Genomic DNA, 109770 nt, shown 5'->3' on the forward strand with positions numbered 1-109770 from the left:
CATGGAAAAGAGACTCAATAATTTAATCAAATTATGTTGGTCTCTGGAGGTAAGGTCGTTTACGAGTCCGCCGCCATTTATTGTTGATTAGTTTTGTTACGCTATTGACGACCGTGATTACATACTATCTTGATTTTCTTGATTTTCTTGATTTTCTTAATTTTCTTAATTTTCTTGATTTTCTTGATTTTCTTGATTTTCTTGATTTTCTTGATTTTCTTGATTTTCTTGATTTTCTTGATTTTCTTGATTTTCTTGATTTTCTTGATTTTCTTGATTTTCTTGATTTTCTTGATTTTCTTGATTTTCTTGATTTTCTTGATTTTCTTGATTTTCTTGATTTTCTTGATTTTCTTGATTTTCTTGATTTTCTTGATTTTCTTGATTTTCTTGATTTTCTTGATTTTCTTGATTTTCTTGATTTTCTTGATTTTCTTGATTTTCTTGATTTTCTTGATTTTCTTGATTTTCTTGATTTTCTTGATTTTCTTGATTTTCTTGATTTTCTTGATTTTCTTGATTTTCTTGATTTTCTTGATTTTCTTGATTTTCTTGATTTTCTTGATTTTCTTGATTTTCTTGATTTTCTTGATTTTCTTGATTGTCTTGATTTTCTTGATTTTCTTGATTTTCTTGATTTTCTTGATTTTCTTGATTTTCTTGATTTTCTTGTATTTCTTAATTTTCTTGATTTTCTTGATTTTCTTGATTTTCTTGAATTTCTTGATTTTCTTGATTTTCTTGATTTTCTTGATTTTCTTGATTTTCTTGAATTTCTTAATTTTCTTGATTTTCTTGATTTTTTTGAAATTCTTGATTTTCTTGATTTTCTTGACATTTCTTGATTTTCTTGACATTTCTTGATTTTCTTGACATTTCTTGATTTTCTTGAAATTTCGAATCCCTTCAATTTTTAAATGTCTTTAATACCGGTACCGTGGTGTAGGGGTAAGCGTGATTGCCTCTCACCCAGTCGGCCTGGGTTCGATCCCAGACGGTCCCGGTGGCAAATTTTGAGACGAGATTTGTCTGATCACTCCTTCCGTCGGACAGGGAAGTAAATGTTGGCCCCGGACTAACCTAAAGAGGTTAGGTCGTTAGCTCAGTCCAGGTGAAGGAGTCGTCTCCCTGGGTCCTATCTCGGTGGAGTCGCTGGTAGGCAGTTGGACTAACAATCCAAAGGTCGTCAGTTCGAATCTCGGGGTGGATGGAAGCTTAGGTGTAAAAAGAGGTTTGCAATTGCCTCAACAATCAAGCCTTCGGACACCTAGTTTCGAGTAGGAATCTCGCAATCGAGAACGCCAAGGCAATGCTGTAGAGCGAATAATTTGATTTGATTTTTTTTAATGCCAAATAATATAATAAAGTATGTTAAAAAATGAAAAATATAGTTTTATAAAGATATATTTTATTGCAAAAGTTTTAGCTTAAAATAACTTATGATAAAAGTTGAAAAATATACGATTTTTAATGAACTAAAGTTTTTTTATTTTTATATGGAGTTGTTTCAGAGGTTTTTTTGTTGTCAATAGATTTTATGGTACAATGGTTATTTTGAAAATTTAGTCTAACATGAACAAGCAAGCAATTTTCAATTTCAGTGAATCAAGCAAATCAAAATGATCAATTTTAGACGCTTGTTGCACCCCGGTAGTCCCACTCATGAGAACTGGTATGAAATTTTGCCCAATTCACAGTTCATTATCAACTGTGGCCAAGAATGGTTCAAATCGAAGATAGTCAAGATCCAAACCATTGCAATGAAATTTAGCCAAGACATCAGCATTGAAATATTTCAGGTGAACCCGAGCAGAACCTGACGATGAATTTTGTAGTTACTGATGATTTTTCTGCAAATGGTTTTTTTTTTATGGAAAAATACAAATCAAACGCGAACAAACGTTATTTCTTTTAATTTTATTCAATGTTGTCTTCATATATTAAAATTCAAGGGATTTTCTTTCATTAAAACACAAGTCACCAATTCTTCTCAATAACAACCGTTTAATAAGTGTAAAAATTATGTATATAAAAACAACTCTAACAAAGAAATCCTCGCGGATACACAGATACATAGCGCTGAAATATTAGTCCATATTTTTTTCAAGTTCTCCTTTACACACATGTTACATATTGTTAAAAAGCCCTATTCAATCATATTTTAAGTGTACACTTTATACAAGCTGCCCCATAAACATTCCTTTCACTATCCGTTGGGAGGTTCGGCCAGTCGAAACCAGTTACCTTTTAAAAAAAAAGGCCACACCGAGTGCCTTAAATAGCCAAAAGAATTCCGCGTGTTAGGAGCTACTCTCGTTACTCTCGTGCTGCCCGGTAATTACACTGTCTGCACAACCTTCTCCTCCTGCACAACAATTTCTTCTTAAAGCCCGGTAAGAAGACGGAGGAGGGAGGGGAAAGTATAAATATAAACGATGATAAATACTTTCGGTTAAGTCTAATTGAATAGGTTAGGCTGGATTCGATTCGTTTCCTTTTTGTCCGAGTGTTGTGTTGCATTCCTTTTTTTCGGACGAAGGTTGATCCTTTCTGAACATTAGAAATGTGAATTCTTTTAGGGTTAGATTTTGCTTTTTAAGAACGCGTGCCTTTGCCCATCTCAATTCTATTTTTCTGAAGAATCATTATAATTAATTTGTACATCATCAAGGAAGAGGAGAACTAGTTTCTCAAGATCAAGTTCTTGATGAGTGCTGCTGCTTTTGAGGCTTTCCGCTGAGTCACGTGGCCATGATCTGCACACGTGGTCCGGTCAGACGTGCTGATCGATGCCGGTGTTGGGCGCGTCCTCGAGCTTTCGCCACACAACATTGCACATTTCGCGGACGAGCGCCTTTTCTCCGTCGTCCAGGGCGTCTGGGACAAGATTCGGACCGATTCGTTCCCGCTCGAGCTGTTCGCGGACTTCGAGGACTTGGAGCGCTCGAACGACGGCTTCGGGGCGGCCAGAAATGGGATCCATGACGATTTGTTGCTGTTGTTGTTGTTGAAGTTGTTGCTTTCCTTCTGGAACGTGGCCGTTTGATGTGGGGTTCAGGGGGACGTTCTTCAGAATGGCGCAGCGTTCCTCCTCCAGCTGCCGTATTCGGGACTCGAGCGAGCGGACGTACTGCAGGGTTTGGTCGCTGAGCGGAGACCGGATGGTGAGGTCCTAAAATTTAGAAGAATTAATAACATACCCCTTTAAATCTAGAAAAAATAAGCTTACCGCCAACCCGTTCCGGCCAAACTGTCCTCCACACATCTGCTGGTTCTCGTCGGCGTTCGTGCTCGAGCTGCTTCCGTCTCCGTCATCCCGGAGCGGGACAGCATGGACGAAGCCGACTGCGCGTTGGTGTTATTGCTGCCACAGTTGGAACAGGTGACTCCCGCACCCGTTCCTCCATTAGTTCCTCCTCCGCCATTGCTACCTCCCGAGGGTCGATTCGGGTTGCTTCGCTCCTCGTCCAGATACAGGCAGAGCTCTTTCAACTCCAAGTTGTCCCTGATCAACTCCTGCTGCTTGTCGTCAAGCTGGCGCAGTTTGGTCTAAAAAACGAACATTTAAAGAATTTCATGAAAATAACGTCTAACTTCTAAAGAAGAGATTTCCAACCTGATAAGCGGACACCTCCTGGCGCATCACGCTGGCCGTGTACCGGCCGAACCGTTGCCACTCCCGGGCCAGCTTGCGGCCCTTCTGCCGGTCATCGTCCAGGAAGCAGCACAGATCCCGCAGTTCCTGGTTGTCATCGCTGAGCCGCTGGTTAGCCTCTTTCAGTGCGCGCAGCTCGGCGAGCAGGTTCTGTTGAGAGGAAGAAACATAAAAAAGTATAAAAATTGTTATCCGAGCATTCGTTGGTGAAGGTTGTCTGAATCAACATGACTCGTCGCGTCCCGGCGCAAAACGCCGGCAATATTGCCCTACCTGCGGCTCAAGCAGGCAAAAAAGTGGGAATTTCCAAAAGGAAGGTTGAGGCCTCAACTGATGGCCAAAAACCGGGGATTTCCAAAAGGAAGGTGCTTTTGGAAGTGACATCGAACAGCAAAAAGACGAAAAAGAGCGACGGTACTGTACCGATGGATGAGGAGGAGGAGAACTCTTCGTCGCACGAGGAGCAGCTATTGAAGAACAACAAGTTTGCTGGACTGCCTGACGAGGACCAGGTAGCGGAAGCAAAGGAGAATGAAGTGAAACAGCGAAAGGAGAAACTGCCTCCTTTTTATGTGCGGCAATCAGCAGCAACGATCGACTTTCGAGCGGGGCTGGTTGAACTCATCAAGTCTGGGAAAGTCCTAGGCAACATTCGTCTGTGTCAGGACGGATTTAAGGTGCTGGTGCAATCCAGGCAGCACTATCAACTGGTCAAGGATTACTTGACCGAAAACGAGGCGGAGTACTTTACCCATGATGTCGCCATGGATAAGCCGTACAAAATCGTCGTCAGAGGTCTGTACGACATGCCAGTGGAGGAATTAGCTGCCGAGCTAAAAGTTTTGAAACTGGATGTGTTGGCCGTGCACAAAATGAGCCGACGCAACAAAGACATCAAGTACCGTGACCAGCTCTACCTGCTGCATTTGGCTAAGGGATCGACGACGCTTCCTGAGCTGAAGGCAATTCGAGCGGTTTTCAACATTATCGTGTCGTGGGAGCGATACCGACCAGTGCATCGTGACGTCACACAATGCTTCAACTGCCTGGGCTTCGGGCACGGAGGTAAGAACTGCCACCTGAAGCGTCGTTGCGCCAAATGTGGTACCGATGCGCACATCACATCCCAGTGCATCCAAGATTCGCTGGTGAAGTGCCTCAACTGCAACGGTGAGCACTCGTCAACCGACCGAAAGTGCCCCAAGAGAGCTGAGTTCGTGAAAATTCGGCAGCAAGCATCGACGAAGAATCAGCCTCAGCGTCGTAGAACTCCTCCAGCCCTGGTGGAGGAAAATTTTCCACCTCTTCAACCGCGACGCCAGGTCCCAAACTTGGCACCGTTGCCGTTGGATCCCAGGAAGAGAGCTGAGATGAATCATCCACGGCCGGGTTCCAGCCAGGAGCCGAGACCGCCACCACCGGGCTTCAGCCAGGAGCCAAGACCAACCCAAGAACCAGCAGTTGAGGAAAATGGTAATGATCTTTACACCTCAACCGAACTCCTCAATATTTTCAAACAGATGTCCGCTGCACTGCGTGGATGCAAAACCAAGACCCAGCAGATTGAAGTGCTGACCTCGTTCGTCATCCAGTATGGATCGTAGGTCCCTCAAGCTGCTGAATTGGAACGCTTGCTCCATTAGGAGGAAGAATTTAGAGCTGGTGGATTTTCTTCGCGAGAAGGAGATCGACGTAGCTGCCATCACGGAAACTCATCTGAAGCCCGGTGAAAAAGTTTATCTGCAAAACTACAAGATCGCGACGCAGCTCGATAGGACCACCTCTGGAGGAGGAGGTGTGCTTGTCGCTGTTCATCGTGATCTCAAGCCACGCCGGCTGCCACACTTTAAGCTGGACATCATCGAGGCCGTTGGGTGGAAATTCCCACTTCGGTTGGCCCAGTACTCTTCATTGCTGCATACTGCCCACGTCAGGTGAATGCCAGAGATGGTTCAGCAGCAAAACTGAAGAGCGATATCCAGAAGCTGACACGGCGGAGCGCAAAGTACATCATCGCTGGTGACCTCAACGCGAAGCATGAAGTTTGGGGCAACAGCAGGAGGAATCGGAACGGAGTGATTCTGCACAACGATCTGCAAAACGGATACTACAACGTTGTGAGTCCGGATCGTCCAACGAGGGTGGCTCGGTCTGGGAATCACTCAATCATCGACTTCTTCATTACCAATATGGCTGAGAACGTGGCTCATCCTGAGGTGTTTGAAGAGTTGAGTTCTGATCACTATCCGGTGGTTGTGGAGGTTGGAGCTTCCGTTACTCCGCAGCGGCAACCAACCCGGAAAGATTACCACAACGTTGACTGGCAGCAGTTTCAGCAAGTGGTCGACAGCAACATCGACTATGATCAACACCCGGAAACTTCTGCTGATATTGATCGTTCGCTGGAGGTGATCCAGCAGGCTATCAACCAAGCAGAGGCTGCCAACGTTCGGGAGGTTCCTGTTAATTTTAAGGTAACTGATATTGACGTAGATACTAAACACTTGATTAGACTTAGGAATGTTTATAGGAGACAATATCAACGGACTGGGGACTATGACAAAAGATTTCAGTGAACAATTTGAACAAAATCATACAAGACCGACTTGACAATATCAGAAATCAAGAATTTTCAAAACATGTAAGCCAGCTTGGGAATTATTCAAAACCATTTTGGAAACTTTCAAAAGTTCTTAAAAACAAACCAAAGCCTATTCCTCCTCTTATTGTTGAGGATTCTCCTTTGATTACATCCGAGGAAAAGGCAAATGCACTTGGGCTTCATTTTGTTAGTTCACATAATCTTGGCGCTTCCATGACCAGCCGTAAAGAAACATCAGTTGCCAATAGTATTTCAACAATCAATGACTCTACCTTTGAATTTCCTGCAGATTCCCATGTTTCTGGTGAGGAAGTCAAAGTTGCAGTTAAACAAATGAAAAATATGAAAGCTCCAGGCTTTGATAACATTTTAATCTGGTGTTGAAAAAACAGAGTGATCAGTTCTTTCAACATCTAGCCAATATTTTCAATAAATGTTTGCAACTTGGTTACTTCCCCACCAATTGGAAGCTGGGCAAAGTCATACCAATTTTGAAGCCTCAAAAGATCCAACATCGCCAACAAGTTATCGTCCCATTAGTCTTTTGAGTAGTCTGTCCAAACTCTTTGAGAAGGTCATCTATTCAAGGCTTTTGGATTTTACCAACGATAATAATATAATTTTGAACGAGCAGTTTGGCTTCCGAAAGGGACATAATACTGCTCATCAGCTTACGAGAGTAACTAAAATCATCAAGCAGAACAAGCTTGAGTCTAAATCAACTGCTATGGCTTTGTTGGATGTTGAGAAGGCTTTTGACAATGTTTGGCATGATGGTTTGATACATAAACTGTATTTATACGGTTTTCCAATGTATCTTATCAAAATTATCCAGCACTATCTTTCGGAGAGATCGTTCAAGGTTTTTCTGAATGGGATTGCTTCTGGATTATTCAACATTGATGCTGGGGTTCCCCAAGGAAGTATTCTTGGCCCACTTCTGTACAATATTTTTACATCTGATTTGCCTACTCTTCCTGGTAATGGTGTGTTGTCACTTTTTGCTGATGACACTGCCGTTATTTATAAGGGTAAAATAACCAGATATTTAGTTGGCCGTCTTCAGAAGGGTCTTGACGTTCTTTCCGAATACTTTGGCGACTGGAAAATTCGCATAAATGCAGCCAAAACTCAAACCATCATTTTCCCACTTTCCAAATCGGCCAGATTTGTCCCAAAGGATGATGTTTTGATTAAAATGAATGATGTTTCGATACCCTGGTCAAAGGAAGTTGTCTATTTAGGTCTCATACTTGACTCGAAACTTTTGTTTCGGCAGCATGTAGATAAAATATTGAACAAGTGCAGCATTCTCATCAGGTGTTTGTATCCTTTAATTAACAGAAAATCAAAGCTATCTTTGAAAAATAAGTTAGCAGTTTACAAACAAATAATTTACCCCGTTATTGAGTATGCAGTACCTGTTTGGGAGTGTTGCGCTAGAACTCATAAATTGAAGCTCCAGCGTGTCCAAAACAAGGTACTCAAAATGGTTTTGAATGTTCCTGGCTGGACAAGATCAAGTGAGGTTCATGAATTAGCAGAAGTTAAAATGTTGGATCAGAAGATTCAAGAAAAATGTTTGAAATTCAGGGAAAAATGTGCTATATCTGAATACCCCTTGATTCAAGGATTGGTTTAGTTTATGGTAAGATTAAGTTAGTTTTAGGTTAGGTTATGTTTTCTTAACATTTTTTTTTTCCTCATTGTACCTAGTGTTACAAAAATGATAAATCATATACTTTTAAAGTTATAAAAATGAACAGTGTTTAAATCACGAAAAGCAAACTAAAGCTGAAGAGCCACAGCTGACCACTTATTATGTAAACCAAATGTAATTATTATAAGAAAGATTCAATAAAGTATATTTAATTCAAAAAAAAAAAAAAAAAAATTTAAAAAAGTATAAATTAATTAAATTTTATGAAATGTTATGCTTTAGAACAGTAAACATGATGAATCTTCAATCTTATTTGCTTATCTAAATTAATTCAATTTGTTGAACTATAACTTTCAGACATATATTCAACATTCCAACAATATTCACATCGTTAAAAGGCTGAAGCATAATACATAAAAATTTAAATTCCTAATTGTTGTTCTGCCCAATTAACCCAAAACTCGACTGAAGGTCAGCCGTGAATAGGTAATAACCAACGCAGTGAAAAATTAAAGAACCGTTCCGCTATGTTAACGAAACTAGTGGCAAGCAACATCGTCATTTTTAAGACTTATGTTATGTTAAAAATTATTAGAGTGATAAGCAGTTTCGATCTGTTTTATAATAAATAACTTTTGAAACCTCTTGGCGAATAATTAATTGATAAATTAAGTAATCATCACAAAAAGGGCATCCAGTGTTCATACTGATGGTCGCAACGCCTGCTTAGAGTGTATTCTAAATATATTAAGGGACTTACAAAACCACCCTTTTTACAATCTTCCGAAGTTTAGCTAAAATCGTTTTTAAAGCATAACTTTTAAAATACTTTTCTAAACTTCATAATATTAACTAGGGTCTTGAAGGACCCCAAGACGGATCGAATGAGACCAACACGGTCCAAATCGGGCACGGACTCACATCCAGACACACGCACAGATATTTGTTCAGAATTTAATTCTTAATCGATAGGTATAAGTGAAGGCGGGTCTACGTCTAGGTCGAATTAAGAAGTTCATTTTTCGAGTGATTTTATAGCCTCTCCTCATTGAGGTAAGGAAGGCAAAAAGGAATGTTTTAAACAAATTCCACACAATAGATAAAATAAAATAAAAACTATTTGCAATTTTTAAATACACTACAAGAAAGTGCCCCACCCTAAACAGCAACGGCTGATTCAAATTATTTGAGCCGCCCAAACTGCTCTGCTCCTCTCCGCATCAATAATAAACGTTTTCCTTCCGCTACACTTCCACCGTCTGTTGTTATTGCTGCTTTGCTGTTATATATCAAAATTATGATTTGTTAAATGCGCGCGTTTACGGTAACAGCGCGTTGAATCGTTGGTGCTGACAGCAGAAGGGGAAGCATTGGATTTTTCTTTAGTTCTGGATCTTGTCAATTTTCTTTTTCTTTTTTTGCTAAGACAAAGTTAAGCTTTCTTATATTGAACAAAAAAAATTGTTGCTCAACTTTTTGAGCTTGAATAATTTTACTAAAGAAAGTTAGTTTCAAAATATGTCAATCATAGTCATGATCACACTACTAGTTGTTTTAATCTGCATTTTATATCGGGGGAGGTTGGCGCGTAAACTCGTCCAACTACCCGGTTGATTCCGTAGAAAAAAGGCCTGCCGCTAATGATCCACTTAGACCGGGGCAAAAGAGAGGTGTGTGCTTTCGCGGAATGAAATTGTGCGGTGTCGGCGTCGGCAACTAAACAACTTGAACTGATTAGTTGTGGAAAAAGGTGCGCGCGCTAGGGTAAAAGAGTTGAAGAAAAACAGATCTATGCTATTTTCACCTTCGCACCACTCCCGACCTGGGTTTTAAGAGGAGCGGTTCCCTGGCATCCATCAACGGGCACGATTTCGCCCGAGAAAAATGCTTGTTTATCTCACGACACGTACCATTAATTAGTTCTAGGCACTGTTATTAATTACACAAATCTATATGGATCCCCCCGCAGTACTGCTGTTAATTCGTTAGTTCGTGACTCTTTTTTTTTCTCTTCACTCACTCTTAGATGCTGCTCTTTCCAACTTGTTTGAAGGAGAAAAATATGCACGATTTATGTTCTAAAGTGAGTGTTAATCGTGGGATTGCGAGGTGTTTTATTGCCTGGGTGGCAATCTGGTTATCATCCGAGCTGAGGCTTAGACCTCTTTTTTTCTAAATGACCCTTTCAACCTTCGTGGCCCATATGGATAGTAGCAAAACTGGATTGAATTTAGAAGCTTTTGAAATCTAGAAATAATATTTTAACAATAAAAGAACAATTGATAAGAATGTTGAGCAATTCCAGCCCAAAACAGATTTTTTTAGATTTTTTTTACTTGACTTGAAAGAATAAAATAATAAATAATTTATCAAGAATTGTTTTTCCACCCCTTCTAATCGAACCAATGTTTTTTTTCTGTTGACTTATAGATTTGTTATAGACAGTGATCTTGGAGCGTTCTATGTTGATGTGTTGATAACTTGAATCTATTGAATTTGGAATTAAAACTATTTCTGATATAAAGCAATTCTCTACGAAATTGTTTTTTTTTTGTAGAATTTTAATTTTTGAATTTTTTAATCCGACTGCAACTTTTTTGGTGCCTTCGGTATGCCCAAAGAAGCCATTTTGCATCATTAGTTTGTCCATATAATTTTCCAAACCAATTTGGCAGCTGTCCATACAAAAACGATGTATGATATGTATTTGTATCTTTTGAAGGATTTTTTTGATCGATTTGGTGTCTTCGGCAAAGTTGTAGGTATGAATACGGACTACACAGAAAAAAATGATACACGGTAAAAAAATGTGATTTTTTATTTAGCTTTTTGTCACTTAAACTTGATTTCCGAAAAACACTAGTTTTATTTTTCTATTTTTTGATATGTTTTAGAGGACATCAAATGCCAACTTTTCAGAAATTTCCAGGTTGTGTAATTTTTTTTTGACCAAGTTATGAATTTTTTAAACAATACTGATTTTTTCCAAAATCGAAATATTGGTCGCAAAAATTTTTCAACTTCTTTTTTTCGATGTAAAATCAACCCTTAGTTGCTGAGATATGCAAAAGTTTAAAAAAGGGTGCCCAACCTTTTGCTTACAGCTTTCATAGAGTGTTTTTGGCTGTTCCAAAGTAATAAATAGCTCAAATAAAAGTGAGCAAGCATTGTTGATACATCTGAAAATGTTGATTTAATAGTGGAAAAAGGCAAAAGTGATTAGAATTGGTCGAACGGCTTAGAGTGATTAAAATGGGTATATTTCCCCTACTCGCAGGAAATTCTGCGTTTTTAGAACGAAAATTTTTCACTTCTGTCATCGCGGCGCAGCGCAGGATCGCAGCAATTTCCCGATGTTGATCAGGAGGAAAGTAAAACGATATTTAAACTTTTTTTACCATTTTTTTCTGATAAAAAGATCAAATAATCCATATATAAGATCCACATTGCCAAGGGTTACATTCAATCATCGATCTGCAATGAAACGCTTTACCACCGCGGCTTAGTTACCGTTTAATCATCAGAACCGTGCGATTTTTGGGTAAGCTTTTCTCAATGCAACAGACACCATAATACCCTATTCGGCAACAGGGCCCAAAGAAGGGGAAACCATAATTTTCTGTTTTATGGCGAAATCCGCTGTCGGACCCCTTGCCATGATTGGATTCCAGTGCGCACTTTAAACCCCCGTGAGATATTTGGTAATAAGTATCGAAGGCACTGATTCGATTTCCTAATAACCGATTGACACGTTTCAATTGTGTGAGCCTCAAATTGCTCAACCGCGCGGTTGATGGCGCTCGCACCGATTTCACGCCTTCCGCTTCCTTTCTAATCGTCATTCAGCTTCAGTTCGTTTCGGTGAATGTGATGTGCTCATTACCAGACAGTCCATGAAAATGTGCTTCAACCGTCAGTTAGGCTGTCTCTCTCGCGCTCGTCTGAGATGGGTAACAACACGTCACGTCACATTTTCAACTTGCGGGGGGTAGTTGGAGCAGGGGGGAAATAATAAAAAGTAATTCCACATTCATCTCGTTTTACGTTGGGCCAAGAAGACGACGACGTTGACGCCGGTTATCACATGAATCGTGAAAAGTCACGTACTCGTACTCGACTCATTTACATTTCGTTCTGTACCATTTACTGGGAGTTGATTTTTTCTTTGAAAATTGGATAGGTGGTTCAAACTGCAGCATCCACGTTGGGTTAACTGTTACTTGGTATAGTTTTCAAAGTGATTTAAACTTTTAATCATTTTTTTTTATAAATTTCATAAAATATCAAAACATCTGTTTTCTAAAAACATTTCTAAATAAAATTGAAAAGAAAATACTCGGAATCCATCAAAACTGTAATAAACCTAAAAAAAAATTACTCAACCCTTATACACCCTTCTGAAAAGTTACTCAACCCCAGTGATGCTCTTTGGTGATGGACCAGAGAGTCACGTCCCCCGTTATGGTCGGTGGTCGTGGGGATGTGTCCGGGCATGTTTTGTGTGAGCTTGCCAGCCCGCCCGTGATTTCTTGTTGCAAAAGTTTGACAACAATGTGGCAGGGAAGAAACTGCCTCCCCCACAACAATTGCCGTCAGAGGTGATGGAAGCTGGATTGACGGGGAGAGTGCACAGTACTGACGTACTTGTGAAAAGTTTTAAATTCATTAGCATTTTTTTAATTTTAATGAATAATGGTTTTGTAATATTCAAAAATTTCAATAAAATTTAACGAGATGCAAAAATTTATCATAAAATTCCAATTCAAACAATATCCGTAGCAACAGCTGCAGCTGATATGAAATCTTCTCAGCTTACAGTATCGTTGTATTCTAAACCATAATGCTTGAGATGTACTATCCATCCCCACCCAAGGATGGTTCAACGGCCCGGGCAAAATACCTCGCGATTATCTGCATAAGGAACATTCCACTCTCTGGTTGAGATTAGAGTGCCTCACAGTAATCTTAGAGATAGAGGTTCATCTTAAAGTCAATTGAGCCTTTCTATTCTTGGTGATCTCTAGTGGTTTAAATTTAAACCTTTAAAATCGTAAAATTACCCATGATAAAACTTATCTGGGGTCTGAAAATCAAGCAAACACTGTATCTCCACCATCTTTCCCCCTTTGGCCCCCAGAGATCAAAAGTGATCGACCGCAGCATCAGCAGCAGCAACTGTGCCGAAATAATGAAGCTGCCCCAAGAAAGGAGCTTCGGTGCAAAAAAATACAAAAATAAAAAAAGCCCGCCACATAAAACTATCCGCGGAATCTCGAAAGAGAACGGAACATTTCTTCAATCTGGCAGCCGCCTCCTCTACGCCAGATAGGTGAACGTGATTTTATGTGCGGCCTCGGTGCTCCAATCGGTAATGGTTGATTGTGGGTGGGTGGGAGAAGGTATCGATTTGAGGGGGAGGAAGTGTGGGGGGATAGATGTGGTGAGGTGAGGGCATGATTGAAATTTTTCGTAACTTGAAAACACGATTGGTTAATTCGCGAGCGCGAGCTTCTTGCGCGGATTGGGCTTGAAACGAGGGACCTCTCGTAGATTTATCCAACGAAAGGCAATAAGAAACATGTGCTTTCGCACGCCCCTTTTGGCAGGAAAGGTCTCGTCAGATTTGGCTGTTAAAACACGAAAAAATATCTTATATAGTAATAGAGCAGTGCTCTCAGATTTCGGTCATTCGATTTTTTTGTATTTTTTAATTCGATTGAAACTTTTTTGGTGCCTTCGGGATGCCCAAAGAAGCCATTTTGCATCATTAGTTTGTCCATATAATTTTCCAAACAAATTTGTCAGCTGTCCATACAAAAATGATTCAAAAATCTGTATTCTTTGAAGGAATTTTTTGATCGATTTGGTGTCTTCGGTAAAGTTGTAGGTATGGATATGGACTACACTGAAAAAAAAGATTTACGTTAAAAAAAATTTGGTGATTTTTTATTCAACTTTTTGTCACTAAATCTTGATTTGCTAAAAAAATTATTTTTAATTTTTTGATATAATTTAGAGGACATTAAATGCCAACTTTTCAGAAATTTACAGGTTGTTCAAAAAATCTTTGACCGAGTTATACATTTTTTAACCAATACTGATTTTTCAAAAAATCGAAATATTGGTCGCAAACATTTTTCAACTTCATTTTTCGATGTAAAATCAAATTTGCAATCAAAAAGTACTTTAGTGAATTTTTAATAAAGTGCACCGTTTTCAAGCTTAAGCCATTTTCAGGTAACTTTTTTGAAAATAGTCGCAGTTTTTCATTTTTTTTAAATTAGTGCACATGTTTGCCGACTCTTGAAAAAAAATTTTTTGAAAAGCTGAGAAAATTCTCTATGTTTTGCTTTTTTGAACTTAGTTGCTGAGATATTGCCATGCAAAGGTTTAAAAACAGAAACATTGATGTTTTCTAAGTCTCATTCAAACAACCCACCGTTTTCTAATGTCGATATATCAGCAATTAATGGTTCGATTTACTATGTTAAAATATGAAATATTCGTGAAATTTTCCGATCCTTTCGAAATTTTTAAACCAAGACCAACATTTTAAGAGGGCGTAAAATTGAATATTTGACCTTTTTGTTTGAAATGTTAGTCCTGATTTAAATTTTTTGAAAATATTGTTTTCGAAAAGATCGGAAAATTTCACGAATATTTAACATTGTAAATCGAACCATTAGTTGCTGAGATAGTTGGAGGGTTTTTTGGGTGAGACTTGGAAAATCAATTTTATGTTTATAAACCAGGCCTGCCCAACGTAAGGCCCGTAAGGCCATTTCATCCGGCCCGCGATGGCATTTTGAAAATAGTTCTATGACTGGCCCTAAAGGCTGTTCATGAAATACTCAATGAATAAATTGAGTGTCAAAATTAGGGCTGCCTGATTACCAGATAATTCTGAGAATGCAAGATTTTTCCGTGCTCTAGGCAGGATTCGGAAAGTTCGGGAAATTTTCCAAAATTCAAACAATAAAGTGTTGACCTCTGGTTGCCGAAGTAAAGCCACAAAAAAAACCGGAACAAAAATATTGGTTTTCATCCAGATAGCTCTAAACTTGTAAATATCGATCTCTCAGCATCTTTTGTTCCAAACACCTTAAAAAAGGAAACATTCGATTAAATATCGGCTCTTCTGATAAAAATAATTTCGAAATTTTAAAATCAATACTTACACTAGAAAAGGGAACATTGCTTCCAAAAATAATCATCTATTTAAAAACAAGGCAGCACTGCCAAACATTTTTTTTAGCTAAACCATAGCTTCAAAGTTTTTTCATTTAGTCTCTTAGTAAAAAGTGCACATTTCCGCCTGATTTTCCCATATTTAAATATGTTCTAGTATTATCTAATATATAATAAACTGAGATGTGATGACCTCAATAGGATCTCTCTATTTAAGAAAGGCAGACTCAAGTCAGAAAATAACGAAAGGTTTCCATTCAATTGAAAACAAATTTTAAAAGGTTTTATAAAAAAGTTTAGAAATTGATTATATTATCCATTTTCAATCATTCGGCAATATTTCAAGCATGTTTCACCCAACAAACACTCATATGTTATACTTAGATTAAGCTTTGCTGTTGATTTCAGAAATAAAAGGTGTGAATTATTATCCGTTTGGCCAAGGGTTAAAGTCCGAAGAAATCAACCTGTACTCGTGAGAAAAACATGAAACACATGCCTTTCATGGCAAAGGCCAAGAAGGCAACCCAGCACTACTAATTTTGATCAAAAGCGCACCAGAAAAACAACAAATCTGACATCTCCCTCCACTCGCCAAATGTCAAAATGTGATTAGCAGGTGTGCTGCTCCTCCACCACCGACAAAAGAGACAGTTAATTAACCGTGAAACGGAAGTTTTATCCAATAATAATAAACGTGTCCGGTTTTCGCTCATTCATCCCTCTCATGCTTCTCATGAATATTTCCACCACCCAATCGAAGCCCCTCCGAGCGAGAGATGAGACGAAATTGAGCCGATTCGATCCAGTTCACATAAGAGAAAAAGAGTGTGAGAGAGAGAACATGATCATCACCTTTATGATGGATTGCAGCGGTCGAGCGTAACTGAAGCAGCGCAGTAGCGAATTTGGCAGTTTTTAACTTTTTCGTTGTGGGAAACGCTGGGGAGATTGGTGATTGACTACCGTTTTGACGATGTAGTGTGAAACCGTGAGAAAATCGTGACAGAAGGGTTGGAAGTCGTTTTCCATGCCAATATGTAATCGAATAGAGGTTTATTTGACATTTTGTCTGCAAATGTTTTAAAGTAATTTTTACAAATTTTCAATCCACATTTTTTTTTCTGTTGAAATTTTAATAAACGATCTTTTTATGAGAAAAAGCACAACCTTAAGAAAAAAACATATTTTTTGTTGTCGTTATTTTCTGTAGTTAATTTTTTTCGTGTTTCTCCCAAAATGTAGAAGCTAATGTAGAAATTTAAAATTAAAATTTATTCATATTCTCCAATTTAATGAACTGTAAACATTGCACTTCTAAAAATAGAACTAATGCAAAAAAAATAACTAAACCAAGCCATTCCGGGCATCGCACAAAACATTCAACTGATACAGTTATTCAAATTATTTTTCCTCCTCCTCCTCTCCCACAACTCCATTAGTGTGCCAAAGAAAAGCCAAGAGCCAGCACAGCACCAGTAGCAGCAATAACCATTTAATAAATTAACTATTAGCGTTGAATAATTAGCGCCGGAATTTCTCCGAGCAACATTTACCGGCTCATGAGCAAGAAATGAATGGCAACAAGAAAAAAAAAATGAAAGAAAGAAAAGAAAGCAAACAAACGAACTATGCACGGCATCGGAATGGAGTTCCAACAGCAATTCTTAGCCCACATTTCTCAGCTCAAGCATGTTGTGTCTGCATTCTAGGAATTCTCACAAAACTCGCGATCCGCCGAAGCTTCTTGTTTTTTTTTTTTGCTTGTTCGTTCCCCAACCCAGCTTCCACCTTCCATCTCAGGTTTGCGCGTTGGCGCGCAAATGCAATTATCATTATCCGAAAATTGCTTTATTTTCCAGCCTCTATTATTCAATTACACTTTTGCACTGGCACTGCTGGTGCTGGTGCTGTCAGTCTGTCTGTCAGTCGGCGGTGCTGCCACTTATGAACGTGTGAGATTTGCGTACTGCTCGTGAAGCGGAGCAAAAGCCTTTTTCCATATGGTAATGGAATTCCAATCACTTCGAAGTGGTGGCTGATAGCAGGATTTAAGGAGAATGTGTGAGAAAAAAAAACGGCAGAAATGAGGAAGAAATAAAAACAAATGAACCTCACACGGAAAACGGCCAAAAAGTGCCAATATCTTACGGGATTTTGGTGGCAACCTCGGAGCAGAGGTAATTTCCGAAAGAGATAAAGAAACAAAAAATGTATATCAGTTCGAGGTCGGTTTTTGCAATCAGTGTGTTTTTGGGGGAGAGGAAATAGAGGAGAGAGGTGCATTTATGGTGATTTTTCAATATTAATATTTGTGTATCTTTAATGACACTCTCGAATACCAAAATAAAGGCCGAAACGTCGGTAAAGTAGAGAAAAAATCTGTTTTTCTTTTCGACAAGACTGCTCGTTAAAACCAGAAAGACTCTCGAAAACTATTTGAGCAATTCCAGCTCAAATCAGGAATTTTTCTAGTACTTTTGTTCACGACCCTCTCCGATTTCAATGAAACTTTTTAGACATGTTATCCTAGGCCTATAAAAGCCATTTTTGTGTATATGGAGCCAGTTGCACTAGATAATGACATTTGAGAAGGGCGTAAGAGTTTTCAATATTTTTGTATTTTGTAATAACTCGAAGCCGAAACTAAACGAAACTATTGGCACTACGCCCCCCGGGGCATGGCCTTCCTCTAACGTGGGATTTCTGCTCCAGCGCCTCTGACGAGACAGGAGAAACCGGGACCGACGTTTTACTTCACCATCCGATAGAAGCTCAGTGGATAAGGCGGGAATCGAACCCGCGTCTCATAGCATCATCGGGATCGGCAGCCGAAGCCGCTACCCCTACGCCACGAGACAAACCTCGAAGCCGTTGCATCGTATCAAAAAGTGGTCAAAGACAAACTTGTAGGAAATAAGACAAGCTTTTTTGAAAAAAATACACTGAAAGAAAAATGCACGCCAATTATATGAGATTTTTCAATATTTATGTTTAAAGTTAAATTTTGAGGTGATTTCACGATTTTTTTTCGTTCAAAATTTTTGTGAAAATAGCCTAAAATATGACATAAAGACTCACGAAAAATGCAGGATGGTATGTCCCTCCTAAAAAATACAAAAATCATTTACAAAAACAGTTTTTTTGAAAAGTGGTCTAAACGTCAAAATTTTCAAAAACCGATAGTGGGAATCGATTTTCCAGACAATTTTACATAAAAGTCTCCATATTGACCTTTTCCTATGTCCAATCCTTGTGAAGATACAGCGGTTTCAAAAAAAAAATGTTGAAAAAATAGGGTTTTTAGTGGTTTTTTGCAATTTCTATATGATAGACTTGATTTTTCAGTCTCGTAAATATTTGTACCGGAAAGCTCGTTCAACTTCCCATAAATTTGTCTTTGACCACATTTCAATTGGATGTATGAGCTTACAGATATAAGCTTAGTTACATTGCTCATAACTAAAAATAATAAATAAGCTTACGTTAATATTCAAACGAGTCAAATTGAAAAGCTGTCAAAGGCAAGCTTATGGGAAATTGGACGAGCTTTCCGTTAAAAATATTTACGAGACTGAAAAATCAAATCTGTCATATAGAAATTGCCAAAAACCACCAAAAACCCAATTTTTTAACAGTTTTATTAAATGATTTTTGTATTTTTTTAGGAGAGACATACCATCCTGCATTTTTCGTGAGTGTTTTTGTCACATTTTAGGCTATTTTGACAAAAATTTTGAACGAAAAAAAATCGTGACATCACCTTAAAATGTAACTTTTAAACATAAATATTGAAAAATCTCACATAATTGGCGTACAATTTTCTTTCGGTGTATTTTTTTTCAAAAAGCTCGTCTTATTTCCTACAAGTTTGTCTTTGACCAATTTTTGATACGATGCAACGGCTTCGAGATATTACAAAATACAAAAATATTGAAAACTCTTACGCCCTTCTCAAATGTCATTATCGAGTGCAACTGGCTCCATATACACAAAAATGGCTTTTATAGGCCTAGGATAACATGTCTAAAAAGTTTCATTGAAATCGGAGAGGGTCGGAAACGAAAGTACCAGAAAAATTCCTGATTTGAGCTGGAATTGCTCATTTAACCAAATTTAAAAAGATGCATTTTTACGTCCTTCGACATTTTTGTTAAAGATTAAATATTAGTTTACTAATTTTTTTTAACTTGCATTCCCTGTGTCAAAAGAAGCCATTTTGCATTATATGATTTTTTTTCATAGAAGTCTCCAAACAAATTAGTATGCCAAATAAGTTTGTAAATTTATACAGATCTGAATGTTAAGAAGGAATTTTTTTATCGATTTGGTGTCTTCGGTAAAATAGTAGTTTGTTTTAAAAAATGGTACAAGAAAAATAAATATCTCAGAAAAATCAAAAATAAAAAAGAATAAAAATTGCTATCGAAAACGGCAATTTACAAAAAAAATGTACAGAGTTTATAAATTTAATATTTAAAACTTTAAGGGTGCACAGCAACCAAGGAAGTTGTTGTCTTCTTATTCAAAAATTGCCAAACTTACGGACCAAATCCTGCAACAAACCGATTGTAAAAATAGGCAAATTTTGTTGTAAATCGCTTAGTAGATAGTACTTTAGGGGATGAATAAAAAATTATATCGATAGTTCCCGTAGTTTCGAAAACACTAAAATATCTGTAATAAAAATTTTGGTGCAAAAGCTCTAGGTGATGTGCACCGCTAATGCCCAATTTTTTGTTAAAATAGAAAAAAATATAAAAATTTAAATAACAAGCCATGGTCTCAACATTTGAACGAAAAAAGTGTTTTAAAGTGCATTTCACACCTGCCCAGCTGTTTTGCAATCATTAGTTTTTAAAATATCCAAGTATTGAAAAGAGTTTTTTTTGCCGAAAAGAAAACCTTTTTGCGGTCCTGTACATTGGAATTCCACAAAAATTGAAAATATTTTTTATCGATTCTATTCCTAATTATTTTCTTTTTCCATTAATTTTTTTTAAGTTTCATGAAAAAATATTTGTTTGCCCCCTGAAAAATATTTGCAACGGCCTAAATATAAAAAACGAATATTCATCATAAGTATAGTACACATTTTATTTAAGGTGATTATCCCTTAGCTCTGGTCAAGATAGAAAAAATGAGAACTTAAAAAAAACAATTTTCAAGCGCAATTTTAAAAAATCACAAAATGTTTTAAACATTATTACAGTTCTTCCATCACTAAAAAATTGTAAAATATCCATGAAAAAGATCCTTAGATTTTATTTCTTTTTCCAATTTATTGTCCCAAAAACACAAAATTTGCTAAACATTTCTTTTTTCGATTAAAAATTACTTTTGTTTGAATAATTTACAATCAACTGTACATTTTGTCAAATAAAAATTAAAATTTGCTGCAATTTTTTCTGCCTCCTTATTTTTTGAGATTTTTTTTTGGAGGGGCAAAATCGTGAAATAAAATTTGCAATGGTCTAATATTAAGTAAAATTTGACTTAATTTCATTTAACCTCCAATTAGACATTTAAAAACTTTTTTTAATTTTCAAATAAGACGCAAACTGATGCCACCAAATAATAAACAGTTTCCTTTCCAAGTTGGTCCTCCTCAGTCGTTTTTTTTTAATAACACAGCCTGCTGCGCTCAAGACAAGGTGAGAGAGTGCGCCACCAAACAATCCGCCACACCGGCCGCCTCCGGCAACGACAACAAACCGTTTGGTGGAAAGAATTTCACCTGCCATCGTCATCGTGCCAACAGAGAGAGAGAGAGCTTTCTCGTTCAACCGGTATCAACAATAACAACAGCAACAGCGTTGACGGGTGATTTTGGGGTGCTCTGACCTAACCTTTGAATGGTCAACTGAAAATTTATTGGTTTTCAAAAGATTATGGTTTATAAAATCAATAATTGCTGCAAAAAATAAGCTTAAAAATGGAAGGTTTTTCAATTCAAAATTCATACCCGATGTTTGAAAAATATCGCATGAAAATCTTTAAATAAAAATAATTTTAAGTAACTAATCAATCGATTTAACTCAAAATGGCAGTCAAAGGTTAATTCGCCCGAGCACTATGACGTAAAATTGGCTCAATTTCACTCACGTGCGTCTTTCTGTGTGTTTGTAGAAAATATGCTCGCGCACTCTTTGTTGTTATGCTTTCTTCCAATCTCTTTGCCCCTCTCTTTCTCGCGAACTTGTTTCGTTGAAGCTGTTACGACAATCGATTTCGGAGATCGCGACAGGCGCGCGGAACAAAGGAAAGGAGGAGGAACTTCAAGAACTGGTTTCGCCTCATGTTGGGACCTTCCGGGCACCCCTCGTTTCCTCTTGGAGACTCCTTCCAAAAAATGGGTCTCAAATCTCGCGCGCGGGAAGAAATGATTATGGGCTTGATGAGCATTAGATTTTTCTGATGATTTTTTCGTTGATTCTTGGTGAGCTCACACACTCACACGTGCCAAGGCGCTAATTAAGTATACTTCCCTTTGCGTGTTTGTATTTTTTTGGCTTTGTTCATCAAAAAGTGAGGTTATAAAAATAAGCTTTGGTAAGGATTGGCCGCGGCGGCGGCGGTGCCCTTTTTGGTCTCGGCGCAAGCTTGTGAGGAGGTGTTAATAGTCAATCAAGATAACGGGTCCTATTGTAGGTCAACTCCGGCCGTGGAGACTAATAGGTAAGGTCGCCGAAAGGGTTGTCGAGAATATTAGCTGAAATCGTGAGGGCCAAAGAAACAATAAATGAGTTTTTATCTGATTTCGGGCTGAGAACCGATCGTAAAAGTCACACCGAAATTGACACTAGCGGTTATTTTTTATATTTTTGTGGAGGAGGAAATCGATCGTGGTGGAGCTAATTTGACGCGAACAGTTTATGAGCTTGAAATAAGATTTGAATCAATAATGATTGATTTTCAGGCACTTTTCCAGACATTTGAAAAATTTCAAAGCTTGACAAATATGTAACACCAAACACCAAAAATACCTTAAATTTAAACCGAATTCATTATCTTTGAAAAGTTGTGGTTACCTGAAATTAAAAGAAAAACATAAGTTAATTAGTTTGATTGAAATTCATTGCTTTGATAACATACAGAATAAATGTCAGCAATTAAGAGGTATTTAAAAATGTAGTTAATTGGTTTCTACAGTTTAAAGTTCTAAAAGCGAAAAAATCCAACAATTCTAGAAACATTATTATAAATTTGTAAACAAATAGCTAATGAGTAAGCTGTCAACTCAAAAAATTGCTTTAGAAATGTATTTCTCATAAACAAAAATACAAAGAAGAGAAATTCAATGTTTTCAAAACTGCAATATCTAAATTTTTTTCATTTGAAACTTTTTTTTTGTGAGGTTTTCACCAAAAATTGCTCTTATAAATAGCACAAAATTAGGTTGCCAAGATTACAAGATTTTTAATCTCATGGAAAAAAAATGGTTTCAAAAGACATTGAAAATTAAACAATAATTTCTGATTATCACAAAAAAGCTAAAGAAAACATAATGGTAACTATGAAGCAAAAACTTTCTTCAAAGCCCCTGAGTTTTCGCGCCTTAACTTGTTCGCGGGGTTGCGAATATTTTCTCACTAAAAAAACAACACACACATTGCACTGGCCAATTGCTTCTCTTGGGAAACACCTGCTCGAAACAACTTTTTCCCTTGTCCTTCTTCAAGATGTTTTCCACCTCTTTTTACATTTCTGCAATTTCTGCCTCACATTTATTTAAGTTGTCAATTGCGGACTCTCTTTTTGCCCATCGCGATTACTTTGCAAATATTTGCCGACCCCGTCTGCCACCACACCGGCGGCAATTTGCTTCATCGTACCTACCCATCTTCGGCAACATTTTAAGCCATGTGAGGGTTGTCAACCTTCACTGGTTTCACCACCGGAAGGATGTCCCGATGTGCGCGCTCATATCGCCAACCAGAGATCAAACAAACGCCAAAGTGCGAAGATTACAATGTTTCATTCAAGAGTTTGCCCAGGAAGGGGTCGAGCAGCAATCTTAAGGTTTCGAGTAAACAAACCGCGCGGTGGCATTTCCACGCCACGATGACCACTGTAATGGGTTTGAGCGTTTGAAGATGGAGAGTGGGAGTGATTCACTTGGTAGGGTGGTCATGATTCTCTTCAGTAGATTTTCTGACAAAAAAAAATAAGGAATTCACGTAGGAGAACAGAAACAAATCAACGTTATGGAACATCTTAAAAATATTTTTTTTATTTTTCGATAAGAATGACATTTTTTTGTGTAGATAATAATGTAGATAATTATTTCTAATTTTTGAAATTTTGAAAATATTTTGAATGAAAGAAAAATGTTTGTAGAAGATAAGTTTTTATTTTGAAGATATTTGCGGCAGCCTCATGATTGAAAACAACTTTGCAAGTGTATAATGTATTTATACTTTTTCTATGAAAGTTTAGAAGCCAGTGACTGTAACTTTTTTTTATTTTATTATTATTTTTTTTGCCTTTGAAATATATTTCTATCGGCCTACATCTTATGATTTGTAAGAAAAAAGGCAATTCACCGATTAAATAATCGCTGATAATTGTATCGTCTAGTAAGTCTAGCGATAACGATGTTGTCAAAATATGATTAATTTATCGACGAATACACCGACGGTAACTTATTTAATGTAACTTCTTATACGAAATTTATTCAAATAATATCTTCTCAGACTTGGCAAACTTTGAACATTTTTTAACGTGCTGTTTGTTTGAAAATATAAGAACTCAAAAATGTCCAAGCGAAACTTACTTGAGGATACCGTGGAGATTTTCCCTTAATACTCTTAAAAAAGTGGAGCATCAACACTTCCCGTCTTCCAATTCCCTTTCCTTGTCCCTGGTGCGCGGTGGAGATGGGAGCGGCCGGCAATGGACGGCTGCCATGGTGGTGAGAATCTGGTTCAGGTGGAATTGGTTCTATTCCCAATTATCGATTCCTAGGCAACTTGGGCTTAGACAATCATCACATCACATGGTGAAAATCCAGTCTGCAATCCGCTAAAATCACCGTCTCCTAGCGAAGCGAAGCGAAGCGAAGCGAAGCGAAATATAAGAACTCAAAAATGTTCGTCAAATATCGTAATTTAAAAAAAAAACACTCGAATTTTCATAACATACGATAGGGGTACCAAAGATGCATAATTTTGTATAGATTTTCTTTTTATAAGAGTCTTTAGAGTAAAATACCCTAATTTTCACAAAATGCCTTTGTTGTCTGTGATGTACACTGAAATATAAAAATTGTACCAAATTCCTTTATTCTAGGAATTTTGCCTCTTTTCCTTAATTAGAAATCGGGTTTTTTGGATTACTTAATAAGGAAAGGAGCCAAAATTCCTAGAATCAAGGAATTTGGAACTTTTTTTTTTAGTGTACAACATGGGTATTGAAAAATACGGGTTTTTGTGTTACTTTTTTATGAATAATCATTCAATAAGTGTATAATACTCATTTTAAAAATATCGTTAACTTTCATAGTTTATTCCAATATATAAATCATAAAAAAACAAGCATTAAGACCGTATTTTGAGAAAAAAAATGTAGTTTACACAAAAAAAAACTAATGTATTGAAAATATTAGAAACTCATCAAAATTGTTTTTTGTGACTGTATTTATGGTACAACTTTAATCTAAATTTGGATGTTGTCCGATACCCATATCTTAAAATAATAAAAAATGAGTATTTTCAAGAAAAAGTACGGATTTGGTGAAAATAGGATAATTCCATTCTAGCCCATTGAAAATGTGTGAACAATTTTTTGTCATTTGTAGTGCGTCCATCCAGGAATTCCCGGGACAAAATTCCCGGGATTTTTCCAAAACCGGGAATTCCCGAATCCCGGGATTTTTCATATTTTATCACGGGAATTCCCGAAATTGAGAAAAAACTAGTTTGGTCTGGAAATTCTGATTAGGAAATGTAGAAATAGATGCACATTTGAAAACTTAATAATTATTATAAAGCATTCAAAATTTGTACTCGACATATATCAGCATTAACTTGGTATATTATGAAAAATTGTTAAAATTTTAGTTTAGAAATTCAAAAACTGCCCAGTGCTTTGAATATTCTTTAAATTCTTTTCAAAGACTGGGTATAAATTATTCTAAATTTGAAAAAATATCATTTTTAACTATTTTTCATTAAACACCGCCAACTGGGAAAAAATCAGGACAAAGGTAACAAAGTAATACAGCTGCTAAAACCATTTTTTTTTTTTTGATAATGTTTCGATTTTTCTCCAGACTTTTGTCTTGATTTTCCCCAGTTGGCAGTAGGGATTTAAAGATAATTTGTAAAATATGTTTTGAATGAAACATGAAATTCTTAATTTATCTTAAATTTAACCTTAACTGGTATAACTTTATTTCGTTTCGCTGCTGTCTTTTTTAATTTTAAAGAAATTTTGAAAGCTTTTTCAAAATATGTCAAATATATGAAAAATATTCAAAATAGACTTATTTAATTAAAACACATTGGTTTATTTAATAAGTTTCATTTAAATTCCAAAGCAAAGCAAAGAACAAAATTAAAGTCAATTTTAAATTTCCTTTAAGCTATCTACCAACTGCTGTCCTTGTTAAGATTGATGGTAGATAGTTTGGAGCTAATTCTTTGATGTTAAGCATAAAAACAACAACATGAAAAAAAAAATTCCCGGGACTTAACAAATATTTTTCCCGTTTCTCGGAAATTCAAAACCCGGGATAATTTGACGCCCTAATCGTTTGATACCCAATTTTTTAAATATAAAAATCTGAGTATGTGAAAAAATACGGTACAGTGTTAATGTTGAAAACATAAACAATTTGACTAGACTGATATATTATGAAATGAGTGGAGAAAATACAATTTTTCAGATAATTTTATATAACGATTAAAAAGTTTCACAAAATGCCTACAATCAAATAATCACAAAAAATAATAAAAAAACAGGCCGAGTACTCGAAGTAATCTAAAAAAGGTGCAGGTGGTTATGTTACACATGACCAGTATGACAAAGAACTTTGCAAGATGATTGTTGAAATTTTCGATTAGAATGTCCGGTCCACATTTTCCCATGATTCCCTTATAATTACACAAGACAAATCTTTTGTGAATAGTTTTAAGACATAATATCAACGTCCTATCGAACTAAGGGCACAGAAATTGCAAATGGAGCTGCAATAGAAATCAAGGTGAAATCAATCGACTTTCCCTCACCACTCGAAAGTTACCAAGATGCGGAAATGTTTTTGCAAGGCTGTTGCAAGCAATCGGCGGCAGCAAAGTAAATTTCAACAGCAAACATTAAAACTGCCCTTTCCAGGGCTCTAATTGATTACAATATAGTTATTCTATATTTCCAGAAACAGATTTTCGCCGCGGTACAAAAAAAAAATGCAATCGCAGTAATAGATTTATTACTTCCTGCCTAAAATAAGCGATTTATTTTAACTGCTTAACTTCATATAATGGTCAAATGCAACCTTTCATGTCCAGTATCAAAAACCATAAAGTTTGATACCCATATTACCCTAACTCTTATGGTTCGGCAAATGTCCCCCCATCGGAACATCCTCGGGGCCTCCGGATTGTGGCCACTCCTGCCGAAATTTCAAATTTTATGTCCAATATCAAAATCCATGATGTTTGATACCCATATTGCCTCAACTCTTATGGTTCGGCAAATGTCCCCCAATCGAAACATCCGCGGGGCCTCCGGCCACTCCGGATTGTGGTCACGACTGCCGAAATGTCAAATTTCATGTCCAGTATCTTAAACCATAAACTTTATCGCAACCACAACCAACTTGACCCAAAGGGAACAGGTTCTCGAACAACACGGGGACCTCTTCTTGATGCCGTTAACCGGAGCCTTCCGGGTGAAGATCAGCAGCTTGACCAAATCGGTCCCTAAAGTTCTTCCTTGATGGCCTGCAGCGACAATCCGTCCCGTTCCTGCGACGGCTCGAGCCATTTCGGCGACCTCTCCACGTCGTTGACAGGGGGAAATTTCTGCTGTCCCTTCTGATTCTGCAACTGCCACTCGATGCTCGATGTGGACTCCTTGGCTGTCAGAAAATTATGAGCTTGAGTGGAGGTGATTTTAGATACATCAATCTCATGTCTCTCGGGAGGATGATCGGGAAAGGTTTGTTCAACCAATCAACGTGAAGGAAAAGGAGGGGAAGTCTGCGAAGAGGGGAAATCGTCCGGTAACGATTTCGCTTCGCGAAAATTTGGGTTCCGATCTTTTTATTCATTCTCTTTACACATACTACACACCACCTAGAGCACCAAACAGTGCGTTGCAAGTGTATTTGTAGCAAGAAAGCGCCATCGACTGTAGATTTGCTCGTGTGTGTGTGTAGTAAACCACACTAAAGTTGTGTTCGCGGAACCTCACTAAAATCGAAATATAGAAATCTTGGAGTAAAGTTTTGAAAACTAATGGTGTGACTGATTGCAAATACAATCTTTGTTCTAGATTTTCCCCAAGATCGATCGGATGAGCAAACTCGTGGAGGGTAGTTGCACGGCAGAAACCAGGCGCACACAAATGAAGCTCCCCAGTCCGCGTTTGTGTGTATGCGTTGATAATTTGGTGCTCTTATTAGCACCAAACTTGCCACTCGATTTCCCTTCCGCACACACAAACACTCACTACCGTACCCAACCAGATTTTTAAAGAATATTCTTTCGCGTGATTTGGCTCTGAAAAGGGCCATTTTAACGTCTTATGACGCTGATAAAACCATGCGATGATGTGTCTCCATGTTGCCGGCAATTTTCCCTCCCGCGCCTGCTCTGCCTCTCTTTCCAGAACAATTCTCTCCTTCCTCTCGGCGGCTCTGCTGTGCTGCTGCTGCTTCTCGATCCTCCCCGTGCAAAGCTTCGGACTCGTTTGAGCTTCGACCGGTGGCGCGGCGCTCTTTTATAACCTCGATTGGCTGTGACGGCTCGACGTTTTCGAAGCGTGGCCGAGAGCAAAATTTGCTAAGTGCTAGATACTTGAATCTGATTAATGTGTTCGGGAAAGGTTGCGCTCAACCAATCAGCAACCGGGATTTTCCCGGTCTGAATTTTTATTTTTCAACTTAACTTTTGAGTACTTTAACAAAGTTTTATCAACTTTATGAGGTAGTCGACTTGTACTTTAAAACATCCCCTTTCGTTTGGTGGGTAGAACATACAGATTGCTTGAATGGGGTGGAAGATATAAGCATTTAAAAGACTACACAATTTCGTTACACTTTCGCTTCGCGAATTTTTGGATTGACACCCGTAGACAGTGCCCTTAGGACAAAGTTCTTTGTCAAAAAATAAAATCTGTAAAATGCTTTATAAATTAATAATTTTCTTGTCCAAAGTATATATATAATAATCTCATTATTATTCATCAAATTAAGGCCTTTCAGTGAATATATTAAAAGTAGAAAGTTTTGAAATTATTATCAATGTCTAAGACAGCAAACATCAAAACACTTTATAATCAATTATTTTATTTACATTTATTATTGTTTTTAATTTGAAAAAAAAAAACATTTTTTTCACCTTATTTAAAATTTTGCAAAAAAAAATCCAAATCATTCATTCAGGACAAACAAAACGAGTGGCAGTTGCACCAATCTTTCTGCAGATCCCGCTCCTGTATAATTAGTGTTGGCAACCCCGTCAACGTCACTTCACCACAAAAGTCTCTTCCCCTTCTGGCGGTTGCTCCGAACGTCATTACTCAACACGGAAAATCATCATGTTGACGTCGTCGTGCTATCTTGTGGCACCCGCCATTTTGAGGTTCCGAGAAAAACGCGTTTTAATGTTTGACCTTGAATAAACAAAAACGAGAGCACGCAATGTAAACAATAACAAACACGTTTTGTTTGGCTGACCATTATATGCATTGTCTCAAAGTTTGGTTGAAGTTGGTTGCTGGAGTCCCGAGTTATAATTACAAATGTTTACAGCTTGTACGTGCGTCAAACGCATCCTGACCTGAAATCCCTTTGGCCTTTTCTCGCACTTACATCAATTTTCAGGGAGATTGAAAGGTCAAAAGATGTGGCATTGTAAGATGCACAAAATTGCGTTCTTAACTCAATTTGACCCCAAAATGCACGTACGACAAGTTAGCACGACGGCGACGATATGTCCATTCGCGGTTCGCCAGAGTCCGTTAAGAGTTGCAAACTCACCGCAGACTTTTTTGCGCGCACGCCCGGCTGAACCTGGATTATGAAAGAGGTCGAGCCCCGTGACCACCACACCAGGGAACAACCGCAATGCTATCGATTAATCATTTTCTTTTGTTAATTCAATAAGTTTCCGCGGCAACACTTTACTTTGTTGCGGAATTTCGCTTGGGGGACTTTAGGAGAAAGGTTGAAATTTTTAGGGCGTGGAAGATGTTTAAATGTGCATCATGAAGTGGAACATCCCTTTTGGATTAAGTTCGGGTAATTGTTGGTTTATTATGGTAATAAGACGAGTTTTGGCCTTGGGCACAGCAAAAAATGCATCGAATTACATACTTGGAATGCCACAGCAGATAATCTTCGCAAAAGTTCCCACATTTGACCGTTTGCAGCAGCATCGAGGTAATAGTTTTGCAGCAAAATTGCACACACTCAAAAAGTTACAGCCCCATTAATGGGGCCCCTTAATGTCGGCTTTGCAGCCATTTCACCTTGACTCATATGATGGTGTACACGCCGGTTAACACGGCACGAAACACGGTTTGGTAGCTGGACCGTGAATGAATTATGCTTTGTTTACGACAATGAATCTTCATTTCATTTCTGCCAGTGTGTAAATACACGCGATTAAAAACCTGAGCAAACTCATCACCGGAAGTGGGAAGAGTCGGGCGCTCCGAAAGTGGGTGAAGCTCGATGCGCTCGCGTGAGTTCAATTTCATGTGAGTTCGGGAGAAAAATGGGTCCAGAATTGACACGGCTTAAGAGTAGATTAAATCAGACGAACCAGTCACAATAAAATGGTTTCGGTAGAACCAATCGGGAACAGTCACAACAAGGGGCTCCCACTCGTTAATAAATCCAGTTCTGAAGACTATAAACGTGATGAAATAAGACAAAACCGCCTAATCCCGGTACTGAGTGGAATGAATCATCACCGTGGGGTGAGAGTTTGGAGGTGGAGAAAATCCGAACGGATTAACTTTTCAAACTGTCAGAAGAAATGGACGTAGGTTGAATAAGACTGTTTGAAATAGGTGTGAATTGTTTTTTTTTTTAAATTGTTGAATAAAATACTTGGAATTTAGAACATCAAAGCATGCATATTTTTACTGAATTTTAAAATTTTCCAGGAAAAAGATTTGATGTAAATTCAGCTGTATTAACATTAAATTCCAATCAAAGTTTTCGAAAATCAAGGATTATTTTTTTAAATTGGCAACACTTCCAAATATTTTTTGTAACTTGTATCAAAGTTAAAAAGGATACACCGAAATTAAAAAAAAAACGTCATTCCAATATTCTGAGAATCTCGCCTCCTCTCCTTTTTTAGTAATAACAAAACCCAATTACTCAATACAGGGTGACCACTCAAATCCCATTTTTAAATTCCCGACTTTTTCCAGACTGTTCCAGAGTGCTCAAATAATACGCATTTTTTTATCTAAAGAATGATTTCAAACAAAAAACTTTCTATAAGAAAAGTCAATATTAACCACCGAAAAAAAAATTAAATGAAACTAAAAATAATCGAAATATAGGCATTGAAAATACAGAAACAATTGAAAAAAAACTTCACAAACTTCATTATTATGATTCCGAGTAGAAACACAAACAATTAGTCTTTGAAAAAATTATCGAAAATTCAACAATATTTATAACATTCGTGTTAATTTTTAAATTGGCAAAAGTATAGTTTTTGATACTTCGTTTCAACTGGAAATGACAAAAAGTTAAAGATCACTTCAACTTCATCAACTTCATCATCATTTTAAATCAAAGAATGATTAAAACATAATTGCAGAAATTATTCATTCAAAGAATTTAGAAAAATGTCAAGAAATTCATAAAAAAATTGCCTAATTCCCTTTTTAATATTGTAATTTTTGATATTGTTTGATATTGATTTAAAACAATGTTAATTTATCTAGTGGTCAGTATATAACTGTTCTTTTTTTTTCAATGAACATTCAGTTAGATATGATTTTATGTTTTACCACTTATTTTAAGCAAAATGTTTGAAGAGACATTTTTTTAAACAGTTTTGCAATAACTCTAAATTTCTTGGATTATTTTTTTTTGCAATTTCAAAATTTTCTTTATGTTTTCAAAAAAGTTTTTAAATTTTGGATTTTATTCGATATTTAAGTTTTCCGAAAACTGAAAATCAAGCTTTATGTATAGTAGTTATTTAACCATACTCACAAAAAAAGTTTAATGGCAACAGTAAAAAAAAAACATAATTTAATTATTTAAAGAATTTAGTTAAACAATTTAAAATATTTGCCAAAAAACCATTGCCAAACTCAAGTTGGAATCTGTTTTCAAATATTCAATCTATGTGACAAAATGAAATAGAATCATAACTCTAAGCTGGCCATTAGGCTCTATTTTTATATTAGTTTTTCATTAACTTTACCTCTTGTATGATAAACAAAAATTTATAGAGATCATATGATTCATGAAAAATATTATGAAGATCTGTGTCAAAGACTCCAATATTGATTAAGATTTTGAACGTCTTAAACAGCTTTTCCATACTCAAATATATTGAAATAGTGAAAAGAACCTTAAATTTTAAGCAAGTTATTTAAGCAGAATTGAGTAATTCAATTTGAGAATTGTACAAAATATTACAAAATTATTCAAGAGTTAAAAAAATAATTTTCAATCAAGCATGCTTATAATTCCCGACTTTTCCCGACTTTTTGACAAAAGATCATAAATTCCCGACTTTTTCCCGATTTTTGGGGGATTTTGGCGAATTCCCGACTTTTTCCCGATTTTTGGCGGATTTTGGCGAATTCCCGACTTTTTCCCGACTTGAGTGGCCACCCTGTGTCAATAAAGAAAGGAAAAAGGAATTTGGTACTCTTATTTTTAAGTGCACATTTATTATCATTTAAAACATCTAAAAATTAGAAGCTAAAATTGATTATTTTGTGCAACTATATTAAACATTATAAAAGTGATCCAACAATGTTGAGTGTTTGAGATGTCATTTGAAACATTAGAGTTACTAAGTTTTCAATTCTAAAAACTTATACATTTGATCTGAAGATCAGAGGTTCTAAGTTGACTTGAAATTAGCATCGAAAATTTTAAAGGTCTTTTTATTTTTATGTTTGCTAAACTAGCTAACTTTACAACGTTTTATTCAACAAAGTAATTTTGCAAATCGATTTGGATCTTTAAGAAACATTCAAAAGCTTTTAAAAACTGAAAAGATCTACAGTCCATCTTGAGATATGTGACGAAATCAAACCATTTTTCTCTTTGTTACTTTAACATTTCCCCATAATACGTCCATTACCATCAAACGTTAGCAAAAACGCTCTTTAAACTTGCTAAACTGTGCCCTGCTCACAGCAAAAAGCTTTCAATCTTATCCCATTTTGCGCCATTAAGTGCTTCAAAATTCCTTCGCCCTCCCACCCCCGCTGCCAAAGGTCAAACAGCCAAAACAGCCCCCGAGGGGGGCACGTGTGGCTCGTGTAATGTCAGTCGACACCAACTGCGCGCCCCGCAGATCTCGGAGCACATTTTGGGGGACCTCCACCACCGTAGGACGTCGCGACCAGGGTGGGCCCACGGATCGTGATCTTCCCCCTCGCCGTGGATTGCGGCCCAATTTAAATAAAAAGGCGTATCGCCGGGCAAATTTGCCCGCACAAGCTCACGAAAGTACCTACCACGCAGAATTATTTGCGTGCGCGTACGTGTACATGTGTGCACAAAGAAATTATTCAGTACACGGAGAGAAAAAGTTGAGTGCGTTGTCCTGAAATTGCCTGTTGATTACAAAAACAACTTTTTTCAGTGTTTTTTTTTCTTACCGGATGTGATTCGCAATGGTTCAAAGATTAATTTGATTTCATTTGGAAAGCATTCGAATCAGGAGATTTCAATCGGCCTAGCTTAGATCAGACGACGAACCCGCAAATTTCATGCGGGGCGTTTTTGGGTAGGTGGAGTTGTGACTTTTTTTGTTCAACGCGGAAAACAGACTCAACCAAGTGGGTTTCACCTGGTGGTGTCGCCCAGGGTGGAGAAGGTGCCCTGAGTCAGCGCGCGTTTGCGTTTGGAATAAATATAGGGATACAGTATAATCTGTGTTGAAATTTAATCAAGTTTTATGAACCATAACTCCTCCTCAAATCCGGGCATATCTTCTGGAGACGTCGTCGTCGACGACGACGTTGTCTATTATGGCCAGACCCCGCTGGAAGACGCAGACAGTCAGAAGGGAACACAATCTGTCTAGTCGTTTTCACATCAACTCCCATCCAATTCCACTGTGATGATTATGATGATGATGGCGTGGCGGCGCAGACGTCAACATGAACTAGAAGTGAAGCATGATGAGGGTGCGTTGGAGGAGAATCTTAATTCTGCTTCTTTTTATGCATTTGAATTAAGCCTTCTATCTTTTGACTAGAACAAATCATATTGGATACTTTGAAAATTTGAAAACCCAGATCACTCTCCCATGACTAACCATTGACTTCGCAAACACCAATTATCTCATGTCACAACATGACCACGTCAAATCGCACAACAATGCGAAAATCGCACCCAATTTCCACACACACGCCCCCAATTCTAGGCCAATCTGAGATTTGTGGGTTTTCCCGCCGAAAAAAAATGTTACACAAATTCACACCTTTTTGTTCAACCAGCGGAAACGGTCGATTTAATAATCTGCAATTTAAAACCGGCTAAACAGCAACTATCGTTGAACGAGAGCTTTACAAGCACACTAGGCATTAGGTGCTGATGGCGGTAGCGGCGTTTTGGGCCCGACGACATGCCCACCGAGGTGGGAAATAACTGCACTGTTATTGTGTTTGCGTTCAGGGTCGCCCTAAGAAGTGGCCACAAAGTGACTTCGAAGGTGGTTCCGAACTTTAATGCGTGAAAAACGAAACTCACGCAATGCACGATTAACAACAAGGGCCATTATTTTGAGCGCACCGTTTAGGGAAGTAACATTTTGAAAGGGCTTTTGGAAAAAAATTATTTAATCATTCCTTTTTTAGTATTTTTAATTAGCTTGTAAGCTCAACTTAAAAACATAATAAAGCTCTTCAAATTTCTGACAACCTCACAAGAAAAATTGTTTTCCTCTAACACTATTCAGTCCATATTGTTTAGACCCTTTCCAAAAGTTCCATCCCACTTTTTTTTGTTTACTTGCGCCTAGCGCGTAATCTCTCATGGTCATTCTCCACAGCAGAGACCCCTCACTTAGGACCACAGTTTACCCCGTCTTCTAAACAGCAGTGCGAACGTTATTTGAATGCGGACTCCAGCGACGGTAATAAGGCGAAACGGAGTTCTTTGCAGGGGCGCCCGGGCTTACCCAATGAGCCCCGCTTCCTTCACCTTCTGGGTACGGAGCTCTCCCCTCGTCAAAACTGTGGAAATGGTAATGAATGAGTGTGAGCACGAGAGGAAGAAAAAAAACCAAGCTACACACACCGCGCACACATAATGGGGCTTATTGAACCAGAATGGGGAACGGAGTTGCTCAATAAGAAGTCTGTTTTTTTGTGTTTAGTATGGACGGGGGGTTTTAACGAGGGGACGGGGAGGAGGTAGGCATGACCTAGTGAATTTTTCGGGTGCTCTACTTAAATGTGTCCGATTCAGATCTTCCGGGTTCTTTTGTGCGGTGCGAATTCATTAGGCATCTGGCGGGGTCCGTGAAGTTGCGTGAGGAATTTTGACATTTAGTGTCGAACAATGCGAAGGTTAAATCGGTCATGGTTAAACTTGAAAGAGCGAACTAACTAAGACTGACCAATATCTCTGCTCCAAACTTTAAAAACTTGCTGATTTTATATCCCACAACGTCAGTTTAAGTGTGTTTATTCTAGGTTAAACATGAAGTTTCCATTAAAAGATACTAATTCAACTCGGAAATCCAAATGTAAAAAAAACTTACATGAATTTAAATCATTTGTATTTTTGTATCCAGATTTTTCTACAGATATTAATTTAGACTTAATTTCTATTGAGTTTCTATGATTTTTAGATGAAAATGAGGGTTGGGTGCTCTACCCAAGGCTCGAGATGGTCGATTTTTCAGAACAAAGTTTTTTTTCGGTTAGACCCCTAAACGACTCCCCGAAATTTGGGAGCGATTGGTTGCGTCCACACTTTGCGCATTGCATTTCAATTTTGCAGAGGAATTTGTATGGGAAAACCTTTTTTAACATTTTCATTTGTATCCTTTTTATTATCCACTAAATTTTTCAAACCAACACAGAAGCGTTCTCAAGTAGCAAAAAGTCTCTAAAGTTCTACAAGAGTTCTTGAAGATAGCTGCAGCATAGTGGTTAAGACCGCGGTAGGATAAAACTCTTTTCAAGTACGTATTCTTCTAAACACCTGAAGAAGTTTTGAAGAGAACTTTATCCTGCCGCGGTCCAAACTTCTATGCTGCAGCTATCTTGAAACTTTTTGTTACTTGGGTAAAAATTTAGGACATTCTCTAAAACTTTCCCTAAGAAAGTATGGTGCTTTCTTGCTCCTGTCAAAAGATACAGCGTCCTCCAAACTGGTCAAAAATGTGATTTTCGAGCAAAAAATCCGTTTAGACCAGATTTGAGGCCACAGTATCTTTTGAGCAAGATGGCACCAGACTTTCTTCACAAAAGTTTTTGAGAATATTTTTAGTTTTAAAGCTATTTGTTGGTTTGAAAATTCACATCAAATCAAAATTTAAAAAAAATCAAAATACAAAAAAGAAGGTTTTCCTAACAAATTTCTATACAAAATTAAAAATAAAATGCTCAATTTTTTAACAATTGTTGGACCTCAACAAGAGGCATCAAAAAACTTCATTTCGGTTTCATTTGATCAATTTTAAAATGTTCCATTATAACGATTAGCCAGTTAACGACCCATCCAAGCCCTTTGTAAGGTAGGGAGCAATTCTCCACCAAAACCGCCAATGGAATTTTCCGCTAGGTTATAATTTATGAAACAAATAGAAACTTTCCCAGATTTTTTTAAACATTTTGAAACCATTTTGTTTAAAAAAACCGTAATATTGAATTTTAGGCCTTTTTAGAATGTAAGTCTTGATTCCAATATTTAAAAAATATTTAAAAAAAAAAGATCACAAATGTTTCATTTTTAAACATTGAAAATAGGACCATTAGTTTCTGTGATATTGTTTCTTTTCTTTAATTGAGTAGTGAGGTGCCTGTGTGGACGCGCAGTCCTGTTTTTTCGTGCTATTTTCCGTCTCTTTTATGTCGCTGTTCGAGTGCATGGGGTGATTGGTCATTATAATTAAATAATGGCATCAGTAGTGCGGTGCCTGTGTGGACGCGCAGTCCTGTTTTTTCGTGCTATTTTCCGTCTCTTTTATGTCGCTGTTCGAGTGCATGGGGTGATTGGTCATTATAATTAAATAATGGCATCAGTAGTGCGGTGCCTGTGTGGACGCGCAGTCCTGTTTTTTCGTGCTATTTTCCGTCTCTTTTATGTCGCTGTTCGAGTGCATGGGGTGATTGGTCATTATAATTAAATAATGGCATCAGTAGTGAGGTGCCTGTGTGGACGCGCAGTCCTGTTTTTTCGTGTTATTTTCCGTCTCTTTTATGTCGCTGTTCGAGTGCATGGGGTGATTGGTCATTATAATTAAATAATGGCATCAGTAGTGCGGTGCCTGTGTGGACGCGCAGTCCTGTTTTTTCGTGCTATTTTCCGTCTCTTTTATGTCGCTGTTCGAGTGCATGGGGTGATTGGTCATTATAATTAAATAATGGCATCAGTAGTGAGGTGCCTGTGTGGACGCGCAGTCCTGTTTTTTCGTGTTATTTTCCGTCTCTCTTATGTCGCTGTTCGAGTGCATGGGGTGATTGGTCATTATAATTAAATAATGGCATCAGTAGTGCGGTGCCTGTGTGGACGCGCAGTCCTGTTTTTTCGTGTTATTTTCCGTCTCTCTTATGTCGCTGTTCGAGTGCATGGGGTGATTGGTCATTATAATTAAATAATGGCATCAGTAGTGCGGTGCCTGTGTGGACGCGCAGTCCTGTTTTTTTTTCGTGTTATTTTCCGTCTCTTTTGTGTCGCTATTTGTGTACATGGGGTGATTGGATTTCTTCTTCTTCTTTTTTCATTTATTTTTGTTCGCGCGTTCGTTGGCCGATGAATTTTATTTTTGTTCTCTTTATATAGTTTTCGATAGAAACGATCCGATTTTTGTTTTTGAGACAAGCAAGTCGTATTGCTGGATTAAGTCCTTTCCATATCATCGAGGATCGGAAGGCACGTCGACGGATATGTTTTAAGGCTTATGATATAAAATAATTTTAATGAATGTAGCCCTTCCTACATCACCGTTGATCGGAAGGCACGCCGACGGAGAATTTCTGGAGAATCGCGGTCGAATTAATACTATATTTAAATCCCTAGATAGGTATCTTTCCGCAGCCGGCTGCCTAAGATTTTTAAAATTTCAACCCATAAACAAATTGCTCATGGTCGCATCACCTACCACAGTGAATCCTGACCTCATACCCATCTTACTAATCCCTCAAAACTCATGTGATACTTTGTCGGAGACGCAGTCGATTTGGCGGTCCCATCACTCAAGTATCGGCTAACATTCCCATCCACTTCCCCGTGTCTTACCACTGGTCGTGGCCGGCGTCGGTATTGATCAGCACGATAGGGACCTTTGAAAATTGCGAAGGGGTGATGATTGGTTCCTACTTTTCATCTGTGGTCCACGGAGCAATGTTTGGGGGTCCTGGTCAATAACGAAGTAGCAGCTACGGGTAGACACCAATGCTATGCTATGCTATGCTATTGTTTCTTTTCTTTAATTCACTGTATTTAAGCAACTAAAGGTCCAACCTTTAATGTATCTTAGCCAATTTCATTGAAAATTTCATCGACCTTTCGAAAAAAATATTTTTAGGAATGGACTATCATAGACACTTAAAAAATCGGAAAACTAGAATTTTTCAATTAAAATTAAACTCTGCGACTAAGTCTTAAAAACTGTGCATTTCATCAAAAATCTGAAAACTACTTTTCGATTAGAAATTTTATTGTACATTAAAAACTGAAGTCAAAAATTATTTTCACTCAAATAAAAATTTCTTCTAAAAACTTTCAAAAATCACAATTCTTAAATTTTGGAAACATTCCAAATAGGCGTTACATTGATTTTTTGGTCCATTTGAAGTTAGTCTTGATTCCAAATTTCCAAAATTCCAAATAATTGTTTCAAAAAATCGGGAAATTTTACGGGGGAACGGCCGTGGCTGACTGGATACGGTGTTCGCTTTGTAAGCGAATGTTTTAGGGTTCGATTCCCATCTGCTCCCAACGAGAAAGTTAAGTACACAGAATTTTAAATGATGAATATGAACGAAAAATCAAAGTCGCTTGAGGCGGGGTTCGATCCTCCGTCCTTTGGATTGGTAGGCAAAAATGCTAACCTCTAGGCTATGACGACTTGGTAAGCTTGGACTGGAATTAGGAATACTGTTACAGAGAGCGAGTTGTGGCGCTATAACCACGGCAAATAGTGTCCAGGGCATTCGTGGAAATACAATGTCGGAGTACCAAACATTCTTAGATTAGATTAGATTAGATTAGAAAATCGGAAAATTTTACGGATGTTTCATTTTTTATCATTGAGAATCAAACCATAGAAATTGGAGGGCCGCAGAATCTCAGCAACGAGAGGTTCAATCTTCAATGTATCTTAGACAGTTTTATAAAATATTTTTTGAGCTTTAAAAAAATAGAAATGGTCACTTATGGTCACTATTTTGAAAATAAGTAACTGGAAATATTTCGCTGAAATCAAACATTCGGTGGATTTATCTTGAAAATGGGGCACTTTATCAAAAAATCTGTACTTTTCGATTCCAAATTCAATTTTAAATAATAAATGAGGAAAAAAAATTATATACGAAATTTAGATTTCTACCAATTTTTCAATTATTCTTAAGGCAGTTGCAAATAATTTTCAAAGTTTATGTCGCACCTCCTTCAAAATTGGTCTGAAAAATCAGGGAGCAAAAAAAGATTTTTCCAAAAAAAATCAAAATTTCCATGAAAATAGAAGTCTAATTAACTTAAAACAAGCTATAATACATTTTCTCCATTGATTATCATATTAAGCATGCCTGGGCTTGTTAAAAAATGTTTTGAATTTTTATGAAATTCCAATGTACAGCATCGCAAAAATTTTATTTTTCGCATAAAATAAAATTTTCGTCAATACTTAGATATTTTGGTAACTAATGATGGCAAAACAACCGGACAGATGTGTAATGCATTTTACAACACTTTTTTCATTAAAATGTTGAACCCATGGCTCGTAATTTCAGTTTGAAGTCTTTTCAACTTTTTTCCATTTATAAAAGGTTTTGAACATAATAAAACTTTGTTGGAATTTCAAAGTTTAAAAATAATCAATTCAAAAACGATGCAAAACCCCATTAAATAAAGCTTTCTATCTGTTGCACAAGGCAGTTATTTTGCTGTCGTTTGCTTATTTCAGAAACTTTTAAAATATGTATGACGGATATCTCATTATCACTTATCATAAAATTTTGATCAGCTTTCAAAACAATTTAAAACTAAATAAAGCTATTTGAATTATAAACCTGTATGTGTGCAAAAATATAACATAATTGGTGTGGTTTCCCTGCTGGCAATAAAAGTCAAAATATTCAAGAAAGTTGTATGTTTTGCCTTTTTCAAATAAATTTCAGAGTAATTGATATAATGAAATAATATCTGCCTAATTATTGCGGATTTCTTAAGGAGACAAACAAAACTTAAGGAACTGAAATTTAAGTGGTCTGATGACGAAAATTTCTGAATTAATCTCGTTTTTTCAACAGTGAGTGTTTCCTTCCATGTTCAAAATATGACAAATGGGCGTGCCATCTGGCGTCCGTGCCCATGCGCAATTTCGCAGATTCGTAGGATTTCTGTCTATCCGTCCAAATCCGTCTGTCGTTTTTCTCTGTTTCACTGTCTGTCACCCCACCCAAACAACAGAGACACCAACAACCAGTCGGCGAGTCTGCGCAGTCGAGAAAATTTATCATCGTCTGTTACCATTTTACTTGCCAACAGAAACATTTGTATATGCCTGCGAGTACAATGACGGCCACTTTTTTAAAAATTTATTTGTTTGTCCCCGCCGCTGTACCTCTTTATTCACCACTTTGTGAGTGTGTACTTTCATTCATCGTCGTCGCAATGAATGGCTTTTCGAATAGCCGGCCGCCCCACAGTGCGGAGAAGCCATATTTTCGATGAAGTTTCAGGGTCCCACCCAGGCCAGGCCAGACCAGGGGTCCAAGGGCTTGTTTTTGTTGTGCGGTCTCTCGAATTTTTGCAGTCACGGTTCAGTGCCAACCATGGCATCGGAAGTGCATTCAACGGTCTCGGACCGGCGACTTTTTCACAAGTGTGTGTGTGACTTGTTGCTAAAAATAGTGGCCCCCGGCTATCGGGTTTCTGGTTCTGGTTGAACGGAGCTGCACTTTTTTTTCGGCGTGGGTTGAGTGGTTCGCTTGAGGTGTCAAATTTCCGATTGAGATTTTTAACGCTTGTCGATGTGAGTGGGGAAAATCGGGCCTGAGAAAGGATCAGGTTCAGCGCGAAAGGTCGTTCATCTTTGGCAACTTTAAATTATCACTTTATTTGAACAATTTTCAGATTTTTGTTGATATCAAGCAATAAGAAGATCAAATTTAGATCAAATTCATCTGTAATGCTAATATAATGGCATCATTTTCTCACTTTTCAATTCCATTTCAAGCTCAATTGTTGCATTTCTGCCATCTTGAAGGTACCTTCATGATTGAAAATTTGCACTCACGAGGCAATTATGGCAAAATTTACACATTTTCCCCATGCAATTCATCCTCGAAGAGGAATTTCGTCAAAACAAGTTTTCAAAATAAAACCAAAGAATTGCTGCCCTTCAAGGGCCCACTCGATACATCACTCCCCTTCAAAATGATGATGATAATGATGATGGCACTCGGAGGGGTAGCTGTACCCTTAATTATGGCGCCCACTTCGAACAAAAAAAAGATGCAATCATTTCTTCTCCAATTTCGAATCTTTAAGCTCATTTGAGGTTAAACTCCAGCAGGAAAAAAAAAGAGAAAAGTTGAAGAATGTAGATTATTCCCAACGCACACCAGCGTAGACATTGACTGCAGTGATTTGCTCACTTTCGGCGCAGTTCCAGTTCGGAAGACAATTACAAACTTTTCAGCGCAAAGTCGATGAAATTACCCCCCCCCCCCCCCCCTGCCTTAATTGGTGTGCGTTGTGGTTGTTTCTGTGGAGTTTTTTTGCGGTCACCGTGGTAATTATAACTCCAAACAACAATTTTGCCTTTCTGTGCGAGATCTTTTAATTGTTTCATTTCTGCGGCTGCGTTGGACCTTGGTGAGAAAAATTTCGACCGTTGATTGTTTTGGCGATGGTTTTTCCTGTAAAATGCGTAGAACGTCGGTTATTGAAGTTTCTGAGTTTTTTTGGGCGGCTTGCGGAATCGGTGTATGGAAGGCCAAATTCCACTTTTGTGGCACAAATTTCCGCGTCGAATGACATTGACTAACTGCCCATTTTATGAAATTTTTGCATCGAACAATTTGGCCGAAACATTAGAGTACTTAAAAAAATGCGATCAGGGGCAGTAATTTGACTTTCAAATGAAAACTCGGAATTGTTTTGCGGATTTTTATACGTAGCCTCAAACCTCAAATCCCAGATCGATAACTTAACCTGCGTTCATTTCGCTCAAATTTTGCCATCAACATATTATTGCTGAAAAACTAACACCAGACGATCTCCTATTTTGACTATGGTTGCGTTGTTTTTTGCAAAAAATACTACACGGAAAACAAACATTTCCAAACATCGTGAAAAGCGTTTATGACAACAAAGTGTTAAAATTCCATGGTACGCTTTGAAAAACGTACCAAGAAATTGAGCATCTCGTCGTGGTTCTCAATGTCATGAACGGGAACAAATTTTCCTCCGCATATAATTTAATTTTTTTAAATTGTTCTTTTTCTTAACTGAAACTGAAACTCATCTACTAAAACATGACAAAGTTCTTCAAAAAATCTGTGGAAAATTTCCTACAAGATGCAGAATTCCCAAAGCTTTCCAATATTCTGGTTTAATATGGAGAGTTAAGAAAAACAACTTGGAGTTATTACATAAAAGCGTTATTCGAGAAATATTTGATTTAGCCAAAATCGCAATTACAGTCGACTCTCTGGCTGTCGATCTTCTCGATATCAATAATTCTCCATCTATCGATGAATTCTTCAGTCCCTTCAATCTGCATGCTTTAATTATCTTCATTCCTCGATATTTTCCTTTGCTTGAAGGATCTCTTCCTCGACGGTCCCTTGGATTCTGTTTGCTTTAAAAATCTCTTCCGGTTGTCAATAATTTCACTTCCTCATGGCTTGCATAGACATTTTTCTTGGCGAAACGAAGCTTTGAAGGGTGTTTGACATTAGTTTGTTTTTGTTTGATGGACGTTGCCATGATTCTCTCCCATAGCTGGGTATCAAGAAAAAATATTTTCAATCGAGTCTTCATTTTGCATCGTTCTGTAAACTGATGATTCTCTTCCTCGACGGTCCCTTGGATATTGACAACCAGAGAGTCGACTGTAGTATATTGTTATATTTTAGAAATCAATAGGTTTCTGAATTAGGTAGCCAATTCATAAGTTTAGTTTTAAAAACCACATTCTGCCACATGAGCTATACTAGGAGAAACATGCCCATTTTAAGCCTAATAAGCGGTCGTGTTTGAATGATGCTGGATAATCTGGATTGTTCCTCGAAATTCACTAAAACCAAGTACACCAACGAGTAGAGCAACTTTTTGTGAACATTTTTGTTTATTTTCACTTTTATTAAAAGTTATGCTATTCCTTTTACAAGCATTTGAAAAAAATATTTCCAAAATGTATTCTAATCCAACGAGAATGCATTGTGCAACTCCCATTTTTCTATTTTCAGCTCAGTTCTTTTTTCTTCCAGCGCTCTTTTGGGTCTGCTTAGTGCTGCCAAAAATGATGAAATTTTGAGCGAACACTCACGAAAAGTAACATTAATAGCGAAAGTTTCCCGGCAGCACTTGCTTACTCTAACAGACGCTGCACGAGCATGTTGGTGGTGTTGATGTCCTCCCTTTGTTCTTTATTTGCTTTTGCTCCTCGCTCGGTTTTCTTCAGGCTTCGATTGGAATGGATATTCAAAATTGAAACGTCAAAAGACTAAGCGCGTTTGTTTTTTTGATGGTGCTTGCTAGTTATTTACATTTTTCGGGATTATTTTCCAAGTGAATGACTAAGTAATGGTCAAAAGAACATTTTTCCGGTATTTGGAAGCAATTTTATATCTTAAGCGCTTTGAAATCGTTAGCGCAAGAGAAAAGATATTGATGGCGACTTTCGTTAAGCAGTTAACCTCTGATCTTGCGTGTGGATGTGTGTGCCACCAAAATGATGAGCATAATGGTCTCGCAAAATAGAAATTATGCCTTAAATTTGATCTTTTTGGCCAGTAGAGAGCGAGTTGTGGCGCTATAACGCCGGCAAGTAGTGTCCAGGGCATTCGTGGAAATACAATGTCCCATCCCAGAGGGTCCCGGAGTACCAAACCTTTTTAGCATGGTGCTCCCAACGAATACAACCAAACATCTCGGAGCGTGAGGTGGTGTGTCCCCACGCTTCTTCCTCCCCTGTCGATTCTGAATTGTGTTGTTGTTCGAACACTCAGTGCTCAAACTCAACCCAATTACGAGTCATCTCTGCGATACGGCTTTACGCAGTAGGCCTGGCCGCTTTAAAGCTTGTGATGTTTCAATGCATTCCGATGCAATGGCGCACTACAAATGTTAATAAATGACAAGAAGAGTGCTAGGCGTCATCTAACCTAAGGCACTCTCCAGGATCCCTTCGAAAGATTGGCTGCGCTAGGGTCTGATTAGATTAGATTAGATTAGATTAGAAATTTGATCTTTTTGGCCAGTAAATGACATAAATTTGCGTGCTAACTCGAGGCGGTGCTGTTGCTGGTAAGTTTATAGCCCAAATAGTATCAAACTCTCCATATGACGAAGATAGGTGTTTGATTAGAAAGGGTATATTTCCTTACTTAGTATTACTTATATTAGTGGCAAACAGTTCTGGACGATAAATAGCTAAAATTGCTGTTAAATAAACATATAAATTGAACATTTTGCATTTTCCTAGTGTTGTTGGACCCAACTCCATTGCAACGACCATTGCCAGATCTTCAAAGGGTTCACTTTTCATTTTCGTGTCTGTACACGTCGTCCAACCAAACGTAAAGTAAACTCACACACGCGAACTGGCGGTTCAAAAATGTAAAAATAAGAGTTACAACATAAAACGATCATGTTGTTGGTAATTCGAATGAAAAAGAGGTCGTGACGTCATGGGATCATAACAAGTTTAATTGTTTTGTTGGAAGAATTAGTTTGGGCGCATTAATTGAATGTAACGTTTTGTTTCAGTGTTTTCGACCGTTTGCCGTCAGTTTTCAAAACCGGCATCCACGAATGACCACGCATCCAAATCCGGTTCAACCAAAAAAGCCGTTAAAAACATGAAAAGTGAAATTTTCCCACTCATGCACGTGCGCTCAACGATCCAAAATTTTAACCAAAACAAACAAAATCACCAACAAATCAGCGCGGGGCCTATCGCGAAATCCCACACCGCGACGACGAGTGCGAGTGAGACAGGGAGAATAAGGTCAAAAACTTTCACCTTCGTTACCAGGCCGGCTGATCAATGACCACACACTCGACGGCTGCCGCCGCCGGTCAAACCGGGTCCGGGTGGTCATTCACACCCGCGGCTTTAACTCCACTCGTGAGTGAAAGATGCCCGCGCGGCCACAAAACTCGCTTTTTTTTGCGCCGCGCGCGAAACTCACACTTGACTCGCAGGCGATGGTGGTCGGTGAGCGGACACATGTGCTTCGTAGACTGAACCCAGGTGACACACGTTAGACTGCTTCAGATTTAAGGACCTTTGCGTCACTACCAGAGGGCACGAATAAAAATCAGAAACCAAAATCGTGAACAAGCGTTCTTGAAATTGGGAACCTCGAACAGAGCCGCGTTCAAGGTACCGATTTTTTAAACGCTTGTTCTCGATTTTGGGAAATGACTTTGGTCGTGGAGAAAGGATTTGCAACTGCGAATTGTAAAAATTTCCTAATTTTGAACTCTAAGAATTATCAAACAAGTCATTTCAACTTACGCGTCGTTTGATACCCATAATTCAAATTATGATTTATTATTAAACAAATTAAATTCACCTGTGAAAATTTTTGAGTACTTATATTTTTTCTAAAATTTCTTTTATTAGGTCCTTTTAGGACTGGTTAGGACCGAGTCGGCACTATTAAATTTAAACTTCCTAAATTATTATGCAAATGTTTTCGGTAAATTGAATGTCTGAGATGTTTTTTATAATATGTTAATTAAAAAAAGTTACTGTAATTGGGTTACCGTCAGTTATTGCCGATAAAAACACCGTTTTTCGATAACGGGTGCGAACTGTGAAGAAGAGATAAGTAGTTAAAAAAATTATAATGAGTTCAATTATGTTCGTGAGTTTTTACATTCTTTCAAAAATTATCAGTTGCAGTGGATTATTTGAAAGATGATTCTAATTTAATTCTGTGAATTTTGACATTCTTTTGAGCGTGATCAGCTTTTTTTAAACTAAATGGCATTAAAACAGTGTTTTTCAACCTTTTTCGTTCCATTCCCCCTTGACTAATTTAAAATGCCTCAATAAAATGAATGAAAATTTTGCAAAACGAAACATTCTAGTTTGAAAGAATGCTGAAACAAGCATTTCTTCTAATATTTGATATTCATACAAAAATTATGAATGTTCAACTCCATAAGAAGTAAATCAATTTGTTAATAATCTTCCTCTAAAACTCAAAGAACATCTCGTACTCTTTTCGAAATCAGATATATCGAGAATTTTTTCAAACAAATATTTGAAGAAGCACTCATGTATGAAACCATGTTATAACTTACAAAAGTAAACGTAAAACAATAAAAAAATAATTGAAAAAATGCCGTAAACTCAACTGAAACTTGATAAAAACAGATAAAATAAAAAAAAACTATCATTCAAATTTATTTACAAACATGTTAGTGTTTGATAAGGTGAAATTTACAAAGAGAATATCAGATAAAATTTCATTTTTTTGCATACTAGTTTAAATAAATTCGATTAATTATACATTCCTCTTCAAAAATTGTCAAATTCTCCCCCAGGGAGGAATTCCTCACCGGTTGAGAAAACTGCTTTAAAATATATTTGAGTTTTTTTTAATTATTTTCAAACACAAGCAGTTTTTGAAAGAAATGTTTTTTAAATATTTATTATGAATTTTAGTTTTTTTTTTTCAACATAACCAGATTGTTGAATTATTTATAAGAATTTGTTTATTTATTTTTCTTAGTTTTTTGCACCCTTACCAACCTAATCATTTATCCGTTAATGAATGTTCTCAGTCGTTTTAACATGAACAAAAACAATTAGTTTAACAGTAATTAGTTTTTTGTAAAAAAAATCCTGGGAGCTGTGCATTTTTTTTTAATTTGAGCACTAATTTATAACAAATAGGGTTTGATAAAATAATTTCTTTGAGTTTCTGCATTTATTAAAAATAAGCGGTGTATGGAGTTATTTAAAAAGAATTATTATTTGTTACATTTTTTGAGCAGATTTGAGCCCGTTTAAAAAAAATTATAAGTTTAAAAAACATTTTCAAATATTTTTTGGGTTTTTCATCATTTAAACAGAGAAAAATATTTTTAAAATCATTTGGTTGAATTAAGTAGTTTTGTGAGGACTTGTTTGGCTTTCTTTCCAAAGTGAACAAACATAAAAATATTTTTTTTTTTCGATGAATCAAATTTGTTAGTTTTTGCTTTCCTTTTAGGTAGCTACCTTTTTTCCTGTTTAGGCTCATTTTTTTATGCTCCATGATTTTTAAATACTTTTAAGGGTAGGGAGAGCAGCAAAAAATAATTTGCGTTAGCGTTCAGTTTAACGTAAATGTGAAATTATCATGGGATTTTGGTTTATTTATTTGACCCTTAGAAATAAAATTATAATTGGGAACATTTATTTTGAACGTTTTGTTTTTTATTTATTCAAAAATAATTGTGTTGTTCAAAATGTATTCAAACAAGTTTGTTGTGTCTAAAACATTGTTTTCCCAAAATGTTAAAAAAATTAAGCCACTTCAATTTTTTTAAGTTTTTGTATGTATAAGGTGGCCAACAGAGGCGCCGACTAGTCCAAAATGTTGGGGGGGGCACGGTTGTTTTCCAAAATCGTTAGGTGAGAGTGGCGATTTGATGTTTAAGTTTATTGTATATCACGAATTTTACCAATTTGAATATTACGATGTGATAAGAGTTTTTTTCATCCGGAATCCATTTTTTTTTTTTTGAAAAAGATAATTTAGTAAAACGTGATTGAGAATGTTTATTGGGGGAACTTTTTATATGTTTGGTTTCTAATTGGCATATTCTCACTTATTTTCCAGAAGTAACAGTAAATAATAAAAATTATCAGGTATTTAAAATTCAACAACACAAATATTCTAAAAATGAAAACAAAAGTAAAAAGCAAAAATTTAGAACTTTAGAAATTGGAAAATGCAAATAAAAAAACAATTTTTTTTTCAAATCTGCAATTTAGAAAAAAATAGCAGAAAAACATAAATATTCCAAAATTTAAAAAAAGTTTTAAAAACCCTAGGGTTAAAAAAAACTCATGGCTTAAAAATGTTAAGAAATCAAAAGTTGAAATTCAGAAATTCAAAAAATCAGAAATTTGGAAATTACAAAAAAAAAACAATGTTTAAAAAAATCGAAAATTAAACATCAATTTATTTGTTCAGAATTTAGGAATTTAAGAATTTAAGAATTTAAGAATTTAAGAATTTAAGAATTTAAGAATTTAAGAATTTAAGAATTTAAGAATTTAAGAATTTAAGAATTTAAGAATTTAAGAATTTAAGAATTTAAGAATTTAAGAATTTAAGAATTTAAGAATTTAAGAATTTAAGAATTTAAGAATTTAAGAATTTAAGAATTTAAGAATTTAAGAATTTAAGAATTTAAGAATTTAAGAATTTAAGAATTTAAGAATTTAAGAATTTAAGAATTTAAGAATTTAAGAATTTAAGAATTTAAGAATTTAAGAATTTAAGAATTTAAGAATTTAAGAATTTAAGAATTTAAGAATTTAAGAATTTAAGAATTTAAGAATTTAAGAATTTAAGAATTTAAGAATTTAAGAATTTAAGAATTTAAGAATTTAAGAATTTAAGAATTTAAGAATTTAAGAATTTAAGAATTTAAGAATTTAAGAATTTAAGAATTTAAGAATTTAAGAATTTAAGAATTTAAGAATTTAAGAATTTAAGAATTTAAGAATTTAAGAATTTAAGAATTTAAGAATTTAAGAATTTAAGAATTTAAGAATTTAAGAATTTAAGAATTTAAGAATTTAAGAATTTAAGAATTTAAGAATTTAAGAATTTAAGAATTTAAGAATTTAAGAATTTAAGAATTTAAGAATTTAAGAATTTAAGAATTTAAGAATTTAAGAATTTAAGAATTTAAGAATTTAAGAATTTAAGAATTTAAGAATTTAAGAATTTAAGAATTTAAGAATTTAAGAATTTAAGAATTTAAGAATTTAAGAATTTAAGAATTTAAGAATTTAAGAATTTAAGAATTTAAGAATTTAAGAATTTAAGAATTTAAGAATTTAAGAATTTAAGAATTTAAGAATTTAAGAATTTAAGAATTTAAGAATTTAAGAATTTAAGAATTTAAGAATTTAAGAATTTAAGAATTTAAGAATTTAAGAATTTAAGAATTTAAGAATTTAAGAATTTAAGAATTTAAGAATTTAAGAATTTAAGAATTTAAGAATTTAAGAATTTAAGAATTTAAGAATTTAAGAATTTAAGAATTTAAGAATTTAAGAATTTAAGAATTTAAGAATTTAAGAATTTAAGAATTTAAGAATTTAAGAATTTAAGAATTTAAGAATAACTTAAGAATTTAAGAATTTACGACCAAAAAGCAATTTTTAAAAAGAAATCAAGAAAAAAATACCTAAAATTACTCAAAAAATATCGAATTTATCAGCATTTTTTAAATGTAAAGCTGTCATCAAATGACCATTTTGAAAAGTGTTTCAGTTCATTTTCGCTAAATCCTGATCTACAATGGCAAATCGCAGAATGTTGCGTCTGAAAACTTGATGATTGTTTTGACAAGAGTTTGCGTAAGTTTGCTCTTGTATACTAAGTTTGCTGGTTTTCCTACCTAGTTAGCATAAGAGAGCGCAGTAGTATAGATGAAACGTTGTCGATTTAAAAAACAACAAATGTTTTTGAACTATTTTACAGATTCGCTTACAAGAATTCTATCCAATTCCAATTCAGTTTTAGGTATTATTTTCAATTATTTCTGTGATTTTTTTTTGTAATATTTAAAATAAGAATATTTTTCTTCTAAAATTTCTGGGGGGGGGCACAATGTATGGGCTGCCCCCCCTGCCCAATTTTAAGGGGGGCAAAAAGTACCGTGCCCCCCCAGAGTCGGCGCCCCTGGTGGCCAAAGTCAAAAACACCTAATTTTTTTTAAATATTTGCAATAGTCTTATTTGATTGAAAAATCACTGCATTTATGTTAAATTGAAATTAATATTTATAAAAAATAAGCATGCAACTAAGTTTGTGTGCAAGTTTGTAGGGATGTCAAAAAAAGATCTTTTTGCAATTCCGTCGTGAAACTACTTACTTTTCCTGTCATTCTTTAACGACGAAATAGCCTAATTTTCTGTACCAAAAATAACAGAATCGAATAGCATTCCTTTCCAAATAAATGCTGAAAAGTTCAACTTTTCAGCAATGAAATGGGTACTGAAAAAATGAACTCTTCAGCACTTGTTTCGAAAAGTAACACTTTTCAACATTTTTTTAATTTAAACGATTTATTGACAAAATACATGAAAGTTTGACTTAAAATTTCACTCAATGGGTGTTTTTCGGAATAGCAAAAAATGTTTCGGAATAGCAAAAAATGTTTCGGAATAGCAAAAAATGCAAAACTTGATTAGCACTCGTGCTGAAAAAATTTTCTTTTTGCAACTTGTTGCATAAACTACTATTTTAACATTTAAAATTTCCAAAGAGGTTTTGAAACATCTGGGAATGGTGACAACTTTTGTTTCAAAAAATATGTAATTTTTACATCAAAAACTGAGGATGCTGAGGAACTTGAGGATTTTTAAAGTGATGTAATATTCAACTAACTTAATTTTCAGCCTTTCAAAACATTTTTTTCTGCGTTATTTGTCATATTTTTCCTTTATTAAAAAAATATCTGGCCCCGATCACTTTAGAAAAACAAGGCCCAAAAAGTCGGGTACCCCTAAACAATGGGTTAAGAACCTACCTGAAAGTGTCGATTCTGCTCGATCGACGATATCCGGCCGCCGCCCCCGCTCGACGAGGTCGGCGTGGACGACGTCTCCGACTCGGCCTTCCGGACAAACTTGAGCATCTCCTGCTGTTGCTGCTGCTGGTGTTGATGATGATTTGGGTGTTGCTGATTGTTGTTGTTGTTGTTGGCGACGGACGTCGGGATTGGTGGCGCTTGTTGGCTCGGCGGTTGATGGTGATGGACGATGGCCGTCGTTTGCTGGATGTGACCCTGGGACTGGGGTTGCGGGGAGGGTTGGGTTGGTTGTTTTGGGTGTTGTTGTTGTTGTTGTTGTTGTTGGAGGTGTTGCTGTAGGGATCGCGTTGAGCTGGTGGTGGTTTGGTCCTCGGACGAGGATTCGGAGCTTAGACGAAGGTGTGGTGGGGGTGGTGGGAGGTGATGGGATGGTTGTTGGTGGTTGTTGGGGGCGAGTTGTTGGTGTTGGTTTGAGAAGCGGAGATGGGACCGTGGGACGGCGAGCCTCGAGGGGTTGAGCTGGTGTTTGAGGTTTTCCGGGAGGTAGAGTCCGGATGATTTTGGGATTTCCGGGGGGAATTTGAGGTGGTGGTGACCGGTGTTGAGGTCGGTCGGGTAGATAATGCTAGGAACTGTTGACGATCTCGCCAGAGGTGGGATGCCGCCGTTACGGATGATGTGGTGCTTGAGGATGCCTCCCGGAGGTTGCGGGGGCGGTTGATAGCGTGGCGGAATGTGGGATGCCGCCTGTTGGGCCTGTTTCTGCTGCTGCAGAACTTGCTGCTGTTGCGACTGAACTGGTGGTTTGGTTCCACCGTTCAGCGCGGACGACGGTTGGCCGCCGACAGTCGTACCTGTCGAAGTGCCGTTGCTGGACTGCTGTCCGTTGGTGGTGGATGAACTGGCCGCTATCGGTGGCGGCGGTTGTTTTAGTTTGGATTTCTGTTGTAGTATTGGCTGTTTGTTACTTGTCAGACTGATAATATTTCCAGATAGCTTCAGGTTATTACTATTTGTTGACATGACTACGGGAATGCTGCGTGTGGGATTGAGAGAGGAATGTGTTGGGGACGACGACGTTCTTGTCGCTCGGGCTAAGCTGGGTCGCGGCACGTTAATTACTTAACTTTCCAAGGGGACGACAAATGCTTCTTTTTTCCTTAGATATAGATTTCACTGGGGTGCTTTCTTCGTGGTGAGTCGTAGACGAACAAACACACACACTCGCTACAAGATAACTCTAACTAGTCGTCGACGTTCGGGAGGCACTTAAAACGCTAGATTGAAATACCACATCTTCGCTTCGTTTCCACATTCGATCATCACATTCTTTGTAACTTCACCGCGCGCGCACTAGCTCTTATCACCTTCAGCCTTCGCCTATCCAAATAGCTACTCGCTCATCTTCCTCTTCAATCCTCCAGCTTTATTCCACTTCTTCGTTGCCTCACTTGTTTCTCTTCACTTTCCACCTTATCAAACACTAACTATTACGGCATTTTCCAGTGGGCATTCTTCGCGCGATGCAGGCAAAAAGTAATTCTTTATCACTACCGCGCCTCACCATAACTCTGGCGACCGTCCACAGCGAACCAGCCCGGGCAGCAATCCCCGGCAACGAAATCCATACTCTGGAACACCACCGGTCAGGTCGTCGCTCAGCACCGCCCGAAACACACTGACTGACCGCGCAACAGTCTTCAACAGTCGTGTCCTCGCAGGTTCGTGCGCAAAAAAGTCGTTGAAGTCCTAAAATTTTGAACCTGAAACAAGAGAGAGAGAGAGAGAGAGAGGGTGAGTGAGACAACGTTAACTCGTTACAATTCCAAACTTAACGAAAACGCTTTCCTCGCGGCCGGCGTGGCGGCGTCGAAACTTGATTTTTTTTTGTTTTTGGGTGGTGCGGAGGTTGGGGGGTAGCGGGTTCTGGGGGTTAAAGGGGTCTCCCCGGGGGCGACCCGCGCGGAGAGCCGTAGAAAAGGAACATAACAAAAAACTCGAATTCGCACTAGCACACACACGCGCGATCTTCGGGGGGTCTCCATTCACTCGTGCGATCGGGTAACTGGCGCTGTCGGTGGCAGGTGCCAGGATATTGGATCAACCGAGAGTTTGTACAACCAGTGTCTGGTAGAAATTTTAGTTTGGTGAGCTTCAGTAGACTAAACTGCATCAATATGAACTATTTGGGTGCAAAATGTATTTAACTTTAATCTTAAAAACAATTATAAAGTTCTTATCAAGAAGTACTTCTGACTGTTTTTTTTTTTTTGGCAAATTTTTTAAAACAAATTGAGTTCAAAAACCCTAAAGCACTGTGAAGTTCTGGATGATCTACCAAGACTCAACTACTTCTCAATCAATCAATTACCACACAAATACAATACCTTTCTCCCTCCCGAGGAATCTCACCAACATTTCGGCCCGCTGAATCATCCGCGAAACTTGTTACCTAAAAGTTGCGTCCCTCTTCGACTCCCTTGAAGCGTCCGATTGCTTCAGCCCAAAACCCCATAAGAGCAAGCGAGAAGCTGCGCAAAAACCTGATCTTCCTCCTCGTCCTCCATGGTGGGCCAGCACCTGAACACCGAGGGATGCTGCGCGAAGAAGGGCCGACGCCGCCGCCACCGATCTTGTATGGCATGTCGTGGCGTGGCGCGGTCCAAGATCTGGTTTTGAAGATCCACGAGGTCCAACTCGAGCGGGGGGAGCTTGGGAGTGAGACGCGGAATCCGATACCGATAAAAGGCCGAAGAGCATGGCAAAAATTTCTCATGCATGGCCCCTCTTATGCTACGCCGCGCCGTCCGTGAGGCCTTTTTATGTATGCGAGTGGCGATTCTGGCCGCCCTGGCCACTTTTGGAGAGCCGGTCCTCGCGTGAAACGTGCTTTCTCGCAGGGAATGTTTTCAAGAGTAGTGGTCTTCTTCCCCTCCGATGTCGACGGGCAGACCTTTTGCGATGTTGCGATGTTGATTTCTCACAAACGAGGAGTACAACAACAAAAAAAGGTTGCCACACACGGTGCGGTTCTGTTTTTGTGGGTACTGTGGATGTGACTTTAAATTGAATTGGAAATTTTGAGGTCTAAATTTAGACGTGGTCGCAGAGTTGAGAATTAATTCAATTAGTCGTGGATTTTGGCAGTTACTTGGAGGACCACCTAAAAGTGATATCTGACATTTTTCTCGGGAAAAGCCAAAAGGTCATCAAACCCCCATTGAGCAACCCCGCAAAAGTCCACTCAATTCCGGAGTCGAAATCGAAAGTGTTACGTAGCAGCTCCCTAATGGGTGTGTTGTTACCTTCCAAAAGCTCTCTTACAAGGCGATGATTGGATCACATAAAAGCCCCCCATAAACCGCACACGTACTTACTGTAAATGGTCGAACATCGAAGAAAATAAAACAAAACCCAACAAACAAACATCAAATTCAACCGCACACCCATAAAACCCCCGTCTGATTTAAGCCAACAAAAAAAACGTGTTAAATCAACTTAACGAGCCCACTGCTCTCAACACGTCATTGGAAATGAATCAAAACCACTAATTGGAGTGGCTAATTTTTGATCATTGAGAGAGAAAAAAAGCAGCAACAATCTCCGAAATTAGGCGAAATTGAGCAGAAATAAACGCGTGCCCGTTTAAGACTAATGAAAATAAACGATATAATCATAAGACACGAGCAGGCGGCGTTCGCACACATAAAAGAGTATCTCCGCGATCGGGACGTCGTGGTAATGGTACAAATTAGAGCGGAATTAGATCCGAAACGCATTAGCAGTGGTGGATGCACCTTATTAGCACTACTTGATCGGTTGGTTCGAGCGGTTTGAACTTTCGATTGACCTTTGATGGAAGAGTTAAGAGAAAATATAGAAAGCAAAAAAAATAAAAAAATTAAAAACGTTGAAAGAGCTACAATTGAACTCATTTTCTTTAAAGAACTTGTAAATGGATAACATCAGTAAAAGACAACTCATTTTAAGAATAAACATAAATCATAAATCTCAATGGGTAATTCTCTACCAACTCACACAAAATCGGGAAAAGTTGCCCCGACCCCTCTTCGATTTGCGTGAAACTTTGTCCTAAGGGGTAACTTTTGTCCCTGATCACGATTCCGAGGTCCGTTTTTTGATATCTCGTGACGGAGGGGCGGTACGACCCCTTCCATTTTTGAACATGCGAAAAAAGAGGTGTTTTTCAATAATTTGCAGCCTGAAACGGTGATGAGATAGAAATTTGGTGTCAAAGGGACTTTTATGTAAAATTAGATGCCCGATTTGATGGCGTACTCAGAATTCCGAAAAAAACGTATTTTTCATCGAAAAAAACACTAAAAAAATTTTGAAAATACTCCCATTTTCTGTTACTCGACTGTAAAAATTTTTGGAACATGTCATTTTATGGGAAATTTAATGTACTTTTCGAATCTACATTGACCCAGAAGGGTCATTTTTTCATTTAGAACAAAATTTCTCATTTTAAAATTTCATGTTTTTTTCTAACTTTGCTGGGTTATTTTTTAGAGTGTAACAATGTTCCACAAAGTTGCCATGATCGATGATGACCAACTTGTTTTGTTTTTGCAATAAAGATAGTTTTTAAATGTTAAAATTCTATTTCACTTCAATTTTTATTCAGACAGTGATATTTTTTTCATTTTTTTTAGAAAAATCATGATTTCAAAAACTGTAAAACAAAGAAAACTTTGTTTTTGCAAATTTGCAGTCGGAAAGAACTTTATATAAATTTTGGTACACTATTTTATAAGTTATAACCACAAACACTTTTTTTTTCCTTTTTTTACCTGTTGAAGTCATGACCAACCTTGAACATCTCTGAATTTTTTTTCAATATGTCAAAAATTGTTGTAAAATAATACATCATACCCCATCCCAGTTGATTTACAATTATTAGTTTATAAAAAACTAAGTTTCAGCAAACAAAATAATTTTACATTTACATTTTACGCATTGAAATTTCACAAAAAAAATATAACAAATTGAAAAATCAATCAAATTAGGGGTGATCCAATATATTCTATTCTGTATTCGCATTCAAAACAAGGCTCAACATTTTAACAAAACTACGTATTTTCGGAAAAAAAAACTCAAAATGTGAATTACAAAAAAATTAAAGTATTTGCATTTCGAAAATAATAATACTTTTCAAAAAAGTACTAGTTTTTTTTAAAGAGATCTTTCATACCTTTTGGCAGGATTTTTTTAACCCGAAATTTTACGAAAAAAAACTCATCATTTTAGTTGTTGAATGGAACTATTTTTTTTAATTTGAAGATTTCACTAAACTACTTTTTCGTACTTTATTAAAAAGTTACGTGGGTCTCGTGGCGCAGGGGTAGCAGCTTCGGCTGCCGATCCCGATGATGCTATGAGACGCGGGTTCGATTCCCGCCTTATCCACTGAGCTTCTATCGGATGGTGAAGTAAAACGTCGGTCCCGGTTTCTCCTGTCTCGTCAGAGGCGCTGGAGCAGAAATCCCACGTTAGAGGAAGGCCATGCCCCGGGGGGCGTAGTGCCAATAGTTTCGTTTTTTTAAAAGTTACGTTTAGTACTGAATAGAAAATATGTATGTATGTATAATACTATTTTTTATATATAAACTTATAAAAAAATAGTATTTTCAAAATATTTTTTATTTATTCGAATCGTATGCAAATTTATCGATCATTTGATACCCAACACTCAAACTTTTAGTATTTTTGGAGAATACAGTCCAGACTCAATTATTCGATGGTCTTGGAGAAATGTCACTTTGGATAATCGAAGCATGCAAAAAAACACATTATTTTCGTTGACTTATTGATTTTCGAGCTAAACTACTCCGAAGTGAATAATAACTTTTGAATGGCGGTTATGAAATATTGTAAAAAATCATTTGACAATATAAAAAGCAATCAACTACTAAAATCTGGCAAAAAATATAAATATTGAAAAAGAAAGCCATAGTTTCAAAATTTGCATAGAAAAATTGTTTTAAAGTGCATTTACACTAATTCAATTGTTGTTTCAATCATTAGTCTTCAAAGAATGTAAAATTTGACGAAAACAAAAATTTTGCGAAAAAAATAATTTGCGAAAATTTTTAAATTAACCCTAATATTGTCGCCGTCGTGCAAACTTGTCGTAGGTGCATTTTGGGCAAAATTGAGTTAAGAACGCAATTTTGTGCATCTCACAATGCCACATCTTTTGACCTTCACAGATCCCCAAAATTCGATTTCAATCCTAAGATATTCAATGAAAACCTAAAAAGCTCCGAAATTTTTTTGTCACTTTTCATATAAAAGTATTTTCAATCTTGTCGTGCTATCTTGTCACTCTCTGAAAATTTATATAAGTGCGACAAAAGGCCAAAGGGATTTCAGGTCAGGATGCGTTTGACGCACGTACAAGCTAGACTACCATAAACATTTGTAATTATAACTCGGGACTCCAGCAACCAACTTCAACCAAACTTCGGGACAATGCACAGAATGGTCAGCCAAACAAAACGTGTTTGTTATTGTTTACATTGCGTGCTCTCGTTTTTGTTTATTCAAGGTCAAACATTGAAACGCGTTTTTCTCGGAACGTCAAAATGGCGGGTGCGACAAGATAGCACGACGTCGTCGATATGCTAAAAATGATTCTAAACTTAGGGGAATGCATTTTAAATTTATTTTAGCTGATTGCCGTTCAATTTCCATTGAAATTTTGAAGTTTTTTGAAAACATGTTTTTTACCCCCTGATTTTTCGGGCCAACTTCGAAGGGGGGGAGACAAAAACTTTAAATAAAATTTTTACCAGAAAATGCATTTGGCATGCTAAAAGGCAACCAATAATTCAATTTTGACTAAAATGGGTCAGCAGAACTCGATTTAATTAATAAGAAAATAAAAAAAATAAACAAAAATCTTGTTTTGGTTCATGATTTGATTACTCAAAGTCCCATATAAAAACTTGGATAATAGAACTTCGGACAATCAAGTCTGGACTTTACTGTAAAAATGTATGAAAAAATCCCGATAATTGGTTATCCAAGTTGCAATAACCAAAATTTTTAGTATTTTTTCGATAAGCATTACGAGCGAGTCCACGAGCAAAGCATACCCATCTCGCATCGACCTCACCAATCTGCCTGAAATTTTCAGGGGTTGTTTGTACATATAAAACTAGCATCTGGCCAAAATATGAGCACTCTAGGTCAACGGGAAGTGGGGCAAATCGGGACACAAAGTTTGGTGGTTCAAAAACGTCAAAAATCTTAAAAAGGCTATAACTTAGGCAAAATTCAATTTAATTTCAAAATTCAAAATGCATCTGAAAGGGCTTAGAAAACTCAAATAAAAAAATGTTCCATCCAGATATCAACTCGCTTCGACCTGCAGCTTATAGGGGACATCTAAGACTATCATCTGAGACTGAGAACGCTTTGGGTAAGGCAGTTTAACATATTAAATAAACACTTTTACTTTTAGTGAATTTTTGATTGTAAATTTTTGCTCTGAGGACCCCTTAGATCCCATTTTCTGGTGATTATTGTATCATATTTGTGTTTCTGAGACAATTTCACATAAAAAAACATGCATAAAAATGGTTATTTTCATCAATTTTAACCATTTAAAAAATGAAAGTAAAAAAAAATCTTCGATTCACATTTATTGAAAATCAAGTTCGTTTCCAAGGATACTAGATGACACCAGAAAAACTAACTTAATCCACCTATGTGGTTGGAACCTTCCTCACTCATTACCAACAGTAAATTTACATACATTTAAGTGAGATCCAGCTTCAAAAAAGTACATAAATGTCACTTAAGTGACCATATCTCGAGACAGGGTTGCCAGATCTTCAATGTTTTAGACTCGTTGGAAAGGTCTTTTGATAACCTAACCAACGATGGGTCGGATGGTGGATCCGAACATAGTTTACATACATTTAAGTGAGATCCGGCTTCAAAAAAGTACATAAATGTCACTTAAGTGACCATATCTCGAGACAGGGTTGCCAGATCTTCAATGTTTTAGACTCGTTGGAAAGGTCTTTTGATAACCTAACTAACGATGGGTTGGATGGTGGATCCGGACATAGTTTACGTACATTTAAGTGAGATCCGGATATATGTGAAAATACATTTTTATACATAACTTTTGAACTACTTATCGAAACTTCAATCTGTATAAAACTCGATCTATGGGACCCTAAACCAAGTCGAATGCAACAGGTTCGGGTAAAATCGGTTCAGCCAGTGCCGAGAAACGTGAGCTAGTTTGTTGGTCACATACATACATACCCACACACATACACACACACATACACACACACATACACACAGACATTTGTTCAGTTTTCGATTCTGAGTCGATATGTATACATGAAGGTGGGTCTACGACGTTTTTATACAAAGTTCATTTTTATTTTTTAAAGGGTTAAAATGGATGAAAATAAACATTTTTGTGCATGATTCTATCGTGAAATTGTCTCAGGAACACGAATATCATGAAATTATCACCAGAAAATTTGATCTAAGGGGTCCCCCGAGCAAAAATTTACAACCAAAAAAATCACTTAAAGAAAAAGTGTTTTTTAATACGTTAAACTGCCTTACCCAAAGCGTTCTCAGTCTCAGATGGTAGTCTTAGATGTCCCCTACAAGCTGTACGTCAAAGCGAGTTGATATCTGGATGGAACACTTTTTTATTTGAGTTTGAAAATTATGCTATTTTTTCACTAAAATGCTAATAACTCCCTTCAGATTCAACCAATTGGGATGCTTTTTCCTGCATTTTGTTGCATTTTCTAAGCCCTTCCAGATGCATTTTGAATTTTGAAATTAAATTGAATTTTGCCTAAGTTATAGCCTTTTTAAGATTTTTGACATTTTTGAACCACCAAACTTTGTGTCCCGATTTGCCCCACTTCCCGTTGACCTAGAGTGCTCATATTTTGGCGAGATGCTAGTTTTATATGTACAAACAACCCCTGAAAATTTCAGGCAGATTGGTGAGGTCCAAACGACGTCCCATACAAAGGGGTATGCCTTGTTCGTGGACTCGCTCTTACAATTTAAAAAACCAGGAAAAGATATTTTTGATTCATTAAATTAAATTTTAATGGCAATCGAAAGCAGACAACATTTTTGATATAAACATTGAAAAATATTTAGACGTAAAATAATTTTAGACGTTTAAGGACATCTTGAAGCCAAAAAAGAAGCAAACAAAAAAACGTTCGCGAAGCTCACATGAATTAATTAAACACTACGCAGTAATTATTCAATCTCCTGCCCCGGCTGGAGGTGACTCAGCTCAACTAAACCGCGCAGTTGATTGAAGTTGGGCACACAACACACTTTTCAGGGCCATCTTAAGTCTGGTGATCTCCCAGAGGCCCCCGCAGATCGTCGATTGAAGTCGACGACGTGACCACATTTCCATGGTCCAAGATCGCGGGTAATGACGGCTCGCCGGAGGAGCAGCCTTAAAAACCGCCGAAAAATACCGGAGGGAAAAAAATTGATGGCACCGCGCTGGAAAAGCCGTGGGAATCAGATTTGGGGGTTGTGATCAGGGGCGCCGACTCTGGGGGGGCACGGTACTTTTTGCCCCCCTTAAAATTAGGCAGGGGGGGCAGCCCATACATTGTGCCCCCCCAGAAATTTTGGAAGAAAAATATTCTTATTTTAAATATTACAAAAAAATCACAGGAATAATTGAAAATAATATTTAAAACTGAATTGGAATTGGATAGAATTCTTGTAAGCAATCTGTAAAATAGTTCAAAAACATTTGTTGTTTTCTAAATCGACAACGTTTCATCTATACTACTGCGCTCTCTTATGCTAACTAGGTAGGAAAACCAGCAAACTTAGTATACAAGAGCAAACTTACGCAAACTCTTGTCAAAACAATCATCAAGTTTTCAGACGCAACATTCTGCGATTTGCCATTGTAGATCAGGATTTAGCGAAAATGAACTGAAACACTTTTCAAAATGGTCATTTGATGACAGCTTTATATTAAAAAATGCTGATAAATTCGATATTTCTTTGAGTAATTTTAGGTAATTTTTTTCTTGATTTCATTTTTAAAAAATGCAAATTTTTGGTAGTATCAAATTGTCATAATGCTTTTTTTGATTTTATTAAAAACCGTATGTGTATCTTTTTGGTTATTCGTAAATTCTAAAATTCTTAAATGCTTAAATTCTTAAATTCTTAAATTCTTAAATTCTTAAATTCTTAAATTCTTAAATTTTAAATTCTTAAATTCTTAAATTCTTAAATTCTTAAATTCTTAAATTCTTAAATTCTTAAATTTTAAATTTTAAATTCTTAAATTCTTAAATTTAAATTCTTAAATTCTTAAATTCTTAAATTCTTAAATTCTTAAATTCTTAAATTCTTAAATTTAAATTCTTAAATTCTTAAATTCTTAAATTCTTAAATTCTTAAATTCTTAAATTTAAATTCTTAAATTCTTAAATTCTTAAATTCTTAAATTCTTAAATTCTTAAATTCTTAAATTTAAATTTTAAATTCTTAAATTCTTAAATTCTTAAATTTTAAATTCTTAAATTTTAAATTCTTAAATTTAAATTCTTAAATTCTTAAATTCTTTAATTTTTTAATTTAAATTCTTAAATTCTTAAATTCTTAAATTCTTAAATTTTAAATTCTTAAATTCTTAAATTCTTAAATTTTAAATTCTTAAATTCTTAAATTCTTAAATTCTTAAATTCTTAAATTTAAATTCTTAAATTTTAAATTCTTAAATTTTAAATTCTTAAATTCTTAAATTCTTAAATTCTTAAATTTAAATTCTTAAATTCTTAAATTCTTAAATTCTTAAATTCTTAAATTTTAAATTTAAATTCTTAAATTCTTAAATTCTTAAATTTAAATTCTTAAATTCTTAAATTTAAATTCTTAAATTCTTAAATTCTTAAATTCTTAAATTCTTAAATTCTTAAATTCTTAAATTCTTAAATTTTAAATTCTTAAATTTAAATTCTTAAATTCTTAAATTTTAAATTCTTAAATTTAAATTCTTAAATTCTTAAATTTAAATTTTAAATTCTTAAATTCTTAAATTTAAATTCTTAAATTCTTAAATTCTTAAATCTTAAATTTTAAATTCTTAAATTTAAATTTTAAATTCTTAAATTTAAATTCTTAAATTCTTAAATTCTTAAATTTTAAATTCTTAAATTCTTAAATTCTTAAATTCTTAAATTTAAATTTTAAATTTAAATTCTTAAATTTTAAATTCTTAAATTCTTAAATTCTTAAATTCTTAAATCTTAAATTCTTAAATTTAAATTTAAATTTTAAATTTAAATTCTTAAATTTTAAATTCTTAAATTTAAATTCTTAAATTTTAAATTCTTAAATTCTTAAATTCTTAAATTCTTAAATTCTTAAATTTTAAATTCTTAAATTCTTAAATCTTAAATTCTTAAATTTTAAATTCTTAAATTTTAAATTCTTAAATTCTTAAATTCTTAAATTCTTAAATTCTTAAATTTAAATTCTTAAATTCTTAAATTTTAAATTCTTAAATTCTTAAATTCTTAAATTTAAATTCTTAAATTCTTAAATTCTTAAATTCTTAAATTTTAAATTCTTAAATTCTTAAATTTAAATTCTTAAATTCTTAAATTCTTAAATTCTTAAATTTAAATTCTTAAATTCTTAAATTCTTAAATTCTTAAATTCTTAAATTTTAAATTTAAATTCTTAAATTCTTAAATTCTTAAATTCTTAAATTCTTAAATTTTAAATTCTTAAATTCTTAAATTCTTAAATTCTTAAATTCTTAAATTCTTAAATTTAAATTCTTAAATTCTTAAATTTAAATTCTTAAATTCTTAAATTTAAATTCTTAAATTCTTAAATTCTTAAATTTTAAATTTAAATTCTTAAATTTTAAATTCTTAAATTCTTAAATTCTTAAATTCTTAAATTCTTAAATTTTAAATTCTTTAATTCTTTAATTTTAATTCTTAAATTCTTAAATTCTTAAATTTAAATTCTTAAATTTTAATTCTTTAATTCTTTAATTCTTAAATTCTTAAATTCTTAAATTCTTAAATTCTTAAATTCTTAAATTCTTAAATTCTTAAATTCTTAAATTCTTAAATTCTTAAATTCTTAAATTCTTAAATTTTAAATTCTTAAATTCTTAAATTCTTAAATTCTTAAATTCTTAAATTCTTAAATTCTTAAATTCTTAAATCTTAAATTCTTAAATTCTTAAATTCTTAAATTCTTAAATTCTTAAATTCTTTAATTCTTAAATTCTTAAATTTTAAATTCTTAAATTCTTAAATTCTTAAATTCTTAAATTCTTAAATTCTTAAATTCTTAAATTCTTAATTTCTTAAATTCTTAAATTCTTAAATTTTAAATTTTAAATTCTTAAATTCTTAAATTCTTAAATTCTTAAATTCTTAAATTCTTAAATTCTTAAATTCTTAAATTCTTAAATTCTTAAATTCTTAAATTTTAAATTTTTAAATTCTAAATTTTAAATTCTTAAATTTAAATTCTTAAATTCTTAAATTCTTAAATTCTTAAATTCTTAAATTTTAAATTCTTAAATTTTAAATTCTTAAATTCTTAAATTCTTAAATTCTTAAATTCTTAAATTTTAAATTCTTAAATTCTTAAATTCTTAAATTCTTAAATTCTTAAATTCTTAAATTTTAAATTCTTAAATTCTTAAATTCTTAACAAATAAATTGATGTTAAATTTTCGATTTTTTTGAACATTGATTGTAATTTCCAAATTTCTGATTTTTTAAATTTCTGAATTTCAACTTTTGATTTCTTAACATTTTTAAGCCATGAGTTTTTTTCAACCCTAGGGTTTTTTAAAAAAATTAAAATTTTGGAATATTTATTTTTTTTCTGTTATTTTTTTCTTAATTGCAGATTTCAAAAAAATGTTGTTTTTTTAATGTGTATTTTCCAATTTCTAAAGTTCAAATTTTTTGCTTTTACTTTTGTTTTCATCTTTAGAATATTTGTGTTGTTGAATTTTAAATACCTGATCATTTTTATTATTGACTGTTACTTCTGAAAAATAAGTGAGAATATGCCAATTAGAAGGAATTCTCCTTCCAAACATATAAAAATTACCCCAATAAACATTCTCAATCACGTTTTAATAAATTATCTTTTCAAGAAAAAAATGGATTCCGGATGAAAAACTCTTATCACATCGTAATATTCAAATTGGTAAAATTCGTGATATACAATAAACTTAAACATCAAATCGCCTCTCTCACCTAACGATTTCGGAAAAAACCGAGCCCCCCCAACATTATGGACTAGTCGGCGCCTCTGGTTGTGATTATTTTTGACATTTTCACATGAGCGGCGATGTTTTCGGCGAGCTCTGCGTGTTGTGTTGCGACAACCATGTCCTCCCTAATTGCATGTTTTCGGTCACTACCGCGCGCGCGGATTGCATGAATGAGTTCGCGAATCGCTGGCGATGTTATCAAGGCGGTTGCTGTTGTTGTTGTCGCGGGTAGTTTAGCTTTCATGGTTGGCCAACTGCGTAAACGGCGCCGGAGGTTCACACGAAGTTTGGGCCATTGTTAAGGAGGTATTAGATGCCAGCAGTTTGGGGACACGTTTTGAATGGCGCGAAACTTTTTTGAAAAGGCGGAAGTTTTGATTGTTGAAGAATCGACCCTGAAGCCGTGCCCCTTCAACGCAACCCCCGGCGCAACTCTAGCGCGATAATAACCTAATAGTCACCTTCTTCTAAATTTACAGTACGGCTTGCAGCTACCTTTCTCTTTTTTCCCCGAGCTCGTGTGGTTAAATTAGAGAATCGTGTTCGTCGAATCTGGGCACCGCGTATCACGACTCTAATTTCAAAACCAATAACGTTTAACCATGGGAGCTTGTAATTTAGCGTTCCGAAAAAAACGGCCCAAGATCTCACCTCTCCATTAGGAGGTTGCCGCCGCGGCAGCTGTTGCAAATTTGATGCCGCATACGGTGGGCCATAAGATGCCGAGATTCATGAGCCATTATCCACTTCTGCTGGAAAAGTGGCCTGCCGCCGAAAGCAACTCCATAGATGTCGACTGTGCTAATAAGAAGGATGCTGATCTTCTCCTAGAGGCACACGTTACCCAGTTAGATGATAAAATTTACTGTCCGACGTGCTCCAGCACAGCTAGAAGATCCAAGGTCTCCCGCAAGAAACGTCAATAAATCATTCCAAGGTCCGTCCGTCAGGCTCGATTCTCGCGAGAGCCCGCTGATGCGAATCAAAATATTTCAATCAATCAAGCTGTGTTGCGAGCTGCGCAGAATCGAATCGAGGTTCTAGCAAGCAAGCAAAAACAAGCAATTGTAATTCATCCACGTTGTGGTAAGAACAATTCTTTGCGACGTAGATTGTCAAGTTCTGAAGTCGGAGGAACGAGGTTCTGAAAGTGGTCGTCGTTGCTGTCTGTGGTTATACGAATTACAATCAGTCATGCAATTCTTGATTGTTGCCCGCCATCAAGGCATAATTGTAGATCTGAAGGAGACTGGCAGAGAATTCTTGTTAGAAAACAAACTTTGAACTACCGACATCCGAAATGCCAAAGATCTTCCAAGATCGTCTCAAACAGTGTAGTTTTCCCAAGCACCCGCTTTGCCGAGGTGAGATGACCTTCCTAGAGATCTGCCAACATCTCCCCGTTGTCGGACAGATTTATTGTAATGATTTCCCGGCGGCAGCCTCCTTCAATCTGATTTCGGCATGACCAGGCCACTTATCTCTCCCTCTCGTCGCTTACTTTGTGGCGAACCTTGGGCGAACCGGCAATAAATCTCATTTGTTTATTAACCTTTTCATTCGCAGCTAGGCGCAATTCAACCAAACGCTTAGAAGTATAAATCTTGTCAATCTTGACTTTTTCCCCACGAACAACCCGGCTTCCAGAACGGCTCAATCTCGATCTCCCTGGTCGCGTCAAATGTAGCGCAACTCAGTGCTGGTACAAAAACACAAAATCGCAACTAGGAAAAAAAACTCTAATGGCAAAGTTGAGAGTCCTCTCGCCTGGGAAAGAGACAAAGCAGCACTTTTTTGCGCTTTGATGACTTCCTTCAAAGTAGAGCGCGCACCCCCGAGAGTGGTCGTTGTCGATTTCCCGGAATTCTTCGTTCCTCCAACGACAACGGGAGGACGACCTGTGGTGGGAGTCAATGACAGGAAAAATCTAGGAAATAGAGCGGACACGGAGAACGGAAGACAAACAAAGCAGCGAAGTGACTTCAAGACTACTCTCTTCAATCAAAGTTCAGCGAGGCTAATTCGAGTTGAATGCCTCGGCGAGTGCAGCAATTGCAACTGGGATTTCGATGCATTACGGACAATGTAATGGCGATGACTTTTTTGTTAGTTGGGAACAACGGTAAGTTTTCAGAGTGAAAAGGTGCAAAGTCACGGAATAACCGTTAAACACTATAGTAAAAATAGTAAAATTTAGTATATTATCAGTTTACTTTAGAATATTTACGGCTAAGACCTAAAGGCCACATCATTTTCTCGAACTTCAATGTCCTTATCCCAATTATTAGGGTTAATGATTTTTTTACGATTTCGCGAAATGCGTGAAATCTGTAAACCGTGACAATACGTGAAATTTGTAAAAAAATAAATATCGAATAATATCTAAATGTTTTTAACGTTTTTGCCAAAATTCTGAATACTCATCTGGCTCTTTCTTTGAAACTTGAATACATATATTTTTGTTAATTTTTAGTGAAATTTGTGAATTTATTTGATAACTTTCAACAGATCTTTTCTAGATTTCATGTTTAATGACATAGCTGACAAAAATGAAAATGGTCATTGCTCATTTTTTTATCAAATTGCATAATTTTTGAAACATGAGCTATTCTAAAATAAACTTTCTTGAGTTATACAAAATGGACTGACCTTAATTTTATTTTCTTCATGTTGAGCTGTACTTTTTTTAAGAGAATGCATGTGAGTTTTCTTTCAAAATGAGAATTTCTTGAAAATATACAATTTTGTTAAGAATTTCCTTGGATTTTGGGATTGTTTTGATCAATAGCCGTTTTTATTTATTTTCGGCATATTATTTTTTTATTTTTTGTCAGTTATAGTTTTTTTGTTAAGAAGACCTTTGAAAATTAAATTAAATTTAAATACTTTAAAATTTGAGCAACATTTGAAAAATATTATTATATTATATATATAGAATATTATTATATTCTTTTTTTGTAATCTATTCAAGCATTTTAATGAAAGAAAAATTAAAAAATCACAAAAAAATGATCTCTGATAAAAAAAAATTTAAGCGATATTTAGGCCGATCCAAATACTTTTCAAAATTTCTGTCCCTCGACTACGACTTGAAATAACAAGCCTGAGTTTCAACTTTTGTATGGAAAAAGTGTTTTAAAATGCATTTTACCCTAGTCCAGTTGTTTTGCAATCATTAGTTTAAAAAAAATGTAAAAATTTACGAAAACAAAAATTTTAGCGAAAAAAACACTTTTTGCGATAATAAACATCGAAAATTTTTAAAAATTCAAAAGATTTAAAAATCAACCCAAACAGGGGAATGCATTTTAAATTGATTGCAACTGATTGCACTTAAATTTTCATTGAAATTTTTTGAAAAAATTTTTTTTGCTCCCTGGCCAACTTTGAAGGGAGGGGAGACAAGAACTTCAAATAAAATTTGTACCAGCCACATTGTACATTTGTATTTTTTGCGAAAAATAAAGTTTTTGCGGTGCTCTTCATTGGAATTTCATAAAAATTCAAAACATTTTTAAACAAGCCAAAACATGCTAAAATATATTATCAATGCAGAAAAATGTATTTTAGATTGTTTTCAGTTGATTAGACTTCTATTTTCATGGAAATTTTAAAGTTTTTTGGAGAAAAAAAATTTGTGAACCCAATTTTTTTAAGATCAATTTTAAAGGGGGGGGGGACACAAATTTTGAAAAAAAATAATATTTGCAATGGCCTAAGGCCGTTGCAAATATTTTCAAATTTTATGTCGTGTAAAATCAGGAGGCAAAACATATTTTTAAACAAAAAAAAAACTTTGATTTTTTTATGTAAATAGAAGTTATTCTTTCTAAATTTAAAAATTCTATAGAGTTTTATGTAAAGCAAATAAAAATAAATCAATCACCACTTGGGACAACTTGGGAACGTCCTGCTCAATCCGTAGTAACAGTTTAATAGGGCGAATCTGCGTTTGTAAACAAGCAGTCTATTCCTTTTGCTCAAGTGACAGTTCACGTCAAGTAGGAGGGGGATAGACTGCTTGTTTACATACGCAGATTCGCCCTATTGAACTGTTACTAAGGAAATTTAAAACCTAGCTTGCCTTTATTTATTATTTTCACTGTTTATTTGAAAGTATTGAGACACTTTAGATTAAATTTTATAAAGAAATTATTGAATGTTGAACGGATCTCTATTTTTTGTTGAAACCTTGGCAAAAAAAAGTATAAACGAATCCTGATACACCCGTTTTCTAAACAACATAAAATAACAAAATAACATTAAATATGATTCAAAATGTTTGCTTATCATGAATATAACTTATAACTCATATTTGATAAATAGTATTGATTCCTGATAGATAACATTTGTTATGATAATTAATTGCTTCCTGAAGAAAAATTTGAAATATAGTTATAAAAGATCTTTTTTCGTTTTTTTAAGTTTCACATTTCGAGTTATGGTCCCTGTGAAAATTGCAATTTTTCTGAATGAAAATTTATTAATTCTAAATATTATGATTTCATGAATATGAGAATGTCTTCTAAACGCCACACAAAATGTAATCATTACTTTAGCTCGAAGCTAGTTCTCGTTTAGAAATAAAAAAAAAACATCTAAATGGAGTTTATACACCCAGAACTGGGCATCGGCATACGAGAGGATAAAGAGCACGGTTCGGTAGTAAAATGGTACTGTGTGCGGACGGAGAGGATAAATCCCAAAATTACCGAGAGTACTTTACTCATCGGTTCATTTTCAAAAAAAGTTCATTTATCAAAAAAAAGTACCGGTACCGAGACTCGAACCCAAGACCTTAGGCATATTGAACCGTGCCTATGCCGTATAGGCCACCAAGGTTCGGTGATTAAGTGGCGGTAATTTATCCATATAAGCCACTCAATAGGATGAACTGTTCCAATGAACGAATGAACACGCGAGAGGTCTATACTCTCGCAAAATAGTACTTTCCTCACGTTTCTTTTCGGGAGGACTATCCCTCGATCTTTAACTTTGGGTGTAGAAATGCCACAGAGGGTTCACCCCACAAAGCGTGTACAAAATGTTGCAAAGTTCAACGCTGTATAATTTGCTCTTTCTCTGAGGTAACAACCATGTTTTGGCCTGGGAAAATGTTTAGCTGTTCCTTATGTCACCAAATGAGCCGAATACAATTCCTCCCTCTCGCTCGCAGGTCTCGAGAGAAGGCTAGACGCAAAAGTGACGAATTCATGGGTAATAACACTGCAAATCACAGCAATTACCATTAGGCCGAGAAAACAATTCAATGGGCCGCGCAAAACATGGTCGTTGGCGCTTACGAAACCGCCCATTTTCTAAAGCAACAGAAAAAAACACCGTTTATAAAGGCTCCAAATTAAGTGAGCCCTTAGTGTTCGGGGGGGCCGCAGGCCCCTGGGCTACGGGAGCTTTTCGACTGGTTATGACAACTTTTTCCAACTTGGAAACTACTCGGGTAGTGAAAGGTGCCAACCCCCGGAGGGGGGACGACGTCGACAAAAACCGCCAGTCCGCGGAGAAATTGACAGGAAGTCAACGCGCGACACACGAAGCGCTCGCTTATATCACATGCATGCATATTTTAATCTCGAACTGCCCTCTCGCCGATGCTCTGAAGCCGGACATGTTCGAAATCCTGCCTCCGGGCAGCGTCCGTCCTCGGGGTGGTTGACTTTGTGATAATTTCCATTTCTCGCGCTCTCATCACTAGCAGCTCATAATCGAGGTCAACGGCGGCGTTCGTCGCCTGTCCCAAGTCACCGCATCCACCATGTAGGTACGACGCATGCGCGGGTAAATCAAGCTCGAAATAAAAGAGAAAATTTTCCTCCGATGGCTTGTGTAACCTGGCACCACCACCGGGTCCATGTGGAAGCTGCTGCTGCGTCCAGAGATGATGACGACCAGCGACGACGCGTGATACGCAATTACGCATCGCCGAATAGGTGAGGGGAGGGGGAAGGTGGTTTTCGCTGAAATGGCTTCTTGGCTTGGCCAAATGGCCGGTAATTAGCGATGATGAAGGTGTGCAGCGCGCGGGAATGCGCAAAAACCATTTCGGGTTGGGATGTACTCGAGAAGGAGAAAATATGACGTTTTGAGGGGGGAAATCAATTTCTGGGATTTTTTCTCACAGTCGTGGTTTGAAACTGAAGCCTGAAATTTTTCTCAATCGTCTAACTTGTCCTTCAAAAGAAACAATCATCATTTAAATTTAATTGAATAAATTTTGAAACAAACAAATACATGAACAATGAGATTTAACTTTTTTGAAAATGAGTTCGGGAGTTAAAAGCTCTCAACCATCTCCTACACTCTACTAACGATCAAATTAAAAAAAATGAGTTATTGCCAGCAAAAACACAAAATTCTGACATCCCTCAAAAAACCTACCCCCAAGTCCACCTGGACGCGTGCACGAGCCCATCGAGGGGTTCATTTGGGTGGTGCAGCAGATTTGCATAAACGTCCAGCAGCACCAGTTCTACCTTCCACCTGCCACATTGGGTAAAAGTAAAACCTTCTTAATTACCCTCTCCAACTGCTGCTACTGTGTGCGCCTGCAGAATGCGATTATCTTGAGAGAGACTTGTCCCGAAAGCGACGAACCCGCGACTTGTTACGAGCGCTGCATCTAGGTACTCATTTTTAAAATCACATTCCAGCGTCCAGCTTTTGCTTTTTATGGTACGACCGCGAGGAGAGGGAATCGATTGGACGCATGGACTAGTAGTGCCCCCGGCCTAGACCACGACGTCGTGCGTTAATAGTCCGTAACGACCGCCTTTTTATTATCATCTCTTCAAAACTGCTGAATGAGCGATCCCTGGTCCTCTCGGGGAGGCCTTCGCGCTGAACTGGTTCTTCATGCCTTGCGGAACAGGTTTTCCAGGGCACGCACTTGCTCCGAAGAGCTGCCTGCAGCTATTGATGGATTCAAGTGCACTTTCTGCTGTCGCGGCCTGGAGTTAAGTGGGTCTGTACGCGGACATGTCTATCTATGTTATGATTGGAAGTGTCATCATTTTTAACTACCCGGAGGTGCCGGAGCTGCAATCTATAGAAAGGAAACTTGTATCGGCTGGTGGTATGCCCTCGATCGATCTGATCAGGGCTTATCTAGATCAGACCCTGTCCATGTGTCGACTTATAGCGTCGCACGCTAATCTGGAGTGGCGAGCTAGAATGAGGTTGCCGTTTTAATTGTCACAATCCCTGTATTTGTACGAGTCTGCGCAGTAACCCACGTACGACCTGGATTGAGCTGTTATGGGTAGGGCAAGATTCCTTTGAATCGAGCAGCCGTAAATCAATCCACCGAGGCGGATCGTGATCGCTGTGGAGGTCCCTTGTTTCTTGCGCGCGCGTGTGAATCGAATTGATCGAATCTCCGCGTAATAACAGACTCATTTCCAAAACAACTACATATTGGCATTATGCACCTCAATCACCTAATGATCTCCTCTCACTGGTGTCTTCATGAAGGTCCGTAATCCGATCCGATCCGATCCGTCTGTTGCGTAAAACAATCAGCTGATTTCAACAAACTGGCTGTTGTTGGATATCTCGCACCTCTTCAGCCACAACAACAAGCAGCGCGGCCTCCTCCATTGAAGCAAACGCAATCAAATCGATCTGAAGAGCCCGTTTCCCCCGTCAGCTGCTGCGGCTGATGGCGCGAAGGCTCGTTATACGAGGTTTGTTTTTAAAAGCCCATCATTAGATAACACCCCCCGAATCGATCGACGACCCCCACAATGGGACTACCGCAAGCCATCCAGCAAATCAAGCGTGAGGAACTTTCCCTCTGAAGAGTCGCGCTGGACCAACTCACTTAACGGGTTTTGAGACTGATCCTCGAGAAAGAGAAATCTGCAGGCGGAATGACACAACAGTGCGGCGCGGCGCTCAACGAAAAAAAAAAACTTAAGTTGTTGCGGAATCTGAGGAGGTTCCTCGCGTAGTCCACGGGTTCAGCTTCTGAAGTCCCATCGTCGTCTTTCTCCTCTTCAAGCGGTTATGATGAGAGGATGGCGGGTTTCCTTCGGACTCCACTCCGCTATCAGTTTGGCTACCGACCAGCGTGATCATCTATCATGATTGCGAATAATTTTCCGGCTATTGGTTGGTCAGCGAGCGTTTGAGAGGGTGACTGCTTTGAGCGATGGCAGAGGACTTCCTCTGGTTTAACTGACACCATCTGCTTTTTAATATCCGGTTTAAAGTTTCCCACGTACGCTTGGTAAGAGTGAGACTAAAATAATTCAGTCCAGACTGGATCCGACGTTTCCATTCACAACTCGACATTATTGAAGTTGTCAGTAAACGCTTTAGTTACGTCAAGGTACGGTAGATGTGGGCTCCCTGAACACGCTCCAATCGGTAGAATGGAATTTCAGTGAATTCCCTGCGAAAAAATAAAATTGTCATGAACAAAAAACATGGCGTGGTGGTAATTTTCGTCCTTGAAATTGAAATTTTATTTTGAACATTTCAAAAAATACATGTTTTGCTACAAATTTAAGCTCTAAATGATTATGATTTGGAAATATGGAGTCAAAGAGACTTCCAGGTGAAATTGGACGTCGAAGATTTAAAAAAATACAACAATGGTTTAAATACCTCTGTCATTTCCCATTATTCAGCTGCATAATTTAGTGAAACATGTCATTAGAAATGTTATTTTATGTTCTTTACTTATCTTAAATAACCCGGAATGGAAAAAATAATCGCCAGAAAACCAATTGGGAAAAAAAAATTGTTTGTTCATAAATAAAAATAAATATTTTCGTGGTTTTTACCATTCTTACAAACGTGAGCATTTCTTTGCAATATTTTAAAGATGATTTTTATAAATTTCTGTGAGTTTTTTCTTTCTTTTGGACGTGAATAAATTGCAGAACTTTGTGAAACAAGACAAGACAAGAGCAGTTTTGTAAAAAAAATCTTCAAAATAGAAATTTACTATGAGTTTTTTGTAATCTTTTAAGCATAAGCAGTTCTTGGAACTACTTAAAAATATTATGTGTGTGTGTTTCTGCATTTTTTTTACTATTGAGATCTTGCGCATCTTTTGCGAGAGACGATTTTGAACGAGATTTCAAAAACTGTCAAAAGCTATAATTTTTTAACCTTCAAGAAGTCACGTGTTTTCGCCTTTCTCACAAGTGCCCTTACAAACTGTGCGACTGCCGGTGGGTTAAATTGCGTTTTAGGGCACTTCCGAGCATTTTTTTTTTGCATTTTGCATTTTGCATATTTGCTACTTTTCTTATTGACCTTTGGCCAAATTTCAAATCGAAAAACAAACCTTTTCGATTTTTGAGATTGACCTAGTTGAACCTACCCGGAACCTACCCGGACCCAGAACATCCCAAAAGTGATCCAAATAGCTCAGAGTGTTGCCAAAAGGTCCCAGGGACATAACTGAATATGAACCATAATCGGAAACTTGGTACAATCCTGTTGTTACGGCGGTAGACTCCAAGATCTGTATTCCAGGACACTTTGGAAGACCCAGAACATCCCAAAAGTGATCAACATAGCTCATAGCGTTGCCAAAGAGTCCCACGGACATCACTGAATATAAACCATAATCAGACACTTGGTAGAATCTTGTTGTTACGGCGGTAGACTCCAAGATCTGTATTCCAGGACACTTCGAAGGACCTAGAACATCCCTAAAGTGATTCACATAGCTCATAGTGTTCCCAAAGAGTCCCAGGGACATCACTGAATATGAACCATAATCGGAAACTATGTAGAATCTTGTTGTTACGGCGGTAGACTCCAAGATCTGTATTCCAGGACACTTTGGAGGACCCAGAACATCCCAAAAGTGATCCAAATAGCTCGAAATGTTGCCAAAAGGTCCTAGGGACATCACTGAATATGAACCATAATCGGAAACTTGGTACAATCCTGTTGTTACGGCGGTAGACTCCAAGATCTGTATTCCAGGACACTTTGGAGGACCCAGAACGTCCACTAATGAAATGTAACTTTGTTTTTGCCTGTTTCTGTTTAGTCATGTAAAAATTCAATTACTGATACCAAAATTTTAGATTAACACAGCTCAGAAAAATTCAGGCCTAAGCATTGGCAAGAAAAAAATGGATTTCAAAATAAACCTGGTGAGTTCTTAAATTCTTCTGAACGAGAAAACTACTACTACAGCAAATGATCTATCAAACTGACGCAAGAAAATTACTGAGTTTTTAGCAAAATAATTTGACGTTTCTTTTGCTGAAATTTCAGTTTTTTTGACAACCATTTTACTGAAATTTCAGTGAACTATCTGTCAAAGTGACAAATCTAAGATAACTGAGATTTCAGTAAAATCTAAATTACTGAATCGTTTACTGAAACTTCAGTAGATGAAAATTCAGTTAAACTTTACTGTATCTCAGCGAAAAAAAATGTGTGTAAATGTGTGTGTATTTTTCAAAAGCACTAGAATTAATTGAAAATGCATTCAAAATTTCGCTTCGGTTGATACTCATGATGCGAATAATGAAAATTTGTGTATTTTCGAAAATATACGGTATTTCATGAAAACTTGAGTATTTTACAAATAAAAACTCTTATAAAGAGAAAATTGATAAAAAATTTCGCTTTGTTCAGTTTGTTCAGTATTGCTGATTATGATAACTTGTGTATTTTCGAAAAGTACGGTATTTTGTGAAAATTTTATTATTTTTCAAAATTAAATTAATTGAAAATGCATTCAAAATTTCCCTTTGATTAAAATCACTATTGCGTATTATGCAAATTTTAGTATTTTCGAAAAAATACGGTATTTGTGAAAATGTGAGTATTGAACAAAAAAACTTTAATAAAGTGATAATACATGCAACATTTCGCTTTGTTAGATACCAATATGGCAAATTAAGAAAAAAAAATATTTTCGAAAAATATACGGTTTTTTGCAATTTTGTTATTTTACAAAAAAAAAACTGTGTAAAAAAGCATAAAAGAATTCGCTTCGTTTGATTGCAAATTATGATAATTTTAGTACAATTTTAGTAAACGGTATTTTGGATTGGATTAAGTAAATTTCAGAAAATTATAATACAAATGAGTCAGATTTTTAGAGCTTTATAATGAAAATAAAAAAAAAGTTTTTGGAATACATCTTAAAATAAGTCAAAATAATGTTTAATAGCAAGTGAATTTTGATAAACTTGTGTTATAGTTAAACAGATGCAATTTTCTGTCATCTGAAAAAAAATCCAAAAATTCGATTTTTGAAAAAATAAATTCAGATGTTTGAATTTTTAAAAGAACCGAAAAGCTGCAAAATTTTATGAAAACATGTATGGACGAACTAATGGTACAAAAGAAGTCATTGGTTATGTAAAGTAAACATTTCATTAAAAAAAAATTGCTCATTCTTAATTCCCCCAAGTATAAAAAATAACTTGAGATGGCAAAATGTCCAACGAAAAAAAAACATAAAAACGTTTGCCAAGTTGCTAATGATGGAAACGATCTCGCAAATTGAATCTACAATTTCGACAATTTTCGGCCACATCAAACGCCAACGGGTTTGACCCCATCAAACAATTTGCACAAAATCACTGCTGGCTCTGCTGCCAGTGACACTGACACTCACGTGCCGTTTTTTTTCGCTTGAATTTGTACAAATCTACTTCATTCACTTTTGTTTTGCCGTTTTTGCCCAAAACGAATTATAAAATCATTACAAAACGACGCGATCTAATTACTTGCATGATTGAATGGCAATTCGCTTTTTGTTTCGAGCGTTTTGCGGCACCATAATTTGTGGGCCTTTGTCGGAACGGTATAAAACGATATATATAAAAAAATTCGGGGCGAAATGACCGTTTCGCCATTCACGCGAAAAGATCGCGCAGCCGCGCCGTGAGAAAAATCCAATCTGACCGTGGCAAATGGTTGTTGAATCGACAACACCTGACTGAAGATTTCTTGAAGGGATATCTCTCAGCCGTTGAAGAAGTAGAAGAAGAAACGTTACGTAACGCGATGGTCATCAAACTGGACTAAATGGTTTTCTTTTTGCTGCTTTATCGTGCGGCCAATTTTTTGGCAAGAAATTGAGTATCATAATTAATGGCCCCGGTATTCACCTTTATCGTGCAGGAGCTGTGGCATGGTGGCGGTTGTGGGCAGCAGGTAATTACTAGTCTCGTCACTCGGCACTTCGGGGGCTAATGGAAGCCTTTTGCGAAAGGGTAATTATATTTGGCCCGCGGTGGTGGTGGCTACATTTTGATAGCTGCAGCATCAGGATCCCGCCAGGTTATCACGGGAGGACTTTGAACCTTGGACGGTCAACGGGTGTCGGGACATGCCGCGCGGACGGTAATTGAATGATCCGTGCAGGATAATGATAGGGGCGCGCGAAACTAGGTATTACGCGCGAGTCCTTTGTCATATGGAATCAAAGTTATGCAATCTCTTGTCTGTTTATATGTACAGCTTGACGTAATCAGTTTCGAAGGTAATTTTAATAATTTAACCGGTAATTATAGTCTCGTGTTATTCTCAGAAGCTGAAACACTGTAGCGAAATGAAGGTTACCGCACAAACAAGATTGTTCAATACTGTAAATTTATTGATTTCTTTTTAATTGCAAGTAAATACCAAGTTGGCATGAGAATACTCTAAAATCTGTATCTTAAGAAGGGTTTTTCTGATCAATTTTCTGACACCAAGTCTTTGCCCTAGTTGTAGGTTATTATTTTTGACTTAGATAAAATGATTCTCTACAAAATCCCGATTTTAAATTTTGACTTTTTTGATTCACAAAATACTTTTCAAATTCTTTTCTTTACTATGTTGCAGGTAGAAAGCTGTTAAAGCCTTGAGATTTCGATTTTTTTTTGTATTTTTTTAATCCGGCTGAAATTTTTTTGGTGCCTTCGGTATGCCCAAAGAAGCCATTTTGCATCATTAGTTTGTCCATATAATTTTCCATACAAATTTGGCAGCTGTCCATACAAAAATTAAATATGAAAATTCAATAATCTGTATCTTTTGAAGAATTTTTTGATCGATTTGCTGTCTTTGGCAAAGCTGTAGGTATGGATAAGGACTACACTGGAAAAAAAATAATACACAGTAAAAAACATTTTGGTGATTTTTAATTTCTCTTTTTTTGTCACTAAAACTTGATTTCCATAAAAAGCACTATTGAGCAATTCTCTACCAAAACCGGAAATTGATTTTATTTGTATTTTTTTATTTGACTCAAACTTTGTGGGGGCCTTCCCTATGACCAAAGAAGCTATTTTGTGTCATTGGTTCACCCATACAAGAGCAATTCCATGTCAAATAGGGAATCGGTTGTACCCGACCCTCTCCGATTTCAATGAAACTTTGTAAACATGTTATCCTACGCTTATATAAGCCATTTTTGTGTATATGGATCCAGTTACACTTGATAATGACATTTGAGAAAGGCGTAAGTTTTTTTTAAATATTTTTGTATTTCGTAATTTAAAAATTTCTGTACCTCGAAACCAAAAAGTGGTCAAAGACCGCTGTAGGAAATTTGACGGGCTTTCCGAAAAAAAATACACTGAAAGAAAAAAACACGCAACTTTTATGAGATTTTTAGATTTTTAAGTTAAAAAGTCAAATTTGATGGTGAGGCCACGATTTTTTTTCGTTCAATTTTTTTGTGAAAATAGCCTAAGATCTTACAAAAAGACTCACGAAAAATGCAGGATGGAGCAACTCATCAAAAAAAAATACAAAAATCATTTACTGAAACTGTTTTTTTTTTTTTTCAAAAGTGCTCTAAACATCAAAATTTTCAAAAACCGAACACGAGAGTCGATTCCCCAGACAATTTTACATAAAAGTCTCCTTTGACCATTGTCCTATGTCCAATCCTTATGAAGTTACAGCGGTTTTAAAAATAAAAATGTTGAAAAAAATAGTTTTTTGATGGTTTTTTACAATTTCTATATGACCGACTTGATTTTCAGTCTCGAAAATATTTTTACCAGAAAGCTCGTCCAATTTTTCATAAGATTGTCTTTGACCACATTTCAATTGGATGTATGGGCTTACAGATATAAGCTAATTACATTGCTCATAACTGAAAACATTATATTTTTTCAGTGTATTATAGTAAATTAGCTTAAATCATAAAAAAACTAGTTATTTTGAAAAGTGGTCAAGGACAATCTTATGGGAAATTGGACGAGCTTTCTGTTAAAAATATTTTCGAGACTGAAAACTTAAATAAAAAAAGACCGATTTCGTTGAGATTTTTTTTTTTCTTGGATGAAATAATAAAAAAAAATCGACTAGTTTACCATCATCTTGGGCAAACCGGTAATTTAATATTTTTGATTGGTTTCTTGTAGAGAATAATACACACAATTTTATTTGGATTCCAGGTTTTATGCAATGAAATGTTGATCATTTATTAACTATTTTTTTCTTATAAGTTAGTTTGCCGAAGACACCAAATTGATCAGAAAATTCGCCCTTAAGATTAGAGCGTCCAATTTCCCGGGGTTACAAAGTTCCCGGGAAACGGGAAATTTTCAGCCAATTTCCCGGGAAATCGCGGGAATTCCCGGGAAATTTTAAATTTATTGAAATTGTTATGATCTTGGTTTTAATTAATATAAAGCAAAAAAATTGTATAGGACATCAACATTAATGGTTTAAATAAGTGTGAAGATCAATTAACAGCTTGACTGCTTGTAAAAAATCATTCAACTACAAGAAAATGTTGCTGTTTTTTTATGAGAAATATTAAACTTGCCTCTGTGACCAGTTTATTGAAATGTGAAAAAAAACATGCTCTTGAACAAATGGTAAAGCTTTTTAGTGTTGGTTTTACTCTAAACAACCCAATGTTTTCAAATAAATGAAGCAAGCTTTGAATATATTTTTGCATTTTTTGAGAACAAACAATAGAAAGTAATTTTCAATGTTTTTTGTATTATTATGCAACATGATATAAATTATACGATAAATTAACATCATTTCACAAAAAAATCTTCCATTTTTCACATTTAACCCTCTAACACCCGTAGTTGCACCAGTGCTCCATAATTCTATTACTTCAAATTGTAATTTCTTTAGTACTAGATATTCAACCAATTAAATTAATACTTTTTGCACAAATTCGATTTTCATCTCATTTGATCATGGTAAACAAAAACGTTAAAAAATCTTAATTTTAATTTGGAGGTAAGGAGTTAATATTGCGTTGAAGAAATAACATCAATCTTTTAAAAGCTTACCTAATTGTAATAATTTAATACTCATTAAGCAAGATCTATTCCCAGCTGCTTCAAAAATTAATATTATCAGAAATAATTCTGATATCATAATTTCTGATAATCTGATTACTTATATATAAACCAAATAATACATTAAATTGAACAAAATCATGTTGAGTTTGTTCATTTATTATTTTTCTGAGCATTTAAAAAAAAATAGTTCCAAAAATTTAAGAAAATGTATACTTCCACTTAAATTTCGGGAATTCCCGGGAAAATTACAAATTTCCCGGGAAACGGAAAATATTTTTTTTCGGGAAATCCCGGGAATTTTTTTTCCCGGAACGGGAAATTGGACGCTCTACTCAAGATACAGATTTATGAATACATAAATAGCCTTTTAGTATGGATAGTTGACCAAATTGTATGAAGACTTGAATGGACAAACTAATGATGCAAAATGTATTTTTTGCTATATGAAAGGTACACAAAATGTTTCAGCGAAACAAAAAAATCTTTGTCCTATGTCTCAGAGAATTGCTCTGCTTACAAGTCTGAAGCATGATGAAAAATCTGAATTCTGTCTTTGGATGTAATAACCCTTCCAAGCCATCGAATTTCCAATAACATTTCAGCATTAGAGCTTGTAAAGACCTTTCAAATCGTCCCAAAGCCTGCCATATTTCCATCATTCGAACGATTCCACCCGAAAAATCCACATTCAAATTTAAAGCATCGCCACTCTTAGTTATCGCAATCCGGTCCATTCCGGGCCGGCTCGAAAAGATTACCCAAGAAATCAATAAATTCTTCAACGCGAAGAAATCCGCCGTTACCATTTCGGGGTCACCGCGGCCAATAAATCTAATCGAATCCTCTCCTCGATGGAGCTCGCTAGCTAGTCCAAGCAGCAGCGGGCCCGTATTGTGTTGAACTTTAGGAGCAATAATCCGCTCCTAATCCGGCAATTATCGCTACGTGGACCTCTACCCTCGGCCAGTCAGCGCCCAGAGAGGTATCAACAACATAAAACATATACTCGACTCGCCCAAATGCGCTCATCCATCCTCCTCTCGCGGTCTACCTGCCCTGACCCTTGCGGGGATGAGGTAACAGATCGTAGATCTGAAAGGAAGGAGTCAAAACAGTGGTCCAACTCCGCAGAGGGACCACACAGGCCGCCCTAAGACTCTCGTACTCTCGCCGGTGGCATTTCTGAACCAGCGGTGATCTGCTGGAGTAGATTTCTACTGGTATTTCCTCTCCATTAGCCGCGGCTAATACGGCAACTGCTGCTGCTGCTGCTGCTGCTTGGTACAGCTCTAGAATAGGATTTATGTGCGGAAGAATCTGTTTTATGGGATTATTTCCACACGTAATCATTATTTTTTATTGAGAAATTATTCCCTCTCCGTTCTTCCTTTGGTGCGTTCTAGACGACGAATTCCGGACGTGACACCGGAATAATTGCCCCGGGCCAAGAGTTTGTCTCAATTTCCGCCGCGCTAATGACCGCACTAAGCCGCCTTAGAATTGGTGGAAAATTTCAATATAATTCGACCCTGTGTGAGGTGAGCTATAGGAAAGAAAAGGTTAAATCTTGAAAAATGACTCAAAGTCGCCGCTCAACACACGACTTCTTGGAAGAGTTCAAGCCTGAATGGCTCGACAATAGTTCTTAGTTTGAGCTTGAGTTGGTTCCCATCCGACTCTGCGTCTTAGATCTCACCATACAAAATAGCAGGGGGAAATAATTACCCTGGCGCGAGAGAAGCCGCGCACAGCTGAGATTCGGGGTGGAAGCGACCAAACGAAGCGGAAGGTCACCGAATCTTGATCTTGCGCCCAACGCGCTTGGTTGAGCTTGAATTGCCCGGAAGTGGGAATGGTCGGATTTCAATTTTCGGATCGTTAAATTTGTACCTATGCTTAGTCTGCGCTGCTCTCGGATGCGGGGAGGTAGCAGAAGACCAAGTCATGGCTTAAAGTGGCCAGCCAGACTTAGTTTGGATTGGCAATTTAATTTTTTGGCAAAGCGGAGCCGGCTTAGAGAAGAAAAAAAAACGCGGCGAATTATCTTTGCCCCAAAGCAGAGTAGGCAAAAACAAAAAAAAAATCAAAGAAAATTGCGCCTCAACCTAAAGCTTTGATGGCAGCAGGTGGTTGACATGCTAGAGGAGTTCGCGTGCCCAAATGGAGCATTAAAAGGTGAGGTTTCTATTTTTTGTATCTCAACAAACGACACATTTCAATTATACTAAAATCTAAAAAAACGTGTCCGCACCTTGAAGAGCAACGTCGCTTTGCCGTGCGTACGAACGTACGCACGCACGCGTTTTTTTTTTTTGCCAAAAATGTTGCGACCTTAAAACGTCTGAACTTTACATTCCATATGGCGTTTCCTTTTTTGCTGGTTTGTCCAGTGAGCAACCACGTAATCGTCATACGAGTCGTTAACCAAACTTTAGTACAGAGGTTTGAAGAGAAACTTTGCTAAAACGCGCTGCCTCTATTCAAATGTGTTAGCTACCAAAATTTGATAAATTTCCAAATTTTAAACCACTTTTTTTTATTTTGCAGGGCATAGTATTTTTAAACATTTTATAGAACTCGAGGATTGATTTGTTTTCTGTTTTTAACTAGACTTGCCAGTTAAAAAAATAAGATCAATCAAAGTTTCTTGATCTATGTAACGATTCCCAAATCCGACGTTTCAACTGTTATTTTTTTTTGCAAAGCTTATTCAAGGTATCGAAATTTGAAAAAGTGAAGTTTCTAACATTTTTTCAGAGCATTAAATACTTAGGAATGATCACTTTTATGTACCACAAAATCGAGTATGATTTCGTTAAAATGTGTAATTGGAATTTTATATTTTTTTATATTTTTTAATTTCAATAAATAACTTTTTTTGTTCAAAAAAAATTAGCAAAAAAACGACAATTTCAAGCCAAAATTTAAAAATTTTAAAAATTGTTTAACAAGAGATTTTTTTTGCAGAATTTACCGATATTCAATTATTTTAAGCGTTTCCAAACATACAAAATAAGGGAAATAAATTTTCAATTGATTTCAGTTGATTTCAACTCCTTATCCATCGAGCATTTTGAGTTGAAGAAAGAATCATATTTGATTTTAAAATATTAGGTTTTGACCATTTTCTTAAAAGAATCAGGCCGTTGGAAATGTTTGGAAGTTTTAAATAAAAAAAAATTATTCGAAAAGATTACTTATGTTTCCTTATAAGAATAGCAACTGATTGACAACAATTTAAAATAAATATGGTAGTTTTCGCGAACGTCTTGTAAAAAATAAAATTCGTTGCTTTTAAGTTTACGTTTGTCGAACTAAAAAGTATCCAATACAGCGGGTTATGTTTATTGATTAGGACTTAATAAAATAAAAATAGTAACAATAAAAAAATAATTTATTTTTCATTTTCATAACTCAATGTTGAGTATTCAAAATATTTATTTACAGATATAAAAAATAATGCTTAATAAAATTTTGGCGCTAATAAAAAAAATAAGAAGAAAAATCATAATTTTTCGATTTTTTTTAAAGTCCAAATTCAACAATATTTTGATCCAAAAAATCCAATGAAATTGCTTGACAGTATTAAATCTTTATTTTGTTATTTTTTATTTCAAATATCTTTATTTCAGGTACGAGAATAAATATTTAACGATTCTAAGTCAAAATTATAGGAAATAAACTGTTCGTTTTTTTTAAAACTTCATCATCCCGGTACGAGAATCGAATATTTAAAGTTTTTGTCCCTCGACTCTGATCAAAAACGAGGGAGTGAGAATTTAGGAAAAAAGTATTATTACATGATTTATACATCCCTACAGTTGTGCTCCTATCAAAAAAATTTAATTTATTGATTTTTTTTCTGAAACAATTTTTTGTGTGTTTCCAAAATTCAAAATTTGTCTGAAGATTTTTTTTAATTGAAATCATGTGAACAATCATTAGGCAATATATTCTGAATAGATTACAATCAATTTAACAAGTTTTGTCAATAAAAATGCCAGTTTTAATATATATTTCTTTTGAGTCCCCGAATTTTCAGGGGAGACAAAAACTTGAAATAAAATTTGCAGCGGCCTAACTTGAAAATAACGCTTTAGTTTTCAATGGCAAATTTTATTTTATAAATTTTTTTCTGCAGGATTGCACGGGCAAAAAAATAAAAGTTGAAATAATTTTGATGTAGAAATGATTTAGCAGTATAGTTAGTTTGTCACCAGTAGTTTTCAAAAAAACTATATTGTAAAGAAAATTGTTTTTATTTTTTGAAGAATAAAAACTTTTTGCGGTACTCAAAATCAACTCAAACATGTTTAAAAAGATAATAAACGTAAAGGAATCCATTTTTACTTTCACTTAAAATAAAATTGAAATTTTTAAGATTTTTGAAAAAAAAAACATCTTCCTGATTTTTCGGACCATTATTCATTTCATTTTATTAGGTTGCTTTAACAATAACATTGGTGCAGTTGTTATCCTGAGCTGAGATATGGACTACCTTTCAACAGCTGATTTGTTCAAAGTGGGGAGAGATTTTACTGGTACTAAGGAGAACGAATTGGACAGAGAAGGAAAAAAATGCAAAAATAACCTTCGAAATAGCTAATAGATGTGGGATAGTCAAAGGAAATGAGGCATTACTTAAAGGATCATTTTTGAAGGGGAGGGGAATTTTTGAGAAAAAATCTACACTTCTAACAAAACAATGTAAATGAGCTACACTGAAAAAAATTATGGAAACATTCATCAGGATTGACAGATTTTGTATCAAAAAATGGTAATTTTTTCCTCAAAAAATGATTAATTTTCATCAGTTTTTGGCGAATATAAGTTCTATTTTTTACAATTTTTTAAGTAAAATTACACAACAATGAGATAATATTCAACCAATTAAATTTTCAACCTTTAAAATTAAATTTGTTTTCTGTGCAATGTAGAAGTGTATACAAAGAGTCTATCCTGCTCGCTTCTAATGTAAACATCAATTGATGGACTCTTTACTTAAATTTTCTACATTGGCTCATTTACATTGTTTTGCTTGATTTAGATACTTCGTCAAGAGCGAGTTTTCAAAAAAAAAAAAAAGAACTGGTATGATTTTTTTAAACCATCAAAATGTGCAGACTTTTCAGATGTAGATCAAATAAAATTCCCTGATAGTTCAAGATTTTCCTCCCACAATTTTGTAGAAATCGACACCATGTTTAAGTAAGTCTAGAAACAGCAATTCTTCATTATTATCTCTTTGGTTAGTCCAGGTGTTCTTAAATGTGTTCGATTGTTGACCAAATGAAATTTTTTAAATGGTAAATATTTTCGGTTTTTATGAGTGAGTAGTTTGAGTATTCTTTTTTGTCCAGTAATTCCCTCCGTGTAAAATAAACACCATGACAGTGTGTAATCATAAATTATATTTCTACGACCAAAGTTTATGGCGTGCACACGAAGCCTAGGCCCATCTTCATTCATTAAAATTGAGCATGTAAAACCCAACAGAACGAAGCAATTAGTGCCAGCTAGCCACCGCATTTTTTTTATCGAATTTCAACCGTGAAGACCACCTCAGTGAGCGGCAGACGTTCATTTGAATTAGTGAAAACTGACGGACGTGCACTTTAAATTGAAAGTGAGATATTTCGTAGGGCTTCACGCGAGTTGTTCGCGAAAAATGGCTCGCAAATCGCTCGATCGCACACACAATGTAAGCCAATCCCCGCAAGTAATCGATCCACATCACTGATTTCGCTGCGCGAACCCCCACTTACAGATGTCATTTTACTGTCCAAACCGCATGCTCCAGTTGTGCCCTTCGGCCGACTTAAATGACAGTTTCCTCCGCTCTCCCGAAGGGGGGGGGGGGGTTCGATTCCTTTCCACTTTTTAATACGCATCACGAATCAAGCGTAAAGTAATCACAAGCAATCACGTTCCAGATCATTGGTTTCACACATATCCCGCTCTGTTGTCCTGCGTCGCCGGAACTTGCCCCCGAAGGGCGCGCGGGCAACACTGGCGCACAAAACAATTGCTCTGCACTTTGAGACGACTGACGATAATTGACGATTGGCATGAAAATGACACCGAGAAAGGGGGGAGGGGGTCTACCCCGCAAAAAAGTCACGGGTTTCAGGTTGGAGGGAAAGCAATCCATCCCGGGATCATTACAGCGTTCAGAGAGAAGGGAAACAAAAGCAGTTTAAATCACTCAATATGTTCGGGGAAATTTATTGATTCCGTTCGGGGGGAAGTGTTGCAAAATTGACTGATTTTGTTCTCAGTTTCGAAGGACTTAATGTTTTTCCTCTTAAACCTCAAATTGTTTATTGGCCATTGGATATTGGCTATTGACCATTGGCCGTTGTCTCTTGTCTCTTGTCTCTTGTCTCTTGTCTCTTGTCTCTTGTCTCTTGTCTCTTGTCTCTTGTCTCTTGTCTCTTGTCTCTTGTCTCTTGTCTCTTGTCTCTTGTCTCTTGTCTCTTGTCTCTTGTCTCTTGTCTCTTGTCTCTTGTCTCTTGTCTCTTGTCTCTTGTCTCTTGTCTCTTGTCTCTTGTCTCTTGTCTCTTGTCTCTTGTCTCTTGTCTCTTGTCTCTTGTCTCTTGTCTCTTGTCTCTTGTCTCTTGTCTCTTGTCTCTTGTCTCTTGTCTCTTGTCTCTTGTCTCTTGTCTCTTGTCTCTGTCTCTTGTCTCTTGTCTCTTGTCTCTTGTCTCTTGTCTCTTGTCTCTTGTCTCTTGTCTCTTGTCTCTTGTCTCTTGTCTCTTGTCTCTTGTCTCTTGTCTCTTGTCTCTTGTCTCTTGTCTCTTGTCTTGTCTCTTGTCTCTTGTCTCTTGTCTCTTGTCTCTTGTCTCTTGTCTCTTGTCTCTTGTCTCTTGTCTCTTGTCTCTTGTCTCTTGTCTCTTGTCTCTTGTCTCTTGTCTCTTGTCTCTTGTCTCTTGTCTCTTGTCTCTTGTCTCTTGTCTCTTGTCTCTTGTCTCTTGTCTCTTGTCTCTTGTCTCTTGTCTCTTGTCTCTTGTCTCTTGTCTCTTGTCTCTTGTCTCTTGTCTCTTGTCTCTTGTCTCTTGTCTCTTGTCTCTTGTCTCTTGTCTCTTGTCTCTTGTCTCTTGTCTCTTGTCTCTTGTCTCTTGTCTCTTGTCTCTTGTCTCTTGTCTCTTGTCTCTTGTCTCTTGTCTCTTGTCTCTTGTCTCTTGTCTCTTGTCTCTTGTCTCTTGTCTCTTGTCTCTTGTCTCTTGTCTCTTGTCTCTTGTCTCTTGTCTCTTGTCTCTTGTCTCTTGTCTCTTGTCTCTTGTCTCTTGTCTCTTGTCTCTTGTCTCTTGTCTCTTGTCTCTTGTCTCTTGTCTCTTGTCTCTTGTCTCTTGTCTCTTGTCTCTTGTCTCTTGTGTAAAAACTAAAAACTTCTAAAATTGAATTATTTGAAATATCATAAAGTTCATCTTCACAGCCCAATCAAACTGGCAACTCTGAACCCTCAACTATGGGAACAGCGGAGGAAATTACCTTCCTCTGACCACCCTCCAAATGCGGGGGTGGCCCCCAAAGTGAAAAAAACGGAACTGTTCCAGATGCGCTCACCGGTCGTGGAAGAAATGCTCCGGTCGTCGTGGGTGAAAGAGGCCAAAACTGGAAACACCACCACCACAACAAAGCAAAAAAAACAGGCACAAAACTGTAATAGCAAATAATAATGAAAGGTAATGAGTTTGGCATTTAACATTTTCCGCTGATCCGCGGCGCTCTCTCGCCGCGGAGTCCATAGAGTCCGCGCCGAGTTGCTCAGTTTGTTGCGACGCCGCATATCGCGGTATTGGTTGAGCGATTGCTGAGTAACAACTTCAACAACAACCACTTCGCTTCGGAGAAAGAGAGTGCAATTTTTGTGTCGAATCGGTTCGAGACTGGCTCGTAGATTGACGTAGCGGGGTCAGAGTCCAGAGTTACGGAACGGCGGGCAGCGGGAGATGTTTGGCGGTTTGGAGGTTCGGAATTGGCGCGGGAATCGACTTCTAGAATCTAGAAAGATTTTCCAATAGGACTTTTCTTGTCCATATTAATTATTGCAATACATTGCAAAAAAAAGTATTACAAAAATTAAAGCGGCCAGCCCTACTGCGTTGTGTTTACCACAGAGAGGATTCTGAGAACGGATCACATTTCACAGAATCTACAGGGGAGGAAGGATGCGTGGACATACCATACATATGTAATACTTTTTGACGTATTCCGAACATAAATTGAGCTCTCTGTAAAAACAACAACAATAAGACAACCAAGTAATTGGGATCCCCATTTAAAGTTATGAAGTCTGAAGTCGTTCGAAACTCCTCAAACGTGAGTTCACTGTAAACGCGGTCTGCATCGAGTATATGTTCCGCGTTGCCATCACACGGTCGTTACACAATCCTGTTCCGAAATAAACAACAAGAAGCTTCCAGCAGAACTGCATTCTGACATGAATTCAAGCACATCGTATTATGGTCGCAGTCGCGCAGCTGGAATGTGTTTACGACGATGTCAAGTGCATTCGAGGTTGGTTTTATTTTCTTCCCTGTACGTGAGATCGTTCGAACGAAGGCTCCAAAGGAAGACCTGTTTATCAGAAAAGAGTTTTGAAGCATGTTTACGGGAGAGGATTCTGAATCTGAATTAACTTCGAATCTAACTGCATCAAATTCAACTGATTCAATCAATCTTAGCTTTTCCTTCCCCCTGAAAAGCAAAAGAAAAACAAACCACCACAAACAAATGTTCCGTTCGGCTGAAGAACCGATTTGCAACATCCCCACACAAAAAAGCACACCCCGTGAAGAAGACTGGGTTCCAACCTCTTCGCCTCTTGCCTCGAAGTGCCGTTCCAGTTCAACGGCGAGTCAATCCCCGGCCAAGTTTATTGGCCCGTTTCGACGACCGACACACGATGTTGCAGCAGCAGCACCAGTTTTGTAGAGTTGCAACATTTGCTCTGTCTATGCTGGGAGGTTGGTTATGCTGCGCCGCCACCAATACCTGCGACAGCGAGCGCTGAATCTGGAGCGAAATACAACCGCCAATTTTGCCCTCGCGTTCATGTTTTTTAAGAAAAAGTGCACAGCACTCACAACTACAGCCACAACTTGCGAAGAGTCTTGGGAGACCCAGTCGAGCCGGAATTTCGACATCCTCCGGGGGATGAGATGATTCGCGGCTTCATCGTGGGGTCCACACATCCAGGAAAGGAATCGAGAGCATCCTGTTTGGATGTAATTTAAATTGTAAATAAATCATTGCGGCTAAACCGAGCGACGGACGACTAGAACCCTTTTGCAGCTGAGACTTTGGAGATCGCTTCGTTTTGCCTCCTTCCGCCTCTGGCGGATCTTCGAACGGAAAATCGCATGGAGAACGTGCCCGCGGGGATCGCGGATCCATTCAGCAGAACCGCGGTTGAAGTTGCGGAAGAGATATTCTCTGGAGAATCGAATTTACAGATAATTGTCAATAACCTTGTCAATAAAAACAAGTAAAAAAATACCAAAGTTTGAAATGATTCCGAATGATTCCGAAACAGAATAAAAGAATGAGCGTAGCCTTTAAGAAGTTTGCGTGACACAAACCCGTAATGTTATGTTTGTTAAGGCAACTGTACCCAAAAAGGTGTGTACACTGTACAGTCATGCCTCGGTTTAGCACCACATATGGGGGATGCAATGACCGGAAATCTTAATACTTTTCGATAGTAATATTTTTTGTGAAATTTTCCCAAAACTATTTGTTTTTGAAAAAAAAATGCTTAGGTCGGATTTTTAATGATTTTCCAGACATTTCAACAAAAATATATTTTTTCATATTCAAAATTTACACAAAACAACGTATTTTTGAAAAAAAAACACTAAAAAATTCAGTTTTTACCAAATGGGTATAAAATGATCGGAAACCATACATAACTTTTGAAACTTATTCTATTTTTTGAACTACTCAAAATTTTCACAAATTTATGTATTATCGAAAAAAATATCTGTTTTTGGTTTTTTTTAAATATGGGTATCAAGTGATCAACGAGGGGATAGTCCTCACGAAAAGAAACGTGAGGAAAGTGCTATATTGCGAGAGTATAGTCCTCTCGCGTGTTCATTCGTTCATTGGAACAGTTCGTCCTATGAGTGGCTTATATGGACAAACGACCGTCACTTAGTCACCAAACCATGGTGGCCCATACGGCAAAGGAAAGGTTCAATATGCCGAAGGTCTTGGGTTCGAGTCTCGGTACAGGTACTTTTTTTTGATAGATGAACTTTTTTGTAAAATGAACCATGAGTAAAGTACTCTCGGTAATTTCGGGATTTATCCACAGTACCATTTTACTACCGAATCGTGCTCTTTATCCTCTCGTATGCCGATGCCCAGTTCTGGGTGTAATTAAGTATGAATTTCGATAGTAATAATATGATTTTACACCCAGAACTGGGCATCGGCATACGAGAGGATAAAGAGCACGATTCGGTAGTAAAATGGTACGGTGTGCGGACGGAGAGGATAAATCCCAAAATTACCAAGAGTACTTTACTCATGGTTCATTTTCCAAAAAAGTTCATCTATAAAAAAAAGTACCGGTACGGAGACTCGAACCCACGACCTTCGGCATATTGAACCGTGCCTTTGCCGTATGGGCCACCACGGTTCGGTGACTAAGTGGCGGTCGTTTGTCCATATAAGCCACTCATAGGACGAACTGTTCCAATGAACGAATGAACACGCGAGAGGACTATACTCTCGCAATATAGCACTTTCCTCACGTTTCTTTTCGTTAGGACTATCCCCTCGTTCTTTAATTTTGGGTGTAAATATTAATTTTCACAAAACTACAAAACTAGTTTAAAAATTATTAGCATTTAACAAATAACGTTACTACCGAAATGTCTAAAAAAATTCAAAAAATTTGATACCCATTTTGCAACAAACTATTTTGTTGAGTATTTATTTCGAAAATACGTACTATTGTGGAAATTTTGAGTATTTGACAAAAAATATTATTACTATCGAATAGATTAGGTTAAAAATTACAAGTATTAAAAAATATTTTTTAATTTTTAGTATTTCACGATTTTTTTTAATAATATCGTAATATATGAAAAAACCCCATCATTTGATACCCATATTGCAAAAAAACTGAAAATTTTAGTATTTTTCAAAAGTACGTACCTTTATGAAAATTTTGAGTTTAAAAAAAAATTGTATAGCTTTCGAAATGTATTAACAAATCCCGATCTTTTGATAAATATATTGTAAAAACCGATATTTTGAGTATTTTTTTGAAAATATGTAGTTTTGTGAATATTTTGAATACAGTCCAGACTCGATTATCCGAAGTTTCAACTGTCCGAAGTTTACTATGAGCAAAAAAAAACATTTTTTTATTTTCTTGCTTTTAACATCAAACTCGAGTTCTGCGACCCGATTCAGGTCAAATTTGAATGGTTGGTTGCCTATATTAAATTTTAAAAAAAAATGCACGTACACTGTACAGTCCTGCCTCGCTTTAGAATCGCATATGGGGGATGCAATGACCGGAAATCTTAATACTTTTCGATAGTAATATTTTTTGTGAAATTTTGCCAAAACTGCGTGTTTCTGAAAAAAAATACTTTAGTCGGATTTTAAATGATTTTCCATGCATTTCAACGAAAATATATTTTTTTATATTCAAAATTTACACAAAACAACGTATTTTTGAAAAAACACTAAAAAAATCAGTTTTTACCATATGGGTATATGATCGGAAAACCATACATAACTTTTGAAACTTATATTATTTTTTGAACAACTCAAAATTTTCACAAATTTATGTATTTTCCAAAAAAATATCTGTTTTTGGTTTTTTAAATAAGGGTTAGCCATCTTGGATTGAAAATTTCTAAATCGCTTTAGAATAGTTAAGGGGTTATACTTAAGTTCGACAATCAAAAATAAGACATCGAAAAAAATTGTTTGTGATTCGATTATCCGAAGTGAAATTTTGCCAAAGCCTTCGGATAATCGATTCTGCACTGAATGTTAAAAAATTTTTTTAATTATTTTCGAAACGTATGAAAAAATCAAGACCATTTAATTCCCAAATTGCAATCAAAATAATTTTAGGAATTTTTCCGAGGAACATTGCATTTTCCTAAATACACGAAAAAATAAGTATTTTGTGAAATTCATCACACTATCCCGATTCCAAAACACTACAATTTTTTGAAGTTTGGATGATTTTTCATAGGATTATAGCCAATGACTCCCATATAGCCCAAGTCGCATAAGTTCTGTGCTTCAGTTAAGCACTGGGCCGTGCTAAACCGAGGCAGCTGAACGAATCATAACCGGGGCATGACTGTAACGGAATGATGATAGGACTTTCAGAAATAAATAATTTTTCAAGCCTGTTGAGTCGGAGTCACAGTCGGAATAAGAGTCTGTGAAGTTCGAAGTTTTGGAGTTGGAGTTGGAGTTGGAGTTGGAGTTGGAGTTGGAGTTGGAGTTGGAGTTGGAGTTGGAGTTGGAGTTGGAGTCGGCACATTTTGAATAGCCAAATTTAGAGTCGATGTCGGAGTTGCCAAATCTTCAAAAGCCGGAGTCGGAGTCAGCTAATTTGTTTCAAATTTGTATGATAGTTGTATTTGGAGTCATAATGAAATATTGATTTACCTCATTTTTTTAGTTTTTTATACAAATTGTAGTTTTGTTTAATTTTACATTTTCCAATTCTAATTCAGGATTTTAACATTAAAAATGTAAAGTAAAAAAAATTAAATTAAAGAATTTCATTCCATGAGAACTGACCTCTCTCATGGAAGTGGGAAGAATCTCACTCGCCCCCGGGGCGAGGAAGACTCCCACCGGAGTGATGACGGTGGAGCTGGGTACAAAAAGCGAACATTGTTTCAGCTTGGTGGACACCCTTCTCACTCTTGGTTTCATGCTCGGTTATGTACTAACTTTTCCCCGTGTACGTACATACAAGACGACGATGGCGGCGAAGACGAGCATGAATTTATATTTTGCCGCGGTTTTTTTTTCAGCAAACCAACACACGAAAGGTTTGTTGTTTTTGTTCCGCGCGAGATTCTCGGCAGCCTTCTATCTCAAATCACGAAATGTGTTCCCTCGAGAGAGAACTTTGATTGGTGGCATTCCTCGGAACTATTTCTATTTCTTTTTCTTCTTGCTTCGAACTTTGAGCCGTGCGGTCACGAAGCCTGGAATGTTTAGAATGCTTCCAGGCAGCACCTAGTAGATACAGGAGGGCGCTTCATCAGATGTTTTGCTGGCGGTTCTAGGAGGTGCCATAAAAAGTTGGCCTTCGTCCGTGGTGCAAAAGGAACTATCACGTACCGCCCCTAATTGGGAGCCGGGTGCGATCAAAATAGTCGAGTTTCGCGAAAAAAAATAATACGTCATTAGGGGGGTAATAAAGGCGGATGTGCGAAATGATGGCTAGAAGATGGATCTAGGGTGGGTTTCGATATAATTTGCAAACAACTGGCCACGGGAATGGGTTTTGGGAAACGCGATTGTAATCAGGGAGAATAGGAGGTTTTAGGAAATTATATAAGAACACGAAAGAAACACAGAAACAGTCTAAACAATCACTATTTGGGAGGACCCAAGTTTGCAACTTAACAAGGTTCTTACGAGCAGGGCAGCAAAGTTGGATAGTTTTTGAAGTGACTACGACTCCAATTCTGACTTCGACTCAAGCTCTCATAGAAAGTTGTTGAAAATTAGCCGACTTCGACTCCAGATTCTGACCATTTTAGCGACTCTAACTCCATTTCGAGCCTGGGTCCTTAATAAGATCGGACCCCGCCAACTCTAGCATTGTTTACAAGAAACTGTTAATCTAATTATTATATTTTGGAAATCGTACCATGGGATTTGAACAATTTGTTCGTGGTTCCCATTTTCATGAACGCTTGTTCACGATCTTGGGAACTCTTTTTTCTCCGTGTTAGGAGAAACGAAACGACCTACTTTTTCCTACCAACAAACAATGCTGAAATGTAGTACTTTTCAGCACCTTTTTTTGGAGCTGGAAAATTGAACTCTGCAGAGCCTCATTGGATAAATGTACGACTTGTGCAGAAAGAATCTAGTTTTGCAATATGTTGCATAACCTACTATTTTGTAGAAGGCTTTACCTAAGTATGCGGGGCAATATGCACCCCTTTTGTTTTCATTTGAGATTCCCGATATACAGTGCCATCCCGTTTTTGGCAACTCCCGATTTTGGCAACAATGTCTGCTACTTTTCCCGATTCTGGCAACATCCAAATTAATATGATCTCGTACACAGACATACATTAATCAGTCATTTCCCAAAGTATAATTATTTTGAGTGCAAATAATATCTTTTATCACAAATCATTTTTTTTTAGGTTGAAAAATCATATTTTTGTTCATTACGTGATTTCTTGATTAAATTTTTAAAACAACCTATCCGTCATGGGTTTTTTATGCAGATAGGACCTTTTGACAATGTAATCTAGATTTATGACAATTCCTTTAAACCACACCCATAATTTTGAAAGAGTAAAGTTGTTTATTGATAGTTCTAACATAATTATTAGCAGTTTTTTTTTGTCTTAAAAATACACTTTTTTTAAATTTCCCGATTTTGGCATAGAAGCTAAGCTTATTTCCACTAAAAATAAGCTGATTTGAAGAAATACAGCTGGTGAATTTTGTCCCCCCGATATAATTCTAGGCGAAAACGGATGATTCATACACTTTCTTATACAAGGCTCCATACAATGTTGGCAGCAACAATTTAAATTTATCTCTTGGAGGATTTTTTTAATCTTCTTTTTCCCAAAATCAATTTTTAACGTTTTCGTGTGGGTTTTTTACTTTGATATTTTTCGTTTTTCATATCATTTTCGCCATTTTTCTTACACATTCATAAAACGTCATGATAACATTACATCTGGGAATGAGTACATCTTTGATATCAGAAAAATGTGTTATTTTACCTCCAAAAAATATGTAATTTTACCACCTTTTTGGTGAACTGCTTCTTTTTCAGTCCAAATTGAGGTAAAATAACAACATTAAAGACATTCCAAAATGACACCCTACAAATTTATAATTTTTTACTGTGTATAAAGAGCTGACCAAAACCCCACATCGGAGGGTCACGGTAACCCAACGGTAAATTAGAAAAAATGTTTTAAATGCAAAATAAAATTAGCAATCGAAAAGTACTTCCCAGAGATGTTGATATTTTTTCGAGATAGAGCCAGATAGCGTTTGATTGACTTTTTTTTCAAATAGTTCAGAAAATTTAAAAAATCAAAGAAACACTTAAGATTGAGTTTCTGCTTACTAAGTGACTTAAAGAAAAATAAACAAAAACATAATAGTTTTCGAAGTCCCAGCCAAACAACCCCTATTTTCTATTGCCAACATCTTAACAACAATTTGAATATATTTTTTTAATATATATATTATAAGGCCCTTTTTATTTCGAAAATTAAAATAAAACAGTAAATATGTATTAGACACTCTTCGAATGTTATTCTTTAAATTTTCAAGAGTTAAACCTCTAAAATTTTCAAAAAAGGGTTATCTCAGATAAACTTCTATTTCGAGTATTTACGGGCCAGTGTTTTTTTACTCATTATTTTTTTTTTAATTTGACCTTCTGCTGCAATTAGTTTTGTTTATTACTAGGGTTAGTGAATTTTCACGATTTCGCGGACAGCGTGAAATTCGTGAAATTTGAAGATTTCCTTGCCCTCCCGTGAAATTTGTCAATTTTCTCAAATCAATTCTTAAAAATAATAACATAATCAATTTTGCATTCATTAATGGCTTTTGAGTAAATTTTATTAGTTTTCAATTGAAAAGTGTGATATTAATCATTTGAAAAATTGTTAGAAAAACCTATATTAACATAAAATTGTTAGAACATTTACTAAGATGCAACGAAAACTTAAATGATGTTAACAAAAATCAGTCAAAGAAAAAAAATAATCTCGCATTTTGTTTATAAATTCTGTACTTTTCAACCGAAACTTGTTAAATTTTATTTTATTGTGATATTTGTTTTTGTTTTTTTTTAGAAATCAATTAGTAGAAACATTCTTGTAAAAGTAACATTAAGTGGAAAAATTCGTCTTTCCCTTTTCCTCCGGTCAATGATTCAACAGGAGGAGCAAAAAAATAGATTGATAAATTGAATTTCATCAGAGTAAAGAAAAAATATTGAGTAAATAGATTGCTTTTTACTAGATAATCTTTCCAATTTTACTAAGGAAACTAACTTGATTTAGCAATGTTTTCATGACCTGTAATAACAATTTATTTTTATTTTTTAGTTTTTTTTTCGATTTAGTTTTTTATCTTTAAAGTCACCTTTTAAGAACATTTCACCTGTTTAATTTTCACAATATTTGATTACTTGCGTGAATGGCTCCCGTGGAAATTAGAAAAAATGTTTGTTTTTGTTCGGATTTTTTTAAATAACATTTTGAAGATTTCGTTACAGATTAAATTATTTTGCCTATCGATTTTAAATTTAGTTTTTGAAAAGTGAAATGAAAACTCAAAAAATATTTTCAACAAGGAAAAATATCGCAAAAAAAGTTATTCTAATTGTTAGATTGTTTTGTTGAATTTGGATTTGATATGAAATTCAATAAAATGTAAAGGATAAAATAGTAGCAAATCGGCGCAAACTGTTTAGCTATATCAGTCGAACATTAAAAAAGCAGCTCAATAAATGGCTATACGTTTTTTTTTAAGTTAACTATAAGTTTTTGTAGTGTCACGTTCAAATAAAGTTATGATTTTTTAAGTTTATTGAAAACAAGCATGAAAAGTAGTTTTTTCACGTTCCGCGAAATTTTCGTGAAATTTGGTGTTTTGAAATTAAAGTCCCCGTGAAATTTGCAATTTTTGAGCGTGAAAAATCACTAAGCCTATTTATTACCGTCAATGGAGGTGACATTGCGCGGAAAACATTTTTTTCGAAAGTTTACTAAAAAATGTTAAAAATGATTTTAAACGCAGGAATTTAGCTATTTTTTTTCCTTCTCTGTCCAATTCGTTCTCCTCAGTACCAGTTAACTCTCTCCCCATTTTGAACAAATCAGCTGTTGAAAGGTAGTCCATATCTCAGCTCAGGATAACAACTGCACCAATGTAATTGTTAAAGCAACCTAATAAAATGAAATGAAATGAAATAAACGCAGGAGAATGCATTCTAAATTGTTTCCATCTGATTGCACTAATTTTGATGTTTTTTTGGAAACAAATATTTTTATAGACCAATGTTTCAGACCGTTTTCTCAGGGAGGGAGGAGTAGACGAAAACTTTGGAAAATGTTTACAACGGCCTATGGTTCATGGTTAGCAAGAGGATTTTCCTTAACTAGATTAAAACAGCTTTTTCAAATATGTTCAGACGTGTATCAATCTAGAAACACTGTGGACATAATTACACAGTTGACTTTAAATATTACAAAAAAGGTGCAATAAATCACTGGTAATCTAATTATAAAATTGATTATGTGCAGATTTATTTTTCCGCAACCAGTTTTCAAGAATTTCCGTCAACTTCCATGGTCGCTCCAATCAAAACCAGCTCAAACATTCCCCCTTATAGCACACCCTATTATCATAAGCCTATATGAATAACTTAAATTCCACTCACCTCTCACGTCTACCGTCCAATTCTAGATCCTGTTCCACAACAGCTCTTCAAATTTGTTGTTCGTCGCGCCCACAAACTGTCGTCAACTTCCACTTCACAGATTCCGTACAAGTGCGTCGTCGTCTTCTTCGATGTTGTTCCAGCAATCCAAATACCAAATAATAACGCACCGTTCACCTCACACTTCCTCACAAGTTGTTTTGATAGATTTTTCTGCTGTTTTCTTAAGCGTCTCTTCCTTCTTCACCAAACTATGTGTATTACACATACGCCAACAAGCCACCCTCGCACCTCTCTCTCTCTCGTTACGGTTCCACGTGTTTTCCTACGAAATCGCTTCTTCAGGCCGGGTCACTTCTCCTTGAGCTGTTTCACTTTCGGGGTCCACACCTTCTTCCGAACGAGCTCTTTACCGTGAATATCCCAAAACTGGAACACAACTAACCAGACCTTCAGCACGGGAGTTAAAGAGAGGAACAAAATCTTTCAACCTTTTATTATTGCTCTTTAGTCGTCTTCACTCTACTTTTGTTGCTGTTTCATCCGATTTTTATTTTCTTCCCGTTTTGCAGCGTTCCCGAAAAACGAAAACACAACGGTCTCTTCCTTTAGGTGTATCCGCCACTCTGGTGTTCAAAAACGTGTGCGCGCAACTTCTTGACCCAGAGTCCCTTGTGGGATGCTGCGTGAAGACCCGCACTCCAAAGCTCGAGATGGTCCAGAAAAGGCAAAAGAATCTCTAGCGCTACCACACCAACAGTACAGCTTCACCAAAGGTATTTTTTACGCGCCACGGAACTATACCACACACTTCCACCAAGACCGGCAACTCTACGTTGAATAGCTCAAGAGCCGCGATCTGCGCGCCACCACACAGCATACACTCACAAAAGCCGCGTAGACCACTTTCCACTGTGTACCTCGAAAACCTGGAGTTGATCGCAGCACTTCACTTCCCGCAACTCCACGATCTCGCGCGCGCGCTCTTGCAGCGAAATTCCTGACTCCACAACCTCAACGGTTTCTTCTTCCACGGAACAGCGGCAAGGTAACAGCAACACAACACCGCTTCGCTTCGACAGCAAAACTGAAATGAAAACATAGCACCGCCGAGAGAGCACTAATATGGCTGCTGCTGGGCGACTCTTTTGGTGTGAGAGAGTAGCTCAATTCTCCCAGCAACACGCTGCGGCGCAACATGGTTGAGCTTGGTGTTCAGCATGAACAGAGAGTGAGGCTGGGCTGCAGCATAAAAGTTATTTTCAGCAGCATATTCAGCGTTGACTCGAGATGGTTGATTCGTTGAACAACAGTTTCTTGTTTTTATCGGTCTCTGTTGCTTCTGCTTCTACAGCTTTTACCACCGACGACGAAGTCGAGTTGAGTGTTGTTGGTTAAGAGTTGTCGTCGAATGGTTGAAATAAAAAAGTTCGCAAGCATTGGGGTGTTTCGAGAAAATTCGTCAAAACAACTTTAAAAATCACAACTCAACCCCATCTCTAGACGAGCTTGAAACTGTGTTTTTTTATTGTTTTAAACATCAAATTCGAGTTCTACGACCCCGTTTAAGTGAAATTTGAATACAGTCCAGACTCGATTATCCGAAGGCCTTGACAAAATTTCACTTCGGATAATCGAATCACGAAAAAACATATTTTTTTTTCGTTGTCTTATTTTTGAATGTTCAGTTTAAGTATGGCCCTTAAACTACTATTAAGTGATTTAGAATTTTTAAATCAAAAATGTTTTGAATTGTCGAAATTGAGGTCACAGAACTCGAATTTGATGTTTAAAGTAAGAAAATAAAAAAAAGGATATACGGTTCGACTTGATTACCCGAAGTAAATTTTTTTCGAGGCCTTCGGATAATCGAGTCTGGACTGTTATTAGTTTCTTCCCAGTCGGTCTAACATTATTGAATCACAAAAAATCGTTGCCTTATTTTTGATTGTCGAACTTGAGAATTACCCCAAACTACTTTAAAAATGATTTAGAATTTTTTTTAAGCCAAATTGGCCGCCAAAAGGGTGATAATGAAATGTTGGGCAAATGCAATTTGTAATTTAATAGGCACTTAACAATTCCAATTTGACTAAAATTGACATAATTTTTATGTTAAAATTAAGAAAATGAACAAAATGCGAAAAAAAATGTTCGTCGCCCGAGCAGGGGTAAATAACACGGGAATACCAAATTTTGGTATTACTTGGGCAAATAACAGGGACCAAAATGTGCCCTTGGTTGCCCAGTAATAGATGGTAAAATACCATGAAATCATACCAAAGTCTAGTATGTGAAGCACAACAATACCAAACCATGTTATTCCAAGGGTAAAATAATACCTCAAAATAAAACCAGTTCAATACCAAGTTGAGGTCTTCTGGATTTTTGAACATTGCTTAAATACCAAAACTTGGTATTGCCATAGTTTATTTTTTAGGTATTCCCGCGCCCTTGGAAAATCAGATTTTGGTATTTCTGTGGTCTTCCAAATACATGATATTGGTTTGATTTCATGGTATTTTACCATCTATTACTGGGCAACCAAGAGCACATTTTGGTCGCTGGTATTTGCACAAGTAATACCAAAATTTGCTATTTTCATACCATTTTTAGTGCAGCAGTTGCAGTTAGTGAAAAAAACGTAAATGATCCTTATGCAACAGCCAAATCTACTCACCTGATGATTCCATGTTGTTCTTAGTGATATTCTACACCACATTGAATGCATTTGTCATTGATGAACGGCCTGTTCTTGAAGTTCTTGAAGATTCGGAAAAATAGCAAGATTGAAAAATAAGTGTTATTAAAATGAAACTGGATTGAAATTCACCAAAATTTTATAATCTGTCGATTAACTCGTTTTTTCAAAGTATTTGGTTATCCCAACTTAGAGAAATTTCAACGTTTTAAAACAAAAATCTTAGTGGGTATATAAAAAAAATGAAAATCAGCTTTAACACTTTTGGGTTTCAAGTCATTTTAGCGCAAAATTAATTATCTCATCAAAATTTATAACAAAATTCCCGTAGTTTCAAAGGAATTTGATGAAACCTTTCAATACCAAAATAATACCAAAATGTGGCATCCTGACTTAGAAAATTTTCCACAATTTCAAGTCAAGTTTAAAATCAAGTTTGAAATTTCCGGTTTTCAATGAAAGCATTCGCTTTGAGACATCATTTTAGCGCAAAATTAATTATTTTGTCAGAATTGGTCAAAATTTTCCCATAGTTTCAGAGGAATTTGATAAAACACTTTAATACCAAAATAATACCAAAATGTGCCACCCTGACTTAGAAAATTTTCCACAATTTCAAGTCATTTCTTTAGGGGTCATTTCTTTCTCTTTTGTCAAAATTGGTCAAAATTTTCCCATAGTTTCAGAGGAATTTGATAAAACACTGTAATACCAAAAGAATACCAATATGTGGTGTTCGACTATTGACAAATTCTGCAATTTTGCAATATCAAAACAATACCTTAAATTGGTATGATAGCACATTTTGCTCTTGCATAATCCTTAAGACAAATTTTAAAGGGTCCAGGAATACCAAAATTTGGTATTGATACCAGAGAAAGGTATTATTACGCATTTCTTTTCTTATTTACCCATGCTCGGGTCACTCGATTATCGGAAGAACCATACCCACCCTTCAGATAATCGAGACTTCGGATAATCGATTCTGAACTGAACATAAAATTGTAGAATGTAATGTAAATTAAAATATTTAAAAAAAATATTTTTTTCAATGTAAAATTCAATTCTAAATCGAAAAGTACTACAACAGTCCAGTCTTTATTATGCGAAGGCATTGGAAAAATTTCACTTCGGAAATGAATCACAATAACAAAATACCTTAATACCTAATTTTTGATTGTTACCAAAATGGCGTTGATGAAATATTGTAAAAATGCATTTGATAATTTCAAGATTTTTCTATTTCTATCCTTTTCCTAAGCAAATTTCGAAGGTTTTTTGTATGATTTTTCTATCACCTGTCACCTGATAGAATATACAATTAAATCAAAATGAACTATAGTACAAATCATTGTTTTGAGGAACTCCAAAACTTTATTAAGTTGTATAAAATACGAAATTGTGAATTGTTTATCAACAAAAAAATGTGACTGTGTAATATTGATTTGTTACACACCAGATCCTGCCGTTTATCATGAAAATATATTTTTTAGACAAAAAAAAACTTTTTTTCTGGCATCACACGATTAAAGGATCAAATTCGCTGAACTCTCTGAAAAAAAACACGTTCAAAGCGCACGATTTGGGTTTAGCAGTTAAACTTCCAACAAATGGACATGAATGATTAAAATCAAAAGTTTAAACATTGAATTTACGAGCCATGGTGTCAACATTTGAATGCAAAAGTGTTTGAAAATGCGTTATACACATGTCCAGTTGTTTTGCAATCGTGAGTTTTCGAAATATCCTAAGTATTGACAAAAAAAATTTTTTTTTTGCAAAAAAAAAAGTTTTTGCGTTGCTGTGCATTAGAATTCGATAAAAATTCAAAGTATTTTTAATCCAGCCCAAACATGCTGAATATGATTATCAATGCAGAAAAATGCATATTAGATTGTTTTCAGTTGATTTAACTTCTATTTTCGTTAAAATTTTGAAGTTTCTTGAAAAAATATTTTTTGGCCTCTGATTTTTCGGACAAATTTTGAAGGAGGGGGGGGAGGGCGACATAAACTTTGAAAAATTAAAAATTAAATTTAGAATCTTATGAATAATTTTTATCATGTTAAGGTTAATTAAAAAAATAATTACATTTTTGTTGAATTTTTGATGTACAAACTCGCAAAAAGTTCTGTTTTCCGCAAAAAAAAGTTTCTTCGGCAGATCTTACATTTTTGGAAAACTAATGATTGGATATCAGATGTACGGGTGAACAATGCATTCTCCAATGGTTTTATTCATTACAATGTTGAAATTCTGGCTAGCAATTTCAATTATTATATTTTTTAAGCCACACGATTTTAAACCAAACTGTTTATCAATAATTCAAACGTGATGAAAATGAATATGGGACATTTATGCGAACAGAGTCAGTACAGATGTCTTACAATCATTTAGGCCGTTGTAAATATTTTTCAAAGTTTATGTCGCCCCTCCCCCCTCTTCAAAATCGGTCCGAAAAATCAGGGTCCAAAAAAATATTTTTTTAAAAAACTTCAAAATTTCAAAGGCAACAGAACTCTAATCAACTGAAAATAATTAGAAATGCATTTTCCTGCATTAAAAATCATATTTAGCATGTCTGGTTTTGATCAAAAATATTTACATTTTTGTAAAAATGTAAAGTACAGCATCGCAAAAAGTGTTTTTTTTTTTTTGAAGACTTTTATCATTGTTATGATTTTTCCTTCAAAGATATAAATTTTGCGTCGCTTTCAATATTTTGACAAAATTCCTTCAACAAGTTGTTTAGAATAGTGCGCTACACATGCTGATTCCTTTTGGTAACGATTATCGCAGTCCCTGTTAAGTTATGGAAATCGTCATTAATCAATGATTGCCAACTAGGACGTCAATGACTGTGCCACAAAATTATATAAATTTTGAAGCACAATTGATTTAGATCAAAAATTTCTTCAGTGGCTTCAAGAAGGCAACAACTGGAACATGCTGATTCCATTTGGTGCTGAAATTCGTTAAATTGAATTTGATGCACAATTTTTTATAGTGATGATTAATTTTCTTAGAAAATGATCAACGGCTTCACCTTAATACTTTCATATTTTGAACACTAATGATTGCAAAACAACTGGGCAGGTGTAAAATGCATTTTAAAACACTTTTTCAAATTCAAATGTTTAGACCATGGCTTGTAATTTCAATTTTTATATTTTTTTATTTTTTTTGCGCCCCCTCGACCCGGACCAGAGTCGAAGGACATTAACTTCAAAAAATACGGCCTTAATTTAAAAACAGAAATTTAATTTTTTATACCCCCTAAGTTTTTGAGAAAAAAAGAAAACAAAAATTAAAATTAGGTTTAAAAAGCATAAATAAAATGTTAAAATCTTGGTTTAAAGTAAACCACTTGTTAGAAAGAACATTGAAACAACTGCCTTGAAAAAATCATAGGTACAATTTATTTCACATCTATTCAAATAGCATTTACATTTGGTTTCATAACATATCAATATTGTCACATAACATCTCCATATCAGCCCCATTATGCTGCACGCGTGGCTTTAAATCTTCCAACCTAAAACCTGTCCCATCTTCGTCTACACCAGCAATGTGCCGCGGATGACCCCCTGTCCACTCCCGGAGGGGCAAAACCTGGGTCAACCAGCTCTTGAACGATGACCGCACCGCTGCCGATTGCGCGCGCGCCCTCTCATTAACATAACACACGCACAGCCAACAAACAGAAAACCAGTATTATGATGTTAGGCAGAGGTACCTCTACACTACCCATTTGCCCATATTATTGCCCTGGCAAATGTGAGAGATGCTAATTTCACACGACGACCGGGTGTTACGACAACCCCACAAAAGAGACGATGATGATGATGGCTTTCGAAAATTTGTTGATTTTGACAGACGACAAAACCGCAAACACAACTCGACTCGGTTTGGGTCCATCCGGGAAACGGATCTACCAATTTGCCACCGAGAAGCGCATGAAAAAAAGCATCGTGTTTGAAAACGAAACCCAACAGTTTTGGTGGCTCTTTCCGGTTTTTTGGTTTGCGAGCTGTGTAAATTTGTTTGTTCCGACCCTAAACCAAGACGTGGGGTGGTTCGACTTGAGCTGAATGAAATTGCTTGAGTCCGAGACGTCTGGTCGATGTAATCTTGCAGTAGTGCAGAAGTTTGTTTGGAAATCGCATGTATACAGACCATTAAAGAGGCCTGTCAAATGCTTGCTTCCATGGTGGAGGAGCAGCGGTGAGAATCGAGCACTCTTCATGAACACCGAAGAGGACGCCGCCACCACCGCGCTGTTTGTTCTGTGCTTGTCCGACGAAGTCTCTGTCAGGGTTGAAGTACGACTCTCCGGCGATCAATATCTCAGCATCCGAGAAGTACATTCCATTAGAGGATTAAGTCATTATCTGCCGTTACGTCTTTGTTAACTGAAAGGTTACAAGACTTGATCCCTTCTGAACAGAGGATCAACCTGAATTCATACCTGTTCCGGACCCTCTCGTGTCGCCAGACACGGAGCAAATCTGCAATCTCTCACGGGGTTCTGTCGTTCGTTCTCACAGCATCTCAAGAACATACCTGAGAATTGCTCGAACTTCTTTGTATTTGTGCAATTTTCGACGTTTGGAGCAAAAAAAAGCTCGAGCATAATGAGCGTTCAGCAAATACCTCAAAACTCATAGACCTCCGATGACTCCGGGGGAAATGTGGCCGTGTAACGTGTGTGGCAAATGTTTGAAATATAAACAAATTCTCGGGGAAGAAGCGTGCGCTGTGGCGAATCCACGGCGATTGATCTTCGCAGCATCCGCGCGCGCTAATGAGATGGATCGGCTGTTGTTGATGTTATTGTCCAGAGAGAGGGGAGCAGCGCAGATTAGTTGTTTATCGAAACTGATTGGTATACCGGCGGTTTGTTTACACTCGTGCCTTTGTTGAACGCAAGTTCGCGGTTCTGAAAGACTCTGCGCGATCGCTTTGAAGACTGCCATACTGCGAGTGCGAATTTATGGTTTGTTTTTGCGGACTTTGTTTAAACAGGGAGCTTGTACGAATCTGGATTAAGTAGCGCGTTTGATTAACTACATCCGGAATTCTTCTTACTGGTGGAATTGTTTTCTGAATCGCCATGTGTCGATTTAGGAGGGGCCACCGGCTTTGATAATTAAGATTAAAACCATTCTGATCTCCCGATCTTCCAGCAAACTAGATGAAAGGAAAATGATTTCGAATACCGAAAGTATTGATCTTCCACTTTTTCAGAGGAAAGGGGAGATTCTCCACGGGGCTTACAAACAATTATTTGTAAGGTTAACTTATTTTTGTAAAGCAAGTGTCGCTGTCCAAAAATTTGATACGCGATTCGCATCGCTGGAGGATTAAGAAATATTCCACAGTCAACTGGTTCTTCAGCAGAGGCGCCGACTAGTCCATAATGTTGGGGGGGCTCGGTTTTTTTCCGAAATCGTTAGGTGAGAGTGGCGATTTCATGTTTAAGTTTATTGTATATCACGAATTTTACAAATTTGAATATTACGATGTGATAAGAGTTTTTTTCATCCGGAATCCATTTTTTTTTTCTTGAATGTTTATTGGGGAAATTTTTTATATGTTTGGAAGGCGAATTCCTTCTAATTGGCATATTCTCACTTATTTTTCAGAAGTAACAGTCAATAATAAAAATGATCAGGTATTTAAAATTCAACAACACAAATATTCTAAAGATGAAAACAAAAGTAAAAAGCAAAAAATTAGAACTTTAGAAATTGGAAAATACACATTAAAAAAACATTTTTTTTTCAAATCTGCAATTTAGAAAAAAATAACAGAAAAAAAATAAATATTCCAAAATTTTAAATTTAAAATAAACCCTAGGGTTGAAAAAAACTCATGGCTTAAAAATGTTAAGAAATCAAAAGTTGAAATTCAGAAATTCAAAAAATTTGGAAATTACAATCAATGTTCAAAAAAATCGAAAATTTAACATCAATTTATTTGTTAAGAATTTAAGAATTTAAGAATTTAAGAATTTAAGAATTTAAGAATTTAAGAATTTAAGAATTTAAGAATTTAAGAATTTAAGAATTTAAGAATTTAAGAATTTAAGAATTTAAGAATTTAAGAATTTAAGAATTTAAGAATTTAAGAATTTAAGAATTAAGAATTTAAGAATTTAAGAATTTAGAATTTAAGAATTTAAGAATTTAAGAATTTAAGAATTTAAGAATTTAAGAATTTAAGAATTTAAGAATTTAAGAATTTAAGAATTTAAGAATTTAAGAATTTAAGAATTTAAGAATTTAAGAATTTAAGAATTTAAGAATTTAAGAATTTAAGAATTTAAGAATTTAAGAATTTAAGAATTTAAGAATTTAAGAATTTAAGAATTTAAGAATTTAAGAATTTAAGAATTTAAGAATTTAAGAATTTAAGAATTTAAGAATTTAAGAATTTAAGAATTTAAGAATTTAAGAATTTAAGAATTTAAGAATTTAAGAATTTAAGAATTTAAGAATTTAAGAATTTAAGAATTTAAGAATTTAAGAATTTAAGAATTTAAATTTAAGAATTTAAGAATTTAAGAATTTAAGAATTTAAGAATTTAAGAATTTAAGAATTTAAGAATTTAAGAATTTAAGAATTTAAGAATTTAAGAATTTAAGAATTTAAGAATTTAAGAATTTAAGAATTTAAGAATTTAAGAATTTAAGAATTTAAGAATTTAAGAATTTAAGAATTTAAGAATTTAAGAATTTAAGAATTTAAGAATTTAAGAATTTAAGAATTTAAGAATTTAAGAATTTAAGAATTTAAGAATTTAAGAATTTAAGAATTTAAGAATTTAAGAATTTAAGAATTTAAGAATTTAAGAATTTAAGAATTTAAGAATTTAAATTTAAGAATTTAAGAATTTAAGAATTTAAGAATTTAAGAATTTAAGAATTTAAGAATTTAAGAATTTAAGAATTTAAGAATTTAAGAATTTAAGAATTTAAGAATTTAAGAATTTAAGAATTTAAAATTTAAGAATTTAAGAATTTAAGAATTTAAGAATTTAAGAATTTAAGAATTTAAGAATTTAAGAATTTAAGAATTTAAGAATTTAAGAATTTAAGAATTTAAGAATTTAAGAATTTAAGAATTTAAGAATTTAAGAATTTAAATTTAAGAATTTAAGAATTTAAGAATTTAAGAATTTAAGAATTTAAGAATTTAAGAATTTAAGAATTTAAGAATTTAAGAATTTAAGAATTTAAGAATTTAAGAATTTAAGAATTTAAATTTAAGAATTTAAGAATTTAAGAATTTAAGAATTTAAGAATTTAAGAATTTAAGAATTTAAGAATTTAAGAATTTAAGAATTTAAGAATTTAAGAATTTAAGAATTTAAGAATTTAAGAATTTAAGAATTTAAGAATTTAAGAATTTAAGAATTTAAGAATTTAAGAATTTAAGAATTTAAGAATTTAAGAATTTAAGAATTTAAGAATTTAAGAATTTAAGAATTTAAGAATTTAAGAATTTAAGAATTTAAGAATTTAAGAATTTAAGAATTTAAGAATTTAAGAATTTAAGAATTTAAGAATTTAAAATTTAAGAATTTAAGAATTTAAGAATTTAAGAATTTAAGAATTTAAGAATTTAAGAATTTAAGAATTTAAATTTAAGAATTTAAGAATTTAAGAATTTAAGAATTTAAGAATTTAAGAATTTAAGAATTTAAGAATTTAAGAATTTAAGAATTTAAGAATTTAAGAATTTAAGAATTTAAGAATTTAAGAATTTAAGAATTTAAGAATTTAAGAATTTAAGAATTTAAGAATTTAAGAATTTAAGAATTTAAGAATTTAAGAATTTAAGAATTTAAGAATTTAAGAATTTAAGAATTTAAGAATTTAAGAATTTAAGAATTTAAGAATTTAAGAATTTAAGAATTTAAGAATTTAAGAATTTAAGAATTTAAGAATTTAAGAATTTAAGAATTTAAGAATTTAAGAATTTAAGAATTTAAGAATTTAAGAATTTAAGAATTTAAGAATTTAAGAATTTAAGAATTTAAGAATTTAAGAATTTAAGAATTTAAGAATTTAAGAATTTAAGAATTTAAGAATTTAAGAATTAAGAATTTAAGAATTTAAGAATTTAAGAATTTAAGAATTTAAGAATTTAAGAATTTAAGAATTTAAGAATTTAAGAATTTAAGAATTTAAGAATTTAAGAATTTAAGAATTTAGAATTTAAGAATTTAAGAATTTAAGAATTTAAGAATTTAAGAATTTAAGAATTTAAGAATTTAAGAATTTAAGAATTTAAGAATTTAAGAATTTAAGAATTTAAGAATTTAAGAATTTAAGAATTTAAGAATTTAAGAATTTAAGAATTTAAGAATTTAAGAATTTAAGAATTTAAGAATTTAAGAATTTAAGAATTTAAGAATTTTAAATTTAAGAATTTAAGAATTTAAGAATTTAAGAATTTAAGAATTTAAGAATTTAAGAATTTAAGAATTTAAGAATTTAAGAATTTAAGAATTTAAGAATTTAAGAATTTAAGAATTTAAGAATTTAAGAATTTAAGAATTTAAGAATTTAAGAATTTAAGAATTTAAGAATTTAAGAATTTAAGAATTTAAGAATTTAAGAATTTAAGAATTTAAGAATTTAAGAATTTAAGAATTTAAGAATTTAAGAATTTAAGAATTTAAGAATTTAAGAATTTAAGAATTTAAGAATTTAAGAATTTAAATTTAAGAATTTAAGAATTTAAGAATTTAAGAATTTAAGAATTTAAGAATTTAAGAATTTAAGAATTTAAGAATTAAGAATTTAAGAATTTAAGAATTTAAGAATTTAAGAATTTAAGAATTTAAGAATTTAAGAATTTAAGAATTTAAGAATTTAAGAATTTAAGAATTTAAGAATTTAAGAATTTAAGAATTTAAGAATTTAAGAATTTAAGAATTTAAGAATTTAAGAATTTAAGAATTTAAGAATTTAAGAATTTAAGAATTTAAGAATTTAAGAATTTAAGAATTTAAGAATTTAAGAATTTAAGAATTTAAGAATTTAGAATTTAAGAATTTAAGAATTTAAGAATTTAAGAATTTAAGAATTTAAATTTAAGAATTTAAGAATTTAAGAATTTAAGAATTTAAGAATTTAAGAATTTAAGAATTTAAGAATTTAAGAATTTAAGAATTTAAGAATTTAAGAATTTAAGAATTTAAGAATTTAAGAATTTAAGAATTTAAGAATTTAAGAATTTAAGAATTTAAGAATTTAAGAATTTAAGAATTTAAGAATTTAAGAATTTAAGAATTTAAGAATTTAAGAATTTAAGAATTTAAGAATTTAAGAATTTAAGAATTTAAGAATTTAAGAATTTAAGAATTTAAGAATTTAAGAATTAAGAATTTAAGAATTTAAGAATTTAAGAATTTAAGAATTTAAGAATTTAAGAATTTAAGAATTTAAGAATTTAAGAATTTAAGAATTTAAGAATTTAAGAATTTAAGAATTTAAGAATTTAAGAATTTAAGAATTTAAGAATTTAAGAATTTAAGAATTTAAGAATTTAAGAATTTAAGAATTTAAGAATTTAAGAATTTAAGAATTTAAGAATTTAAGAATTTAAGAATTTAAGAATTTAAGAATTTAAGAATTTAAGAATTTATGAATTTAAGAATTTAAAGTTTAAGAATTAAGAATTTAAGAATTTAAGAATTTAAGAATTTCGCAATTCGCAATTCGCAATTTTCATGTAAGAACGGGCCTTGACCGATCTTATGCACTAGGTTCCCGATTGACGCACTGCCCTTACACCTACATCTCACCCTTGCTCTGAGTCAGTACGAGCAACACGCTAGAACACGCTTTGAGTGTTCGTGCCAGGCATGCACACCTTCTTTTCCGGTTACGCATTTTAACTCGGCCGGGGTGGTAC

General features: G+C 35.4%; 1 protein-coding gene across 1 annotated transcript; it reads right to left on the bottom strand.

Annotated features, from left to right (window-relative positions):
• Window positions 1-1984: 1984 nt before the first annotated feature.
• LOC6033300 (coiled-coil domain-containing protein 85C) lies at window positions 1985-98229 on the bottom strand. Its single transcript, XM_038254896.1, is given in 6 exon segments — window positions 1985-3172; window positions 3230-3325; window positions 3328-3549; window positions 3617-3805; window positions 50894-52659; window positions 97143-98229. Coding segments are annotated over 5 exon segments (1932 nt in total). The 5' UTR covers window positions 51920-52659; window positions 97143-98229; the 3' UTR covers window positions 1985-2773.
• Between the last annotated feature and the right edge of the window lie 11541 nt (window positions 98230-109770).

Source organism: Culex quinquefasciatus, chromosome 2, assembly GCF_015732765.1.
Source record: "Culex quinquefasciatus strain JHB chromosome 2, VPISU_Cqui_1.0_pri_paternal, whole genome shotgun sequence".
Lineage (NCBI taxonomy): Eukaryota > Metazoa > Arthropoda > Insecta > Diptera > Culicidae > Culex > Culex quinquefasciatus.